The 122,500-nt window shown below is 47.7% G+C and overlaps 2 protein-coding genes, 2 long non-coding RNA genes, 1 other non-coding gene and 1 pseudogene across 6 annotated transcripts; 2 read left to right on the top strand and 4 right to left on the bottom strand.

Annotated features, from left to right (window-relative positions):
* Window positions 1-47,662: 47,662 nt before the first annotated feature.
* LOC138815734 (U6 spliceosomal RNA) lies at window positions 47,663-47,769 on the bottom strand. Its single transcript, XR_011368444.1, has one exon. It is a non-coding gene; the product is annotated as a U6 spliceosomal RNA (small nuclear RNA).
* A 5,315-nt stretch (window positions 47,770-53,084) lies between these two features.
* On the bottom strand, window positions 53,085-63,233 carry LOC138815728 (uncharacterized). The gene is made up of 9 exons (XR_011368438.1): window positions 62,885-63,233; window positions 57,752-57,904; window positions 56,982-57,051; window positions 56,704-56,791; window positions 55,682-55,816; window positions 55,300-55,367; window positions 54,673-54,805; window positions 53,286-53,405; window positions 53,085-53,130 (listed from the first exon to the last, which is right to left on the bottom strand). It is a non-coding gene; the product is annotated as an uncharacterized lncRNA (long non-coding RNA).
* A 318-nt stretch (window positions 63,234-63,551) lies between these two features.
* On the top strand, window positions 63,552-67,882 carry LOC138815727 (uncharacterized). Its single transcript, XR_011368437.1, has 6 exons — window positions 63,552-63,633; window positions 64,727-64,767; window positions 64,968-64,991; window positions 65,923-65,952; window positions 66,311-66,352; window positions 67,771-67,882. It is a non-coding gene; the product is annotated as an uncharacterized lncRNA (long non-coding RNA).
* A 1,631-nt stretch (window positions 67,883-69,513) lies between these two features.
* Window positions 69,514-75,956, bottom strand: LOC138815725 (arylsulfatase L-like). Its single transcript, XM_070005110.1, has 8 exons — window positions 75,894-75,956; window positions 75,687-75,780; window positions 74,895-75,321; window positions 73,578-73,714; window positions 72,685-72,819; window positions 72,434-72,596; window positions 71,484-71,605; window positions 69,514-70,835 (listed from the first exon to the last, which is right to left on the bottom strand). Exons 1-8 carry the CDS (start codon window positions 75,954-75,956, stop codon window positions 70,489-70,491), a joined length of 1,488 nt encoding a protein of 495 aa, XP_069861211.1. The 3' UTR covers window positions 69,514-70,488.
* LOC138815726 (uncharacterized) lies at window positions 75,694-82,243 on the bottom strand. Of its 2 annotated transcripts, XR_011368436.1 has the most exons (5): window positions 81,265-82,243; window positions 78,257-79,286; window positions 76,809-76,930; window positions 76,014-76,170; window positions 75,694-75,780 (listed from the first exon to the last, which is right to left on the bottom strand). XR_011368436.1 is itself a non-coding variant. In XM_070005112.1 (4 exons), the coding sequence occupies exons 1-4, from the start codon at window positions 81,350-81,352 to the stop codon at window positions 76,486-76,488; spliced, it is 1,290 nt and encodes a 429-aa protein (XP_069861213.1). In that variant the 5' UTR covers window positions 81,353-82,243; the 3' UTR covers window positions 76,388-76,485. The 2 variants fall into 2 exon arrangements, 1 of the variants encoding a protein (XP_069861213.1); XM_070005112.1 differs by lacking the exons at window positions 75,694-75,780; window positions 76,014-76,170 and adding an exon at window positions 76,388-76,535.
* A 33,089-nt stretch (window positions 82,244-115,332) lies between these two features.
* LOC138815724 (pseudouridine-5'-phosphatase-like) lies at window positions 115,333-121,860 on the top strand (annotated as a pseudogene).
* The last annotated feature ends 640 nt before the right edge of the window (window positions 121,861-122,500 follow it).

Genomic DNA, 122,500 nt, shown 5'->3' with positions numbered 1-122,500 from the left:
TCTTCCATGTGTGATAAAGGACTTTGAATGATTTGATGTGCTAGCTCACAACTATAATCATGGTTAGCAATCAGAAATAAATAGATCACAATTTGAACATAGCCTAACCAAAAATTTAGGAAGTCCCAATCTCAACAAACTAGTGGATCATGTTGAATCATGCAATTAATCTCAGCATCACAAGAGGCTAATTTCTGCCCAGTACCTGTGTCACTTAGGTAACTGGCTCACTTGGAGGCAGTCACCTCTTCTGATGCAGAAACTGGGCTGAGATTCAGCCAAGAGGAGGGAGGAGACTGCCCCATCTTCCCAGGGTGGAGCTCACAGAATGCAGTGAAAACGTGCTTGCTTTCCTCCTCCAAATAGCTTGAGATGCCATGCTGCTGAGTGTTCATTATTTGATTCCAATGATCTGTGGTAGAGGTGTAAGGAAACATTAAATTAAATTTCATATTCGCCCATTGAGCTACTCTTCCCAGCTTGTGAGTTCAACTCAGCAAGTGTTCATTATTTGAGAGTTGAGAATACTGAGGTAGGGGACAGAGAGAGGTTTAGTGAAAGAAAGGAAAGATTGGTAGAGAGAGGGAGAGATGGGGAGAGAAAAGAAAGGAAAGAAGGAACGAAGGAACGAAGGAAGGAGCAAAGAAGGAAGGAAGGAAGGAAGGAAGAAATGATTGAGAATGAGTGGTTTGGAGTTAGGAATCACATGGCAGAGGTACTACCTGTATTTGGTATTAGGTCTGCCCCAGGCAATGCAGACCCTATGCAGACACCTCCCCACTTCTTGGCTAAGTTTCCACCCTTTATGTGTTACATAGTTATCTGGGACTCTTGGAAGCAGCCACCTCCCCCCATGCAGAGTCACAACCTGATCAGCCTCTGGTCACACTTTCCATCTGACCAGAAGAGAGTCCCAGGCCCTGAGGTCACATCCAGATCCAGTTTGGCCAAACTTTTCATCAACCTGGGCATACCTCATCTCATCCTTGGCCTAGATAGATAAGACTTGGCCCTAGGTTGGGTTGCCAACCCCCCCCTTTTTATTACATGCCTCTCCACCATGTATGGCATGGGCTGGAAAAGTGTCTCAGAGGTAGAGCACTTGCCTTGCATGCATGAGGCCCTGGGTTCGATTCCTCAGCACCACATAAGCAAAAAGAAAAAACGCCGGAAGTGGCACTGTGGCTCAAGTGGTAGAGCTAGCCTTGGGCTGAAGAGCTGAGGGACAGTGCCTAGGCCCAGAGTTCAGGCCCCACAACTGGACTCAAAAATAAATAAATAAAAATAAACTAATTTACCTGACTGAATACCATGTGCTGTTCTCTTCATTGGCTACCTAATGAAACTTACCTAATTAATATACCTTACACTTCAGAGTTTCTAGTTATGAACTCAAGAATATTTTTCTGACACATGTGAGTTCAGTATCTACAAAACATATGTACTAACTCATCATTTAACAGTATAAATCTGCCTGGAATCTTTTTTTTCAATTTTTTTAATTGTGAAACTAATGTACAGAAAAGTTGCCATTACATGAACAAAATAATGAGTACATTTCTTATGAAGCATTGTTGCCTCCTCCTTTGTTTCCTCTTCCCATCTCTTCCCATCTCCCACCTCCCAAGCCAAAGTTTTAAAGTTTGTTTTTTGACGTGTTGCAATGAGTCCACCTGTATCCTTATTTAAAGAATTCGTTTTTTCCCTTTCTCTCCACAAAGTGTACCAACATCTGAATCTTTAATAGCAGCCTAATTAACCTTAAAGTTCACTTTGTTTGCTTTGCTTTGTTTGCTTTTTTGCTTAAAGTAATCAAAGATTTTCTGGGACAATCTGAAAAGATCTCTGCCTTCATATTTTTTAGTCACCCTGGGCTACAACCTATGTGCTACCAGCTCAGATGATGGGACTTTAAAATTCTGGAAAGCAGATGCACATCATAAGGCCCTATGGCTTTGGGATTTCTCATTCTTTTTTTAAATGTAATTGTTACTCAGGTGTGTACAGTGATTTTACCATTTCACAATAATGTAATGTGTACATTTGTCTTGTAGACAATCCCATCCTTTTCTGAGCTTTCTCCCAGTTTCTGTTTTTTTTGTTGTTGTTTTTGATTTTTTTTGTTTTTGTGCCTGACTTTCAGCTTGAACTCAAGATTGGGTGCTGCCCTGAGTTTTGTAATAAGGCAATCTACCTCTGGAGCCCCAGCTCCCTTTATGGATTTTTGGTTGTTAACTGGAGAGAAGGGTCTTACAGATTTTCTCACTGGAGCTGGCTTTGAACTGTGATCATCAGCCTCCTGAGTAGCTCAGATTATAGGCCTGAGTCCCCAGTGTCCAGCTACTGAAGTGTTGGTTGCATGCTTCCCTGGTTGTGTTACAGTTTTCCTTCACTCTTGGCACTGATACTACATATTTCCTGGCTCAAATCTGAATTGGTAGAACATGCTTGTATTTTGAGGAATGCAGGAATAGGAAACTATATGCCATAGGGACATATTAGCTAATCAAATCATTTGGAACATGGCATAAAGACAAGTAAGTTTATTGCCAGTTGACTGTGTCATGTCTTTACTATTAATTCTGCTTAGCCTGTGGATGATGTTATACATATCCAAATGGCCCCAGGCAGAAAGAAGGTTTCTCATCCTGTTCTAAAAACAAAACAAAACAAAACAAAAAACAACCAAAAAATACTACATATGAGTGCAGCAGTTTCCTCTAATTAGAGACCAGTATGGCCTAGTTTATGAAAAAAAATGTCCTTTGTTCAAGTGCTGCTACTAATTCTAACAACAAATATAATGAAATCTGTAGTAGTCTGTAGAATTGTATACCACAGCTTTCATTTTAGTTCACAAGAAATTCATACATTAGGTGCTGGCAAAATTGGTTAACTACTTGTAGAAAACTAAAGCTAGATCCTTATATATCACCCTGCACCAGAATCAAGTCCAAATAGATCAAAGACCTTGGAGTCAAAGCAGACACTCTGAAACATTACAGGATGGAATAGGAGAAACTCTAGGTCTCCTTGGCACAGGCTGAAATTTTCTTAATAGAGCCCCAGAAGCACAACAAATCAAAGAAAGGTTGGACAAATGGGATTGTGTGAAATTGCAGAGCTTCTGCATGGCAAAGGATATAGCTAGTAAGATCAATAGAAAACCCATGATTTGGGAGAATATCTTCACTAGCCATACAACAAACAAGGGTCTCATATATCAAATATACCTGGAACCCAAAAAATTAAATCCCCAAAAACAAATATTGAAAGAAACAACTGCCCAATAAATAAGTGGGCTAAAGACTTAAAGAGAAACTTCTCTGAAGAGGAACAAGCGTGGCCAATAGACACATGAAGAAATGCTCAACCTCCCTAGCCATAAAAGAAATGAAAATCAAAACAACATTGAGATACCACCTCACCTCAGTTAGAATGGCTATGATCAAGAACTCTAACAACAACAGATGCTGGAGGGGATGTGGACAGAAGGGAACCTTACTCCATTGTTGGGGAGTGTAAACTTTTTCAACCACTTTGTGAAGTGGCATGGAGGTTCCTCAAAAGACTCCACATAGAGCTCCCCTATGACCCAGCAATCCCACTTTTGGGCATTCACACAAATGTTCACAAACAAGACCACACTAAAGCTACCAGCACGACTATATTTATAGCAGCATTATTTACCATAGCTAAGATATGGAGCCAACCCAGATGCCCCTCAGTAGATGAATGGATCAAGAAAATGTGGTTTGTATACACAATAGAATTCTGTTCCTTCATCAGAAAGAATGACATTGCCCCATTTGTTAGGAAATGGAAAGACTTGGAAAAAATTATATTAAGTAATGTAAGCCAGGCACAAAGAAATATAGGTCCCATGGTTTCCCTTATTTGCAATAACTAGTATATGTCTGAGTCAAGCAGAAAAGGTCAGATAATTTGATGTTAGGGAAATAAACCCTAAGATATGTATTAAAATGTTTTTTTTTCTTTCATGCGATTGTTTCTAACACATTTACAAGATTATTTCTTTGTTACTTTATATGTCCTTCCCCCATGGCATAACCCCTGCTTTCATTGTATTTGATGTCGGTATAATTTGTGGAGGGGGAGGGAAAAAAAGAAATCGTTCAAATAGGGATACAGGTGGACCCATTGCAACAATGAGATGTACAAGTCGTTATGTCGAAAATGAACTATACAAATTTGGTGGGAGGGGAGGATTGGGTGAGGGAGCAGAGGGAGGATGGGAAGGGATGGAAGGGGAAACAAAGGAGGAGGCTACAATGCTTGATAACAAATGTACTCATTATCTTGCCCATGTAATTGTAACCCCTTTATACAGTATTTTCACAATAAAAAAAAGAAATTCAGACATTACAATGCTTATTGTTTTTTTTGTCAGTTGTGGGGCTTCAACTCAGGGCCTAGACAATGTCTCTGAGATTCTGAGCTCAAGTTAGTTAGCACTCTACCAATAGAGCCACAAAGCCACTTCTTCTTTTTGAGTAATTAACTGGAGACTAGAGTTTTATGGGGACTTTTCTTCCTGGTCTGGCTTTGAACTGCAATCCTCACATCTCAGCATTGTGAGTAGCTGGGGTTACAGGCATGAGACACTGGCACCTGACTTCAAATAGTCATTTTTAAAATGATGAACTGCTTGTTGCCTCTGGCTCACATATATAATCCTAGCTATCGGTAGGATTACAGGTATGAGAAGCAAACACTAGGTGAGTGTTGTTCATGATGGTTTGTATTAGCATGTTCTAATATTGTTTGTTTCTTATACTACAATGCTCTTATTTTTATTTTCACCTACGTGGGGGTGATAGGTGCTACCAGTGTTGAACCTTCTTTGGTTGAGATGGAGCCATGTGGAAGTTCTTGCCTAGTATGGCATGAAATTGAAGTCCTCCTGCTCTCAGCTCCCCATGGACCAGGGATGATAGATGTATTCCATCACGCATAGCTAGGAGTTGGGGAGCATTGCAGGTAAAACTACACTGGTCTGGAACTGATGTCCCTAATAGCTAGCTTTACAAGCAAAACCTTGTTGTATTCCGTTTCATTTTGAAGAAGTGTAGGTACATACTTAGAGAGTACAATGATAACACACTACATGTTTAATATATAAAATAGTCAATATAATTACCATGTTTATTTCCTAAAACATTGAAGCTAATGTATTTTGGCAACCTGACTCTACTAGTTATTTTGGAATATACCATAAACATGAATACACTGATAATGTGCAGTAGAAGATTGGAAGTTGAGAGAGACAGAGAAAAGTTAGACTATATGTAGTAAATATATATTTACCTATTGCTGTTCTGAAGAACATTATCATATATTCACTGTGACAATACCACCATATATTCACCATGACAATAATTTTCCTGCAGTGTAGAATTTTCCATTTCATAATCTGCCATCATTTATCTTTTTTGCATTCTCCTTATAAGTATGAATGTTTTCCAGTTTATTATAATGTTTTGAAATTATTATATGATGGATTAAAAAATTTGTAGAGTCTACTGAAATTATCTCATTTTGTTTGGTTTTCTAATGCTAAATCATTAAGAACAAGGCTTCCTGAAAGTTATGCTAGCAGACTATATCACTAAATTGTATTCTAATTATATCTTATTATTGTATTTTGATATAGGGCTTTACTATTGCTGTTTTATGATATAGAATGTTGTGAAGCTGGACTAAAACTTGCAACCCCACTGCCTCCAGTTTTATCACCAGGTTCTGGAGGCTCATAGTTAGAACTCTAGCTAATCAGGAGGTTGAGACCTGAGATTTAGTTCAGACAGCCTGAGCAGGAAATTTTATGAGTCTCTCCTCTCCAGTTCACTACAGAAAACTTGCAGTGGAATTGTGGCACAATTGTTAGAGCACTACACTCAAAGTGAATATCATATAGCCCCTGAGTTCAAGTCCTAAAACACACATATGCACAGACACACATTCACACACACACACTCCCACACACATCTACACATACAGATTCACAGGCAATGTTGAATCTTAAATTCGTATCTGGAGATTAGACAACAGCCCACTTATTTGTGAAGGTTTTTTCTGATTATTTTGAATGAGGAGGATAGTTCATGGGACACAAATGACAAGACTTTAGTGAGGAATACTTTATAAATGACTAGCTTATAAAAAGAACAGGAGCACAGCTTTAATCTTTAAATATTACATTCCTTCAACTACAGTATTTTAAAATAATAATCATTGAATTATGAAAAGAAAATTCAGCACCTCTTCCCTTCTTCTCCTCCCCTCTATCATAAAATATGAGCAAAGTATCAAGAATAGTCTTTTATCTTACAAGAATGAACACCCATAAAAATGTCTGACTATATGTGTAAGGTTTGTTTTTCAATACTTGTTTGATTTTCCCACCTCTAAGTACTTACCTTTTTCCCACATGACAGCACAGAGGGGCTTCAAGAGCAAACAGAAAATTAGGAAACAAAAACCTAACAATGTTCTAGGAAGTAGATGTCAAAAATACATGCAAGAAACATATGGCAGGCTGAGAGGGCCTGAGGAGCAAAATGATTTGTGCAGGATGAGAAAAATAGTGACAAATAAGGCCTGGATCTGACCTAGAAAGGGTTCCTTGAGGCTGACATCATGCTCGTTCGTAGGCCTAGCTGAGGATGTTGGGATTTGATAATGTCCACATGTGTATAGAATGATGTGGGAGGGGAGATTTCAGCCTCCAGTTTGTCTTTGGCATGGTCTTATGTGAGCAAGCAGCTTAGATCATTGGGCTCTGAGAGATGATACTACCTCCCTCACAATAGAATAGAATATGGAACACTCTGAGCACCACGTAACTATTAACTACAGTCAGCTCAGACCAGCTCAGGTGTCCTGTAGCTCAGGAACAAGAAAGATGTTCCTGTGTTGTTTTCAAAGTTCAAGAGGCTCAGGTCTCGGGCATGAGTGGTGTGAGTGCCTTACTCCATGCTGCAGACATTGGATCAGTGCCAAACCATGAATCCAATGTCTCAGGCCTTTTTACAAGAAGAAACCAATGGAATCACAAGGCAAATCAGTCCAGGTATAACTATGACAGGAAATCTATTTAATCTCATCCTAGCCCATAGTACACCTTTCTTCTTGTGTGCTTTTATACGTGTATACTGAGAAAATATTTACTGTGTACTTTTCAATCCATTCTGTTACTCGTTTTGCAGTGTACTCCAGTTTCTATGTTTCAAAGATCCATTCTTTTTACCACTTCAGTGTGACAATGAGTCAGCCCAAACTCTGAATGTGCCTTATAACATATGGATCCTGGACTCAGGTTTGTTGGAAATGCTGGCAATGGACCTCTTCCCTGCCTATCAGAAAGGTGATCTCTTCTATGTTGGAAATTTCCTCCACCACTATAGAGAGTCGGGGACAATGGAGCAGTTGCTGGATATTCTGTTTAAAAAATAAGTGTTCCTCTTTCAAACCCAGGGCTGATGATTACCTCCCCCAGCCCCGGCAGATTATTGGAATACTTGATACTTCTCTGAGACTGTTTCACTGAGGTCTTATCACAGGAACTTGGCTTGAGACAAAGAAGTGCACTCCCAGCTAATTCCTTAGGACTGGGCTGCCAGAACATTCATTTGCCTCAGAAGCTAGTGGAGCCTTAGCAGTTTACTTGCTGAGAGACTAGGATTAAAGGAATGAGTCAGTGCCACCCAACGTCCATCCTCACCTAGGAAATCACTATCTTGGACACCTTTGAGGGAATATAGACAGAAGCAAGGATTCAACTTGAACTGGAATTTGGGGCCTGAGTTCTTTCCCATTCATTGCACTCTACCATTTGAGCCCCAGGTCCAGGTCTGGCCTTAAGCTGGTTAATTGAAGATAGGTGTCTTTAGAATTTTACAAACTACACTGGATTTAAACTGTGATCCTCAGATCTCACCCTCCTGATTAGTAGGATTACAGGCATGAGCCATTGTGCACTTATTTGGACAGATGCATATAAACATCCTCACAGAATTTCCTTGAAATTGTATAGACACAGCTCGACTTTTTGTCTATCATGTTTACATTGCCATTTGGGACTTAGCCAGTCGCATGTGTGTTCTGTTAGTTCAGAAAAGGAGAAGCATAGAGTTAGCCTCCTTCTCTCCTCCCATTAGTATAGATCCTTCTACCATAGCTGGGAGGAAGATGAACAAGATGAAGAAATAAGTGGATGTTGGCACAAAGGTAAGTTCTGTCCTTGAAAACTGGGTATCTTTGAGGTTTCTGAATCAAAGTCAACTTTCTTCTTTGCACACAAGTTGTGATTTTCACCAAGGGGTTGAGGCTTGGCACTTCAGTAGATAGCAGATTACACAGTTGTGGATGTGGTTGTGGTTTTGGACTCTCATGGATGACAAGGAGGACTGTGTATAACATGTCAGATTCAGTGGGGAAACAACTTTCTCCTCCTATCACATAGGGAATTTTAGAGGATTGTATTTGAGAAATTCCTAGAAGTGGGTTGTGAGGAACATCTGCTTGCAGGAGTCTCTTCCCACTTCCCAACATGCACATCCTGCCAGAAAAATGCTTTAGTACAAGGCTCAGGATGGGGAGGGCGGCTCTCATTTTCCTTGTCACCAATATGCCCACAGCATATTCCATCTTCCCTATGAGGATGGTCCTCTACCCTGATGATTTCTATGACCAAAAGAACCATGACACCCTGAAAGAATTTACACAGTATGTTAAGCTCAGCATGCCCTCTTCACACTTGCTCTTCTGCGTATATATTCTTCTGGAGCTTACAAATTCAGATGGAGGAACGCATGACCCATGAGACCAAGAAAAAGAGGAAGAAGTCCTTGTTTAGATGCCTTAGAGCTAGTGAGTAGGGATGGAACCTGAGTCTCTAGGGATGTGAGTGATTGGCCAATAGCCCTTAGTACACCCCAGCTTGGCAAAATATCCTTTTATGGATATTCTTTGCCAGGTAATATCTTTTCTCCTTTTGAAAGAACTTAGAAGCACCCACTCATTAGAAACTCACTAACTTCTCATCAGTGTTCAGTCCATACTCAAGTTCTACAGCTTCCCCCATTAGATCCTCATGAAAGATTATTCACACCTTAACTTCTATAGTTCTAAGACTCCCATACCTATTTCCATGCTCAGGTTTACATCACCGTAGAGCAGCTCCTGCAGAACTCCAGATAAAGAACCCATCAATGATGTCATCTATGTTGACTGATAGAGATCGGAAGCCATCACTGATCTCCAGAAATCATGTGAACATAGAGGGTTTTTTTTTTTAATTTGTAGGAAGGCTCAAGCAGGTTTTGAGTCCTCTGGACACCCTACTGGTTCTGAACCCCACATGTGATGCAGGTGCACCTGCATATATTACCAAGGAAGAACATGATCCAGAATGACTTCCATTGATATTCACAGTCCACCTAGATGGGCTCCAAACCAGTCAAAAAGACACATCTTGGTGTGCAGGATAAGATGTGTGCTAATGGAAAATTACCCCAGTCTATGTTCAGGAAAACCATTAAGTGAGGTCCAAAATCTAGATTCAGTTGAGGAAAGGGAATCTTTCCTCACAGAATACCCAGACCAATCTGTCCTCCTGCAGGGGATCCAATTTTCAATTGAGAAATTAGAATCTGTCCCTCCCTGGACTCAGGAAGAAAATCCTGTCTTTAATGAGGAAGTAAACCACTTTGAGGACCCTGGGGCAGAATTTTTGCCTGAAGGCAACTTAGAGGCCAATCTGGATTTAGAAATTCCCTTCCCCCTTCCTGGGAAAATATTTTTCTTTTTGTTTTGATTGTTGTAAAATGTTCATTCTATTTATTTTTCTAACTTTCTTTAAATGTCAATGCTTTTGATATATCCTAGATTCATGAATCTTAAATATGTTTCTTTTTAAGCCTTGTGCATATGTGTTCTGCATATGAAGCATTGTGCATATGTGTTCTGTTGGGTGGAAAACACAGAGTGACAGGGGGCTTTACTGCATATAAAGGGAACTGTTAAATGCACAGGGAGCAGCAAAGAAGCCAGGCCATGCCTGCATGGGGTGATAAGGTGGCTACAAAAGGTCTAGGACAGCAGATCAGATGTCCTAAAAATCTATTCTGTCAAGTGGGACAAATGCCACAATACGTATACTGGTGTGTGGGACCCTCTTCCAACAGTGAGTTCAAATCTGTATACATCTTCACTGTGCTTTGGGTAAACATGGAAGAAAAATTTGACTCCAGTAATATAAAAAAATCTACTTAGAGCTGAAAATATTTGACATAATATATAGAAAATATATATACTAGCAAATAAAAGCCATCATCAATAAAAGAAAGAAAGCTTACATAGATGAACCAACACAAAATCAGGAATAAAAATAACACAAATCAGTTATATGTAAACATATGTTATATCTTTATGTTATATATAGTATATTGTATAATATATAAGATTGAATATGATTTTTCAAACTACAAAGGCATTTAAATTTTTAGTCTTGAGTATTTATTTCACAAAACATTAGTGTAAAATATTATTGGGGAAAGTAGTGATATAATTTGATTATAATTATATGAATATATATTTGTGTGTTTCTAGATCTAACACTGATTATAAATAGATGAACAAACATACATATATTTGTATATATCTGTCTAGGAAGTGAATATAATGAAACTGACTACAACATGTATAAAAAAGCAGCTATAAGTTGAGTCCATGAGACTCAATCCTGTAATCCTAGTGATGTGGGAAGCTGGGTTCTGAGTTTTAGTCTCTCTTACCCCCATTGCCTTAGATTTTCAGAGGAGATCACAGTGGATCACACTCTTCGACCCCAGAGGAAAGTCAGTAGAAATCAGGACAAGCCTCTTATCTTATGACAGTCTACTCAGGTCCTGTACCAAGATGGCCATCTGTAAAACATCAGATGGAAAGTTGGCATTCCCTCCAAAAGGGTCTAAAAAGAGCCTTCTGAACTATAGTCTCTGACAATACTGAATTAAACCTTATTTCCCTTCCCAAGCTGCAAACACATGGAAATATAGCAAGGGCTCAAGAGAGATGGACAAAGGCATACAAATACATAAAATTATATACTCTGTTTCAGTAATTCAGTGACAAATCATCAAAGCATGTCTTGAAATTTTCTTTTTTTTAAAGGAAATGGAAACATACTCTGAATGTATCAGGAGCTGGGTGACGATTTGGTTGCTGAATTGGTGAATGCACTTCTGGGCAAAGGAGAAACATATATTGGGGAAATTGTGTGGGGGTGGGTGTCCTCACACATATACCCAAAACAATGGCCATTACTTCTATGATGTCACAACCACCTTTGCCATAGCAACAAATAGGTGTCAGGCACTGGTTTTGCCCTGAAGTGGATTCAACACCACCAAAAAGCACAAAGAATGAGAGGGAATGACTACTAGCCACCACACTTCAGCTTGAAGAGCTGTCCTAAAGAGAATCTAGGATAAATTGAGCTGGAGAAGGTTGATTTCCATGTAAGGCTCCTGAGCACTACAGACTGGGCACTATTACAGGTGTTGGAGAAACAGAAGTGAATGTGGCTCTTTCCTCACTAATTTCATGCTGAAAAGAAAACCAGAAATCATAATGATAATTTCTATAAATCAGAGACATGACATTGGTGATTTTGTAGCAACAACTTCACAGTGGGGATGGGAGGAGACATTCCTGAACAAGAGATAGTTGATATGAGAGCCATCATCTAGGCAATTATTTAGGAGCAGGTACTCTAGGCAGTAAGAACAGCAAGTACATCCCCCATTGATGGGAATTAACCTGACTTGCTTCAGAAAAGGAAAACAACACTGAAGTAAGAATGGAAAGGTACAATGAAGAAAAAGAGGTCAGAAATGAAAATAGGAAAAAATTAGATAGATATTGGATGCTGCAGATTACAAGATGAAAATGTCTGATTTTAGTATAAATCTGACATGATCCACTGGAACCAAAGTGCTAAAATAGTAGTCAGACACATCTGATTCACCAAAAGAATACTTCTAAAATGTGATTCCAGCTGGGCTCCAGTGGCTCACAACCTGAAACCTACTTACTCAGGAGGCTGATATCTGAGGATCAGTTTTAAGGAAGCCAAAAGAGGAAATTGGGTAAGGCTGATCTCCAATTAATCACCAAAAATATGGATATGAAACTGTGGTTCAACTGGTAGAGCACTAGCCTTGAGGAAAAAACAAAGGGACAGCACCTAGGCCTTAGGTCCAAATCCCAGGACATCACAAAGAAGCCAACAAATAAAATTTGGCGCTCAGTCATTCATCACTTAGTATTTTAGTTCAATATATTTGGTATGAGCATTGGAATTATATCCTTACTAAATGCTCTCCCCAACATTTTGCTTCATTAGCAGCTTTCAAAGCCCTGGCATCACCAGTGTCTCCTCCTAGTTAGCATAGCAGTCTACCACTGGAAATTTGAAGATATATTTTATTAATCATAAGAATTCTGATCATCTTTCCACATACATCAAATGAGTAGTAGCCACATTCCACTATTCTGATTGTCTTTAATACTCCTTTGACTTAAGCATTAAGGCTTAAAAATTCTAGAGTGGTTATCAAATTAATTCAATAGTCACCATTCTTCCACCCAATCTTGTAACATATTTTTATAAAAGGAGAGACTATATGAAAGTGTGTACATGATAACTTCTAAGTGTAATACTCTCAAGAAGTAGGGTTTTACAGAAACATCCAGATTGCTTTGCCAAAGCAAAGGATAAGAGATTAATTAAGGTACCGCAGAAGAAAAATGCTATTGGCTTTAGAACAAATTCATTTGCCTAGAACTGAAGAAATGAGTTTCAGAAATGCCAGAGGCAAAGGTATTATTCAAATCACCTTATTATGAGGTACAAGCAGCCTGTCTAGATCAACCTTCCAGGAAAAAAACAATGAATGAAAAGGAATTAATGCTTCTAAAACAAGCCAGTTGGTGGTGGTTCATGCTTGTTATCCTAGCTACTTAGAATTCTAAGATAAAAGGATCTCAAATCAAAGCCTGGCCAGGAAGAAAACCTTCCTCTCTGCAACCAGCAGCCAGGAAGCATTAGCTATGTATGAAGCCCAGCTAGATGGCCTCAGACAACAGACATCCAGACACACAAGACCACCCCATCTGAAATATTATCAAATACATTCACATAATATCTCCTGTTTGGGAGATAATGTTTAAAATATGTATCAAAAACAGTTCAAAAAGGCAGTTAATAAAGGTCAAGTGAAAGTGGAAATTTGTACTCACACACTGAAATGTAAGTTACTGCCAGAATGTTGTTAATAGGGCTAGAGGCCCATTTGGTAACTTATCCACTCAACCATCTTTCCTCACCTCTTGTCAGTCAGCCTGAACAGAGATTTTTGACTGCAAGGAATATGTGTGAGCATGTAGCTTGTAACATTAATAATGAAAAGGTAGGCATTGGAAGCTCAGTCCTGTAAAACCAGCTACTCAGAACCTTGAGATACGAGGAACTCAGTTAAAGCCAACTGAACAAAAATGATTTTTACCTCCAATTAAACAGTAAATGCAGAAAGCTGAGTTGTGCTTCAAATGTTAGAGTTCTAGCATCACATACAAAAGCTAAGTGACAGTACCTAGGTCCTGAATTCAAGCCCCAGTACTGGCTCTCATACACAAAATAATCATTACAACACCACAGTATATGCAAATGTTAGCAAGGGATGTAGATGAATGAGATGATGACATCATTTACCTCACCTTTAGTCTCAAGCATTCTGTACAGTGTAGTTCAGTCTGTGAAAAGCCCCAGGTGAAATCTTTCCTCAAAATCAGCAGATACATCCTCATTTCCCTCTGCACATTTATATTATGTACACACACACACACACACACACACACACACACACACACACACACACACACAGGCTATATTTTTCTAAATAAGTTTGAAATACATAACCTTACACACATGCTTCAGTATTATGTGCCCTTGTTTAGGTATCATAGGGAGCACAATGTATCCAGCGTCTGGCTCATTCTTGTAATCTTAGCTGCTCATGAGGGTGGGATCTGAGGATCACAGTTTGATGCCAACCTAAACTAATAAATCCTCAAAATTCTTATCTTTAATTAAGCAGAAAAGGCCAGAAGTGGATGTGTGGTTTTGAGTGGCACAGTGACAGCATTGAGTTAAACAATCTAAACTAGAGTTCCAGACCCTCATTTCAAGCCTGAGTACAAGCCCACTAGCACTCCAAAAGCCACCCCCCAAATACCAAACCAAAAATATGACAGAATATTTTGTAAATTTTGAAGCAAAATCCAATGAGGCAACATAGTTGCTAGTTTGTTGAAGATCTGGTGGGGAAACCCCAAATTCAACATGTGTTAAAATAACATAAAGAACAAGCAACCAAATAAAATTTTCCACTAAAGAAACTTCCTTAGTATTCACTGGGACCCCTGACAAAGAGATTTTTTTCTATGCTTTTTGAAAATCAGTGTTTTTTTCAGTAAGGTAATTAGTATAAACCTTTGCTGTAAATTATAGGAGTCATTGAATGCTCCAAGTGAAGTAAATGTACAACAAAAAGCACACATTATTACAAGTTTCTATGTCTCTGTTGGGACACTAGAAACCTGTAATAGTGTGGCCTCTCGGAAAGAGACGGGGAATGCTCACCATCACTGGTCATAAAAGAAATGCAAATCAAAACCAAAACCATATTTAGATTCCACTCAATCCAGTTAGAATGCCTATTATCAAGAGAACAAATAACAGATGCTGGGGTGGATGTGGCTAAATAAGAACACTACTACACTGATGGTAGGAATGTAAACTGGTTCAACCACTCGAGAAAGCACTATGGAGGTTCCTCAAAAGACTAAACATAGAACTTCCCTAAGATCCAACAACTCCACTCCTCCGCATTTATCCAAATGATCTCAAACTAGGGTATAATAAGCTACCATCAAAACTATGTTCATTACAGCATTGTTACACATAGCTAAGATATAGAGACAACCCATTTGCCCCTCAACAGATGAATGGATCAAGGAAATGTGGTGTATTTACTCAATGGAATTTTATGATTCTATCAGAAAGAATGACATCGTCCCTTTTGTAAAAAAATGAAAAGATGGAAAAAAAATCATACTATGTTAATCAAGCCAAGCCCAAAGAAACAAGAGCTCTATGATTTCCCTCATTTGCAATGATTAACATTAGCCTATTACTCCTGAAAGTGGATCATAATAGCTCAGGAGTTATGAATATATATGACCAGAGAAAATGATGCTAACTGAAATGAACACCAAGACATAGAAACAACAGGTCTTCTTTTGTTTAGTTGTCAAGCTTGATGTAGCCAATGTACTGCAGCTAGTTCTTTCTTCTTACTTTATGTCATTTTTCTTTTCCTATTGGTTTTATCCATGGCAATTCCAGTCTTTGATTCTGGCACCCTGCATCCTGTATATGCATTTATCTGATTGGGGGAAGGTAAGGGAAATAACAAAATGCTGAAAGAAGTACAAAAGGTGATCCATTGCAACCATGATACTCGCAGGACATTATGGCAGAAATTAACTTTACAATGTAATGGGGGTGGGAAGGAGTGGAGGGAAGGGACAGAGGGAGAAAACCACTGAATGGGTAACAATGTTCAATGAGAAATGTAACTTACTCATGTAAATGTAACCCCTCTGTACAGCATCTTTATAATAAAATAGATTTTTAAAATATAAAAAGTAAATTTTTTTCATGAAATCTCAAGCTGATACCAATGGAACTTCTGAGTTTGTGTCAAAGAGTTTTTTAGGACTTTCAAGAAGCTAGTACTGAGTACATACAACCACAATTAAGTGATAATGAGAAAAGTAGAGCTTTTTATTGTATTATATGAATAAAGGAAAATTTCTTTTCATTTCTGTAAACATAGAATTCGTGTTTCTGATCTTCATTGTTCCCAAGTTAGACCAATCTCTTGTTACTAGCTTTCTTTGGTATATATAGCTAGGACATGTAATCTGAGATATAAGAATTATTCTTTGTGCCGGGCGCCGGTGGCTCACGCCTGTAATCCTAGCTACTCAGGAGGCTGAGATCTGAGAATCGCGGTTCAAAGCCAGCTCGGGCAGGAAAGACCGTGAGACTCCTATCTCCAATAAAACCACTAGAAAACCGGAAGTGGCGCTGTAGCTCAAGTGGTAGAGCGCTTGCCTTGAGCTGAAGAGCTGAGGGACAGCGCCCAAGCCCAGAGTTCAAGCCCCATGACCGACAAAAAAAAAAAAAAGATTAAAAAAAAAAAAAAAGAATTATTCTTTGTTTAATTTGGAGGCACTCCTCCCTGGGCAAGAAGTTAGTCTGGAGGACCCCTGAAACCTGCTGTGGTTTCTCTCACACAGCTCACTGAGGAACTTAGGAGTTTGAAAAAGTGACTACTAATTAAGTGACTCTTACTAATAAGAATTACTGGTAGGATTTGAAAACATATTTGGGTAATAAATAGACTAGAAAAAATGTTAAGTTTGCTATTTTTATCACTATATTTCCTTTTGTCTAAGTATAAAATCCAGACTTACCCTAAGGACCTAGAATAAGCAAAATGGCTTATAGAGCTAAGATCATTTTTTTCCACAAGATGACAGCAGAAGAAGAAATACAGGTCCACAACTGGCACAAGGAAGAGAGAGTTTGATGTCTCCTTAATTCTTAGGATCGAATATTCAAGGAAGAACTCTCTGATGACAGCTTAAGGACCTCACATTTCCTGTGTAGTTCCATCATAGGAAGCAGTAGGTGCCAAGCCTGACTGGTGCCCTTGGCTGTGTCCTGAGAACCTCCAGCAGGGCTCTGTCATGGTCACTGGAGAGGCAGGATTGCACTCTAAGAGGACCTACAGGAGGTGGTAACAAGGCCTGTGTCAAGGTTTTGCCAGATCTAGATGATTTATAACAGGCACTACTGTCTTCTGGCTAAGAATATGGATATATCATTGAGGTCCTACACACAAATATATCACAAGTGTTAGCTTGCACCTTTTCCTTATGAAAGCCAGCAAAAGGTCATTAATGCCCTCTGGACATATTCTTATCAATATTTAGTAGGTAATAATCTATAAAATCAAGTTCATTATGAGGAAAAAGCCCAGATGAAAACCAAATTGCAGAAGCATTTACAAAAAATGTTTTTCTGTACATATCAAATGTGACAAAGTTTTAAAAGTTAATGAAGCTGGGAAAGTTAAATGGATTTCTTTTTTTACTATGGTTGCAACTGTCTTTTACATTTCAACTACTTAACAAAAAAAAAGGTAGGCCAAGCATTACCAGTGGCTCACATCTGTAACTCTAGCTATTTATAATGCTGAGATCTGAGGAAGTGGATTATAGCTAGAACAGGTAGGAAAAATCTGTGAAATTTTCATCTCCAATTAACCATTCAAAATCAAGAAGTGAAAGTTTGGTTCAAGTCATAGACAATTATCCTTGAGTTAAAAAGCTAAAGGTCAGCTCCCTGAGTTCAAGCCCCAGTATGCATACACACACACACACACACACACACACACACACACACACACACACACACACACACATTTTATCTCAAAAATAACCAGTGACCAGGAAACAGAAACAAGATATTTTTCTTTATTTTATTTCATTTTTGTCATGTTTCTTCATTTATCTCTCTTTGCGAAGTTAAAGGGGCATTCAAAAGGAGAGACAAATGATGAACATGTGCAACAGTGATATTCAATTGGTACTATGCTGAAAATGACCTATGCAATTTGTTTGTGGGGAAGGATGGGAAAACTGGAAGAGATGAAGGGAAAAGTTAACATTGTCCAAAAAGAAATGCACTCAGGGAAGTAGAACTGTGGCTCGATATGAATGCCATTCTTCAGCAAAAGAACTCAGAGACAGTATTCAGGCTCTGGGTCCAAGTCTTATTACTGACTGAAACAAAAACAAAGACAAAAGAAATGTAGTCATTGACACGCATATGTAACTATTCCCTCTAGATCTCAAGGAGGAGGAGGAGAAGGAGGAGGAGGAGGAGGAGGAGGAGGAGGAGGAGGAGGAGGAGGAGGAGGAGGAGGAGGAGGAGGAGGAGGAGGAGGAGGAGGAGGAGGAGGAGGAGAAGGAGGAGGAGGAGGAGGAGGAGGAGGAGGAGGTGGTGGTGGTTAATAAAACCAAACCAGTGAGAGAGAGAAATTGAGAGAGCAAGGGAAGGGGTGACATTTTAAAAAAGAAATATAATCAGAACTGACTTAGATGACTATAACCTCTGTGTAACTCACCTTTGTAATAATACTACAAAAAATAAAACAGAAATAGAATGCTGGAGGCATAACTCAAATGGAAGACCTGACTAATATGTATGTGATACCAAGTTCAAACCCCATTATCAATTTCCCCTTCAAAAATGGCTCTTCTCATCACTTGTGCTTTCCCTAGCTTATGAAAGGGGATGCAAACAGTTAAAGAGAGAGAAAGGTAATTTGTCAGGCATAGAACTGTACTTGCAATGAGCAGTACTTGCTAGAACACATGTTGACTAGAACACATGATGACTCCGTGTTTTCTGAAATAAACAGACCTAGTTGAGCTTGAATACAGGCTCCACTGTATACTAGATGGGGACTCAAACTTAACCTAACTCTCTGGAGCTCAAATTCTTCATAGGTAAAGTGAGCATAACAATATGTATCTCACGGGATTATGAGATCTGGATGTCATCAAACATGGAGTGGGTTTTATCTTAGGTGTGTGTGCAACACTCAAGCACTGCTGGAAGGAGTATAAACTGGCATAATGTTTACTATATTACTTAACAGTAATACAACAATTACTACAGACTCATACCTGTAATCTTACTTACAAAAGAGGCTGAGAAAGAGGATCAAGGTTCTAAGCCTGAACAGGAAACTGGATCAGACTCATCTCCAATGACTTCTAAAAAAGCTTGAGGTGGAGTTTGGTCCAAGTGGTAGAGTGCTAGACTTGAGCATAAACCTCAGGAACAGTGCCCAGGTCCTGAGTTCAAGCCTAGGTCCAGCAAACCCCCACACACACACACACTACATTTTGTATGTTCCTATCACCCCACTTAACAATACTTTCCCTCTTCCAAGCTCAACAGTTGTTGTTTTGTTTTAAAAGGGACTTACTCTGTAGCTCAGGCTTCTCTTAAGCTTACAATCCTCCTGGGTGCTGGGATTACAGGCATGTCTACCATAATTGGCTTCACTCAGTAACTCTATTTATAACATTTTCTGCAAGAAATTCATTCATGCTCATGATGATATGTGGCTTAAAGCTGTTCACATTAATATTCTACTGTACAAAATGTAAATAATATAGCTGGACATGGTACTATGCTACCACATGGTAATGCCAATCATTACTCAGAAACCTGACAGGAGAATTAGGAATTGAAGAAAGCCTGGTCTACACTGCAGAACCTTGTCTCCAAAGGAAAGAAATTCTATAAGTATTAATCTGCTATGAAACATACAATATGTTAAATTCATATAATGGAACAAATAGATCATTGTTAATGAAAATAAAATCTTGGAAGAAATTTTAAATACATACATATGCATATATGTTTAAATTTGAAGAAATAAAATTTCAAGTGGTATTATCTGCATCTTTCAGTCTGTCACTATCTATTTACTGACACATTGATTTCTGTTTAGTCTTCACAAAACAGTTCTCTCACATAAGTACCAAAGAAATGAAAAAGAAAAAGTACAAAAAATGCATTATCATAAATACAAATGTAAATTAATCCCTACCATAATAATTTGGAAAACATGCATTAAGTTAATGGCATTGAATACTGCTCAAGAAGGGGAGTCTAGGAGAATGTACATTGTGTGTGTGTGTGTGTGTGTGTGTGTGCGTGTGTGTGTGTGTATGTGCTCCATGAGTAAGTAAGTGAGTCTGAAGTAGACCAATTATACTTGGTTAGTCTTTTTGCTCAAAGCTGACACTCTACCACTTGAGCCACATCTCCACTTCTGGATTTTGGTTTCTGAATTGGAGAAATATCTCAGATTTTTCTGCATGGGCTGCTTTAAACCAAGATACTCAGTTTTTGACCTCTAACGTAGCTAGGTTTTAAAACATGAACCACTAGTGGACAGCAACTATGTTAACATTTTTGCATATTTGAATAAATTTTAAAGTAAGACATATATGTTACGTATGAGAGTGGTGGGAAATAGTAATTAATGTTTAACAGAATTTAAAGCATACAAAGCTGAGAATGGTAAGTCGCTGAGAATAGGATGGAATATATTAAACTTACCTATGACAGTTTTCAGTCTGTGCACAGAAATGATTGCATTGTTGGAGGCCAAGGCCATCAGATAGCTGAGTTCCAGGTGGCTGCTATGCTCATGAGGCCAGCTAGTGCTATTCACAAGAATGTGATGTTATTGGATGGCAGGGATCAGCTTCAAGTTCGGAACCTGGAATATTTCTATTAATCTAGAAGGGGAAATATACCAGGACCCAATGACTGGGAATGTGGTTAGTGGTAGAGTGCTGGCCTCGCATGCATGAAGCACTTGATTTGATTCCTCAGTATGAGGTAAGCAGAAAAACTGGAAGTGGTGCTGTGGTTCAATTGGTAATGTACTAACCTTGAACAAAATAAACTCAGGGAGAGTGCCCAGGCCCTGATTTCAAGCCCCAGCACTGGAAAAAAAAAATTTTTTAAGTGCAAAATGCTGTTTGTTGAAATAAATATGCTGAATAATTCTTTTTACTCACTAGAAAATTGTGCTGTTGAGAATTCAAAATGAACTTTGTTAGGAAAAAGCAAATTAATGAAATATTATCTGGCATTGGACAGGACATAGTGAGGTCTAAAAATGATTGCTGCCTATGGTTACTTGATACAACTAACGTTACAAATACACTTGCCAGATTGTAATTGTTTAAGTATAGAATCGTGGGTTTTTTCTTTTCAAAATAGTTTTACTGCCGGGCCCCAGTGGCTCAAACTTGTAATCCTAGCTACTAAGGAGGCTGAGAACTGAGGGTCTCTATTCAAAGCCAGCCTGGGCAAGAAAGTCTGTGAGACCCTTATCTCCAACTAAAGGTTCTTCACAAAATGTGAAGTGGCACTGTTTCTCAAGTAGTAGAGTGCTAGCCTTGAGCTGAAATGCTGAGGGACAACGCCCAGACCCAGAATTCAAGCTCCACAACTGACAAAAAATAATAATAGCAATAATATTAATTTTGTTACAATTAAGGTATTATAAAGGCTGCCATTACAAATTTTGTTTATTTGCTCAAAGAAACACATATCCATCTTCATTGCCAACAGCCAGGATTTGGCCATTTGCTTTCCAGCTGATCTCTGTGTGTAGAGGCAATGCCTAATACAACGCAATACAAACCAGTTCTGACTTTAATTTTTCTCTGCACATCTTAAAAATCAATGCTGACAATATGAAATAAAACATCCCTAAGTTTAAAACATTCTTCTAGACAAGTTAATGAGATCCTAAGAACAAGTATTTTAACAATAATTTCAGAGAACTTAAACTCACAACTTGGGTTCTGTATCTGAAATTTATTACTTGAGGCTAGTGCTGCCACTTTGAGCCACAATGCCACTTCCAGTTTTCTCATGTTTAATTGAATAGAAAAGTCTCACCAACTTTCCTCTCCAACCTGGCTTTGAACTAGGATCTAGAGACCTTAGCCCTCGGAGTATCTAGGATTATAGGCATGAACCCCTGGCACCTGGCTAGAATAATTGCTCACCTGAGACAGAAGCCAGTTAGTATTAAATGCCAATCATGTTTAACTTTGTAAAATAAAGTTAACTGAAATGCCTTATAGTAGAAATAAGAAATAAAATGTGTCTGTGGGTTACAAAGTTCTTAACAAAAGTTTCATATATTCCTTGTTTTTTTTATCTTCCAAAATTGTGTGCTTTCCAGAATCATACCTTATCTTTCCTTGCTGATTTCTTTATTTTATTTCATACATGGCCACAGGTTCTTCAACTATCATTTATTTATTGAAGAGCTTGCACATATGTATTCAGTCCAAACTCCTTGTAAGCATCTCTCATCCATATATTCAACTGCCATAAAAACTTGTGAAACACTAATCATCTCTTTCCATTACTGGATATTAATGTGTAAGTAAAATTTAGGAAAATAAAGAATAACATCAATAAATATAACATGATTTTGATAGTAATTCTAAACATAAATTCAATGTTGATTATTTTCTGAGCAACTTAATAAAAACCTCAAGAAAAAGAAATCAACTTTTTTGAGTGCTGATATTGTGGTTTAAATTCAATACATTACCTTCTCACTTAAGCTTTTTCCCTAAAAGGTGGTGCTCAATAATTGAACCATAGCTCCCCTTCCAATTTTCTCTGGGGGATTATATAGAGATAAGAATATCATGGAACCATTTGTGTCCCTCTCTTGGGGTTCATTTCACTTAACATCATCTTATATGGTCATATGATATCATGTACTAATATACTCGTTACTGCAAGTAAGGGAAACTACGGGTATAGTTATATATATATACATATATATATTATAGATATACATATACATATACATATATACATATATAAATATATACAATGTGATACATACACACCCACCCACCCACACACACACACACACACACACACACACACACACACACACACACACACACGACATTTTCTCTTTTTATTGGGAAAATACCGTACAGAGGGTTTGCAATTACATGGACAATGTAATGATTATATTTCTTATCAAGAGTTGTTGCCTCCTCCTTTGTTTCCCCTTCCCATCCCTTCCCAGCACCTACGCACCCCAAGCCAAAGTTGTAAAGTTCCTTTTTCGTCATAACGTCTTGTACATTTCATTGTTGCAATGAGTCCACCTGTATCCCTATTTAAACAATTTGTTTTTTTCCCTTCCCTTCCACAAATTATACCAACATCAAATACAGTGAAAACAGGGGTTGTACCGTGGGGGAGGGACATGCAAAGCAACAAAAAAATCATCTTATAAATATGTTAGAAATAATCACAAGAAAGAAAAATCATTTGAACCCTTATCTTGGGGTTCATTTTGCCTAACATCTACTTATCTGACCGTTTCTACCAGTCTCAGGCATATACTACTTATTGCAAATATAGGAAACCATGAGACTTATGTTTCTTTGGCCTGGCTTACTTCACTTAATATAATTTTTCCAAGTATTTCCATTTCCTAACAAATGGAGCCATGGCATTCTTTCTGTTGAGGTATAGGATTCCATTGTGTATATATACCACATTTTCTTCATCCATTCATCTACTGAGGGGCCTCTGAGTTGGTTCCATATCTTAGCTATGGTAAATAATGCTGCAATAAACATCGTTGTGCTAGTAGCTTAGTATGGTCTTGTTTGTGATGATTTGGTAAATGCCTAAAAGTGGGATTGTTGGGTCATAGGAGAACTCTAAGTGGAGTCTTGGAAAAAATTATATTAAGTAAAGTAAGCCAGACCCAAAGAAACATAGGTCCTATGGTTTCCCTTATTTGCAATAGCTTGTATATGTCTGGGACAAGTATAAAAATTCAAAAGCTATGTATATATGATCAGATAAGATGATGTGAAGCGAAATAAACCTCAAGATAGTGGTTTATCATCTAAATTGTGATTTTTTTTGTTTCTTTATGTGTTCCTCCCACAGAGTATAACCCCTGTTTTCACTGTATTTGATGTCGGTGCCCTGCATCTTGTATACACACTTCTCTAGCTTGGGGAGGGGAAGGGAGAAAACAAAATGTTTAAACAGGGATAAAGGCTGACCCATTGTAACAATGAGATGCACAAGACACTATGTTGAGAAAGGAAGTTTACAATTTAGGCAGGGAGGTGGGGAAGGGGGGAGGGGCGAGTGTAGTTGTGAAGGTGGGAGGGAAGGGAGGGTAGGGGAAAAACAAAGGAGGAGGTAACAATGCTTGATAAAAAATGCACTCATTACCTTGCTCATGTAACTATAACCCCTCTATACAGTATTTTTACAATAAAAACCTCTCAAAAAAAGGAAGGTGTCATGTACACCAAGTATAGTAGCCCACATCTGTAATCCTAGCTGATTGGGAAGCAGAAATGTCTGAGGGCAGGCCAGAGAAATAAATGCCAAGACAGCCATCTCAACAAATGATCTGGCCATCTTGGTTCACATCTGTAATCCTACCTAATTTTGTGGGATGCATAGGTAGCAAAGTCTCAGTCAATCTAAGATCAGACCTGGGCAAAAACTTCAAGACCTCAAGCAAATAAAAGGGACTAGAACTATGGCAACAGGAGTTGAGCTGCTTGGTGCTATACAACCAAAGTCCTGTCTAGCAAGCAGAGAACCCCTGAATAAAACCCTAGTAATACTCTTCTCTTCCACCAAAAAGCCTAAGTAATTTTGTTTTATTGGAACATCTAATTTCAAGGGTGCTGACAGATCAGAGATGATGACATTCTCTTTAAAATTAGGTATTCAAAAGAGACAAAGTTATTTAGGCTTTGAAAGAATTAAAAAGGAAGGAAAATGCATATGATTTTTGTTAGCTCCATAATTCTTGAAATCATAAAATGCATATATCCATGTATGTATATACATGTATGTATATATACGTACAAGTGGTTCATCTCTTTTGTGTGTAGCAAATGGTACAAATGAATCTGTACAATCACTACTCAAAGGCATGAATAGACGAAGAGAATGACCAAAGAACTCATTCAGGAATCTGTTCCTAGCCAATAACCCTGACAATATTTTACATCAGTTTGCATGTGTCAGTTACTGCAGTACAGGGACAGTACGGCAACAATGTGATACCAGGCAGAAGAAATGAGAAATGAGATACAAATTGTACAATATTCTTTCTGATGGGTAAGTAGAATTTCCAATGTGTGTGTGTGTGTGTGTGTGTGTGTGTGTGTGTGTGTGTATTACATTTTCTTAATTCATATCTCTCTTGAGGGGTAGGTGGGGTGATTCAGTAAGCATGGTTGTGCTGAAACTTTTACTACATCCTAGTTTGTAAACATTCAGGTAAATGCCTAGGAGTAGAGTTGCTGGATAATATGGAAATGGGTAGTCAAAAGAGGGGTGAAGGGGGAAAATGAGAAGAATGAAAAGGAGAAAAGGGGTGAAGTGCAGAGAGGAATCCAGTAAATATCCTACAAAATTAAGAAGAGTTAAGGAAGAGGTTCATAGAGGAGTGATGGATGAGAATGTTGAAAGGGTTGTCATTGATCAAGCTATATTGTATGCATAAACTGCTTTGTTTAATGATAACTCCTTTGTTACTTAAAATAATAATTAAAAATCATGTCCCTAAAATGTTATGCCATTAGGAGCAAAGCATGAGAATCTGTTCAGATCATCTCTAGGGTCTATAAATCTTTTTTCATTAGGATGAGTTTTAGAACAACACTAATGAAGCATATCATCTGAAGAAAATTTAATGATTTCCACCTATTTAAAATAATCAGTTTTGGAGATATGGCTCAAGTGGCAGAGTGCTACCTAATGAGCAAAGCTGTCAGATATTGAATTCAAGTCTTTATTTTTTATAGTGAAAATACTGTACAAAGGACAAGATAATGATTACATTTCTTATCATCCATTGTAGCCTCCTCCTTTGTTTCCCATTCCCATTCCTTCCCATCCTCCCCTTACCCCCCTAATCCTCCCCACTCCCCCCCCCCATGAATATTGTAAAGTTCGTTTTCGACATAACGACTTGTACATCTCATGGTTGCAATGGGTCCACCTGTATTCCTATTTAAACGATTTGTTTTTCCCCTTCCTCTCCACAAATTATACCGACATCAAATACAGTGAAAGCAGGGGTTATACTGTGGGGGGAGAGACATACAAAGCAACAAAGAAATACCTTATAAATGTGTTAGAAACAATCGCAGGAAAGAAAAAAAAAACATTTGAATACATATCTTAGGGTACATTTCCCTAACATCACCTTATCTGACCTTTTCTGCTTGACTCAGACATATAGTAGATATTGTAAATAAGGAAACCCATGGGACCTATGTTTCTTTGGACCTGGCTTACTTCACTTAATATAATTTTTTCCAAGACTTTCCATTTCCTAACAAATGGGCAATGTCATTCTTTCTGATGGAGGCATAGAATTCCATTGTGTATACATACCACATATATTTTTGATCCATTCATCTACTGACGGGCATCTGGGTTGGTTCCATATCTTAGCTATAGTAAATAGTGCTGCAATAAACATAGTTGTGCTGGTAGCATTAGTGTGGTCTTATTTGTAAACATTTGGGTAAATGCCCAAAAGTGGGATTGTTTGGTCATACGGGAGCTCTATGTAAAGTCTTTTGAGGAACCTCCATACTACTTTCCAAAGTGGTTGAACAAGTTTACACTCCCACCAACAATGCAGTAAGGTTCCCTTCTGTCCACATCCCCTCCAGCATCTACTGTTATTGGAGTTCTTGATTTTAGTCATTCTAACTGGTGTGAGTTGGTATCTTAATGTTGTTTTGATTTGCATTTCTTTTATGGCTAGGGAGTGTAGAGAGCTGCGAGAGGCCGCACCTGGAAGATGGCGCCGGCTTCCACCCTCCGCCTTCCCGATGGCGAGTGCTCTCGTGGTAAACAACTCCTTACATGGCTAAGGCAAAGAATCTGGCTTGCTTCCGCGCACCTGAACCTATTGGTGGTTCCCACGTGGCGTATCAGGGTTGGCTACCCAGCGGGTACTTAAGGCTGTGGGGAATTCTCCCCGGGGTTGGGGTCAGAAGATTAAAAAAGGGTCCTGAATAAACTGCAGAGAGAAGAGTCCAGTGTCGCGTCTTCCTTGCTGGTCTAGGCGGTAGCGACACGTGGTGGCCCGTATGGGGAACTCAGCCATAACCCCAACGAGGACTCAGAACTCTCTGCGGTCAGGGTGGTGCACCGGTAAGTCCCCAGGTAAAAGGGGAATCCGCCACAAGAGCGGGGAGTAAGTTCCCAGGTAAAAGGGGAATCTGCCACAAGAGCGGGGGGGGGGGATTTTTGCTCTTCTCGGTAGATAAAGAGAGAGTGAGAACCCGGGGCTAGTCAATAGAGTAGCCAAAAGTGAAAGTAAAAGTTTGTTTACCAGCTTTAAATGTTTAAAACATGGGCGCTCCTTCTTCGCACCCAATTTTTTTGGCTCTCAATGAGCTACTGCACTCAAAAAAGTTAAAAATAAAAAAGAGTACTTTAGAGAGATTTTTGAATGAATGTGACATCGTTGCCCTGTGGTTCGCTGTCTCCGGAAGCCTCACAGTGGCCTCTTGGGAGAAACTAGGGAGGGACCTAGATTTTGCCTCTGAACAAGGAACGCTTAAGAGCGGAGTGAGACCAATATGGAAACTGATAAGTGGCTGTCTCGAGGACCAGCGTTGCAGTGAGGTGGTAGAGAATGGTCAGGCCGCCTTAGAAATGCTGCAGGAAGAAAGATCGGAAAGGGCAGACAGCGAAAAGGAGGAGAGCAGGGGGGGGTTCATACCCTGATTTTGCCGAACTAGAGACCTCTGAGTCTACAGACTCAGAGGAACTACAATCACTCATAGAACAAATAGAAAAAACAAAGATAAGAAAGAGGAGGAAAGGGAAGGAGAGAGAGGACCCAGATAAAGACGAATGCACACCCTCCGTGCACCGCCCCACACCTTTGGCCCCTCCGCTCTATGCGGAGGACCCTGGAAGTGGCAGCCCTGGCTGTTCTTTCAGCCCAGGCGTGTGGAAAGCGGTCAGAACCGAGTTACATCTAGCCTGTCCAATATTTCAGGATCCACAGGGACAGCGATATCATGAACCCTTAGATTTTAAGGTTATAAAATCTTTAGCTGAGTCTGTGCGGACATATGGAATCACAGCCTCCTTTACTGTAGCCCAGGTGGAGGCCCTAAACAGACATTGCATGACACCTGGTGATTGGAGTGGGCTCGCACGAGCTTGTTTGAGCCCAGGTCAGTATTTAGATTGGAAGGCTTTTTTGATTGAATTTGCTAGTGAAGAGGCTGCGGCCAATCAGGCTGGGGGAAACCCAGCTTGGGACAGAGATATGCTGCTTGGACAGGGGAGATTCGCCAATCAGCAGATAGGCTACCCGGTTCAAGTTTATGAACAAATCAATAAAATTGGCATAAAGGCATGGAAGGCCTTACCAAATAAAGGCGAGGTGAGTGGCAATCTCACCAAAATCCTGCAGGGCTCTATGGAGCCGTTTTTGGACTTTGTTGCTCGTATGGTCGAGGCCGCTGGCAGAATTTTTGGTGACCCAGACGCAGCCATGCCATTAATTAAACAGCTTGTTTACGAGCAGTGCACTAAGGAATGCAGAGCCGCCATAACCCCATATAAGAATAGGGGACTAGAAGCATGGATGAAAGTTTGCAGAGAGCTGGGCGGACCACTAACTAATGCTGGATTAGCTGCTGCTGTGGTGCAATTAACCCAGAAGAAAGGGGCTGGGAAAGTGGCTCAGTGGTAGAGTGCTTGCTTTGCATGCCTGAGGCCCTGGGTTCAATTCCTCAGTACCACATAAGCAAAATGAAAAAAGCCGGAAGTGACGCTGTGACTCAAGTGGTAGAGTGCTAGCCTTGAGCTGAAGAGCTGAGGGACAGCGCCCAGACCTAGAGTTCAGGCCCAGGAAAAAGCCTATTCAAAAAACGCTGCAAATTTGTCTAAGCAGTTGTTTAGTTATCTTTTAGGTAATTGAACTGGGGAGTTCGACAGCCTGATGGAACAGCTCAGGGTTGCCATCGTCATGGTGAACTCGACCCGAGTGGATGCCGGATTGGCGGAGGGGTTATCTTCATGGATCTCCGCTGCTATGATTCATCTCAAGGAGGGGGCGGGTTTGGGAGCCCTGATAGGCCTCCTGGTGTTAGCCTCCTTGGTATGTCTGTGGTGCATTTGCCAAATTAGAGGTTCTCAGCGTCGCAGTGCAGCCATGATTATCCAAGCCTTTACAGTCATTGGAGCAGGTCAGTCCCCCTAAGCGTGGCTTGCCACCCTAAAACAATGAACACAGATTGCAAAGCCAAAGTACTGCAGTCGAGAGGCATGAGTTTTGCCCTCGAGGAGAGCATGTTTGATTGCACACGGGTTCGATTCACCTTTTCCCGTCCTTGTGAAAAACGAATCAATGGACAGGCTGAGTCATCCCTAGAGAAGGCGCCCTCTGGGAGAAGGCTTGTATGCAGTCCTTGCAATTGCACAACAGGGATCAGACCTCTGTTCTCATCTGTGTTCTTTAAACAAAAAAGGGGGAACTGTAGAGAGCTGCGAGAGGCCGCACCTGGAAGATGGTGCCGGCTTCCGCCCTCCGCCTTCCCGATGGCGAGTGCTCTCGTGGTAAACAACTCCTGATATGGCTAAGGCAAAGAATCTGGCTTGCTTCCGCGCACCTGAACCTAATGGTGGTTCCCACGTGGCGTATCAGGGTTGGCTACCCAGTGGGTACTTAAGGCTGTGGGGAATTCTCCCCGGGGTAGGGGTCAGAAGATTACAAAAAGGTCCTGAATAAACTGCAGAGAGAAGAGTCCGGTGTCGCGTCTTCCTTGCTGGTCGAGGCGGGTAGCGACAAGGGAGGTTGAGCATTTCTTCATTTGTCTACTGGCCATCCTTCTTCCCTCTTCAGAGAAGTTTCTCTTTAAGTCTTTAGCCCACTTATTTATTGGGCAGTTGTTTCTTTGAGGATTTGTTATTGGGGGATTTAATTTTGTGAATTCCAAGTATATTTTAGATATGAGACCCTTGTCCGTTGTATGGTTAGTGCAGATCTTCTCCCAATCCGTAGGCTTTATATTGATCTTGCTAGCTATGTCCTTTGCCATGCAGAAGCTCTGCAACTTCATGCAATCCCATTTGTCCAACCTTTCTTTGATTTGTTGTGTTTCCAGGTTTCTATTAAGACAATTTCAGCCTGTGCCAAGGAGATCTAGGGTTTCTCCTATTCCGTCCTGTAATGTTTTGAGAGTGTCAGCTTTGATTCCGAGGTCTTTAATCATTTGGAGTTGATTCTGGTGCAGGGTGATATATAAGGATCTAGCTTTAGTTTTCTACAAGTAGTTAACCAATTTTGCCAGCACCATTTACTGAAGAGGCTGTCTTTCTCCCATTCTATTTTTTTAGCTCCCTTATCGAAGATTAGATGGCTATAGGTCTGTAGGTTCATTTCTGGGTTTTCAATTCTATTGCATTGGTCCTGAGGTATGTTCTTGTGCCATTACCAAGCTGTTTTGATTACTATGGCTTTATAGTAGAGTTTGAAATTTGGTATTGATATTCCTCCAGCAGTGTTCTTTCTGTTGAGGATCGTTTTTGCTATTCGGGGTCTTTTATTGTTCCATATGAATTTTTGGATTGCCTCTTCTATTTTCTTGAAGAGTGAGTGAATTCAACTCTTGATCTCGAACATAAGTAAAAACAGTCAATAAAAGTCAATCACTTTCCTGGGCACTGGTAGCTCATGCCTTTAATCCTAACTTTAATCAGAAGGCAGGGATCTGGGGATCTCAGTTCAATGTCAGCTCAGATAAGAAAGTCTGTGAGATTCTCATCTCCAATTTACTGCCAAAGAAAGCTGGAATTGGATTCGTGGCTCATAGCCTACAGCAAAAGGCTCAGGAACAGAACCCAAGCCTTGAGTTCAAGCCTTAGAACAGTGCAATACATACACAAGGGAAGTAATTAACTCAAGTTCTCAACCTTTAATTTCCCTAAGCCTAACTCTATTCCTGGTCACAACCCTAAGAGTAACCTTGATCATAATAATAACCCAATCCTAAAATTAATGGAAAATACTGAAGTTTAGAAACATCCTTACAGATACTCATTGTCTTTGAAATGATTTGCAGTTTGCTCCAAATCCTACAGATTCCCTGACTTGGAATCTGAAATCTATATTGTTCTCTATTATGCATCATTAACCTCAAATCCTCATATCATGAAAAATACCATAGTTTCCAATGATTTTAACTTTTACAGAACTCCTGTATCTCCAAAAAGAATTTGCAGGTTTACTTAAAATCTGCTCTAGTTCCTAACCCTTACTATATAGCTAAACCTTACTAGAAACCTAACTCTAAATTTAACCCCATTGAACCCTGCATAGGAAACTTAGAGAAACTCTGTAGTTTTTGGTAAGTTTCAAACTTATTTTACTTGAAAGTGTTAGCAGAAAATTCAGTTTTACCTTAAAGCTTAACCTTCCCTAATCCTAAGCCTAACCTGAATTAGAAAAGTAACCCTAACCCTGGAACTAATGGGCTTTGGATTCTAAAAGCCACACAAATACATGAGTTTTTATTCATCCTTTGATTCAACTCATCTTTCTCAAAATAGTTTGTAGTTTTACTCATTATCTTGCCATTATTGTACCCCAAGCCCTAACTGAAATATTGAGGTTAACCCTCACACTAATCATAACCTAATCTTAATATTGTTAGTAGTTTCTTATTTCACATTCATCCTAATTCTAACTCGACTTGTTATTCGAAGATTTACTTTCAGTTGGACCCTTAACTTTCCATTTCCCTAATGCTTACACTAACCCCAACTAGAACTGAAACCTTTCACCCTGATAGTCCAATTCTAATGTTTAAGAAAAAGACTCTAGTTTTAAATCATTCTAATGAACACTCCAGTTTGCACTCTGAAATTAGTTTCAGTTTGCCCTCATTCCCACAAATTTTCTGACTCTATTTCTGAAGTTATCTTGTTCCCTAACATGAACCATTATATTTCTTGTCCTCAAATTCTCTTTATCAGGAAAAAATACTGTAGTTTCCATTCATCCTACCTTTTCCAGAAACCCTGTACCCTAAAACAGTTTCAGATTTACTTACCATCTACTCCATTACTTAATGCTAACTCTCAGCCTAAATCTGTCTGGAAAACTCTCATTAATCATTATGAGAATGATCACTGAGAAATAAATATAATGATAATGCTCTAGTTACTATTCAATCTCACATTTTTGCTTCTACTTGTAACTAAAAACTCAAGTTTATACTAAAAACTTTCTTATTCATAACAGTAATCATAATCAGAACAAAATACTGACCTTAATCTTAATCCTAATTATATGACAATACTAACACTAACACAAGTACACTAGTTTTCACTCATCCTAACTTGATTCAAATAAGACTTCCAAAATTAAGTTTTATTTATTTTTGAATATCTTAGTCATTTTCTAATCCTAAATTAATCTTAACTGGAACATTGACAATAACCATAAGCCTAACTCTAAGTAGATTCTAATATTAATAGCAATACTCTAGTTCACATTCATTCTAATTCTTACTAGGCTTAGTCTAAATTTACCTTCAATTTGAGCCTCATTTTTTTCTCCTTCACTCTAACCCTAACCATGGCTGGCATCCTAACCATAACCTTGACACTAACAGTATCCCAATTCTAAAATTTATGAAAAATGCTCATTTTCTGCAATCCTAACTGAAATTCCACTTGTAATTCTTGAAATAAATTGCAGGTTTTCTGTAAACCCTACAGATTTTCTCACTCTTAATTCTGAATGTATCTTGTTCCATAAGAGGAATCATTATACTCATTGATCGCAAATTCTGATATTATGAAATACATTGTACTTCCATTATCCCAGCATTTCCTGAATTCCTAGAACCTAAAATAAGTTCAGCTTTACTTATCATTTAACACATTTCTTTTTTTTTTCTTTTTGTCAGTCGTGGGACTTGAAAACTCTGGGCCTGGGCACGATCCCTGAGTTCTTTAGCTCAAGGTGGGTGCTTTACCACTTGAGCCACAGCACCACTTTTGGGTTTTCTGGTGGTTAATTGGAGATAAAAGTCTCACAGACTTTCCTGCCCGGGTTAGCTTTGAACTGGGATCCTCAGAAATCAGCTTCCTGAATAGCTAGGAAAATAGGCACAAGCCACTAATTTAACCCATTTCTGTACTCTATCCTCTACCCCGGTTAACCAGAAACCTAATCCTAATCACAGTCTGATTTAACACCAAATGGTTAATGTAAGGAAAATTGTCTAGATTCTATTCAATCACACATTTTTTTTGCTTCTACTTCTTAGTGGAAAACTAAAAGTTACCTTAAAGCTTATCCTTCCCTAACCCTACTTAGAACAAAAAAGTATCTCACACTTTATCTGAATGTTTAAAGTAACATAAACACTGGTTTACATTCATTCTAACTTTGATACCATTCATTCTTCTTAAAATATGTGGCAGTTTTACACAATATCTTACATCTTTTTCTCATCCTAACCCCAGCTCTAACTGGAACACCTTACCTAAGCCTAAGCCTACATATAACTGAATCATCATGTTAATAGCAAGCCTCTTTTTTCACATTTATCCTAACTCTTGCTCAGCGTGTATGTCTAATTATTACTTGCATTTTGAACCTAAATTTCTAAGTGTTTTCATATTTCCTAACAGGTTTTATTTTTCATTATTTTTTGAAAATTTTATTTTGTTGTAAGGATGCTTTAAAGAGTGAATAACTATATCTGTAATATAAAGAGTACATTTCTTGTTGAGCATTGTTACCCCCTTCTGTCTTGTTCTCCTACTATCCCATCCCTCCCCACTTCCCTTACTCCTCCCTCCCCATGGTGTAAACTTCATTTACAACATAGTGTCTTTTGAGTATCATTGTTGCAATGGGTCACCCTGTGTTGAAGCTAAAATTTCTATTTCTCTAATTCTAATTCTAATTCTGCCTGGGGTCCCAACCCTAGCCATAATAATAATGATAACTCAATTCAGAAGTTAACAAAAATATTCAAGTTTTTATTCATCTTATTAATCCACTGTACATCTTGAATTAAGTTGCAGTTTAGCTTAAATCTTCCAAATTAGTTTATATGCACATATACAAAGATGTAATTTTATGTGAAAAACAGAAGATCTTTGGAGAAAGGAGTAATGAAAAAGAAATAGAGGGAGTATAATCAAATGCTTTAAATATATTATAGAATTGCCACTTCTGACAATTAATAACCATTAAGAAAATAACTAAAAATTAATAAAGAACACACTGCATTCTAGTGTTCTTTAAGAGAGCCATGATATGTCTTGTGAAAGAAATACTTGTGTTAGATAAACTTTGTTCATGCATAATTTATATTGTTATTGGCCAATTACTTAACTTAATGAATAAAAAAGTCAAATAAGATTCCATGACAAAAAATATAAAACAATTATTTAGCAATTGTTTGAGAAAAAGTTATAGTCATGAGTTTTAGGAAACTGAATTTCTATTTCCCAGAAAGCAATGAATTAGGTTTACTAATCTAGTATTTGTAGTAAGTTTAGAGAACACAATTGGCATGAAAAACAACTAACTGTACATCTTCTTTCTTGAATGAGTGATATTTTAAACATTATCTTTTATTCAAATGAATACTTAGGTTTACATTTCAAAATATATGCAATTTTATCTCCTTTCAGAACAAGTACTTACCCTGCAATTAAATGTACTAGCATATTCAGGTATTTAAAAGCTAAATTTTCTGTTTGAAATGTAGCTCTACATATTCAGAATGACATGATTTTTTATTTATAAATGTCTAACCTCGGATTTTTGCTTCATCAATATAAATTGTCTTATGAGGTTGTAGTGAAGGCTCCAGTAACCAGAGTGGTCAAAACCATTTCCTGAATTGTAAATTTTAAATCTAATCATTTTTAGCCTTTGATTATATCATTTATTGTCTCTTCAGAGCAATTAAGCTAAAATAAATACTACTTTTTAAACATTTCACTCACATTGTAAATAATATGAACATAGGTTAAAAAGACACTAATCATTTCAGACTCATATTTGGTGGTCTTAGTGTGAAGAATGTAGAGAGTAGAAGGACTTTACACTCAATAAATATTTTTGGTTAAATTAAATCATATATCTGGATTTCTAATTTGCAAGTTAATCACATGGAAACTGGAAAACAATAAAAAAATTACTTTGGGATCATTTTTCTTCTTAAAATTATGAAGCAAAAATGTCTCTAAGAAATATATTTTTCAGGGGCTGGGAAGGTGACTATGTGGTAGAGTGCTTGCCTTGCATGCATGAGGCCCGGGGATCGATTCCTCAGCACCACATAAGCAGAAAAAAAAAAAGCTGGAAGTGGCACTGTGGCTCAAGTGGTAGAGTAATAGCCTTGAGCTGAAGAGCTGAAGGACAGCGCCCAGGCCCAGAGTTTAGGCCCTACGACCGGACCCACCCCCCAAAATATATATATTTTTTCAATAAAATGTTTCAATCCTTAGTAAAGTACATTATACTTTAATATAAAGTTTTTCTCAAAATAGAAATTCTGCAACTAATCTAATGTATGTATTTATGCACAAAATGCTGTGACTTCTAGTTGTTATGTGATTTTATTTTTATTTTTTAGTTGTGACATGATCCCTACATACTTTTATTACAAACATCTGTAATTATACAAATCAAGCCTATACACACTAATTTATGTAAGATAATATTCAAACAAAATTATCTTTTTCCTGTCTCCAACAGGAAAGGATGATGAGCTGAAGTATATTAAATGAAAGTACTCTAATGAAGAGTCTTTATGGAATGGAAATTTGCAACATGAGGATGGGATAATGAGCACTTTCTACTTGGCTGAACAGGAATTCTTGCTTCTACTTTCTTACCATTTAATCACACAAGGAAAGCCACAAAATTTGAAGTTTATATGAAGGAATTGCATTCCTAAATGATGTGGCAACTCTGCTCAAAAGTTTGATCTTATAACTAGTTCTTTGTGCTTGCAGGCTGATCTACTTCTGTATCGTATGTTTCATACTATTAAGCATATTAGTAATTCAGCTGTGAGCACATTGCAAGAGACTTCTGAAAATCACAGCTATTGCTGTGTAATAATCAGAAGAGAGGAAGAAGATTATATTAATCTCCAATTCCTCCTTTTGGCCTTTAATATACCAATTATTTGTCAAAACAATCATGTAAGATGTTAGTTTATTTTTCTCTTTTTAATTAGAGATTAAGCAAGTGCTTTTAGCAGTTAAAAGTGATGACAGTGGTATCAGAGCTCTGATATGAGCACCTTCTTCATAACAAGTAATGCTCTATAGACTGTAAATATGGAAGATACACTAAAATTCTCTCTCTCTCCACACACACACACACACACACACACACACACACACACACACACACACACACACACACACACACACACACACACACACACACACACACACACAAGAGCTGCCAGCAGACACATCAGAGATCAGTTCCATTTGTGATAATAGTTGATTGATGTTTGCTCCATTGTTTTATCTCGGCTTCAAGATCTTGCCTGGACCTTTATCTTTCTCTGAGATCAAGTCCCTAGATCTTAGTATACTGTGTGTCTCTGTATTCAAAATATGTTCCTGGCTGCTTCAGGCCAATTCACAATACCCTGAATGCAGTATACTTAAATTTGACATTCAAAACAAACTACATGAATTTATACTACTATTCCAAAATACTAAAATCTAGATCTAGAAATGAAAATAAAACTCCCACCTTGTTACTTTAGTAGCAATTGACATCATGAAAGTAGAAGAATAATGATCAGAAACTGAGGTAAGAAAATTGGAGTATGTCTAAAATGTAGAATATAGGATCTGTATTACAGATACAAAATCTTGTTCAATACGCTCACGAATTGAATTGAAAACCTGTAATCCTATATTGAAAGCAAAATTTACATATACAGTTTTCCAGTTATTTTGCTTACCTATCACTTCTGATCACATATCTTCTTATGAATGTTTATCATATCTTTGAATAAATCATGATTTGCATGTATTTATCACCTTAAGGAAAGACAGTCTGATTTTATATCTTTCATTCTATGTGACAAATCCTTATTTTTTGTTTCCCTGTTTGCTGAAAAAAAAATGTATCCCTGGAAACAGGATATTGACAGAAAATCTGGGTGTAATTTTCATTTTTTAAATTTCAAAAATAAACTTGGTTTTGACTAGTCATTTTCTAACAATGAGTGATATTCATGAACACTAATATTTTGGTGCCTTTAAGTAAATTGAGACTTGATGTGGTATAGTAGTTCTTGGGTCTAATTGACTTAATCATTAGACCATTCATGTATAAACATTTGCATTGAACTTTTTTATTTTTATATATAAAATAGTCCCCAAAGTTTTACTTTAAAGTGATAATGGGAGGAAGTGTCTTCATGTTCAAAACTTTATATTTATTTCAATTAAAGTACTGAAAGTACACGATGTTCACTGGAGCAATATGATGAGAAAGATGAGAAAAATATTTCTAGAAAAAGATGAGAACGTATTTCTAAAGAGAATGGATATATTGATTAAAACATAGAAAAGAGTAAAATAGGATTCTTGCTTGAGACTGCATAAATTTCATTTGAATGTAGCTCAAGATGAGACTGAGAGATAAATTCATACTTATATTACTGAGATTTACATCACAATATAAGAAATATAGGTATTTTAAGGAATTGGTCATTCAAAGCACTAGATACCTAATGGATGAAGAATGGAATTGAAAATTTCAGATGAAAACAAATCAACATGCAGGTATTATGATTTTATAATATTATATGAAAGAACTGAAGCTTTTATCTTCTGAAAAAGAATGTTTAGCCTGTAATTTCAATGTAAATGTAATGAGTCTAATATGTTTCCTCCAAGATATCCAAGAGTACTATGCTCATTCTCTAAAGAGTAAATAAGTAATTATTTTCATTAGTTTTGCTTAATATTAATTTACTTGTAGCAAAAGGTTAAAATGTCTGCTCTCTTTCTTTCAATGTAATAACATATATTTCATATTATTACTGTCTCTTCAGAGAAGCCTGAAATCACTATTTCAAAGTAACACAAACAGAAAAACAAAAATAACCAGATACAACCATCACAAATGCTAAATTATGTGAAAAAATCCACAATATCAAAAATAAACCTGAGGAAGTAGAAAGACAATGGCAGAATAAGAACAGAAAATTACCCTAGCTCTAGCTAATGAAACAGAGATTTAGAGTCCTAGCAGGTATTCCACTTCTAGCAGGTCAAACAAGTCAGTTATAATTATATATAAATATATAATTCAAAAGAACATTTTATTCTGTCTTTACAAGAAAACAAAAATCTATGAAAAGTTACCCAGCCTGGCAGGTGACTGTTGTGACTGTGTTGGACAACATACTCAAAAGCACAGCTGCACTGTGGAAACAAAAGGGCTACATGGGAAAAAAGCAGGAACAGAGAAAGCCACATCCAAACACAGACACTATTCACCTTACCACTGGACAGTTCAAATTGTCATTGGAACCATCAGTACTAACATGACAACATCTCACCACAAATGATCTCTAATCCTACACTTAATCATCTAGACAAAAACCAAATTCCAGAAAAACAAATAACAACAGAAGACCTGAAAAATCAACCAAGAACATAGAGAGTCACCTATTAAGATCATAGATTCCCCAAATGAAAGCCAAGAAATCCACCAAATGGACAGAACAAATCAGAAAAATACAAGAAAACTGATGCCAAGGTAGTATAATTCACACAGGAACTGTCCAGACATTAGAACAGACAATTAAGGAGCTAGAAGAGAGAATTCAAAATACATCACAAATACTGCTGAAAAATGTGATTAACGAAAAGATACAAAATCTTTACAAGGAAATTTGTCAAAAAAGATGAGACCAATCAAAGATTAGCAAAATAATTCATGAAGACTACAAACGGAAAGATAAAGTCTGAGAAGGCAAAGGAGTCCAAGGAAAAAATAGTTAAGTAGTTAAATAGTTAAAAGGTATGAGAAGACACAGCTAAAAAAACAGCCCCTCCAACTCCCTTACCCAAAGAAAAGATGTAAAGAAAGTCCACACAAGACCTAAAATAAAGCTTTAGTTAAGATAGAAGCCCTAAAAAAAATGACCAATTAGAAGACAGAGAAATCAAAACCAAAGTAGAAAGTCTCCACAGCTAATAGATGACATAGAAGATAATGTTAGGCATCAAAGACAGACTAGGTCTAATAGAAAAGAGGAGTTAATCATGTAGAACAATTCCAAGAAATAAGAAACGATCTCGCTGGAAGTTCAAGATTCAGTTAGAAGATCAAACTTGGGGAAGATAGGTATCAAGAAGGAGAAGAGCAAGAAACAAAATGGATGGGAAACATATTACAGAATTCTAGCAGAGAACATGCCAAACATCCATACAGATAGGCTCATTCAGAGAAGAGAAGCCTTTAGAACACCAAACGGAGAATACCAGAACAGAACAACCCACCACCACATCATAATCCATTAGAGGATCATTAGAGATCAAGGAAAGGATTCTTAAGCTGTCAGGAGAAAAGACCGATTATTTATAAAGGATATACAGTCAGAAAAAATAATGATTTCTTAGCTGATATGGTAAAAAGGAGAGCCTGGCATGATATATGGCAAACATTAAAGACAAACAACTACCAACTGTGAATACTCTCCCAAGCCAAACTCTCCTTTATATTTAAAGGATATATAAAAATATTTCATGACAAAGAGAACTTGAAAATTTTATCTCCACCAAATCAACAAGATAGAAATTAATCAAATATATCCTACATAGAGAAGGTCAAAAAGAACAGGAAATGGTTATATAAAATGCTCCCTACCAGAGAACAATGTAAATATATTAAGAATAGATGAGGGGCTGGGAAGGTGGCTCAGTAGTAGAGCACTTGCCTTGCATGCATGAGGCTCTGGGTTCGATTCCTCAGCACCACATAAGCAAAAAGAAAAAAGCCAGAAGTGGCACTGTGGCTCAAGTGGTAGAGTGCTAGCCTTGAGCTGAAGAGCTGAGGGACAGCACCCAGGCCCAGAGTTCAGGCCCCACGACTGGACCCCCCCCCAAAAAAAAAAGAATAGATGAGGCACAGCTCCTAACAGCAGGTGTATAACAGCAAGAATTATTAAATATTTCCCAGCCGTAACTCTCAATATCAATGGACTTAAATTTCCAATTAGAAAACACAGGTTAGATAGTATTATGAAAAAACAAGACACATCCATCCAGTGTCCACTAGAGATACATTTCATTGACAAAAACAAACACATACTCGAACTGAAAGGCTGGAAGGAAATTTTTCAAGTAAATGGATACCATAAACAGGCCACAGTAGAATTACTAACATAAAATATTAGAGAATTAAAATTAAAATTAGTAGGAAGGGATATTATATATTGATAAAGGCAGTTCTCCATTAGGAGAATACAACAAGTGTAAATATCAATGCCGTGAATCTTGGACCACCCCACATCATCAACCAAATACTACATAACCTAAAAATACATCTCAACCCATAATTGTCACGCATGGATTGGTTATCCAGGAAAAACTCAACCAAGAAACTGAAGACCTAAATAAATAACTGCATTGACCATTGCCCTAACAGACATCTACAGAATATACATTCAGTGTCAGTATATACATTCTTTGCAGCAGGTCATGGAAAATTCTCCAAAACAGAACCCATCCTATGTCATACAGAAATTCTGTCCAAATCAAAAGAAAAATTAATTGAATTCCCATAGCTTGTCAGACCACAGCAGAATAAACTTACAATTAAACAGCTAAAGCAACAAAAATTGTCAAACCTATGAAGACTGAACAACACATTGCTGAATGACCAGTGGGGCACTGAAGAGATTAGAATGGAAATCTGAAAGTTTCGGGTATTTAACAAAAATGAACACACAAAATACCAGCTCCTCTGGGACACATTAAATGCAGTACTTACAGGAAAATATATAGCTTTGAATGCCTACATCAAGCAATTGGGGAAATCTCAAATCAGTATTTTTATCATGTACCTAAAGCTCCTTGAAGAGAGGAACAAGTCCAAACGTAAGTAGGCTGAAACATATAAAACATTAAATCAGAAATAACTAAATAAAGACAAAATAAAACATAGAAAGATCAACAAAACAGAGCTGGTTCTTTCAATAAATTAACAGACTTGACAGACCCTTACCAAATCTGACTAAAAAGAGAACTTATATAGATAGAAAGACAAGTAGAAAACTAACAGAGTGGGAGAAGGTCTTTATTTGCTCTGCAACATACAATGTCCTCATATCGCAAATATTCTTAGAGCCCCAAAATTAACGCCCCCCAAAAAACAAATCCTCATAGAAACAACAACCCTCATAATATAATTGAACTTAAGATTTAAGGACAGACCTCTCTGAAGAAGAAATATGAATGGCCAATAGACACATGAAGAAATATGCAACATTTCTGGCCATAAAAGAAATGCAAATCAAAGCAAAATTGAGATTCCACCTAACCCCAGTTTGAATGTAGAAAACTAATAATAACAGATGCTGGGCTGGTGGGGATGTGGCCAAAAAGGAACATTACTACACTACTGGTGGAAATGTAAACTTGTTCAAATACTCTGTAAAGAAGTATAGAGGTTCCTCACTAGAGCTCCCCTATGACCCAGCAATGATGGATCAAGAAAATGTTGTATATATTCACAACAAAATTCTATGCTTCCATCAGAATGATTGACATTGTCCCATTTGTAAGAAAATGGAATCATTTGGGAACATAATAATTCAAACAAGCCAGACCCAAAGAATCAGAGGCTACATGTTTTCACTCATTTGGAAAAACTAGAATATGTCTAGGATATTCACAGTAGCTCAATAGCAATACACATATCACCATAAAATGATGCTTATCAAAATGAGCTCCAAGAAATGGATAGAAGATTATTGTATAGTGAATTGTTTTTAGTTATTTCTATTTAGTTTTTCCCCTTTGGTTTATTCCCTGTACTCACTGTTTTTTATTTCTGTACCCTTTGTCTTATTCATAAGTTAATCTGACTTGGGGAAAGGAAGGGAAATCACAGAAATGGTGGGACAAAGATTAACCAAAGCAAGAGTGATATTCACTAGACACTATGTTAGAAATAAACTTTACAACTTTGTGGGAGTGGGATGTCAGGGTTGGGGGAAGAAGAAAAAAATGTACTCATTATTTATGTAACTGTAACCCACCTCTCTGTATATCACCTTCATAATAAAAAAGACAAAACAATAAGAGAACTCATGCAAATACAGAAAATTAGAGACAAAAATGAGACCACAACAGATATAAGCAAAATTGAGAATGTTATAAGACAGCACTTTGAAAATCTGATACCAATCACCTGAAGAATCCTGGAGAAATTGATGCGTTCCTATACTGGATCTGAAGCAAGAAGTAACACATAAGAAGAAATGAAAATGAAATGTCAATAAACCACTTCCCATTTCAGAAAAATCTATGACTCAATAAATTTACCATGAAATTAAGGCCTGCAAATAACTTACAATACATAGATGTAACTCTTCAATGGAATAGAAAGGGAAATGGAATTATCGAACACATTGTATGATGCAGAATTAGACTCTTCCCCAAATTATATAGGGACTCACCAAAGAAAGAGAACTATGAACCCAATTCTTTGATAAGCAATGATGCAGAACTTCTTAATAAAATTCTCACCAACTAATTTCAGCAACAAAAAATAATATTGTATGATCAAATAGGATTCATCTTAGGATACAATTGGATTCAATATTCTTGTCAATAATCATAATACAAAACATCAGCAGAAGCAGGTAAAAGAAAAACATGATTGTCTATAGGGATGTAATAATAGCTTTTAACAAGCTCCAATACCCCTTTATGATTGTCTGAGAAGCTAGAAATGCATGGAACATACCTCAATATAATTCAGAGTATATATATGACAGATAATTAGCATTTACCCAGTGGAAGCATGAAGACATTAAAATCAGGAATGAGACAATGATGTTCACTCTCTCTACTACTCTTCAATAAGGTAGTGGACTTTCTAGCAAGAGCAATAAGCAAGAGAAAAACATAAAGGGGACCCAAATAGGGAAGACATAAAACTATCCCTTTTTACAGATGAAATGATCCTGTATTTAAAGGACCCTATAGCTTCCTCCTTCAAGTTACTAATGGTGATGCTAACCTTCAGCAATGTAGCAGGGTATAAAAACCACAAGAATCAGTAGTTTTTGTGTTACCAAGAATGGAAATATCCAGGCTGAAATTCAGAAAACAACTTCATATGGATTAGCCTCTAAACCAAATCAAATCTAAACTAAACAACAACAACAAAACTAGGAATTAATGTAACTAAAAATGTGAAGGACCTCTACTGTGAAAACTTTAAAAATCTAAAAAGGGAAATTGAAGGAGACTCAAGAAAATGGAAAATATTTTAATGCTCCTGGTTGGAAGAATTTACATGATGAAACTGCAATATGGCCGACAAAAAATTGACAATGCAATACTCATCAAAATCCCAACTATATTTTTCAAAGCAGTAGAGAAAGCAATCCAAATTTAATATGGAATTACAAAATTACAGATGAAACAGAAGGCTTATGGGCCTATCATGATCTTACACACACACACACACAAAAACAAACACAGTGGAATTCTATTCACCCATCAGAGAGGATGACTTTTCACCAGTATTAATGAAAATGAAAGGCTTGGTAAAATTATACTAAGAGCAAAGAGAACAGAATGCAGACTCAGAGCAATATAAGTTTCATGGATTCATTCATTTATGGTAGCTAGAAGGTGCCCACAAATCTACAAGTAAACAAGACTGATTCTACCTCATCCCAGTTAGAATGGTCATTATCAAGAAGACTTACAATAGCAAATGCTGACATGGATGTAGCCAATTGGGAACTCTATTACACTGTTGGTGGGACTTAAAGAAACATAGCTCCCATGGTTTCCCTTATTTGTAATAATTAGTTCACACCAAGGATAATCTCATGTATTTTAATTTGATATTTTGTCCTATGTTGAGCATACAATATTATTGCTATATTGTTTGTTATTATTTCTGCTAACAGGCAGATATATTTAAAGAATTATGTTCATCTTATCCATTACTGGAGGAAGAGCATCCAAAAGAGCAACCTTTACTAGGAAGAACAACTCCTACTTATTTAGCTTCATTCCTATGTAAGGCCAGTGTTGTCCCCTGTATCCTCATGTTGTACATTGTAACTCTATACCAGTTCATCCTGTATATCTACTATCTTCTACATTGTGACCTAAATGCCCCAGCAATTCCACTTTGCTTTACTTTTCAAAAAATTTCACTCTTAATGTTTGAGGTTGGTGTGTGTGTGTGTGTGTGTGTGTGTGTGTGTGTGTGTGTGTGTTTACAAATATCAGAAGACAACATTTTTCCTCATTTAGAATACATCTTTCAGGTGATTGTAAGTTGTGGCTAATGGGAGAAATCTCTTGCTATTTTAAGGATGAAACAGAAAAATATATTTGTGCATGCACCACAGTTGTTTATTAGTCTGTAGTTGAACACTGAACTTCGATTTATATCTTGGCTGTTGTTGTGAATAACAATGAACTACAGATATATTTATGAGTTACTCAGAGAGAAATAATCACATGATTGGTGGGTCAGTTGATATTTCATCTTTGAATTTCTTTAGAAAACTGCATACTACTTTCTACAATGAGAGTACTAACCTGTATTTTGACCAAGAGTGAAGAAATTTTCCTTTTCTCCACACTCTCACCAGCCAACATTATTACTTTTTTTTAAAGTTTTTTTAAAGGGCAGTTTTTTACTGTGTGCAATACCCAAGATGACCTCAGACCCAAATCCTTTTACTCCAACCTCCTAAAAGCTTCGAATTACAAGCCTTTACCATCACACCTGGTTCCTTTGATTTTTTTGATAAGAGTTATAGTAGTTATGAAGTAGTATCATAGTAATTTTGAATTGCATTTCTCTAATGACTTTTTCTTACAAAACATTAAACCAGTATAGAAGTTGTATTAAACACAACTTTGTAAACCCATTGGCAATTTTCAGGGCTTTTTGGAAAACATGTCTATTCAGAAATTTTGTCCATTTTTAATCAAGTTTCTTGTTAATCTCATCTTTAATCTCTCTATACAAAAGCAATAATTTATTCAAGGTAGTAGAAAGGAAAAAATTAAGCAACTCCTAACATTTTTTAGTTTTCAATAACATGATATTGATTAAATCATTTTCTGTTAATGCTTGAGACTATATAACTCAATTTAGTTAGACCTTATACAAGACTATATGTATTTTATTTTACGTTGATTTTTCTTTCCAAAGCCTGTGTGACTAATTTCCCTTCGTTTCTTTCTGTCTCATGTAGTTCAGATTTCAAACAAAAGAATAAATGGAAGGAAGCGAACAAAAAAAATACATTTCCTCTCATCTGATGATGCCTCTACAAGAATGAGGAAAGACCTATGATAAAATATCAAAAAGACAATTTATTCTTCTAGGTTTTCCTTATCTTTGTTATTTAACTTAAATGATGTAAAACACACTATACTGCTCAGATACTTTTATGTTTTCTCAGTTTTGTACATTTTCTTTTTTTTTGGGGGGGGGGGATCCGGTCAAGGAGCCTGAACTCTGGGCCTGGGCGCTGTCCCTCAGCTCTTCAGCTCAAGGCTAGTGCTCTACCACTTGAGCCACAGCACCACTTCCGGCTTTTTTTTCTTTTTGCTTATGTGGTACTGGGGAATCGAACCCAGGGCCTCAGACATGCAAGGCAAGCGGTCTACCACTGAGCTACCTTCCCAGCCCTGTACATTTTCTTTTGGACTTCATCTCAGTCTACAACATTCCTTCATTATTATGTCCCTGATATTTTTACACTAACAAGACTGAAGATAACCAGTTTGATTTACAGCATGAGAAGTTATCCACCTGGCTTCCCTGGAAGCAGAGCATGATCAATAGATAACATTACTTCTGGTTGCTCACTACATGTAATGGTTTCCGTAATACTTATGACATTCTATTTAGTATTTAAAAAAAACTTCTGGCTAAACTCAAAGCTCATTCATGGAAGTTTATGTTAAGTATTTTACAAGTTTTATTTCTCTTAATTCTTAAGATAACATTTGCTATAATGCTAATGTTATTACCATTTTAGTGTTGGGAAAAATTGTAATTAAAGGCATTAAGTGCATGGCCCAAAGACACACAGTGAGGAAGGAAATGAGTCAAAGTTTCCAAAAGTCTTTCCGCAATACACAAAAGGTAGGTAAATTCTCTCCATTCTCTTACACTCTCAATTCAATATTCATATTTTCCAAGAAATAATAGCATAGCAAATATTGCCCATGGTGATTGTTTTCTGTCACATTTTGTCTTCAACACAGACTGTGTTGGTGACATTGGGTTATCATGCACAGAGCTGAGCTTCTAAATTGAGGTCCAAAGAGAGGCAAATTTCTTCTGTCCCACAGTTCCAGTTTTTTTAAAAAGTACCAAAACTTTTAAATATCACTTACTGTCTTTTAAGAATCCGAAAATGAAATAAATTCACATTTAATCAATGCAAAATGCTTTAAAAGTAGGAGACAATAAAACAGGCCCCCATGAAGTAAATTTTCTTCTACTTTTAAAATTATTCTGAAAGCCTTGTATTGGTTAGTCACACTTATAATCCTATCTACTTGGGATATCTCCTCAGGAGCCTGAGATCTGTGGATAACCATTGGAAGCCAATCAGGGCTTCCAAAACAAACAAAAAAATTCATGAAATTATTTTTCAAAATTTTTAATGAACTAGCAAAGACCCAGGAAAGAAAATGTAGTTCATATAGTACCTCACCAACCTAGAGAGGAAAGACCTAGCATGGCCTTTAAGCCCTGATTTCAAACTCTGAGCACGCCAACACACATGCATGCACATGCGTTTGCACGCAATCTTTTCCCTTCCCCTCCCCAAATTAGAGAAGCGTACATACAAGAGGCACGTGCACCAACTTCAAATACAGTGAAAACAAGGGTTATAGCATGGGGGAGGAACATACAAAGAAACAAAAATTCACATCGCACATTATAAGTATGTTAGAAACAATAGCAAGAAACAAACAAAAAACTACTTGTTTCCCTATCTTGGAGTTCAATTCCCTTAACATCATCATATCTGTTCATATGAACATAGTTTTTGACATTGTCTGCTTGCCCTAGACATATATTCGTTATTGAAAATAAGGGAAACCATGGGACCTGTTTCTTTGGACTTGGCTTACTTCACATAATAAATTTTTTCCCAAGTCTTTCCATTTCCTAACAAATTGGGTGATGTCATTCTTTCTAATGGAGGCATAGAATTCCCTTGTGTATATACACCACATTTTCTTGATCCATTCATGTAGTGGGGACAGCTGGGTTGGTTCCATATCTTAGCTATGGTAAATAATGCTGCAATAAACATAGTTGAGCTGGTAGTTTTAGTATGGTCTTGTTTGTGATCATTTAGTAAATCCCTAAAAGTGGGGTTGCTGGGTCAAAGGGGAGCTTTATGTGGAATCGTTTGAGGAACCTCCATAATGCTTTCCAAAGTGGTTGAACAAGTTTACACTCCCACCAAGAATGCTGTATGGTTCCCTTGTGGCCACATCCCCTCCAGCATCTGTTGTTGTAAAAATATGGAACGCTCCAAGAATTTGCATGTCGTCCTTGCACAGGTGCCATGCTAATCTTCTCTGTATCGTTCCAATGTTAGTGTATGTGATTCTGAATTGAGCACACAATATTTTTATATCAAAAGTGCAATTGGATTTTATTAAACTAGACGATTCAACAAAAAGGAAGTTCAAAAGAATTGTCATGAAATTTTACAACCATATATTTCTTACATAAGCACACATTTAAGAATAAAGTCAAGATTGACATGTCAAAAACAAAATAATTCCAGATATTTGTTGTTCAAGAAATGTGTAGGAGGAGGAATTCAATTATTCTATACAAGGCACCTGTCATAATGAACACTGCAGCAAGTGTTAAGGTTCGTTCAAAGTTTTAATGTTTTAAATATATTCAATTTTGGGAATTGTTTCAATTTTGGGAACACAAGCCTCAACAATATGTCAATACTATCCTCTTATTTATCTCTAAAGGTTTATGCTTCTGGTCTTTTAATATTAAAACTTCAAAAAAAATTTATCTTTAGCAAGTTGTGCAAAGGGGTTTTGCTTCATCATGTCAGTGTTGAATAGAGTGTATGTGCATTTCAATGTTCAGTGCATCTGGATCATTGTCAAATTTTCCTTTTTTCTTCCTTCCCTTACCCCAACCCCACCTATCCCTTCAAGTTTCCTACTTATATTCTCACATATGTACATTGAGTGTTATGACTGTATTAGTCCACCATTTCCCTCTCCATCCTTCTGCCCTATTTCCTCTAAGCCTAGCTCCCCTTTTAAGACTTGTTTCAAATTCATGGTGTTTTGTTAAATATCTCTACCTTTGGCATTTGGCTATGGGCTTGCCACATCCTCTCTTCCATGTTTGACCACATAAATGAATATATTTCTCCACATTTCTAATCTCTGAATGGCTGAGATAGGTCTATTTTACTATTCACCTTCTGTCTTAAATTTAGAATTGCACCTTCAGGACCATCCTATAGAGCTTTTTTCTTCTCTACACACTGAAGATGGAAAGGAAATAATTTCCATGCTCTCAGCATTATGCTATCCATCATGAATTTCCATCGCTTATCACTTCAGCAGTCTATGTTTAGGGACAATCTTCAATTTCTGATGATAGGAGCACGAGTCAGTTTTACCTATGCAGATTCCACTTTGTAGTGAGCCCTGTAGTCTTAAATTTTCAATAAGTTTCGAGTAACTTTTTATTAGTAATTTAAAAAGTTTTATTTCAGTATTTGAAATACTGCCCCAATTATTTTAAAAGTTTCACAATAAGTTAGACTGAACTTTTCCCCCCATTTTCCCCATTAGTTCAGGTTAAGTCTCCTTTGGCTTTATTGTTTGAGAGGCCAAGGGATGAGGGTAAACAGAGAGATGATCATTACTCAGATATCTCCTTCCTCTTCTGGTTTTGCTATTCTTGTTGAGAGGAAGACTGTAGCAGGGAAAAGAGTGATGCTTGACTTCACCATACAAGGGAACATTCCTAGTATGTCAATTATTGTTTCTCAGAATAACTTAAACTGCTTACTCTTGCCTTATCTGTAACAGTAACCTAACTGTGGCTTCCTTGGTGCAGGAGGAAGCACACTAACAGGTTACTACCTGTAAATTGGTATTTTATATATCAACTTACTACCAAAAATATAAAGCTTTGGCTACATAAATGCAACGGCATTGATTGTCCAACAATACCTTAGTGAGCAGTAGACAATTCTACCCAGCTACCCTCTCCTCTCATATCCTCCCTTTCACTCCCCTCCACTCATTTACCCTCCCATCCCTTCTTTCTTTGTGTCTCTCTCCTCCATATTAATCTCTATCTTCTCTCTTTTTCTTTTCCAGTAGCAAGTGATTTGGCTTATCAGTCAACACATACATAATTGAACAAATATTTATTGCACCTCTTTTTGTGATTATTTATTCTTAAGAAGTGAGTTCTAGCACAGCACCAGTGGCTTACACCTAGATACTCAGTAGGTTCAAATTTGACAATTGCAACTCCAAGCTATTTTAAGTAGATAAACCTAAGAGATTCTTTTCTGCTCTTGTGGTAAAAGGAAGAAGTGAAGGTGTGGCTCAGGTGGTATAGAGCAAACATTGAGAATTAAAGCCCAGATAGAGCTCAAGGCCAGGAGTTCAAACCCCAGTACCAGCACAATATAAAAAAAAAAACTGAGTCCTTTGTCTTAGAAGGGATATTTCTCCAAAAATTCATACCCAGGTCAATTTTCAAGGTCCAAGACTCTTTGTAAGGTTCTTTCACATTTTAAATTGATTCCTCTGCTTGATTCACATTATGGAAAATAGGAGTCACACTTCACATTAAAAAGTATGCACATTGCTGTACAGTTCTTACAATTTTTAAAGTAAAGGAAGCATGACAGAGGAATTCACCTCACTTGGGTGAGTTAGGTTTGACTCACTGACAGACTTTTGCAAGTAAATGAGGGTCTGTTTACATGTAAAGAAGTCTATGCAGATGGTTTTCTAGGAGAGAGAACAAGGTAGCTGTTGTCCAAGTTTGAATCAGAGTAAGTTTATTCCTATGATATGGTAAAGAGAAGCTCATCTCATAGAACACTATGCAGACAGTAATTTCAAGGATTAAAAACTCATGTCTATATAGTGAACAGCTAAGTTTTCACAAACAAAAAACAGTTTCCTAAGCCATGAAAATATAAGTTAGAGCAAAAGGAACTATGTTAAATATAGTTAATGGCTGAGTGACATGTATAAAAGAGTTCTATAATCACAACTAAACTATAAATTTTTCATCATGTCCCTAACAAGAATCTCTAAGATAGGCCTGGCTAAATCTGTCATAGAGGACTGGGTTCATGCAATTGTCAGTTTTGTTTAGGGTGCAATATCTTCTACAGTTGCTTGGGTTGCAAAGAGCTCACACCACATGCAGTGTCTGGAAAAACGTGCTGTCTTGTTAGGCACCTAAGGGATTTTTGTGCCACTGTGAATATTTATCGTTTTTCTTCTTATAATTATACCTGTAAGTGTGAAGTCATTTTGTGATAAGAATAATAGTTTCTGTACCCTTTGTTCCACTAACAAATCTCGGATGTAAATATAGCCCGGAGCCCTTGGCTCATGCCTATAATCCTAGCTACTCAGGAGGCTGAGATTTGAGGGTCACAGTTCAATGCCAGCCCAGGCAGGAAATTCCAAAGATTCTTATCTCCAATAAACCACCAGAAAACTGTAAGTGGCAAAATGTCTCAAGTGGTAGAGCTCTTGCCTTGAGCTGAAGAGCACAGGGACAGCACTCAAGCCCAGAGTTCAAGACCCACAACTGACCAAAAAAAAAAAGTATGCATATATATATATATGTATAAATGATGAGATGAATTACATTTAAATATAAGTCAATATTTATGGTACACATTTAAAATATAACTATATATGATATATTTATAATATATACATATATTTATGTATAAGATCATATTATATCAATGTTTATAAATACATTTGTAATTAATATCCAAAGAGTACATCTGAAGATTTGGGGGAAAATGTAGAGTGTCTAAAGGCTTACTATTGACCCATCATACTTTCAATCATTTTTTCCACTTATGACAATGTCTGGAATACTAAGACAATGATTATTTTATTCCTTAAGATTTGGGGTTAGAAACATCTACTTACTTGGTATGAAATCTACCAAAATGCGATCTTGAAATCACACACCACAAACTGGACATATACATCAATTTAGCAACTTACAGGTCTCAAACTTTTATTTGAATCCTGTATCTCACATACATTGTTTCCTTCGAGTCAGCTACGTATACAAACATTCCTAGATTTTCATCTTCACATTCATCCCCATACTCACATGACATAGTAAACATAACATTATAATAAAAATATTATAGGTACTGAAAAAAAAATCTTTGCAAAAGTAGATAAATTTTATTATTTTAATTCAATTCACTATTAAAATACTGATGAAAGAGTAGCTGAGAGGATGTTTCAAATATGAGAGTGCCTGCTTAAAGAGCATGTTTCTCATTCCAAGCATCATTATATACATCCTTCCTTCTCTCACATAAAAAAATAAGTAACTACAGAATCAACCTACATTTTCCCTAATCACTCATTGAAGAAAGAAATTGTAATACATATATGCATATACACAATGATATACTATTTAGCCACACATAATTATGAAATAATATCATCTTCAAGAAAATAGATAGAACTTTGGAAAGTAGTATGGAAGTTCCTCAAAAGACTCCACATAGAGCTCCCCTATGACCCAGCAATCCCACTTTTGGGTATTTACCCAAATGTTTACCAATAAGACCACACTAAAGCTACCAGCACGATTATATTTATTGCAGCATTAATTACTATAGCTAAGATATGGAACCAACCCAGGTGCCCCTCAGTAGATGAATGCATCAAGAAAATGTGGTATATATACACAATGAAATTCTATGCATCCATCAGAAAGAATGACATTGCCCCATTTGTTAGGAAATGGAAAGGCTTGGAAAAAATTATATTAAGTGAAGTAAGCCAGGCCCAAAGAAACATAGGTCCCATGCAATATCTAGTATATGTCTGAGTCAAGCAGAAAAGGTCAGATAAGGTGATGTTAGGGAAATGAACCCTAAGATATGTATTCAAATGTTTTTTTCTTTCATGCGATTGTTTCTTACACATTTATAAGATTATTTCTTTGTTGCTTTGTATGTCCCTCCCCCACAGTATAACCCCTGCTTTCACTGTATCTGATGTCGGTATAATTTGTGGAGGGGAAGGGGAAAAACAAATCGTTTAAATAGGGATACAGGGGGACCCATTGCAACAATGAGATGTACAAGTCGTTATGTCGAAAACGAACTTTACAACTTTCGTGCGGGAAAGGGGGGCGGGGAGGATTGGGTGGGGGGGTGGGGGAAGGATGGGAAGGGATGGGAAGGGGAAACAAAGGAGGAGGGTACAATGCTTGATAAGAAATGTACTCATTATCTTGTCCATGTAAATTGAACCCCTCTGTACAGTATTTTCAAAATAAAAAAAATAGAACTGGAAACATTCATATTAAAGAAATTATCCATACTGTAAAAAACAAATACTAGATTTCTCATATGAAAATATGAATAACCCAGAAAATAAAATGAATAACCCAGGTGTAAAAGATAAAGCTGATTTAATTTGGAAAAAAGTAAGAGAGGAGATGAAGAGAAATACTGTGCAGTAAATATGTTCAAATATTCAATATGTTGGTATGACATAATAAAACATAAGTATAAAATAGGCTAATGAAATTAATAAAAGGAATAAAATTTAGCAAGCTACATTATATGGACATATGTGTATAACACAATAAAATACTGTGTAAAGTTAATATTTGCTAATAAAAAGGCAAAAATTCATTCCAGTTGTTATAGAGTCATATGTTTCTTTCCATTTTTTGCTCAGATATTTCCCTGATAAAGTAAAAGGAGAAATAGGTTTTGTTTATTTAGAAAGACAAACTTGTCCAATTAGCATTAAATTATTCTAGTTAATTACTGTCAATGTGAAATTGCTCAACTTAATTATTATATTTAGAATATGTCCAATGCACTCTTCAAAATATTACCCGATAGGCATATACTTTTTGCTGGGGCCAGCTGCTCCATGTCCCGGTGGAAGACGTTGGGAGGGTTGCTGATAACCGGGCCCAGGGGTGCCCATGGCAGAAGGAGTATCCAGCTCCCCTCTGTCAAAGGAGACACAAAGCATGGATGGACCTACTGAGAGCTTCAGGGCATAGCCATCCAACTGTCACAAAGGTCCCTGGGAGAACTGTTTTATGGTGACAGCCCTAGGGCCTGACATCAGGGCCCCAGCGCTGTCCCCGACTTTCTTTGTCTCTAGGGGAGCACTCTTTCACCTGAGCCACGGTGCCACTTCCACCTTTTTCTGTGTATGCAGGACCTAGGAATCCAACCCATGCTTTCTTGCATGCTAGGTGAGCCCTCTACCTCTAAGACACAATCTCAGCCCTGGATAGCTGTTCTTCTATGACCCCTCAGGCTGTCTCAGGACAGTCTCCAACATCTATACCAAGTCACACATCTATACCGAGTCTCTCAACAGCAGCCCTGGCTAGAAATGAACATACTCTGCTGTGTTGCCCATCATATTCAGCACCTTTGTACTCTGTGCTTCCTGTCAGATCCTCCTTGTTAAGCAAGACCCCCTTTTCAAGTGCTGCCTCCAAGAAGACCATTCCGATCACCTTGGCAGAGCAGGAGCCTCTCCACTCTGCAGGCTGCCGGCTTGTCAGGCTCTGCCTTCCAGCCAGTGTGGGTTGACAGTGCATGAAGGGAAAGGCCTGGATTCCACCACCAGATCTCTGGAGGCCCTGATACACCACCCAGGGACAGGTGTTGTATCACACCCCATGAGAGGGGGCTTGAGGCCCTGGCAATGTGTGGGCAACAAGATGGGGCCATTTCTTTGTGTGGGCTTGAACTGAGGATCTGGGAGCTGCTCTCTGAGTTTTATTGCTCAAGGCTGGTGCTCTACCACTTGAGCCAAAGCTCCACTTCTAGCTTTTTGGTGGTTCCATGGAGAGTAGAGTCTCACGGGCTTTCCAGCTTATAGCTGGCTTCAAACTGTGATCCTCAGATCTCAGCATCTGGAGTAGCCAGGATGACAGGCATGAGCCTGAGCACCAGGTGATGGGCACCAAAGGTTGTTTTTTTTTTTTGCTCCTGTTTATCTCCTGTCATCTAGCAAGCCAAAGTTAAAATAATCAGTTACAGGGGATCAAAATTCTCTCTTAGGTCAGTTAATCCAAGGAGATAAAGTGTCTTTGGAAAAGGCTAGTCTGAGTTGGCTTAGGGGTATTTGTGTTTGTGTGTGTGTGTGTGTGTGTGTGTGAGAGAGAGAGAGAGAGAGAGAGAGAGAGAGAGAGAGAGAGAGAGAGAGAGAGAGAGAGAGAGAGAGAGAGAGAGAGAGAGAGTGTTGGGGATACCTACCCTCATCTCTGCAGTGCCTCATCTTCCCAGCAGGGAGTGTATCCAGGATCCTGACCCCAAGGAAGGTGTTTGGGGGAGGGTAGCTAAGGTCACATCCAGGGGGATGATCCGAATTCTGTCCTGCAACCTAAGCCTGGACAGATAAAGGAGAGGAGAGGTTTAGGGGAACATCAAGGGGAGCCCCTTACCTTTGGCTACAAGTACAGAAGAAAACTGTATCCATCTTTCTTGGTAGTCAGATAAAAGTTGTACACTGTTCATTTATTTTATGATTGTGTTAGTCTTAGGACTTGGATTCAGGGTCTGGGTGTTATCCCTGAGATTCTTTTTTCAAGGCTGTGGCTCTACCACTTGAGCCACAGCACATCTGGCTTGTGTGTGGGTTTGGGGAGGGAGGTAGTTTATGGGAGATAAGAATCTCCTGGACTTTCCTGCCCGGCCTGGCTCTGAGTCATGACCATCAAACCTCAGCCTCCCGAACAGCCAGGATGATGGGTGGGAGCCATGAGCTTCTGACCACCACCATCCATTTATAATCCCTTAGGCCAGGGCTGGGCCACCCACACTACACCTACTTGTTGGGAGTAGGAAGCAGACATGAGTGGGTTTGATACTTCAACAGCCTACCTATCTTTGAGCATTGTTCTGGGTCAGTCTGATGCGGCTTCCTCCTTATCCATAGCAATGACTTGGCTCTGTCACAAGAACAAATGTCCTCCGGGAGGTGTCAGGTCTGGGCTCTTTCCTCTGCACCCCACCCCCCCTAACCAAAACTACACTCCCCAGCAAAGGGTAGTAGACAAGGAATGTTTTCATTGTCTTATAGCCAGGCCCTGACCAGATAGGTGGGGGTATGGGTCAGAGTCCCAGGATCGTGCTGGGCAGGGGGACAAGGCAACATCTCCTCATCCACTTTCCTTCAACGGTGTAGCAGAGGGATGTGAGGAAGGAATCAAGGGATGGACAATGAATAGCCATCACAGTCTAGCCGGGGTACAGAGGGGCTTACCTCATGAAGCTAGTTCAACAGGCTGAGCAAAACAGCTCCTGACCCTCAGCCCACCTCCAGAATGAGAGGGACACCTTGGGTTCCAGCCACATGGGGATGCTGGGCCACCTCCTCCAGCACCTATTCAACCAGTTCCTGAAAGAGAAAGAGAGAGGGATAGAGAGAGAGGGAAAGAGTGGGGAGAGAAAAAGAGAGGGAGAGAGGAGAGGGGGAGGAGGGGATGAGAGAGAAAGAAAGAGGAAGAGAGGGCCAGAATTACACTTAAGCCAGGTGCTGGTGGCTCAGACCTATAATCGTAACTACAAAGGAGGATGAGATATGAAGATCGTGGTTCACAGCTAGCCCAGACCGGAATGTCTGTGAGACTCTTATACTCAAAGAACCAACAGAAAACCGGAAGTGATGCTGTGGCTCATGTGGTAGAGCGCTAGCCTTGATCTAAGGAGCTCAGGCACAGCATCCAGGCCTCAAATTCAAGCCTCAAAAATGAAAAAGTGGAAGTCCCACCACAAGAAGTGGACTGAATAACACCCACTGTCCTAGGAAGTATGGCAGAGAAGTCAGGCTGAGCTTCCTGTCAGCTGGAAGTCATGAGTAGGTCACCTGGCTTCTCAATGCCTCATTTTCCCCAGCTGCAAGACTGAATACAGTGAAGGATCCCCTTCCTCATGGGGATAGGTTAATGATGAAAGAAATCCATGTTTTGTTTCATAATCCTACACTTGTTGCACGATTTCTTCATGTGCTGTGGAACCAGCACTGGAACCTTTCATCCTGTATGACCCCCTTCTCTTCCCCCACCAAGACCTGGCACACACTGTAACAGTTTGTTGGATAAACGAATGAGCATCTGTCTATGACAATACTACAGAAAAGTCCCATCCAATTCAGGTAAGCATCCTGGGTGGGGGCAAAGCCTGATGTAGCTCTCCAACAGTTCTACCTCCTCCCTCTTCCCACCCTCCTGGTGCCACCGCACTTAACTGTTTTGGTTCCAAGGATGTGAGCCATGATGTACTCACTGTATTTTGGGGCCTCTGGGATGCCTATCTTCTCAAAGATCTCTGTCCGGCCACTGACCAGCTGTGTGGCACTCAATTCCCCACTCAGCTGTGAACAAGGTTGCCCTGAGGTGAAAGCCTGGCTCAAGGGGCCTCCTCTCCACTCCCTGGGGCCAGACAGGATGGTCCACCATATCTGGCCCCCAAGTTTCATGTTCCAGAGATAGGACTCCTGAGGCATCCCAGGTCTCTGAATCTCCCAGAGTCCAGTACAGTTCCTGGGAATTGTCTCTACTCACAGCTAGTAGGCTGCAGATAACAAGGTCACAATCTCTGCTCCCCATGACATCCTCAACTGTAGTGATCACCCTAGAGAGAGGTGGAGAAGTATCGGCAGCTGTCAGAGAAAGGCAGTCAAGGCACGACGTTCATAGCAGGAGACCATCTGGCTTGGGAACTCTGCTTGTGCTGCTTGAATGTCATTGTTTGGTGGCTGAAATGGTCCATCTAATTTGACCCAGAATCCCAAGCATTAGTAGAAATTGCCAGCTTCAAGGAAAAAACCTGGAAAAGCTGGCATTTCACATGTCCCAATCAAACTTAAAGGGTTCCAAAGTCAGTGGTCCCCTTTTCCTTCCAGACAGCCTACAGCAGGTTATAGAAAATGGCATTCAGAGAGCCTCAGGTAACTGCCATGTCCTGATCCCAAGTAGGCTCCAGCAGAGGGAACACACTTGCCTACCATTGCGCAGCTGGAAACAGCCCAGGAGGGACACAGATTGGAGTCTGCAGAACTCCAGGGAGGACTGCCCACCAGTACACTGCCCCTGGAGGGAATCCATGCCACCATTGGGGGCCTGGAGCCCCCTGCCAAGATGTACACCGCCAATACCCTGGGTAAGATTCCCCTCTCATCCTTGGTCGTGGTGAACCATCTGCCATGTCACACTGATCGTCACTTCCCAGACCCTCCTAGATTCACAGCCCCTGCCCTACTACCCCCATCTCGTTCCCTATTTATGTTTGGCAGACTCATTCCCAACCTTGAATTAGCTCCAACTATACACACCAGAGCAGACTGTCTGGCTGGAAGAGTGCGGCTGTGGTCACAGTAGCCTCATGAGCCTTCTGGCTGAAGACAGAAGAGCAGGTGTCCACACTGGTCTGTGGTTCACACAGGCCTCCTAGGGGAGACCCATTCAGGCCCAGGAGTTACTGTGGGCTGCAGGAAAGGGGAAGAAAGAGGTGGAAAGGAACATCTACTGAAACCTTCCCTAAAGGAGCCATGAAACGGTGAAAGAGAAAACAAAAATTGTGGCTGGTCTCCTAATGGGCATTAATGAAAAAAGAACAACAAATAAAATGCTTTTGCTCTTTCTAGACCCAGTGACTTAAATATATTTTCATTGTTCTCATCCTCCCTGCTCTCCCAACAAACACACACACACACACACACACACACACACACACACACACACACATACACACACTCACACACACACACACACACAGAAACACAAACACAAATCTAAATCAGTGACAGAAGACTCATCTCTCTCTCTTACACACACACACACACACACACACACACACACACACACACACACACACACACAAACACACAAACACATAAACACAGACTCAGAGCAGTGCCTTTCTGGAGTTTGTTACTTTCTCATCTGAGCAATGTACCAGTTTGAGCAGAGGGGTTCCCTTGTCAGAACCAGGGGCAACCACCCAAGGGGAACAATGCTCTAATTATGCAGAACCATCCTGCCTCCCCCTTTCTCCATTGCCAGCCCCTTCCTCTTGGGAACATCCAGCTTTGACTCCTCATTCACCAAAACCCTAGGCCAGGACGCTGGGTGAAGGAGTCCCGAGACACATGGCTCCTCAGAGCCTGGACAGAAAACAAAGCAGGGGGTCATGGTGCCTCCAGAGTTGTGTATGACCTGGGGTGGGGGCGTTGTTGGGGACTTTGATGGGGTCCTAAAGTCTATATACATGGATAGAGTCCCTACTTTCAGCCTACATACTTTGGGGCGACTTGGCAGATTCTTGGGGAGGACAAGGAGACCAGATGGAATGGGAGCACTACCAGAAGCTGGCAGAGCTGGGAAATGTGATCACCCAGTCAGAACTGTTGACAGCTGGGGTTGGGGGTACAGGCTGGTGTATGTTTCTCAGAGGGGGTGTGTGTTTCTCCCAAATATCCACTTTCTATCTGACCCCAGTGCCCTCACCTCTCTAGTGGGCTCTTCTGGGAATGTCCTCAGGTGAAAGGGTGACTGAGCACAGAAAATAAGGGCTCACACAGCAAGGGGGCCTATCTTCTGTATCCAACACCCCCCTCCCCAGCAAAAAGGAAAAGATCTAAGAAGACAGGTGTGGAGGTGCTGCTCCCCATCTCTGACTAAAGGCAGCAGGTTCCCACCAGGGAGAGGAAGGGTGCAGATGCATGGCTGTGTGGCTCCCACTGCTCCAGACCAGGGGCTCTGTGGTGCCCCTGGATGGGTGCTCCTCACCCATCCCTGCAGCTCCCATTTTCCTGGGACACTGGATGCTAGGGATGGGGTTGGGATCCCCAGGTCAACACCCAGCTCCAACCCCCACCCCTGGGGTGCATTTGTGGCAGAGCCAGGGCGGACTGTGGGGTGCTGGGGAGATGCAGGTAGGACAGGAGAGGGGAGGCGAGAGGTAAGGTTCAGGGTCCGCGGGGGTGGGGTGGAAGGGGTAGAGTGGTGGAGTCACAAGGTGCAGGGGTCACGCCAGGTGCTGGCCTGCAGGGCGGCCACTCACGTGAGCTGCTGGGAGAAGCTGTAGGCTGCGCCTCTGGGTGTGCGACCTGAGTCTGAGGACCTGGGGCGGGGACCAAGTCAAGGCCACAAGCCCCACAGGGGTGCGCCATCTCCGCCAGGTGACTGCAAGAGGCTCCACCAGTCCGAGCCTGCAGCACCATGTTTGAAAGGCAGCGCTGCTGGGAAGGAGCGGGGGTGTCTGCTGGTGCATGGCCGGGCAGCGCTCAGCCTCTTCTCCTTCTCCTCAACCGCTGTCGCCCCCTCAATGGCCTCCTCCCCTGTGGCCGCCGTCTCTGCCTCAGCAGCTGCTGACTCTCCCGTGCTCCCCTAACCAGGACCTCAGACTCAAGGCCGCCATGGCTGCTACGTCTCCGAGGGGCTACACGCGGCCATAGCCTGCCATGCAGGCTCTGCATGCTCTATGCAACCGGCCAGGACCCACGCTATGATCGGAGCAGCCGCCAGCCACTGAAGCCGTTTCCACTGGTGCTTGTGTTCATGCTCGCTCTTCTCCCAGCTCTGTTTCTGCCCCACACTCCTCTCCTGGGCCAACCCGCCCCTGCTGCGCACACACCCCTGCCCCCTTGGGCCCCTGGCCATTGCTGCCACCAAAGTGTGCCCCTGGGCCCTGCCCCTCCTCCCCTGGGCCCAGCCCCCCAGCCCTGGCCACAATTGCAGCCCTGACTGGGCCCTGAGGCTTCCAGACCATGGCAATTGCAGCCTTACCTCAGCTCAGCACTACCCCCCACCCCCAGTACTGGTCCGGGAGATCAACTCTCCCCTCAGCCCCACCCCTGGAGGAGACTCTCCTCCATCCCCCTCCACTCCACACACCAAGCAGGTGCATAGTGAAACTTGTGTGTGTATGTGTGTTTGTGTGTGTGTGTGTGAGTGTTGGGGATAACTACCTCTCAAGGACTCAGAACATAGCACCCTTTGGGATGACTCAACACACAGCACACTTCCAAAAACAGCACAAAGCACCCTGTGTAAAGGACTCAGCACACAGCTCCCTTTGAGGACTCAGCATGTAGTATGCTGGGTAGAGTACTCGGCAAACAGCACCCTTTGAAGGGCTGAGTATAAAGCACCCTGTGTAAAACATCCAGTGCACAGCACCCTTCAAAAAAATCAGCACATAGAACAATTTTGAAGGGCTCAGCACATACCATACTGTGGAAGCAATCAGCAAACAGCACCATTTGAAGTACAGTACACAGCCCCCTGTGTAAAGGACTCGGCACACAGCACTCAAAAAACTCACCTCATCCCTCTCTTCGCAAGGGCTCAGCACATAGCAGGACCCTTTGGGATGCAGTAGCTCACCACACCTTTTGAGGGACTCAGCATACAGTACGTTGTGTAATGGACTCAGCACACAGCACCCTTTGAAAAACCCAGGATGGCCCACTCTTCTCAGGGACTCAGCACATAGCACCCTTTGGGATGACTCACCAAACAGCACCTTTTTGAGGACTCCCCATGTGGGAAGGACCCAGCAAATAGTGCCCTGTGAAGGACTCAGCACATAGCTGTATGTCACAAGTTCAGCTGTCATTAGAATTAGGGTGCTTTCTTCAGTATCACCATTCTTCAGAAATACTGCACAAATCATACTAATTCACATTTAGACAACCTGTGTTTTATGGGGGAAGGTCAGCTGGGGTCTTGAACTCAAAGCTTGGGGGCCCTGTCCCTGAGCTCTTTGGTTCAATGCTAGAGCTCTACCACGTGGAGGCACAGCTCCAATTTTGTTTTTTTGGGTTGTTCTTTGGCAGGTCTTATGGTGATAAGTAAGGCCAAGTTGGGGTATCCGTGGGCAAAGGCTCTTAGCTCAGCCTGGAGCTGACCTCTCCCTTTTTTGTGCCCGTGGTAAGCCAGGCTTCCAGGAGCTCTCTTGGCCTAGGGTGGAACAGACCTGCTCTGGCATCAGCAATCAGGGTGAGCAAAAGTCAGCTTGGCTCTGGTCACTTCCCCAAATTGAACTCTAGAGGATGATGGCACAGGGCCTCATGTTTCACATCTGGCCCCCAGGGTGCAGGAGTAGCCCACCATAGGGATAGTACTTGAGAGTTGTGTTTACTCTTGCTTCCTTGGGGCCCCCATCATGATTCAAAGCCACCCTGGACAGGAAAGCCCTTGAGACTCTTACCTACAATTAACCATCCAAAAGCAAGTGGGGCTGTGGCTCAAGTGGTAGAGCACTAGCCTTGAGCAAGAAAACTCTGGGATAGAGCCTATGCCCTGAGTTCACACACACACACACACACACACACACACACACACACACACACACACACACACACACACACCACGTGCATGCAAAATCAGAGATTTCTACACTACAATCTTTTCCCACTAAGCCTGATGGCTGCTGGCCTAGGTATTTGATGCATACACCACCACCTACTTCCTATTTATCTGAGGAATTGCCATATGGGTTTGGGAGGGGGGAGAATCATCCTAGCTGAGAATGTGGCTCAGTGGTAGAGTGGTCACCTAGCATGCCTGAAGCCCTGGGTTCTATTCCACACAGAAAAGGCTGGAAAGGGAGGTGGGGCTCAACTGGTAGAGTGCCAGTCTTGATCAAAAAGAGCTCAGGACAATGGCCAAGCCCTGAGTTCAAGCCCCAGGACTGGAAGAACAAATCTTTGTTGGTGGCTTTTTATTTTGCTTTGAAAACAATTTATTCTTTGTGATAAGCATAACATGGGCCTCTTTCCTGGCCACCAATGGGCCATTAGATAACCCTTGAGTTTGGGCCACCTCCTGGCAGCCTCTGCCCTACCTGACCCCCAGTTTAACCTTCCCATCACCCGGCTGATGGAGGCCTGAGAGAAAGCCACCTGGCCACCTACTTCTGGTGGCTGCCAAGGCTTATGAGAGTCAGTATGTCACATAGAGAGTCATCATCCACATCAGTTTATAGGAGAAAGTGGGGGAGCACTCCTCCTCTGAGCCTGGGAGCTGTGGGCAGATCTGGATGTGGGGCATCTGGGGCAGGACATACTCCTTGGGGGAGTCCACTATGGGGTCGGGAACCCTGACCTCTCCTCTGGCAGTTTCCATGCTGTCTTCAAGTTGCAATTCTTCAAAACCTTTCTGCTCCTCCCTCATTTCACCTACCACAGGCCCTGAGGCATCTGAAGCAGTGCTGGTGGTGGGGAGCTCAGCCTGTGCTGGCATCTGGGGACTGCTGTCTGTGCCTTCCCCTGTGAGGAGCAACAGCAGCTCCCACAGCACTGTCCTCTTCTCCATCTTCTCCTGGGACAGCCAGTGCATGCACTGGGCTTTCTCCCAACACAGCTCACTCAAGACCAACCTCTGCTCTTTACATACCATGAGGGACTCCTCGATGGTTCGGATGTGTGCCGAAAGCTGGCTGCATCAATGGTGGAGCTCACCTGTTGGACTCTGGAAGTCCACCTCATCAGGTAGGTCATGGAGGAAGCAGATTTTCTTTTCAGATGCCCATGTGTCCCTCTTCCCATCCCCATGCATGCTGTGGTGGCAGCTCATGGGGCAGAGGGCCTGTGGCTCCAGCTCAGTCTGTCACTGAGCTGCCTGGTGGCCCGGGTGCCTGCAGCGGGCCCATGCTCCTGTGGCAGGATTTTCCCCCTGTGGATCTCAGCCTCCGAGTGTTCTAATAGAGCCTAGTCCATCTACCAGGCAGCATGGAATGTGGGCATGGCCACTATTCTTGTATCCCATTGGTCAAAAAGAACCATGAAATAATGGGGGTGTGGCCGGAATCCTGTGATGCATGCAGAATGGGCAGAGTCAAGATGACAGTGGCTCCCCCAGCCCCTTTCCCAGGGAACTCTGTCCAATTCAGTTGGGGACAAGAGGGTGACGTGCTTTAGCTGGATGGCTGCACAGATTGTTGTGTATGTCTGTTTGTTGGCAGTCCCAGACCTTGAACTCAGGATCTGGGCACAGTCCATGAACTGCTTTTCTCAAGGCTAGCCTCAACTAGTGAAGCCACACGGCTCTACTTCTGGCTTTGTTGGCACTGAATTTGGACAGGGGTTTCAAGGACTTTCCTGCTTAGGGTGACTTTGACCATAGCCTTGTAAGTTTCAAGGAGGACCTGTGCTGCTGCTGCTGCTGCTGCTGGCCGCCCTGCTCTGCGGCCTGGGCCCAGGAGGCCGGGGTGAGGCCTTGGTGGTTTCTAGTTCCCCCACTCTCTTTGGTGGTTTCTTGTTCTCCCCCCTTGGTGGTTTCTAGTTCTTCCCTTGGTGATTTCTAGTTCTCTCCTTTTTGGTGGTTTCTAGTTCCCCCACCTTGGTGGTTTCTAGTTCCCTCCCCAGTTTGGTGGTTTCCAGTTGTCCCTCTTTGGTGGTTTCTAGTTTCCCCCCCTCTCCTGGTGGTTTCGGGTCCCCCCCTTCAGGGCGTGGGGCTGGGCTGGGGTTGTGGGGTGGGGAGGTGGCAGTGGATTTTCAGGTCGGGCCAGGTTGTTGGAGGCCAGGGCCTGGTCCTGTTGGCCTGTCTGTCTCTGTGTCTGTTTGTCTGTCTGTCTGTCCATCTGTGTCTCAGTCTGTCTGTCTGTGTCTCTGTCCATCTGCTTCTGTCAGTCTGTCCATCTCCTCTCGGTCTGTCTGGCTGTCTGTCTCCTCGCAGTCTGTCTGCCTCTTGGTCTTTCTGTCCACCTGGCTGCCCATCTGCTTCTCCTGTCTGTCTGTCCGTCCATCTATTCGTTCTGTCTTGGTCATCCATCCATCCCTTGTCTGTCTGTCTGTCTGTCTGTCTGTCCCTCGGTCTCTGCATCTGTCTGTCTCTGTCTGTCTGCAGGTCCATCTGTGTCTGGGCCCCTATCTGTCCATGTGTCTGTCCGTCTCCTCTCTGTCTGTCTCATTGTCTGTCTGTCTGTCCATCTGCCTCTGGCTCTGTCTGTCTATCTGTCCATGTGTCATCCTCTTGGTCTGTCTGTCTGTCCATCTCTGTGTCTGTCTGTCTGTCTGCCTGCCTCTCAGTCTCTCTGTCTGGGTCTATCTGTCCTGTGTCTGTCTGTCTGTCTCCTCTCTGTCCATGTCTTCCTCTCTGTCTGTCTGCCTCTTGTTCTGTCCACCTGGCTGTCCATCTGCTTCTTCTGTCTGTCATCTGTCTGTCCTGTCTTGATCATCTGTCCATCCCTTGTCTGTCTGTCTGTGTGTCATCCTCTCGGTCTGTCTGTCTGTTCGTCTCTGTGTCTGTCTGTCTCCCCATCCGTCCGTCCGTCCCCAGCACCCATCCTCTTCCCCCCTCAGGCCAGGCTGACTTTGACCTCGCCGACGCCCTGGATGACCCAGTGAGTCCTGACCTCTCACCTTTCCCCCCCATGGCTTCACCCTGGCCGCTAGGCCTCATGTGGGGCCTTGATCCAGCTGTGGGCCTGAATCCCATGTGACCCTTTGCCACCCACTGAGGCCTTGGGTTCAGGGGTCAGGGGGGGTCAGGGAGGGGTCAGGGGAGGTCAGGGGTCACCACCCTCTCTCTCTTCGCCCGCAGATCCCACCCCGAAGCCCAGTTCAGGTGAGTGGGGTCCTCCCCCCCTTCCCCACACCAGGCCCACTCAGGGTGGGGAAGCTGAGGCATGGCCCACTCCTGGCACACAAGGCTGTACCCGCAGCTGCTCAACCCGCCCAGGCCGCGACCCCCGGGTCGGGATGGAGGTGGGCGGGTCAGGAGGGGTCAGGGGGGTCAGGGATCAGGGGAAGGAAGGGGGTAAGGGGGGAAGGCCGGCCTCCATCTTCCCTTGCTCTCTCCCCACAGACGTCACCTCCCGCCCCGATGCCGGCCTCCACCCCAGCCCCGACCCCCGCCAGGCGCAGGAGATGAGGACATGGAAGGGGGGGAGGCCCGGATGTGGAGGCTGGGGATGGAGCGGCCCGGATGTAGAGGCCCAGATTTAGGGACCCCAGTGTGGAGGCCCGGATTTGGGGACCCGGATGTAGGGACCCAGACATGGAAACCCAGATGTAGGGACCCGAATGTGAAAGCCTGGATGTAGAGACCCCAATGTGGAGACCCAGATGTAGAGGCCCGGATGTAGGGACCCCAGTGTGGAGACCCGGATGTAGAGACCCTAGTGTGGAGACCCGGATGTGCAGACTCCAGTGTAGAGACGCGGATGTAGAGACCCCAGTGAGGAGGCCCAGATGTAGAGATCCGGATGTAGGGACCCGGATGTGGAAGCCTGGATGTAGAGACCCGGATGTAGGGACCCCAGTGTGGAGACCTGGATGAGGAGACCCGGATGTGGAGACCCCAGTGTGGAGACCCGGATGTAGAGACCCGGATGTGGAGACCCCAGTGTGGAGACCCGGATGTAGAGGCCCAGATGTAGGGACCCAGACATGGGATCACGGATGTAGGGACCCGGATGTGAGTACCCCGATGTAAGGACCCAGATGTAGGGAACCCGATGTGGAAGCCGGGCTGACCCCGCCCCCTCTGTTCACAGGTGGCGGTGGAGGCTATGGAGGCTCACACGGTAAGACGGGGAAACCAAGGCAGGGGGAGGAGACCCGGATGTAGAAGATGCGAATGAGGAGGAAGGGATGTAGGGACCTGGATGTAGGGACTTGGATGTAGGGAACCTGGATGTAAGGACCCGGATGTAGGGACCCAGAAGTAGGGACCCGGATGTAAGGAACCCGGATGTAGGGACCTGGATGTAGAGACCTGATGTAAGGACCCAGATGTAAGGACCTGCATGGAGGGACCCGGATGTAGGAATTCAGATGTGGGGACCCGGATGTAGGGACCTGGATGTAGGGAACCCGGATGTAGGGACCCAGATGTGGAGGCCGAGCTCCCAGGGCCGCGTCTCTCCTCCCCCTCTCCCCCAGGTGCTGGCAATGAACATGTGATCCACGGAGACCCCCCCCAAGGTAAGTCCCACCCCCTCGACCGCCCCACTTCCGGTCCCTCGTGATCTGGGCCCGGGTGTGACCCACGGCCTTCAGGACCGCTGCCGCCTCCACTTCCGGTCTCAGTGCAAACTTCCGGTCCGGAGAGAAAAGGAACTTCCGGTCTCTGAGTTCCTGGGGACTTCCAGTACAGATTGTCTCGGGACTTCCGGCCTGCATGAGAACTTCCACTCCTGACAGTATGTGAACTTCCGGTCCAGAGTATTGGAACTTCCAGTCCTGATTGGGAACTTCCGGTCCCTAGTATATAACAACTTCCAGTTCCGACTAGGGACTGCTAGTCCCTAGTGTATAGGAACTTGCGGTCCTGATTGGAAAGGCACTTCCGGTCCCTAGTATATACGAACTTCCAGTCTTGACTGGGCACTTCTGGTCCCTAGTATATAGGAACTTCCAGTCCTGACTATGGGCACTTCCGGCCCTGACGATGGGGAGTTCCGGTCCCTAGTGTATAAGAACTTCCGGTCTTCACTGTAGAGACTTCCGGTCCCTAGTATATAACAACTTCTGGTCTTGACTATGGGGACTTCTGGTCCAAGTGTACAGGAACTTCCGGTCCTGATTGGAAGGGCACTTCCGGTCCCTAGTGTATAGGAACTTCTGGTCCTGATTGGAAGGGCACTTCCAGTCCCTAGTGTAGAGGAACTTCCGGTCCCTAGTGTATAAGAACTTCTGGTATTGACTATGGGAACTTCTGGTCCCTAGTGTATAGGAACTTCCGGTTTAGACTGTGGAGATTTCCAGTCCCTAGTACATAGGAACTTCCCATCCTGACTGGTGATTTCCGGTCCCTAGTGTAGAGAAACTTCCGGTCCTGATGGGAAAGGCACTTCCGGTCCTGATTGGAAGGGCACTTCCAGTCCCTAGTGTGTAGGAACTTCCGGTCTTGACTGTGGAGACTTCCGGTCCCTAGTATATAACAACTTCTGGTCTTGACTATGGGCACTTCCGGTCCCTGTTCATGGACACTTCCAGTCAAGGCTGTGATAGCACTTCCGGTCAGGCACCCTTGTCCCCCCCCTTCACCTTGGCTCGCTTCCTGTTTCTGGGCACTTCCCGACCGGAAGTTGCAGGGAGACGCCCCACCGCCCTTCCCGGATGTGTTCTCCCCCGCACTTCCGGGTCCAGTCCCGCCCCCTCCAGGCAGCGCGCTGGCCCATGTCGTGTCCCCCATCGTGTCCGTGGTGGTCGTGGCCCTGGTGGGTGCCGCCATCACCTACTTCTAGTCTGGAGGTCGCAGATGCTGCTTCCGGGGCGCGGGCCAGGATGCAGGTGGGAACCACCCCCTCCCAGGGTGCTCGGATGAGGAGAGGCGTGGGGCGGGGCCTCACATGATCCCCCGCGGGTGGCTGCAGCTTGTGCCTCCCCTCCCCCACCAGGCCCCGCCCCGGTGTGAGGCTGGATTCGAACCTGGGGCCTCAAGCAGCAGGTGGAAGCAGAAGTGGAAGGAGCCTGGAGGGGGAAGGACGAATAAAATCAACATAAAGTGTGCATGCGCGCTGTCAGGCCTGTCTGCCCAACCCATCTTTCCATTGTGCATGCGTAGGCTCCGCCCCTTTGGAGCCACTCCCTGCACATGCGCAGCGTTTCCTTCCCCTCTGGCGTCTGTGCAGTGTGGAGACAGGCGCAGGGCGGGACAGGATTGTGATGGACAGCTAGAGCGTCCCGTCAGTCACTTGTGGGCGGGGCCTCGGCTTGACATGACGTAAGATGGCGTAGGAGGCGTGGCCTGGAGGTGAATGACAGCCCGTGTGGCCATCTAATTGCAAGGGGGCGTGGCCTGAAGGTTACAGACAGGACAAATGTCCACACAACAGCCAGAGGGTGGGACCTGGAGGAGACAAACAGGCCCTGTGGTCTTTCAACAGCCAGGGGGCGGGGCCTGGAGGTGACAGACAGCCCCTATGGCCTTCCAACAGCCAGGGGCAGGACCTGGAAGAGACAGACAGCCCCTGTGGCCTTCCAACAGCCAGGAGGCGGGACCTGGAAGTGAAGGACAGCCCCTACGCCCATACATTCACTAGTGGGCGGGACCTCTGGGTGATGGGCATAAACAGAGTCCACAGAACTAGCCACGAAGGGGCGTGGCTTCACACAGATCGAGTCTCCAGCTATTGGCTTGGCAGGGGGTGGGGCCCAGAGATGATGGACAGCACGCCCTGCCTTTTAACCTCACCCAAGGAAGAGGCCGAACTGGACCCGCAGCTTCCCTGGGTGGGAGACAGGCGTGTCAGCCAATCAGAGCAGGGGGTGCGGCTGGAGGAGTCCCCGGGGAAGCCAATGGGGCCCTCCCTCCAGAGAAGACCTGGATATCATGCAGGTGCAATGCATCCTAGGCCTAGGGAGACACAGACCTCCGACATGACTTATCCTACTGCAATAAGGAGTTATAGGCCCACCTGGGTCAATCCCTGGAGAGGTCATTGGGGTCCCCTGGGACAGGCACAGAAGGGGAAGAGTTTGCAGGCCTGGTCATCCACCCATCCACCCACCCAACCACCCCCCCCAGAGTGGTCCAACATCCAGGTACCCCACATCTCCAATCCCGCTGGGCCAATCTGAATCCGAGTTCACGTAGTTAGGAGGACTGTGGTGTGAGGTCCAATCAGCAGCGAGTTGGATTTGTGGGGGGGCTAAGGGGCGTGTCTTACAGCTGGACCAATGACAAGGGAATTAGGAAAGTGAGGGAGGGCTTTCATGGAATAAGCCAATCAGGTGTGAATCTAGGTGGTGGGACGTCCTGGAGGAGGGCGGGACCAAGCTTGTATCCTAGCAACCCACTGGAAATGGCCTGAAATGGAAGGCAGGACTAGTTCTATACCCTAGCAACCACCAGAAATGATCTGAAATGGAAGGTGGGACTAGTCCTATACCCTAGCAACGACTGGAAGTGACCTGAAATGGAAGGTGGGTCTAGTCCTATACCCTAGCAATGACTGGAAGTGGCCTGAAATGGAAGGTGGGACTAGTCCTATACCCTAGCAACGACTGGAAGTGGCCTGAAATGGAAGGCGGGACCAGTCCTATACCATAGCAATGACCGGAAATGGCCTCAAATGGAAGGCAGGACCAGCCCTGTATGCTAGCAACAACTGGAAATGACCTGAAATGGAAGGCAGGACCAGTGCCCGGCCTCTGACCCCCGTGACCGCTGACCCTGCCGTGCGGTACGGTGCTCACGAGGTTTTATTGTGTGGGAAGCTAGAGGAGAGAGGCCCGGATGTGACAGGGCTCCGGATGGGAGGCTGGGGAAAGGCCCTGGATGGGAGGCCCGAGGTGGAGGTCCAGGATGAGAGGCTCAGGATGTGAGAGTCCCAGGATATGTGAAGCCCTGGGTCTGAGAATCCCATGATGTGAGACTCTCTGAATGTGAAAATCCCCGGATGTGGGAATCCCCAGATGTAGGAGTTCCCAGATGTAAGAGTCCCCACATGTGAGAGTCTCTGGATGTAAAAGTCCCCGGATGTGACAATCCCGGGATGTAGGAATCTCTAGATGTGGGAATCCCTGGATGTGAGAATCCCTGGCTGTGGGAATCCCCGGATGTGAGAATCCCTGGATCTGAGAATTCCCGGATGTGAAAATCCAAAAATGTGAGAATCCCCGGATGTGAGAGTCTCTGGATGTGAGATTTCCCCAGATGTGGGAATTCCCTGGTCTGAGCATCCCTGGAAGTGGGAATCCCCGGATATGAGAATTCCCGGATGTGGAAATCTCTGGATGTGAGAATCTCCGGATGTGAGAATCACCGTATGTGAGAGTCTGTATGTGGGAATCCCCGGATGTGAGAGTCTCTGGATGTGAGACTCTCCGGGTGTAAAAGTCCCCGGATGTAGGATTCCCCGGATGTGTGAATACATCCCCGGGAATCCCCGGATGTGAGTTCCCAGAAGTGAGAATCCCCGGATGTGAGAATCCCCAGATGTAGGAATCCCTGGATGTGGAGAGTCTGTATGTGGGAATCCCCGGATGTGGGAATCTCTGTATTTGAGTATACCCGGATGTTTAATACTCGGATGTGAGTCCCCGGATGTGAGAGGCGCAGGCCAGGATCTGCCGTAGCCCCGGGCAGTTGGGGGTTGGGGGTCGGGTCGGGGTCAGAGGTCGGGGATCAGGTGGTCGCAGGCACAGAGCGGTCCGGGCACGCAGCAGGGCTGCAGGCGCGGGCTCCAGGTGTTGTGTGCAGGGGCGAGGGGCGGGGCCGCGCGGGGGCGGCACGTGCGCAGCATCCGGGCCACTGCAGCCTCCACGCGCCTGCGCGTCGCCATCGGGCCCCGCAGCGGGCGGGTCTCCCCCGGGTCCGCCGTCAGGTCAAAGAGCAGTGGCCGCCGGTGGCGGGTCATGCACCGCCTGGAGCAGGCGCAGGCAGGGAAACCGAGGCAGGCGCCCGAGCCCGGCGGGTCGAAGCACGGAGTGGCGAAGTGCAGCTTCCACACCGTGCAGCCTGCGGGGGGTGGGGAGAAAGGAGTAACATCCGGGGCCTCACATCCGGGGATTCCCATCCGGGAATTCACATCCAGGACATCACATCCGGGGATTCACATCAGGGCATTCACACGCAAGACCTTACATCCGGGATTCCCATCCAGGACCTCACATCTGGGTATTCACATCCGGGGATTCCCATCTAGGACCTCACATCCAGGGATTCACATCCAGGCCCTCACATCCGGGGATTCACATGCGGTACTTCACATCCGGGGATTCACATGCGGGGCCTCACATCCGGGACCTCACAGCCAGGGATTCCCATCTGGGACCTCACATCCGGGGCCTCACATCTGGGGATTCCCATCCGAGGCCTCACATCCGGGATCTCACATCCGGGGCCTCACATCCAGGGATTCTCATCCACTACCTCACATCTGGAGTCTCACATCCGGGAATTCCCATTGGGGACTTCACATCCGGGACCTTACATCCGGGGATTCCCATCTCATGCCTTCCATCCAGGTCCTCACATCCCGGGATTCCCACATCCAAGGATTCCCACATCCAGGTCTCCCACCCCAGGCCTTGCATCCGGGTCCCTGCGTGCTCGCATGCAGCCCCCTCCCCCGCCCTGGGGCCCCGCGGAGTTTGAGGCACTCACTTGGGCGGTTGAACCAGCGCACGGCGTGCAGCCGGGCCTCGCAGTAGTGCAGCAGGAAGTTGTGGCCTGCGGCCTGCGCCGTCCTCAGCAGCACGGGCATCAGGTCCCGGCCGTCCACCTCCCTGCGGGACCCGGATGTGCAGGCTTCTGAGCGCTCAGAGACTCGGATGTGCAGGCCAGAGCCCCCAGAGACCCGGATGTCAAGGCTTGAGTCTGTAGAGACCCGGATGTGCAGGCTTCTGAGTGCTCAGAGGCCCGGATGTGCAGGCCAGAGATCCCAGAGACCCAGATGTCCAGGTTTCTGAGCCCTCAGAGACCCGGATGTGCAGGTCTAAGACCCAGGCCTCTGGTCTTAGAGACCTGGATGTGTAGGCCTGAGGCCTCAGAGAGCCGAATATCCAAGCTTCTGAGCGCTCAGAGACCCGGATGTCCATGCTTCTGAGCCCCCAGAGACCCGGATGTGCAGGCCTGAGATCCCAGAGACGCGGATGTGCAGGCTTCTGAGCCTTCAGAGACCCAGATGTGCAGTCCTGAGCCCTCAGAGACCCAGATGTCCAGGACTGAGACCTGGGCCTAGGTACTCAGAGACCTGGATGTGCAGCCCTGATGCCTTAGAGACCCCGATATGAAGGCCTGAGTCCTCAGAGACCCAGATGTCCAGGCTTCTGAGTGTTCAGAGGCCCGGATTTGCAGGCCTGAGCCCTTAGTTACCCGGATGTAAAGGCTTCTGAGCCCCCAGAGACCCGGATGTCAAGGCCTGAGCCCCGGGTCTTGGGTCTTAGAGACCCGGATGTGCAGGTCTGAGCCCTCAGAGACCCGGATGTGTAGGCTTCTGAGCCCCCAGAGACCCGGATGTGCAGGCCTCAGCCTCCCCCCCTCGGGATCCCTGAGGCCCCGGATGACCCCCCTTCCCCCCCACCCCGTGGGGACCCAGGCCGGCGAACGACTACCTGTCCGCCGGAACCCAGCCCCCGGCCAGGCGCACCACGGTAGGGAACAGGTCCATGAGGCTGGTGGGCTCAGGCACCAGGCGCCCTGCAGGCAGCGTCCCGGGCCAGCACGCCAGCCCGGGAACCCGGATGCCACCCTCCCAGCCACCCATGCCTTTGCCACCTGCAAGGGGGGAGCGAAGGGCAAAGGTCAATGGCGGGGTCGGGCCGCGTGGGAGACCCCGCCCATTCTGCCTCAGTTTCCCCCTCGCCTCGGTGCACGCCGTTGGAACCCCCGAGGCGGGCGCCCCCAGCCCGGGCCTCCAGCGAGGCACCGTGATCCGACGTGAAGTAGACAAGGGTGCGGCGCCCCAGCCCTGCGCCGTCCAGCGCCACCAGCAGTCGCCCTGTGGGGGGGGCAATGGATCCGTGCCTCAGTTTACCCCCAGCGTCCACCGTGCCTAGGTTTACCCCCAACATGCACCATGCCTCAGTTTACCCAACATGCATCGTGACTCAGTTTACAAATTTCCATCGTGCTTCAGTTTATCCCCAATGCCCAGTGACTCAGTTTACCCAACAGGCACCGTGCCTCAGTTTACCCCCAATGCTCACCGGGCCTCAGTTTACCCCATCCCAGTGCCTCAGTTTACTCAACCCACTCACCTCATCCCCGTGCCTCAGTTTACCCAACATGCACCATGCCTCAGTTTACACAACATGCCCAGTGCCTCAGTTTACCCAACATGCACCATGCCTCAGTTTACCCAACATGCCCAGTGACTCAGTTTACCCAAATACACCGTGCCTCAGTTTACCCCAATACCCAGTGACATCAGTTCACCCTGAACATGCACCGTGCTTCAGTTTACCCAACATGCACCGTGCCTCAGTTTACCCAAGTGCACCATGCCTCAGTTTACCCCCAACATGCCCAGTGACTCAGTTTATCCAAGTGCACCGTGCCTCCGTTTACCCCAACCCATTGACCCCGTTCCCATGCCTCAGTTTCCCCCATCCCGCTCACCCCATCTCCGTGCCTCAGTTTCCCCCAACCCACTCACCCCACCCCCGTGCCTCAGTTTCCCCATCCCGCTCACCCCACCCCCGTGCCTCAGTTTCCCCCATCCCACGCACCGTGCCTCAGTTCCCCCCCTGCACTCACCCACCATCCAGTCAAGCTCCTCCACGTTGTCGCCGTAGGCGCCGTGCGAGCTGCAGCCCCAGAAGGCGGGTGAGGTGACCAGCGGGACGTGGACGTGGAGGAAGGAGACGAGGAGGAGGAAGGGGCGGGCCTGGTGCCTGCGGACCCACGTCAGACCCCGCCCCCATCATCAATAACCTCACCAATAACTGACCTGATCAGATATTGCCAATAATCGATCAGATGATTGATAATCGATCCTGATCTGATCGAAAATACCAATAATCGATCGTGATGTGATCGATAATGCCAATAATCGATCATGATCTGATCGATAATACCAATAATCAATAGTGATCTGATTGAAAATACCAATAATCGATCGTGATCTGATCAGTTATTACCAATAATCGAACAGATCTGATCAGTTATTACCAATAATCAAACATCATCTGATCGATATGACCAATAATAGAACATGAGCTGATCAGATATTACTAATAATCGAACAGGATCTGATCAATAATACCAATATTCGATCGTGATGTGATCGATAATACCAATAATCGAACATCATCTGATCGATAATACCAATAATTGAACATGAGCTGATCAGTTATTACCAATAATCGAACATCATCTGAACAGTTATTACCAATAATTGATCATGATCTGATCAATACTACCAATGATTGATCGTGGTCTGATCTGAGGTCTACCAGATGTCTCTACAGATCTACTAGATGGAACATCCAAGGACCTGAGGTCTACCAGATGTCTATAGAGATCTACTGGATGTAACATCCTGGGACTTGACTCTACCAGATGTCTCTGCAGATCTACTGATGGAACATCCGGGAACCTGAGGTCTACCAGATGTCTATAGAGATGTACTAGATATAACATTCAGGGATTTGAGGACTACCAGATGTCTATAGAGATCCATTGATGGAACATCCGGGGATTTGAGGTTGACAGTTGACTATAGAGATCTACTGGATATACATCTGGGCACCTGAGGTCTACCAGTTGACTATAGAGATCTAGTAGATGTACATCAGGGGATCTGAGGTCTACCAGATGTCTATAGAGATCTATTGATGGAACATCCAGGGATTTGAGATTGACCAGTTGACTACAGAGATCTACTGGATGTACATCCGGGGATCTGAGGTCTACCAGATGCCTATAGAGATCTCCTAGTGGAACATTCAGGATTTGAGGTTGACAGTTGACTATAGAGATCTACTGGATGTACATCTGGGGATCTAAGGTCTACCAGTTGACTATAGAGAACTAGTAGATGGCATCTGTCCCCCTCCCCGACCCCAGGCTGACCTGTGGATGAAGGCCTCAGCCTCCCGCAAGAACAGCCCCGTGCTGGCCTCGAACCTCAGAGGCTGCTGGACGACCTGGTGATCCCTCATCAGGAAGCAGTCGGCGTGGACGATGAAGACACCTAGGAGGCGGGAGGTGCAGGCCAGGAGCAAGGCCCCACATCCGGGGCCCAGCACCCTGGGCACCCAGCGCAGGCCCAGCAGGCCCGTGAGCTTCCAAGCGGCCAGGCAGAGCAGGGAAAGCAGCAGCAGCTGCGCCCCCAGGTCCAGGGGCCCTTGCAGACGCGCTCGCTTCTCCGAGGGCTCCGCTTGCAGGCAGTCCCCCATCAGGGTGAAGGGGACCCCGAAGAAGGAGTCGAACCTATGGTTCAGGGGGTGGTGGCAGTGGTGAGTGGGGGACTCACAGTTGAGGCCCAGGTGCCATTTGCCTGGAGGGGAAGAGATGGATGGATGAGTGAATGGATGGGTGGATGGGTGGATGGATGGGTGGATGGGTGGATGGATGGTTGGATGGATGGGTGGGTGGATGGATGGGTGGATGGATGGATGGATGGATGGATGGATGGATGGATGGATGGGTGGGTGGATGGATGGATGGATGACTAGGTGGATGGGTGGATGGATGGATGGATGAGTGGATGGATGGATGGATGGGTGGATGGGTGGATGGATGGATGGATGGAGGGGTGGATGGATGGATGGATGGGTGGATGGATGGATGGATGGATGGATGGATGGATGGATGGGGGATGGGTGGATAGATGGATGGGTGGATGGATGACTTCTCTCTTACCTATGAGGCCGGTGGCATATCCCTGCTGCTGCAGGATCTTGGCGAAGGTGATCTCGGAAGTGGGCAGCCCGCCAGACACGGCCGCCCACCATGCCTTCCAAGAGAGAGGAGAAGGACCCTAGGTCAGTGATGATGGCGTCCTGGGTAAGGAGGGGGCATCTAGCACCTTCAGGGGGAAGGCCTGCTGTGTCTGGGATACCCTGGGACCTGCCCACCCGGGGTGGAAAGGACCCCAGCCCTGGGAGCCCGCGGGGGAAACCAATATGGCATCACTTCCGGTTTCCTGGTGGTTCAGGGGGGAAGTCCCAGAGTCTCAGGGATTTGAACCTGAGATCCTCGGAGAAGTCCTCCCCTCCCTCTGGTTGACCTCAGTGCCCTAGATGTTGGGCCTCAGTTCCCCGGATGTTGGACCTCAGGTCCCCGGATGTTGGATGTTAGTATCCCGGATGTTGGCCCTCATCCCCGGATGATGGAGTTCAGTGCCCTGTATGGTGGATATCAGGACCCCAGATGTCGGACTTCAGTTACCCGGATGTTGTAGCTCAGTTCCCTGGATGTTGGATCTTACTACCCCGTATATTGGAGCTCAGATTCGGGTATGTTGGCCCTCAGATCCCCAGATGTTGGAGCTCAGTTCCCCGGATGTTGGGGCTCAGGTTCCCGGATGTTGGATCTTAGTATCCCAGATGGTGGATGTCAGATCCTCGGATGTTGGAGTTCAATTCCCAGAATGTTAGGCCTCAGATCCCCGGATGTTGGATCTTAGTACAATGGATGTTAGAGATAAGGTCCCCGGATGTTAGAGTTCAGTGCCCTGGATGTTGGTGCTCAGATCCCCGGATGTTGGATCTTAGTAACCCGGATGTTAGAGATGAAGTCCCTGGATGTTAGAGCTCAGTACCCCGATGTTGGTGCTCAGTTCCCCGGATGTTGGGCTTTAGATCCCCGGATGTTGGGTCTCAGATCCCCAGATGTTGGATATCAGGTCCACGGATGTTGGATCTTAGTACCCTGGATGTTGGCTCTCAGATCCCCGGATGTCCCGCCCCCGCCTCCCCCCCGCACCGCCTCCCCCCCACCGCTCCCTCCGTTCCCCGGATGTCCCACCCCCCCCATACTGACCCAGGCGCACAGGGTAGCGTCCCGTCAGGAAGGCTGCGTGGCTTGGGCTGCAGACGGACGCTGCTGCCAGGTGCTGGGTCAGCCGCACGCCATCGCGGGCCAGGCCGTCCAGGTGCGGGATGCTGTGTGGGGAGAAGCAAACTGAGTCACAGCCAAGAACATACGGGGACCTGGGGTCTAACATCCGGGGATCTAATGCCCAACATCCCAGGAGCTAAACTCCAACATCCGGGGCCCTGAGATCCCACATCCGGGGATCTAAGATCCAACATCCGGGGACCTGAGATCCCACATCCGGGGTACTAAGATCCAACATCTGGGGACCTGAGGTCCAACATCTGGGGACCTGGCATCCAACATCTGGGAACCTGAGGGCCAACATCTGGAGATCTAAGATCCAACATCTGGGACCCTGAGATCCCACATCCAGGGTACTAAGATCTATCTGTGGACTGGGCTCCTACATCCGGGGAGCTAAGGCCCAACATCCGGGTATCTGATCTCAAACATCCGGGGACCTGACATCCAACATACGAGGTACTAAGATCCAACATCCAGGGAATTGAATTCCAACATCCGGGGACCTAACATCCAACATCCAGGGATCTGAGGTCCAACATCCGGGGGCCTGATCTCCAACATCTGGGGTACTAACATGTAACATCCGGGAACCTGATTTCCCACATCTGGGGTATACTAAGATTTAACATCCGAGGACCTGATCTCCAACATCCGGGGCACTAACATCCCACATCCGGGGATCTGATCTTCAACATCCAGGGAACTGAGATCCAACATCCTGGGAATTGAACTCCAACATCCGGAGACCTAACATCCAACATCCGGGGACGTGAGGTCCACTAGATGTCTATACAGTTCTCCTGGTGGAACATCTGGGGAACTGAGCTCTAACATCCGGGATACTAACATGTCACATCCGGGGACCTGATATCCAACATCCGGGGACCTGATCTTCAACATCCGAGCACCTGACATCTAACATCCGGGGTACTAACATCTAACATCCAGGGACCTGATCTCCAACATTCGGAGCACTAACATCTAACATCCGAGAACCTGATTTCCCACATCTGGGGCATTAAGATCTAACATCCTTGGACCTGTCCTCCAACATCCAGGGCACTAACATCCCACATCCGGGGACCTGAGCTCCAACATTCGGGGCACTAACCTCCAACATCTGGGGACCTGAGCTCCTACATCCGGGGCACTTAAGTCCAATATCTGAGGACATGATCTCCCACATCCGGGGTACTAAGATTTAACATCCCGGGACATGATATCCAACATCCGGGGCACTAACATCCAACATCTGGGGAACTGAGTTACTAGATGTCTATACAGTTCTCCTGGTGGAACATCCAGGGATCTGAGCTCCCACATCCGGGTAACTAAGGCCCCACATCCGGGCCTCCCCCTCTGCTCACCGCAGGCTGCGGTTCCCGAAGCTGTCCAGGTCGCCCAGGCCCAGGTCATCGGCCAAGAGCAGCAGGAAGTTGGGGCGCGAGGGGGTGGGGCCTGCGCAGGGGCCAGGGGGGAGGAGGAGGAGGAGGAGGAAGGCGAGGGGTGGGGCTGTGCAGCCGCTGTGCGACCTGAGGAGGAGAGAGAGGAGGAGGAGCGGTGGATGGGTGGATGGATGGGTGGATGGATGGATGGATAGGTGGATGGGTGGATGGATGGATGGATAGGTGGATGGGTGGATGGATGGATGGATGGGTGAATGGATGGGTGGATGGATGGATGGTTGGATGGATGAGTGGATGGGGGAATGGGTGGATGGATGGATGGGTGGATGGATGGATGGATGGGTGGATGGATGGGTGGATGGGTGGATGTATGTATGTATGTATGTATGGATGGATGGATGGATGGATAGGTGGATGGGTGGATGGATGGATGGGTGGATGGATGGATGCACAGTGGATGGATGGATGGGTGGATGGATGGATGGGTGGGTGGATGGGTGGATGGATGGGTGGTTGGGTGTATGGATGGATGGGTGGATGGATGGGTGGGTGGATGGATGAATGGTTGGATGGGTGGATGGATGGATGGGTGGGTGGATGGATGAATGGTTGGATGGGTGGATGGATGGATGGGTGGGTGGATGGATGGATGAATAGGTGGATGGATGAATAGGTGGATGGGTGGATGGATAGATGGGTGGATGAATAGGTGGATGGGTGGATGAATAGGTGGGTGGGTGGATGGATGGATGGGGATATGGATTGATGGATGGATGGATGGATGGATGGATGAATGGATGGGTGGGTGAGTGGATGGATGGTTGGGTGGATGGATGGATGGATGGGTGGATGGATGGATGGGTGGATGGATGGATGGGTGAATGGGAAGAGGGATGGAAGGACTCCCCCTCCCTCCAGGCCCTCTCCTGACCAACTTGGCGTCCAGGATCCCGTCCTTCCCATGATGCTCCCCGTTTCCTGGAAGAGAATGCTGGAAGCAGGAAGTGGGGAAGAGCTGAGTAACATCCGGCCACCCCAGGGCCAGGCTGCTGTTGCCCCCACCAGTACATCAGCCCCTCACCTCGTCTTTCCAGGCCTGTGGCGGGGCCCTGCAACCCCCACCCCGGGGCATGGTGGGACATCTGGGGGGGGGGCTTCATAGAACAATCGAAGCCCTCCCACCCCGGGTCCCCACACCTCTCCCCGTGTTCCCCAGAGGACGAACTCACATCCACAGTTCTCTGCCATCAGCGCCTGGGCCTGCTGCTCTCCCTGCCAGCCAGGAAGCTCGCAGGGCTAAAATGTCCAAGTCACTCCAGCAGCCAGAACTCCACAACAACCCTCCAAAATAAAAGTCCCCTTGTTCCTTGGAAAGCACAACATTCCCCCCCTCCAAAATAAAAGTCCCCTTTGTTCCTTAGAAAGGAACAGGATGTGGTGCTGAAGGGGAAGGCGGGGAAGGAAGGGAAAAGCCCGGAGTTGCTGGGCTGGGCGCCAAGAAATTGCCAGGCCTGGCAGAGGCAGGAGGAAGGGGAGGCGGGAAACCTCGAGAACTACATGGAAGGCTGCAATAATAGTCAGGACCGTCAGGGAGGGTGGCCTGTGCCCAGAGGGCGTGGCCTGCGCTCAGTAGGCCGTGGCCAGAGCTCAGGAGGGCGTGGCCTGGGCTGGGGAGGAAGTGAGGGACTCAGGAGGGCTTGGCCTGTGCTGGGAATGTAGTGAGGGTCTCAGGGGGCCTGGCCTGCGCTCAGGAGGGCGTGGCCTGTGCTGGGGAGAAAATGAGGGTCTCAGGAGGGCGTGGCCTGTGCTCAGGAGGGCGTGGCCTGTGCTGGGGAGGAAGTGAGGGACTCAGGAGGGCGTGGCCTGTGCTGGAGCTAAACTGAGGGTCTCAGGAGGGCGTGGCCTGCAATGAGGCAGAAGTGAGGGTCTCAGGAGGGTGTGGCCTGCAATGAGGCGGAAGTGAGGGACCTATGTGGGCGTGGCCTGCGCTGGGCGGAAGTGAGGGTCTCAGGAGGGCGTGGCCTGTGCTGGGAAGGAAGTGAGGGTCTCAGGAGGGCATGGCCTGTGCTGGGAATGTATGAGGGCCCCAGGAGGGCGTGGCCTGTGCTAGGAGCGGAAATGAGAGTGTGGCCTGTGCTGGGCAGAAATGAGGGGTCTCAGGAGGGTGTGGCCTGTGCTGGGGCAGAAGTGAGGGTTTCAGGAGGGCATGGCCTGCGCTGGGGCGGAAGTGAGGAAGAATTCCATCCAGAAGCAGCACGGCTGCTTTATTGCCTCCGAGTCTGGGAAAGGACCCCAACGGCCCAAAGCACAGCTGGAGCCCGGAGCCAAGGTGTGGAGCGCCTGCTCCGCCCACATCTGGGTTCCACCTCTCACATCTGGGTCTCAACCCCTCACATGTGGGTCCCAACCCTCACATCCGGGTCCAAACCCCTCACATCCAGGTCCTGGCGCCTGCCAGTGGGCCTGGAGATAAGTGACATCCTGGTACTCGCCTCCACGTCTGGGTTCCCGGACCTGGAGATCACTAACATCCGGGTACCCACCCCATATCTGGGTTCACGGACCTGGAGGTCCCTAACATCTGGGTACTCACCCCACATCCACGTTCATGGACCTGGAGGTCCCTAACATCTGGGTACTCACCCCACATCCAGGTTCATGGACCTGGAGGTCCCTAACATCCGGGTACCCAGCTCACATCCGGGTTCACGGACCTGGAGGTCCCTAACATCCGGGTAGTTCCCATTCCACATCTCGTTCCTGGACCATCAGTGGATGTGGTGGGACCTGACATCCGGAATCCCCACACCACATCCGGGTCCTAGACCCTGTCAGTAGAAGGAGAGGAGCGTGACATCTGGGACTCCACACGCCACAGCCAGGCCCATGGATGTGATATCCGGGTCCCGTCCAGCATATATCCGGGTCCCTGCCACAGTCCACACCCGGGTTAATGGACGTGGACTTACATAACATCCGGGTTCCCCACGCAACATCCGGGTCCTGGCCCCTGAGTGGACCTACAGATAGGTTACATCCGGGTCCCCCAGTCCACATACGGGTCCTGGCTCCTCAGTGGAACTGGAGATAGGTGACATCCGGGTCTTCCCGTCCACATCCGGGTCCTGGCCCCTCAGTGGACCTGGAGATAAGTGACATCCGGGTCCCTGATGCCACCTTCAGGTGAGTGGACATGGAGGAGGGTGACATCCGGGTCCCCCAGTCCACATCCGGGTCCTGGCCCTTCAGTGGACCTGGAGATAAGTGACATCTGGGTTCCCCAGGCCACATCTGGGTCAGTGGACGCAAACGAGGGTGACATCCGGGTCCCTCCCAGTCCACATCCGTGTACTGGCCCCTCAGTGGACATGAAGGAAGGTGACATCCGGGTCCCTCCTAGTCCACATCCGGGTCCTGACCCATCAGTGCATCTGGAGGAAAGTGACATCCGGTTCCTCCATGCCACATCCGGGTCAGTGGACATGGAAGAAAGTGACATCCGGGTCCCTTCTAGTCCACATCCGGGTCCTGGCCCCTCAGTGGACCCAGAGATAGGTGACATCCGGGTCTTTCCCAGTCCACATCTGGGTCCCTCCCAGTCCACATCCGGGTCCTAGCCTCTCCATGGCCTCTGGTCGGACCGCAGCTTCTGTACAGCGCGCGCAGGTTCGGAACCCCACATCCAGACATCTTCCGGCTGGGGCCCAGGAGTCTTGCTGGAGCTGGACATCTGGGTCTCACGCGCTTTCCTGGCAACCGAACCCAGCGGCCTAAAGGCAGGAATGAAGCCCCACATCCGGGTCTTCTCGGTCTGTTGCCCGGCAACCGAACGCAGATGCCTAGACGCTGCGGTGGAGCCCAACGTCCTGGTATCTTCACTTGGTTGCCCGGCAACCGAACGCCGCGGCCTAGCGGCGGGAATGAAGCCCCACATCCGGGTCTCCTCAGTCCGTTGCCCTGCCATGGCACCCAGCAGCCTAGTGGCGGGAATGAAGCTGAACATCCGGGTCTCCAGCGCGCGGGGGGCGTGTCCGGGTGGCGCCCCGGGGTGGGAGTGGCAGACGTAGGCGCCGCGGTCGCGCTCCGAGGCGGCGCGCACCTCCAGGCTGCCGTCGGCGCCCAGCGTGAAGCGGCCTCGCCTCTGCGGTCCACGCAGCACCAGCCCGCCGGGCAGGCGCCAGGACACCGGAAGCGTGGAGGTGGGGCAGCGCAGTCGGAAGCTGCCGCCCAGCGCCACACGCAGCGCCGCTCCCGACACTGCCCCAGGGGGCGGAGTCAGTGCCTCAGAGGGCGGAGTCGGCGCATCAGGGGGCGCAGTCAGCGCCCAAGATGGCGGGGCAGGCGGGCCAGGGGGCGGAGCTGCCTCAGAGGGCGGAGCCAGCACACCAGGGGGCGGAGCCAGCGCCCAAGATGGCAGGGCAGGCGTGTGATGGGGCGGAGCTGGCGCGCCAGGGGGCGGAGTAAACGCCTCAGAGGGCGGAGCCGACGCCACAGTGGGCAGAGCCCGCGCCCACCATGGCGGCAGCCGCACCCACATCCGGGCTTCTCCCGCCGGGTTGCGCGCCACGCACGCCACGGCGTCGCTGCCACCGCTGCGCAGCGCACGCACATCTGGGATTTCCAATGTCCCGCGCGCATCCACGCTGATCCCTCCCCCCATGCGACTGCGATACGGGACTGGAAGTACCAGCCCGCCCGGAAGTTCCCACAGCAGGCGGGGCTCGGGGACGCCATCCGCCTGGCAGCGCATGCGCAGACGCACCACGGGGGAGACCCGGATGTCGTCGTTCACGTCGTCATGGACGTCAGGTGTGACCCGGATGCGCGGCGCCCGCAGCTGCACGTGTAGGCGCACGGTGGCGCGCCGGCCCCGCCCCGCCACGCACGTGTACGTGCCTGCGTCGGCCCGCCGTGCTCCCCGCAGGCGCAGACGCCCATCTGGCAGCACCCGGAAGTGGGCGTCCTCCAGGCCGGAAGTGAAGGCCACGGGCTGCGAGGCCGGCGTCAGCCAGGTCACTGCGCGCAACCCCTGGGTCACGGGGCACGTGAGGGTCACGGGGGCGCCGTAGGGGACAGAGAGTTCGGGGGGTAGCGGGGCGGAAGTGGGAGACGAAGAGGAAGCAGGAAGTGAAGGGGAAGCCTGAAGTGAAGCAGGAAGCGAAGGGGAAGCAGGAAGTGAAGAGGAACCAGGAAGTGAAGAGGAAGAGGAAACAGGAAATGAAGAGGAAGAAGGAAGAGACTGAGAGGAAGAGGAAGAAGAGGAAGAAGGAAAGGAAGAGGAAGAAGAGGAAGCAGGAAGAGATGGAGAAGAGGAAGAAGAAGGAAAAGAAGAGGAAGCAGGAAAAGAATGTGAAGAAGAAGGAAGAGACTGAGAAGAGGAAGAGGAAGGAAAGGAAGAAGGAAGAGACTGAGAAGAGGAAGAGGAAGGAAAGGAAGAAGAGGAAGAAGGAAGAGACTGAGAAGAGGAAGAGGAAGGAAAGGAAGAAGAGGAAGAAGGAAGAGATTGAGAGGAAGAGAACAGGAAGGGATGAGAGGAAGAGGAAGAAGGAAAGGAAGAGGAAGAAGGAAAAGAAGCAGAGGAGGAAGCAGAGGAAGAGGAAGAAGATGAAGGATGGTGAGAGGAAGAGGAAGGAAGAGATGGAGAGGAAGAAGGAAAGGAAGAGGAAACAGGAAAGGAAGAGGAAGAGGGAAAGGAAGAGGAAGAAGTTGAATGATGTTGAGAGGAAGAGGAAGAAGGAAGTGATTGAGAGGAAGAGGAAGGAAAGGAAGAGGAAACAGGAAATGAAGAGGAAGAGGAAGAAGGAAGTGACTGAGAGGAAGAAGAAGAACCCGCCCCAGGCTCCGCCCCCCCACCCGTGGTCACACATCCAAGGTCTAACCCAGGCCCCAGGTCCCAGATCCCCACACTCCCATCAGGCCTCACGACCCGAACATCCGGGTCTCCCAGGACACCGGATGGGACATGGAGGCGGTGGTGGGCAGTGCAGTCCTCCCTGGGGTCGGCGTCCTGGGTCACGGGGGTCACGGGGGTCACGGGAAGCCGGGGTTGCAGATAGGAGGCGCCTGACCCAGCCGCCAACTCCACGCGCAGCCGTGCATGCGCGTCGCCTGCCGCGTTGCGCGCCACGCACACATACTCCCCCGCGTCGCGTGACGTCACCGGACGCACGGAGAGCGTGCCGTTGGGAAAGGCGCGGACCCGGATGTCAGAGCTGGGGAGGGGAGAGGGAGGGAGGGCAGGAAGGAAGGAAGGAGGGAAGGGTGAAGGAAGGATTGGAGGGAAGGAAGGAGAGAATTTAGGGAAGGAAGGAGGGAAGGAAGGATTGGAGGGAAGGATTGGAAGGAAGGATTGGAGGATAGGAAGGATGGAAGGATCGGAGGGAAGGACGGAAGGATTGGACGGAAGGAAGGAAGGATTGGAGGGAAGGAAGGAAGGATTGGAGGGAAGGAAGAAAGGAAGGAAGGAAGGATTGGAGGGAAGGAAGGATGGAAGGATTGGAAGGAAGGAAGGATTGGAGGGAAGGAAGTATAGAAGGATTGGAGGGAAGGAAGGAAGGAATGTAGGGAAGGAAGGATGGAAGGAAGGAAGGATTGGAGGGAAGGAAGGAAGGATTGGAGGGAAGGAAGGAAGGATTGGAGGGAAGGAAGGAAGGATCGGAGGGAAGGAAGGAAGAAGGGAAGGAGGGAAGGAAGGAAGGAAGAAGGGAAGGAAGAAAGGAGGGAGGGAAGGAGGGAAGGAAGGAGGGAAGGAGGGAAGGAAGGAGGGAAGAAAGTAATAGGAGGAAAGACCATAAGGAAGGGAAGACAAATTTGAAGCCAATGTTAGTTATTCGCACATGTGACATATGCATCCAATACTCATCTTGTATCGATCCCTGATCGATCATCTATGATCGATCACTAGGGTTCTACCTTGCGATCTGGCAAGCCAGGACCTATCAATTACCTATTCACTGCTAATGGATCTACCATCCCCACCTCATCTCTATCAATATTTAATCGATAATCGATTTGTTATCTATGGTCTACTGTGTCTATGTCATCTGTCTAATCCATCCTCTATCAATTAACTATCTATCAAGGGGTATCATCTTTATCCCAACTATGGGTGGATAGATGGATGGGTGGATGGATGAGTGGATGGATAGGTGGGTGGATGGATGGGTGGATGGATGGGTAGATGGATGGGTGGATGGATGGGTAGATGGATGGATGGATGGGTGGATGGATGGGCGGGTGGATGGATGAGTGGATGGATAGGTGGGTGGATGGATGGGTGGATGGATGGATGGGTGGGTGGATGGGTGGGTGGATGGATGAGTGGATGGATGGGTGGATGGATGGATGGGTGGATAGATGGGTAGATGGATGGGTGGATGGATGGGTAGATGGATGGATGGATGGATGGGTGGGTGGATGGATGGATAGAAGGGTGGATGGGTGGATGGATGAATGGGTAGATGGATGAATGGATGGATGGGTGGATGGATCGATGGGTGGATGGATGGGTGGATGGATGAGTGGATGGATGGATGTGTGGATGGGTAGATGCACGGGTGGATGGATGGATGCCCCCCACTTCCCACACTCACCTGCTCCCAGCATCCACCAGTCGCCCATCTGGCAGCCTCCAGAACACGCGTGGGGCGGGGTCCCCACGCGCATGGCAGTGCAGCGTGAGGTCAGCGCCGTGGGGCACGCGCGTGGCAAGCGGGCCTCGGGGTCGGACGCTGGGAGGGAGACGCGCGTGCGCGGGCGTGACTTCGACGTGCACAGTGCGTTTCGCGATGCTCAGCGCGTTGACGGCCACGCACTCGTACTCACCAGCATGGCGCGGGGCCTGCAGGCGGCGCAGCACCAGCGTGCCATTGGGGAGGACGTAGATGTCGCTGAGTCGAGGGTGCGTGTGCACATGCACGGGTCTCACGTGGGTCCCGTCAGGCAGACGCCAGTGTAGGGCCGCAGGGGGCCAGGCCTGGGCTGTGCAGGGCAGGTGCAGGGTGAGGCCCGCGTGGGCCGACACCAACTCCGTGGGCGCCTCACGCAGCACGGGGGGAGCGGGGGAGGCGTGCATGACATTTCCACGTGTGTCAAAGCCACGCATGCGCGCTTCATGTGTATCAGGTGAGTGTGGAAGGGAAGTGATCGTGTCCCTTTCACGAGTGATATTTCCACGTGTGACCATTGTGTGAGTGTCAGATTCATGCGTGACATTTACACGCGTGTCAGATCCATGCATGTGCGGTCCAAGAGTATCAGGGCCATGCAGAAGGGACCTGATCGCATCCATTCCATGCGTGACATTTTCATGCGTGACATTTTCACGCGTGTCAGGTCTATGAATAATGGACCTGATCGTGTCCATTCCACGCCTGTCATATCCAAGCGTGACATTTGCACGCGTGTCTGATCCACGTATGTGCATTCTAAGAGTGTGAGGTCCACGCAGAAGGGGTCTGATCGTGTCCCTTTCACGCGTGACATTTCCACGTGTGACCATCATCTGAGAGTCAGATCCACGCGTGACATTTCCACTGGGGTTAGGCCTATGAATAACGGACATGATCGTGTCCCTTTCATGCGTGACATTTACACGTGTGACATTTACACGTGTGACATTTACACGCATGTCAGATGCAGTTATGTGCGTTTTACGCGTGTCCAGTGAGTGTGGAAGGGATCTGATCGTGTCCATGTCACATGTGACATTTTCACACGTGATCATCAAGTCAGTGGCAGGCCTACGCGTGTCCAGTTTGCTCCTGTGAGGTCCACGCCTGTCCTTTCCACGCATGACCATCGTGTGAGTTTCAGATCCATGTGTGACATTTCCACGCGTGTCCATCATGCCAGCGTCAGATCCACTCGTGTCCGTCCCATGCGTGTCGGGCGCCGCTGGGGTCAGCTCCACGCCTGGGGATGGACAGACGGACGGAGGGAGGGACAGAGGGACAGGGCGTTGGATAAGGGCCCCTGTGCTGGTCGGAGACAGTGCTCTGTCCCTCTGTCTGTCTGTCCGTCCGGCTGTCCATCTCTCTGTCCGTCTGTCTATCCATCTGTCTGTCAGTCTGTCTATGTCTGTCTGTCTGTCCCTCTGTCTGTCTGTCTCTGTCAGTCTGTCTGTTCGTCTGTCTACTTGTCCGTCCGTCTGTCCATCTGTCCGTCCGTTTCTCTGTCCATCTGTCCCTCTGTCTCTCTGTCCCTCTGTTTGTCCATCTGTCTGTCCCTCTGTCTCTCTGTCTGTCCATCTGTCTATCCATCCATCAGTCCATCCGTCTATCTGTCCATGTGTCTGTGTCGCTCCGTCCACCAATGTATCTGTCTGTCCATTCATCTGTCCATCCATCTATCTACTGTCTGTCTACCTACCTGTGTATCCTTCCTTCCGTCCATCTCTCTCTCTCTCTCTCTCTCTCTCTCTCTCTCTCTCTCTCTCTCTCTCTCTCTCTCTCTCTCTCTCTCTCTCTCTCTCTCTCTCTCTCTGTCTATGGCTCTGTTTGTCTATCTGTCCATTACTCTGTCTGTCTATCTATGATTCTGTCTATTTGTCCACTGGTCCATCCATTTAGCTATCTGTCCATCTGTCTGTCCACTGTCTCTCTATTTATCTGTCTGCCTGTCTGTCAGGTGTCTGTCTACCTATCTGTCTATACATCCATCAGTCCGTCCGTCTGTCTACCCACCCACCTGTCCATGTTATCTCTTTCAATCCATCCATCCATCCACTCGTCTATCCATCCATCTGTCCATCTGTCTCTCTGACTGTGTATGCCTCTGTCTATCTGTCCATTGGTTCATCTATCCATCTGTTCATCTGTCCATCTGTTCATCTCTCTGTCCATTCTTCTGTCTATCTGTCTCTATGGCTCTGTCTATCTGTCCATTGGTCTGTCTGTCTATCTATCTATCTATCTATCTATCTATCTATCTATCTATCTATCTATCTATCTATCTATCTATCTATCTATTTATCTATCTATCTATCTATCTATCTATCTATCTATCTATCTATCTGTCTATCTGTCTGTCTGTCTGTCTGTCTGTCTGTCTACCTATCCATCCATCCAACCATGTATGTTTCTATCTGTCTGTCTGTCTATCCATCCATCTGTCCATGTATCTCTCTGTCTGTCTGTCTCTCTATGGCTCTGTCTGTCCATCCTTCCATTGGTCGGTCTGTCCGTCTGTCTCTTTCTATCTGTCCATGTCTCTGGTGTCTGTCTGTCCATGGCTCTGTCTATCCGTCCATCAGTCTATCTGTCTGTTTATCCGTCCATCAGTCCATGTATCTCTCTGTCTGTCTCTCTATGGCTCTGTCTATCTGTCCATTGGTTTATCTGTCTGTCTGTCTGTCTACCTATCTATCTGTCCATCTGTCCTTCTATCTATCTGTCTACCTGTCTATCCGTCCTTCTGTCCGTCCATCTGTCCACCTGTCTCTGTATCCATCCGTCTGTCTGGTGTCTGTCTACCTATCTGTCTATACATCCATCAGTCTGTCTGTCTGTCTACCCATCCATCTGTCCATCTATCTCTTTGTCTATGGCTCTGTCTGTCTATCTGTCCATTGGTCTGTCTATCTATCCATCCAGCTTTCTGTCTGTCTACCTATCTATCCATCCATCCAACCATGTATGTTTCCATGTCTGTCTGTCTCTCCATCCATCTGTCCATGTATCTCTCTGTCTATCTGTCTATAGCTCTATCTATCAGTCTATCTGTCTATCTATCTGTCCATCTGTCTGTCTACTGTCTGTCTACCTGTCTATCCGACCTTCTGTCCATCTGTCTGTCTGTCTCTCTATGGCTCTGTCTATCCGTCCATTCATCCGTCTATCCACCTATCTGTCTGTCTGTCTGTCTATCCATCTGTCCCTCTATCTGTCTGCTCTATGTCTGTCTGCCTGTCTGTCCGTGCGTGTGTGTTTGTCTCCCCAGTCATCCTGTGCCCCACACGGCCAGGAACACAGACAACAGACAGACAGAGTAAAGGACTTCGCCCCATGACCTGTCCATGCCCTCTGCCCTCCCAGTGACCCCTGACCTCCCTGTGACCTCTCCATGACCTCTGACTACTCTGTGACCTCTGACCTCCTGTGACTCCTGGCTTGCCCATGACCTCTGACCTCCCAGTGACCCTCCCGAGACCTCCCCGTGACCTCTCCATGACCCCTGAGTTCCCCATGACCTTTGACCTCCCATCCACTTCTCACCTGCCCATGGCCTCTCACCTCCCCGTAACCTCTTCATGACCTCTGACCTCTCTGCAACCGCTGACCCGACTGTGACCCCTGACTTCCCTGTGACCTCTGACCCCCCATGACCCCTAACCTCCCCGTGACCTCTGACTGTCTTGTATCCTCCCTGTGACCGCTAACCTCCACCTCCCATCTGGCTCCCCTCAGTCCCCCGCCCCCACGCCAAGAGCCTGCAGGAAACAGATGGGTAAACTGAGGCTCACCCGTGTCCAGCTCGTTCCAGGTGCCACGAGGCGGGGTCACAGCGGGCGGGGCCGGGGGTCGCAGGTCAAAGGTCCCGGGGTCACTGTCAGGGGAAGCCGCAGGACGGGAAGGGAGGGCATCCGGGCCACGGCCGTGCAGGGTTGTAACCACGGGGTCACGGGGGTTCGCCGTGGGGCCCAGCCAGGCGCGGTGGGCTTTGTGCTGTCGTTCCCGCCTGCGGCCGCCGCCAAGCCTCCTGGGGGCCGGAAGTAAGGAGGCCGGAAGTGAGGAGGACAGAAGTGAGGAGGACGGGAGTGCAGAGGTCGGAGCAGCGGATGCTCTAGGGGTGGAGGCCGGAAGTGGGGATGTCAGTGTCAAAACCAGAAGTGGAGAGGTCCGTGGGGAGACCGGAAGTGTGGAAGTCGGAAGTGGGGATCTCCGAGTGGTAACCGGAAGTTGGGTGGTCCGACTGGAGACCGGAAGTGGGGAGGTCCGTGGGGAAACCGGAGGTGTGGAAGCCGGAAGTGGGGATCTCCGAGTGGTAACCGGAAGTGGGGTGGTCCGACTGGAGACCGGAAGTGGGGAGGTCCATAGGGAAACCGGAGGTGTGGAAGCCGGAAGTGGGGATCTCTCAGTCGAAAACGGAAGTGGGTAGGCCGAAGTAGTGGAGGCCGGAAGTGGGGATTTCCGAGTGGAAACCGGAAGTGGGGAAACAGGAAGTGGGGTGGTCCGAATGGAGATCGGAAGTGGGGATCTCCGCGTGGAGAACGGAAGTGTAGATTTGCGATTGGAGCCCAGAAGTGGGGATGTTCGAGACAAAACCGGAAGTGTGGAAGCCGGAAGTGGGGTGGTCCGAGAGGAGACCGGAAGTAGGAATTTTCGAGTGGAAACTGGAAGTGTGGAAGCAGGAAGTGCAGGGGTCCGAGTGGAGACTGGAAGTGGGGAGGTCCGTGGGGAAAGCGGAAGTGGGTAGGCAGAAGTAGTGAAGACAGGAAGTGGTGATGTTCGAGTGGAAACCGGCAGTGTGGAGACCGGAAGTGGGGTGGTCTGAGTGGAGACCGGAAGTGGTGAGGTCCGAGTAGAGACTGGAAGTGGGTCGACAGAAGACACAGAGACCGGAAGTGGGGATATTTGCGTCAAAACCGGAAGTGTGGAAACCGGAAGTGTAGACAGCGGAAGCGGGGAGGTCTCCATGGAGACCGGAAGCAGGGTGGGCGGGGCCCGGAAGTCGCCCCTGCCGCGGCCGCGCACGCGTGCCAGGATGCGCGCCCAGTGCTCGGGCCGGATGTGCTCGGTAGCCACTGGTGGGCGCGGGCGGCGCGGTAAGGCGGGCTGGAACCCGCGGCCGGCGGGGGCGGCGCGTGGGGCGGGAGGGGGAGGCGGAGGCGGCGGACGCCGCTGCCGCCCACGCCCAGGGGCGCCCGCAAGACGCCGACGCCACAGCCGTGCTTCCCCGGTGCCCGGGCCCGAGCTTGGCGCGTCAACAACGACGTCAGCGCCGCGCGACGCCCCCGCGGCCGCTTCCGCAGCGGCGCCCACCATCTTGGAATCCGCCATTTTTGAATCCGCCATCTTGGCCTCCACCATCTTGGAATCCGCCATCTTAATTCCCTCCATCTTGAATTCCTCCATCTGGGATTCCGCCATGTTGGTTCCCTCCATCTTTGATTCCACCACCTTGTTTTCGGCCATCTTTATTCCTTCCATCTTGTTTTCTGCCATCTTGATTCCTTCCATCTTGGATTCCGCCATGTTGCTTTCCACGATCTTGTTTCCCTCCATTTTGGATTTCGCCATCTTGGCGTCCACCATCTTGGAATCTGCCATGTTGGTGTCGGCCATGTTGGATTCGGCCATCTTGGTTCCCTCCATCTTGGATTCCTCCATCTTGTTTCTCTCCATGTTTGATTCCGCCATCTTGGTGTCCACCATCTTGTTTTTGGCCATCTTGGAATCCGCCATGTTGGCGTCGGGCATGTTAGATTCTGTCATGTTTTCGGTCATCTTGCTCCCCTCCATTTTGGATTCCGCCATCTTGGTGTCCACCATCTTGGAATCCGCCATCTTAATTCCCTCCATCTTGTTTTCCGCCATCTTGTTGCCTTTCATCTTTGATTCCGCCATCTTGTTTTTGGCCATCTTGCTTTCCGTCATCTTGGATTCTTCCATCTTTGATTCCGCCATCTTGTCCCCCGCCGCCCCGCCCACGCTGACGTCCGCATCCCAGCGCGCCATCCCCAGCGCGTTGGCGGCCACGCACACATAGCGTCCACTGTGCTGCGGACCCAGCGCAGGCAGCGTCAGTGTCCCGTCCGCCCCGACCCCGACGCTGTCCGTCCCCAGCTCCGTCCCTGCCCAGGCCCAGCGCCCGCCGGGCAGCAGCCAGCCCACGCGCGCCGCCGGCTCCGCCTCTGCCCGGCAGCCCAGCTGCAGCGCGGCGCCCACAGGCAGTGCCAGAGCCGTGGCCGCTGGCGCCCGCGACGCCACCACGAACACGCGCTGCGCCCGGCCTGCCATGGCGGCCTCAAAGCCACCGTAGGCCACAGGGCCCGGGGCTGCAGATGGGGCGTAGGCCGCGGGGGCTGTGGCTTCAGAGGCATCAAAGGCTGCGGGGCCTGGGGCTGCAGACGGGGCTGCGGGGCCTGTGGCTTCAGAGGTGTCAAAGGCTGCACGGCCTGTGGCTTCAGACACGGTGTAGGCTGCGGGGCCTATGGCTTTCTCCTCTGTGTAGGCCTCAGATCCTATGGCTTTTTCCTCAGTGAAGGCCTCGAATTCTATGGCTTCATTTGCACCATAGGCCTCGGATTCTATGGCTTCATTCACAGCGTAAGCCTCGGACTCTATGGCTTTTTCTTCACCATAGGTCTGAGATTTTGTGGCTTTTTCCTCAATGTAGGCCTCGGATCTCATGGCTTCATCTGAGCCATAGGCACTGGATCCTTTGGCTTTCTCCTCAGTGTAGGCCTCAGATCCTATGGCTTCATTCATGTCATAGGCCTCAGATTTGATGGCTTTCTCCTCAGCATAGGCCTGGGATCCTGTGGCTTTCTCCTCAGGGTAGGCCTCGGATCTTGTGGCTTTTTCCTCAGCGTAGGCCTCAGATCTCGTGGCTTTCTCCTCAGCGTAGGCCTTGGATCCTATGGCTTCATTCACACCATAGGCCTCAGATTCCATGGCTTCCTCCTCCACGTAGGCCCCGGACCCCGTGGCTCCGTCCCCGCCGTAGGCCACGTGCCGTGCCTCGGTTTCCCCGCGGCGCCCCACTCGGGCCTCGCAGCGGTACCATCCAGCATCAGCCTGGCGCACCCCGCGGATCTCCAGCGTTGTCCCCCCGTCATGGCCGCCGTCCTCATCGCCCCGCAGGACGGAGCCGTCGGGCCGCATCCAGGCCACGCGTGGCGTTTCCGAGCCCTGCGCCGCACAGTGCAGCCGCAGAGTCTGCCCCGGGGTCACCACGTGCACGTCATCGGGGTCATCACGGGGGTCAAGGGTCACCCAGGGCGCGTCCTCCGGGTCCTCGGGGCCACGCACGCACGCCGTCCACGTCAGATGTATGTGTGGCCCGCGCAGCCCGGCCCAGCGCAGCGTCAGCTCGGGCTGCAGAAGCCAGGCAGGCCGCGCCCACAGCCGGGCCACCACGCCCGGAAGTGACATCGGCGACGATGACGACGCACCAGGGCCGCGAACCAGGCGGTAGGCCTTGCCCACATCCGGGTCATGGACATCCGGGAAACTGGCCTCAGGGTGGGCGTGGCCTCCATCCTGGTCATACCTGGGGCCTACATCCGGGTCTCTGTCCTCAGAGTGGGCGGGGCCCTCATCCGGGTCATTGACATCAGGGTATCTGTCCTGAGGGTGGGCGGGGCCTATGTCCTGATCATATTCATGGCCTACATCCGGGTGTCTGTCCTGCTGGCGGGAGGGCCCTACATCCGGGTCTCGGGCTTGATACATATAGCCTACATCCAGGTATTTGTCCTGCAGATGGGTGTGGCCTACAACCGGGTCTCTGTCCTGAGCGTGGGCAGGGCCTACATCAGGGTCTCTGGCTCCCTGGTGGACGTGGCCTATATCAGGGTTCCTGGTTCGATGGTGGGCCTGGCCTAAATCTGAGTCTGTGGCCTGATACATATGGTCCACATCCGGGTCTCCACCCTGACGGTGGGCGTGGCCTACATCCGGGTGCCTGTCCTGATACAGCTCATCCCCATCAGGGTCTCCGCCCGAGGGTTGGGCGTGGCCTTCCCCGGATCCATCTCCCAGGTCCCCATCCAGGTGGGCATGGCGCGGCGCCTCCGGGTCCCAGCGCAGCATCAGCGCGACGTCATCAGTGTCATCACCTCCCAGCAGGCGGCGGGCATGTGCGAGGTGGGCAGGGTCGGCATAGCAGACGAGGGCGGCACTGAGCATCAGGCGCACGTGCGCAGGGGTGTCGGGGGCGAGGCCGGGCCGCACGTTGAGGTCGCGCACGACGGGCGCGCGCCGCAGGCGGCAGGCAAGGTGGGCGGTGCGGCCACGGGCGTCTGTCAGCCTCAGCCGCACCTCGCCCACATCCTCCCCGTCCTCCACTTTCTCTTCCTCTGCCTCCACTTCCGCTTCTGGCGGCTCCTCGCCATCCGCCGGGTCAGTGAGGATGCGCGGCGACCGACAGCGCATGCGTGGTGGCAGGCGACGCAGGTCCAGGCCGCGGCGGTCAGTGGGGCTGGCGCAGGCCGCGCACGCCTGTTCCTTCCCACAGCGCAGCATGCCTGCAGGCGGGGATGGGAGAGGGGCGGGGCTGACATGGGACACGCCCCCCTGGGGAGCCTCGGCCATGCTCCCGCCGCGCCTGACTGGCTGGAGCTCAGCCACGCCCTTCCTGGGGGTTCTCAGCCACGCCCCCGCCATGCCTGACTGGCTGGAGATTGGCCACACCCCCTGCCGAGCCTCAGCCACACCCCTGCCCTGCCTGACTGGCTGGAGCTCAGCCATGCCCCCGTGTCACCTCAGCCACGTCCTCATCTCACCTGACTGGCTGGACCTCGGCCACGCCCCCTGCAGCTCCTCACTAATGCCCAGCCACGCCCAGCCACACTGCTGCCGTTTTTTACTGGCTGGAGCTCGGCCACGCCCCCCTGGGCACCTCAGCCACGCCTCTGCCCCACGTGACTCGGGGAGCTCGGCTACTCACTTACGCCCAGCCACGACCCCGTCCTTTTTCACTGGCTGTATCTTGGTCACGCTCCCTCTCTGCATCGCCTCAGCCCCGCCCCGCCCTCTCATTGGCCTGCGCTTGACCACGCCCCCTCTGCTCACCTCGGCCCCGCCCCTGCAGGCCCTCCATCCAGCGCGCGCGGCAGCCGCAGGCCCAGGGGTTACCCTGCAGATGCAGCGCGCGCAGCGCGGGTGCGCGGGCCAGGGTGCCGGCAGGCAGCGCTGCCAGGCGGTTCCCAGCCAGGTGCAGCACGCCCAGCGTGCACGCCGGGACCCCGCGCACACGCAGCGTGGCCAGCCCCTCGGGCGCCAGCGCCGCCAGCCGGTTCCCATCCAGACGCAGCAGCCGCAATGATGCCAGTCCCAGCAGTGCCCATGGGTGCACCGACTCCAGCCGGTTGTGGTCCAGGTACAGCCGGGACAGGCGCCGCAGGCCCCGCAGGGAGCCCGTGTGCAGTGCCCGAAGCTGGTTGTAGCTCAGCTTCAGCACCTGCGTGGGTCAAAGGGGACATTTCTGGGATCCGAAGGGCCACTTCGGGGTCACTTCCGCCCCACTTCCGGTCTCTTTCACCCCCTTCCGGTCTCACTTCTGCCCTATTTCCGTACCACTTCCTGTCACACTTCTGCTCCACATCCGGCTTCTGCCGAATTCTGCCTCTACTTCCTCCCACTTCCGAGTACATTTCCTCACTTCTTCCATTCCCACTTCTGCCCCAGTCTCACTTCCTCCCTACTTCCGACTTACTTCCGCCCCAGTTCCGGGTCACTTCCTCCCCACTTCCGGCTGGCTTCCGCCTCTACTTCCTCCAAGTTACGGCCCTACTTCCTGTCACTTCTGGATCCATATCCTCACCACTTCTGCCCCACTTCTGGCTCACTTCCGCCTCACTTCAGCCCCGACTTCCTCCCACTTCTTATCCATTTCCTTCCTTATTTCTGCCCCACTTCCGATCCTACCCATGGTCCTATTTCCACTTTCTTCCCCTCTTCCGGCTATATATCATTCCCCACTTCTGGGTCACTTCCGCCCCCACTTCCTCCCCACTTCCTTCCCTATTTTCACTCCACTTCCGGATCCATATCCTCACCACTTCCGCCCCACTTCCGCCTTACTTCCGCCCCTACTTCGTCCTGCTTCCTCCCCACTTCCTTCCCTATTTCCACCCCACTTCTCACTTCCGGAACCCTATCCTAACCACTTCCGCCCCACTTCCACCCCTAGTTCCTCCCACTTCCTCCCCACTTCCGGCTTATTTTCGTCCCTACTTCCTCACACTTCCTCCCTACTTCCCGATTTCCACCCCACTTCCGGCCCTACTTCCACTTCCAGATCCATATCCTCACTACTTCCGACCCACTTCTGCTCCACTTCCTTCCCTATTTCCACTCAACATCCGGCTACACTTCCGGCCCTACTTCTTCCCAGGTCCTTATCCATTTCCGTCTCACTTCTGCCCCACTTCCGCCTCCCTTCTGCCTCGACTTCCTTCCATGTCTGTCTCTACTTCCTCCATTGATTCCCTACTTCCTCCCCACTTCCTTTGCTATTTGATCCCCATTTCTGCCTGTCTTCCTCCGCATTTCCCCCCTCCTTCCTTCCTACTCTTTTCCCACTTCCTTCTTCCTCCAACTTCCTTCCCACTTCCAGCCCTACTTCCTCCCACTTCCGTATCTATTTCCTCAAACTTCCACCCCACTTCCTCCCCTACTTTGTCCCACTTCACTGCGTATTTCTGCCCCACTTCCTGCCAAACTTCCTTCCACTTCCTTCCAATTCCGCCCGCTCCCTGCGCACCTGCAGTGCACCCAGGTCGCTCAGGGCGCCCTCGGTGATGTCCGCGATCTCGTTTCCATGCAGCAGCAGCAGCTGAAGTCTCGCGAGACCGGAGAAGGAAGCGTGCGTCAGGACCCGGATGTGGTTGAACCTAATTCAACAGATGAGAGGACAGGAAGAGGAAATCAGGAAACCAGCCTGAAAACCAGCGCTGGGAGGGCAGGACTTTTGTTTCCGGGTCAGGGTCAAGAATAATGAATCATTACTCATCATCATCTTCCTTCCTTCCTTCTTTCCTTCCTTTCCTCCCTCGCTTCCTTCCTTCCTTCCCTCCCTCCTTCCTTCCTTCCCTCCCTCCTTCCCTCCTTCCTTCCTTCCTTCTTTCCTTCCCTCCTTCCCTCCTTCCTTCCTTCCTTCCTTCCTTCCTTCCTTCCTTCTCTCCCTCCTTCCTTCCTTCCATCCTTCCCTCCTTCCCTCCCTCCCTCCTTCCTTCCCTCCCTCCTTCCTTCCCTCCTTCCTTCTTTCCTTCCCTCCTTCCTTCCTTCCTTCTATCCTCCCTTCCTTCCCTCCATCTTCCTTCCTTCCCTCCTTCTCTCCTTCCTTCTTTCCCTCCTTCCCTCCTTCTTTCCTTCCTTCCTTCCTTCCTTCCTTCCTTCCTTCCTTCCTTCCTTCCTTCCTTCCTCTTCCTTCCCTTCCTTCCCCCCTCCCCCCCAGGCCTCACCCCAGGTTCACGCGCTCTATCTTGGGGTCCAGCACGTGGGGCACGGCCCTGAGGCTGCGGAAGGTGCAGTGGAGCTCGGTGGGGACGTAGCAGGCGCAGGTCCTGGGGCAGCGGGTGGCAGGGGCTGGGTGGGGGCCACACAGGAGCAGCAGCAGCAGCAGCGAGGCCCAGGGGCGGGGGCCCCCCATCCTGGGGCTGGGATGGAGGGGGGGAGGCTGGGGATGGAGGCCCAGGGGTGGAGGCCCAGGGAAATGGAGGCTGGAAGTTGGAGGCCCAAGGAAGGAGGCCTAGGGATTAGAGGCCAGGGTGGAGACTGGGGATGGAGGTCCAACAGGGTGGAGGATAGGGGTGGAGGCTGAGGAAGGAGACTGGAAGTTGGAGGCCCAGGGGATGGAGTCCCAGGGATGGAGGCCTAAGGAAAGTGGAGGTCCAGGGATGGGGGCCTCAGGGTTAGAGGCCAGGTATGGAGACTGGGGATGGAGGTCCAGGAAGGTGGAGGCCAGAGGTAGAGGCTGAGGATGGAGACTGTAAGTTGGAGGCCAGAGAAGGAGGCCCAGAGGTATTGGAGGCTGGGGATGGAGGCCCAGGGATGGAGGCCTAATGGGGTGGAGGCTGGGGATTGAGACTGGAAGTTGGAGGCCCAGGGAAGGAGGCCCAGGAGGGTGGAGGCTAGGGATGGAGGCCCTGTGGATAGAGGAAAGTAGGCCAAATGGGGTGGAGGCTGGGGATGGAGGCCAGGAGTGGAGGCTGGAGATGGAGGTCCAAGGGGGTGGAGGCCCAAGGATGGAGGCCAGGGATGGAGGCTGGAAGTTGGAGGCCCGGGGATGGAGGTTCAAGGATGTGAGGCGACCTGTGGGGGTCAGGGAGACAACGGGGAGGAAGAGGAAGGAGAATGGGAAGAGGAAGGAGATGTATCAGAAGAACAGGAAGAGGAAGAAGGACATGGACACGAGGAAGAGGAAGGGGAACAGGAAGAGGAGATGGAAGAGGAAGAGGAGATGAAAGAGGAGATGGAAGAGGAAGAGGAGATGGAAAAGGAGACAGAAGAGGAGATGGAAGAGGAAAAGGAGATGGAAGAGGAAGAGGAGATGGAAGAGGAGACAGAAGAGGAGATAGAAGAGGAGACGGAAGAGGAGACGGGAGAGGAAGAGGAGACGGAAGAGGAGACGGAAGAGGAGATGGAAGAGGAGACAGGAGAGGAAGAGGAGATGGAAGAGGAGACGGAAGAGATGGAAGAGGAGATGGAAGAGGAGATGGGAGAGGAAGAGGAGATGGAAGAGGAGAAGGAAGAGGAGATGGAAGAGGAGATGGAAGAGGAAGAGAAGATGGAAGAGGAAGAGGAGATGGAAGAGGAAGAGGAGATGGAAGAGGAGACCGGAGAGGAGATAGAAGAGGAGATGGAAGAGGAAGAGGACATGGAAGAGGACACAGAAGAGGAGATGGAAGAGGAAAAGGAGATGGAAGAGGAGATGGAAGAGGAGACGGTAGAGGAGATGGAAGAGAAGATGGAAGAGGAGATGGAAGAGGAGACAGAAGAGGAAGAGGAGACAGAAGAGGAGATGGAAGAGGAAGAGGAGACGGAAGGGCAGATGGAAGAGGAGACGGAAGAGGAGACGGAAGAGGAGATGGAAGAGGAAGAGGAGACAGAAGGGGAGACGGAAGAGGAAGAGGAGACGGAAGAGGAAGAGGAGATGGAAGAGGAGACGGAAGAGGAAGAGGAGAGGAAGAGGAGATGGAAGAGGAAGAGGAGATCGAAGAGGAGATGGAAGAGGAAGAGGAGAGGAAGAGGAGATGGAAGAGGAAGAGGAGAGGAAGAGGAGATGGAAGAGGAGAGGAAGAGGAGATGGAAGAGGAAGAGGAGATGGAAGAGGAGATGGAAGAGGAGACGGAAGAGGAGACGGAAGAGGAGACGGAAGAGGAAGAGGAGATGGAAGAGAAAGAGGAGACAGAAGAGAAGATGGAAGAGGAGACGGAAGAGGAAGAGAAGAGGGAAGAGGAGACGGAAGAGGAGATGGAAGAGGAGATGGAAGAGGAGACGGAAGAGGAGATGGAAGAGGAAGAGGAAATGGAAGAAGAAGAGGAGATGGAAGAGAAGATGGAAGAGGAAGAGGAGACAGAAGAGGAAGAAGGAAAACACCAACAGGAATATGATCAGGAAATCGAGAGACACAAGGAAAAAGAGACCGGGAAGACCTGCTCTGTCTGTCTGTCTCTGTCCATCTGTCTCTCCATGTCTATCTCTCTGTCTTTGTCTGTGTCTGTCTCCCTGTCTGTCTGTCTCTGTGTTGACATCTGTCTGTCTGTCTCTTATCTGTCTGTCTGTCTGCCTTTCTGTCTCTGTCTGTTATCTGTCCATTGGTCTCATGTCTGTCTGTCTGGTCTGTCACTCCCTGTCTGCCTCTGTGTCTGTCTGTCTGTGTCTGTCTCTTATGTCTGTCTCCCTCTGTCTGTCTCTTATCTCTGTCTGTCTGTATCTGTCTGTCTGTGTCCCTGTCTGTCTGTGTCTCTGTCTGTCTCTGTGTCTGTCTCTGTCTCTTATCTCTGTCTGTCTGTGTTGACATCTGCCTGTCTCTGTCCATCTACCTCTGTCAGTCTCTCCCTGTCTCTGTGTCTCTGTCTGTCTGTCTGTCTCTGTCTGTGTCTCTCTGTCTCTCTCTGTTATCTGTCCATTGGTCTAATGTCTCTCTGTCTGTCTGTTCTGTCTTTCCCTGTCTATCTCTGTGTCTCCATCTGTCTGTACATCTCCGTCTGTCTGTCTGGGTTTCTCTATCTCTGTCTCTTGTCTGTCCATCGATCTTGTCTGTCTGTCTGTTCCATCACTGTCTGTGTTGACATCTGTCTGTCTCCACATCTCTGTTTGTCTCTGTCTTTTGTCTCTGTCTGTCTGTTGACGTCTGTCTGTCTGTTATCTCTGTCTCTCCCTGTGTCTGTCTACCAGTCTCATGTCTGTCTGTCTCTGTCCATCTGTCTCTTGTCTCTGTCTCTGTCCGACTCTCTTCCTGTCCGTCTGTGTGTGTACATCTGTCTGTCTGGATCTCTTCTATCTCAGTCTGTCTCTGTGTGTCTTTTGTTTCTGTCTGTCCGTCTGTCTCTGTCTATCTGTCTTGGTGTCTCTTCTGTCTCAGTCTGTCTGTCCCCGTCTGTCTCTTGTCTCTGTCTGTCTGTCTCTCTGTGCCTGTGTCTATCTCTGTTGGTCTGTTCTGTCTGTCTGTCTGTCTTCCTGTCTCTGTCCATCTGTCTGTGTCTCTTCCTGTCTGTCTCTGTCTCTGTCTGTCTGTCTCTCCGTGTCTGTCCATCTCCCTTCCTGCCTGTCTCTGTGTCTGTCTGTCTGTCCATCTGTCTCCTCTGTCTGCCCATCTGTCTGTCTGTGCCTGCGTCTGTCTGTCTGAGTCTGTTTCTTCTCTGTCTCTGTGTCTACATGTCTGTCTCTTCTGTCTGTCTGTCTGTCCCTGTCTCTGTCTGTCTGTCCCTGTGTCCGTCTGTCTCTTCCTGTCACTGTCTCTACATCTGTCTGTGTCCTCTGTCTGTCTGTCTTTGTCTTCCTGGCTCCATCTGTCTGTCTCGTCTGTCTCTCTCCATCTGTCACTTGTCTTTGTCTGTGTCTGTCTGTCTGTCTCTTGTCTTTGTCTGTCTCTGTGCATCTGTCTCTCCCTGTCTGTCTCTGTGTGTACATCTGTCTGTCTGTCCCTGTCTGTCTCTTCTGTCTCTTCTCTGTCTGTCTGTCTCTCTGTGTCTGTCTGTGCCAGTTTCTCTCACATCCATCTCTGTCTGTCTGTCTGTCTGTCTGTTCTGTCTCTGTCTGTCTGTGCCTGTGTCCGTCCGTCTCTTCCTGTCTCTGTGTCTATGTCTGTCTATCTGTCCTGGCTGAGTTTGTCTGTCTGTGACTGTGCCTGTCTGTCTCTTTGTCTCTTCTGTCTCTGTCCATCTGTCTCTTGTCTCTATGTCTGTCTGTCTATGCCTGTGTCTGTCTCTATCCGTTTCTCTTCCTGTGTGTCTCTGTGTGTACATCTGTCTGTCTGTCTGTCTGGGTCTCTTCTGTCTCAGTCTGTGTCTGTCTGTCTGTCTCTGTGTCTACATCTGTGTCCTCTGTCTGACTGTCTGTCTGTCTGTCTGTCTGTTTCTGTCTTCCTGGCTCGTCTGTCTGTCTCTTCTGCCTCTCTCCATCTGTCACTTGTGTCTGTCTGTCTCTGTCTCATGTCTGTCTCTGTGTTGACGTCTGTCTGTCTGTCTGTCTGTATCTGACTCTTCTCTCTGTCGGTCTGTCTGCCCCTGCGTCTATCTGTTCTGTGTCTGTCCATCTGTCTCTCTGTCTCTGTGTCTGCCTGTGTCTGTCTGTCTCCCTGTCTGTCTGTCTCTTATCTCTGTCTGTTTCTGTTCTGTCTCTGTCTGTCTCTTGTGTCTGTCTGTCTATTCTGTCTCTGTCTCTTCCTGTCTGTCTCAGTCTGTCTGTCTGTCTGTCTACCTCTGTCGGTCTCTCCCTGTCTCCATCTGTCTGTCTGTCTGTTCTGTCTGTCCATCTATCTCTCCCTGTCTGTGTCTGTGTCTCCGTCTGGCTCTGTCTCTCATCTCTGTGTCTGTCTCTTGTCTGTCCATCAGTCTCATGTCTGTCAGTCTGTGTCTGTTCCCTCTGTCCGTCTGTCTCTGTGTCTCCATCTGTCTGTCTGTCTCATGTCTTTGTCTCTGTGTATATGTCTGTCTGTCTGTGTCTCTTCTGTCTCTTGTCTGTCCATTGGCTCTCATGCCTCTGTCTCTCTGTGTCTGTCTGTCTCTTCTCAGTCTGTCTTTCTGTGCCTGTGTCGGTTTCTTCTGTCTCAGTCTGTCTGTCTGTCCCCGTCTGTCTTCCTGTCTGTGTCTGTTTGTCTCTTTTCTCTTCTGTCTGTACTTGTCTGTCTTTTGTCTCTGTCTGTCTGTGTGACTCTTGTCTCTGTCCATCTGTCACTTGTCTCTATCTGTGTCTGTTTGTCCATCTGTCTCCTCTGTGTCTGCCCATCTGTCTGTCTGTGCCTGCGTCTGTCTGTTTCTTCTCTATCTCTGTGTCTACATGTCTGTCTCTGACTGTCTGTCTCTTCTTGTCTGTCTCTGTGTCTACATCTGTGTCCTCTGTCTGTCTGTCTGTCTGTCTGAGTCTGTTTCTTCTCTCTGTGTCTACATGTCTGTCTCTGTCTGTCTGTCTCTTCCTGTCTGTCTCTGTGTCTACATCTGTCTGTGTTCTCTGTCTGTCTGTCTGTCTCATCTGTCTCTCTCCATCTGTCACTTGTCTCTCTCTGTCTGTCCGTCTCTCTGTGCCTGTCTGTCTGTTCTCTTTGTCTGTCTCGGTGCATCTGTCTCTCTCTGTATGTCTCTTTGTGTACATCTGTTTGTCTGTCTGTCTGTCTTTTGTCTCTTCTCTTTGTCTGTCTCTCTGTCTGTCTGTACCTGTGTCTGTCTGTCTCTTCCTGTCTCTGTGTCTATGTCTGTCTATCTGTCCTGGCTCAGTTTGTCTGTCTGTGCCTGTCTGTCTCTTCTGATTCTGTCTAACTGTCTCCGTCTGTCTGTCAGTCATGTCTGTGTCTCTGGCTCATGTCTGTCTGTGTCTCTCTGTCTGTGTCTCTTCTGTCTCTGTCCATCTGTCTGTCTCTGTGTCTCTGTGTGTGTGTGTTCTGTGTGTCTCCGTCTGTCTGTACATCTTCGTCTGTCTGTGTGTCTCTCTCTGTCTCATGTCTGTGTCTGTCTTTCCGTCTCTGTAACTACATCTGTCTGTCTCTTCTGTTGTCTGTCTGTCTGTTCTATCTCTATCTCTTCCTGTATGTCTCTGTATTCATATGTCTGTCTCTTGTGTCTTTCTGACCGTCTGTGCCTGTTTCTGTCACATCCGCCTCTGTCTGTCTGTCTGTTCTGTCTGTGTCTGTCTTCCTGTCTCTGTCCATCTGTCTTTTCTCTGTCTCTGTCTGTGTCTGTCTGTCTCTATCCATCTGTCTCTCCCTGTCTGTCTGTCTGTCCGTCTATCTCTGTTGGTCTCCCCCTGTCTCCATGTCTCCCTCTGTCTGTCTCTGTCTGTCTGCCTCTCTGTCTCTGTCTGTTATCTGTCCATTGGTCTCTCTGTCTGTCTGTCTCTGTCTTCTTGGTTCTGTCTCTTCTGTCTCTCTCCATCTGTCACTTGTCTCTGTCTCTGTCTGTCTGTCTGTCTCTGTCTCATGTCTGTCTGTATGTTGATGTCTGTCTGTCTGTCTCAGTCTGTGTCTGACTCTTCTGTCAGTCAGTCTGCCCCTGTGTCTATCTGTTCTGTGTCTGTCCATCTGTCTCTCTCTGTCTGTCTCTGAGTCTGTCTCTTATCTCTGTCTGTCTGTCTGTCTGTCTGTCTGTCTGTCTGTGTCTGTTCTGTCTCTTGTGTCTGTCTGTCCTGTCTCTGTCTCTTCCTGTCAGTCTCTGTGTTCACATCTGTGTCTCAGTCTGTCTGTCTGTCTACCTGTCGGTCTCTCCCTGTCTCCATCTGTCTGTCTGTCAGTCTGTTCTGTCTCTGTCTGTTTGTCTCTGTCTGTGTCCGTCTCTGTGTCTGTCTCTTGTCTCTGTCTGTCTCTCTGTGCTTGTGTCTATCTCTGTCTGTTGCTGTCTCTCCATGTCTGTTCATCTCCCTTCCTGTCTCTGTGTCTACAGCTGTCTGTCTGTTTCTTGTCTCTGTCTGTCTGTCTCTTCTACCTCTCTCCATCTGTCACTTCTCTCTGTCTTTTCTGTCTGTCTGTCTCTCTGTGTCTGTCTGTGCCGGTTTCTCTCATGTCCATCTCTGTCTGTTCTGTCTCTGTCTGTGCCTGTGTCTGTCTGTCTCTTCCTGTCTCTGTGTCTCTGTCTATCTGTCCTGGCTCAGTTTGTCTGTCTGTGCCTGTCTGTCTCTTCTGTTTCTGCCATCTGTCTTTCCCTGTCTGTCTGTCTGTGTCTCTGTCTGTCTGTCTGTGTCTCTGTCTGTCTGTGTCTTTGTCTGTGTGTCTCTGTCTGTCTGTCCTGTCTCTGTCTGTCTCTCCCTGTCTGTCTGCAATCTTCGTCTGTCTGTGTGTGTCTCTCTCTGTCTGTGCGTCTCTGTGTCTACATCTGTCTGTGTGTCTCTTCTGTCTGTCTGTTCTGTCTCTGTGTCTTCCTGTCTGTCTGTCTCTCTGTGTCTGTCTGTGCCAGTTTCTCTCACGTCCATCTCTGTCTCTCTGTCTCTGTCTCTGTCTGTGCCTGTGTCCATCTGTCTCTTCCTGTCTCTGTGTCTCTGTCTATCTGTCCTGGCTCAGTTTGACTGTCTGTGCCTGTCTGTCTCTTCTGTCTCTGTCTCTCTCTCAGTCTCTGTGTCTCTGTCTGTCTGTATGTCTGTCTGTGTGTCTGTCTGTCCTGTCTCTGTCTCTCCCTGTCTGTCTGCACATCTTGGTCTGTCTGTCTGTGTCTCTCTCTCTCTGTGTGTCATGTCTGTGTCTGTCTGTGTGTCTACATCTGTCTGTGTGTCTCTTCTGTCTGTCTGTCTGTTTCTGTCATTGTCCATCCCCCCTCCCCCCTCCCCAGGACTAAGTACTAAGTACTCAGCACCCCATTTCCCCCTGGCTTCCTATCACCCATCACCCTCCTCCTCCTCCTCCTCCTCTTCCTCCCACCTCCATCAGCCCCCCCTCCCCGGGATGCGAACCCGGGGCCGGAGCTCCTCACCTACCTTTCCAGGTTGGGGGGTTCACTGGAGATCCGGGTCTCTCGGTTGGTCCTGGGGGGGGTGGGGAGAGGGGGTGGAGGTGGCTTTGAACCACGATCCTCCAGATCTCAGCCTCCTGAGCAACAAGGAAGGCTTGGCGAAGAATATGCCAACGACTGTCACCACCACAGTAACAAGAACAACAATAACAATAACCATTGTGACAATAATAATAACTATAATAACAATAGCAATGACAATAATAACCATGACAACAATAACAACTATAATAACAATAACAATGACAATAATAACAACGATAACAATAATAACCATAATACCCATAATAGTAATAACCATGGCAACAATAATAACTATAATAATAACAATGACAACAACAATAACAATAACAACCATCATGACAACAATAGCAGTAACCATAATAATAACCATCACCATAGTAACAATAACAACAATAACAATCATAACAATAACCCAAACATCATGACAACAATTACAATAATAACCACAATACCCATAATAGTAATAACCATGACAATAATGATGATCATAACCATCATATTAACAATAACAGTAACAATCATGATAGTAAAAACAACAATGTCAATAACAGTAATAATAATAACTATGATGAGAATAATAGTAATAACAATGAGGAGGAAGAAAAGGAGGAGGAGGAGGAAGAAGAGGAGGAAAAGGAGGAGGAAGAGAATGGGTTGGACCAGCCACAGGGGGCGTGGCTTCATGGATGGATGAATGGGTGGATGGATGGGTGGGTGGGTGGATGGATGGATGGGTAGATGGATGGATGGGTGGATGAATGGATGGATGGGTGGATGGATGGGTGGATGGATGGATGGGTGGATGGATGGGTGGAGGGGCAGATGGATGGATGGATGGATGGGTGGTGGATGGATGGATGGGTGGATGGATGGGTGGATGGGTGGATGGGTGGATGGGTGGGTGGGTGGGTAGATGGATGGATGGATGGATGGATGGGTGGATGGGTGGGTGGATGGGTGGGTGGATGGATGGATGGGTGGATGGATGGATGGATGGATGGGAGGATGGGTGGATGGATGGATGGGTGGATGGATGGGTAGATGGATGGATGGATGGGGAGGAAGAGGAGGAGGAGGAAGAGGAGGAGGAAGAGAGGAAGAGGAGAAGGAAGAAGAGAATGAGGAGGAGGACAGGAGAAAGAGGAGGAGGAGGAAGAGGAGGACCATGACACCCTGCACCCCTAAGGTGGGTTTTCCATTACCTCTGGGACCTGGGACCCTTGTACCCCAGATTCCTGTGACCTGTGACCCCTGCACCCCCTGAACTCTGCACCCCAGGACCTTTGCTCCCTGGGCTTTTCCCCTCTGAACTTGGGGGAACCTAGGACCCAGGACCCCCGTGACAGATGCCCTCCCTCACCCCCCAGATTGGTGACCTCTGATCCCTGCACCCCTGAACTTCCCATTCCCCCTCTTCCTGACTCCCTCACCCCTGAACTTTGCACCCCAGGACCTTGGCTCCCTGATCTTGCCCATGTCCCAGGTGTCCGCCCTCCCCTGACCTCTGTCTCCCCCCTCCTTGACCTTTGAACTCCTTTGCTGGCTGCACCCCAGGACCTTTGCTCTCTGGGCCTTTGACCCCCTCTTCCCAGGAATCCTTGTGCTTTCCCCCCAATGAACTTTGGGGTCCTGGGAACCCCAGGATTGACCATGTTTCCCCCTGCATCTCCCTGACCCCTAACCTCTCCTCCTTGACCCCCAGAACCCCCAAATCCCTACACCTCCCCCTTTCCCCCCTCCCAGGATCCCCTGTACCCCAAGATCCCCTCACCCCCCTCCACCCCTCGTCCAGGTCCCCTCACCTGGTCTGTCTGTCTGTCTCTCTGTCTCTCTGTCCTGTATCTCCAGACAGCACAGCACAGCTTGCGGGCTCCTCTTTTATCCGCCCAGGCCCAGATGTCCCCACCCCGCCACGCTGCAGCCTGAGCCTCAGCTCCGCCCCACACAGCCTGGGCTGAGGGGGGGTGTCAGTGGGAAAAGGAGGGAGGGGAATCAGGGAAGAAAAAGAGGGGGTGGGGGTCGATGAGAGGGGGATGGGGAGACCATGAATCCCCCCACCAGGCCAGGCGGGGAAGGGGGGGATGCTGGGGAGGGGGAGGGAGAAACGGCCGAAGAGAAAGTTCTGGAAGGAAAGAGAGAGGAGGAGGAGGAGGAGGAGGAGGAGGAGGAGGAGGAAGAGGAGGAGGAGGAGGAGGAGGAGGAGGGGAGAGGAAGGGGAAAAGGCCGGACCTGTGGGCTGGGGGGCACAGAGCTGAGAAAGAGGGGGTGTGGGGGGGCGGGGGAGGAGGGGGGATAGACAGACAGACAGACAGAGAGGAAACGCAGCCAGAAAGACAGAGGAATGGAGTCAGAGACAGACACACAGACAGACACACAGATAGACAGAGAGAGACAGAGAGACAGAGACAGACAGACACACAGACAGGCAGATAAACAGGGACAGACACACAGACAGACAGAGAGGGAAAAATAGACAGACACAGAGAGACAGACAGAGAGATACAGACATACAAATATAGACAGACAGACAGAGACAGAGAGAGAGACAGACAGACAGACAGACACAGAGAGAGATGAACAGACAGACAGACTCAGAGAGACAGAGACAGACAGAGAGAATGACAGATGGACAGAGACAGAGAGACAAAACACAGACAGAAACAGATAAACAGAGAGAGACAGAGACACAGAGAGACACACAGACAGAGATGGAGAGACAGACACAAATACAGAGAAACACAAGAGACAGACAGACACACAGAGAGGCAGATGAACAGGGACAGACACAGACAGAGAGAGAAAAATAGACAGACACAGACAGACAGACAGACAGACAGAGAGATACAGACAAATATAGAGACAGACAGAGACACACAGAGATACAGACAGATAAATATAGAGACAGACAGACAGAGACAGAGAGAGAGACAGACAGACACAGAGACAGAGAGAGAGATGAACAGAGACAGACATGGACAGAGAGACAGACACAGAGACAGACAGACACAGATAGACAGAGACAAACAGATACAGAGACAGACGGACACAGAGAATGACAGATGGACAGACAGAGACAGAAACAAACAGACAGAGAGAGACAGATGAACACAGACAGACAGACTCACAGACATAGACAGACAGATGGACACAGAGAGACAGAGACAAATACAGAGAAACACAAGAGACAGACAGACACACAGAGAGGTAGATGAACACGGACAGACACACAGACAGAAACAGAAAAATAGACACAGAGTGATAGGCAGAGAGATACAGACAGACAGACACAGAGAGACAGATGAACAGAGACAGACATACAGAGACAGACATGGACATAGAGATAGACAAAGAGACAAATAGAGACCGAGAGACACACAGACAGGGACAGACAGACAGACAAAGAGACAGAGACAAATATATAGAGAGAAACACAGAGAGACAGATGAACAGAGACAGTCAGACACAGAGAGAGACAGACACACAGATAGAGAAAGACAGAGACAGACAGACAAACACACAGATACAGGGACAAACAGACAGAGACACAGACACAAACACAGAAAAATGGAGTCAGAGACAGACAGACAGACCCAGAAAGAGACAGAGAGACAGACAGACAGACACAGACAGAGACAGACAAATGGACAGAGAGACAGACAGACACAGACAGATAACCAGAGACAGACAGACACAGACAAAGACACAAATGGACATAGAGACAGACAGACAGACACAGAGATAAACAGACCGACGGAGAAACAGACAGACAGAAAGTCACAAAGAGAAATAGAGGCAGACAGAAATAGAGATAGACAGACAGACAGACACAGAGAGACAGATGAACAGAGACAGACAGACAGACAGACAGAGAAATAGACAGAGAAACAGACAGAGACAGATGGACAGACAAATGGACAGACAGAGGCAGACAGAGAGACAGACAAATGGACAGACACAGAGAGACACAGAGTCAGACAGGGACAGACAGACGTACAGACAGAACCATAGAGACAGAGAAACGGTAAAAGAGAAAAAAGGAGTCAGAGACAGACAGACGGATGGACAGACAGACAGAGACAAATACAGAGTGAGACATAGACAGAGAGACAAATGGACAGAGACAGATAGAGATTGAGACACACAGAGACAGACAGATGAAGACAGACAGACCCACAGAGAGACCGACAGACGAACAGACAGAGACAGACACAGAAAAATACAGAGAAACACAGAGACAGACAGACAGACACACAGAGACAGATGAACAGACACAAACAGAAACAGACAGAAAAATGGAGTCAGAGACAGACAGACAGACAGACAGACAGAGACAGAAAGAGACAGAGACAGACATAGCTAGCCAGACAGACAGATGAACAGAGGCAGAGACAGACAGATAGAGACAGACAGACAGATACAGAGACAGACACACAGAGACATAGAGACAAATGGACAGAGACAGAGTGACAGACAGACTGCAAAACAGAAAGAGACACAGAGACAGACAGAAACAGAAATAGAGACTCACAGAGACAGACAGAAAGACATAAGAAGGAAGGAGAGAAGGAGGGAAGGAAGGAAGGAAGGAGGGAAGAAGTGGAGGGAATGAAGGAAGGAGGGAAGGAAGGAAGGAAGGAGTGGAGGGAACAAAGGAAGGAAGGAAGGAAGGAGGGAAGGAAGGAAGAAAGGAAGGAGGGAAGGAGGGAAGGAAGGAGGGAAGGAAGGAAGGAAGGAAGGAGGGAAGGAAGGAAGGAAGGAAGGAAGAGGAGGAAGGAAGGAAGGAAGGAAGAGGAGGAAGAGGAGGAGGTGGAGCAGCAGCAGCCACAGGGGGAGGAGGAGGCGCAGGCTTTTCCCACATCTTGGTCTCATTTCCTGCTAATTCCTTCCAGATGTTTCCAGCTTCCTCCAGGCCATGATTCATGCGGGGCCTGCAGGAGAAAAAAAGCCACAGCAGCAGAGGCTTCCAGTTTCCCTGTGCCCCTCCTCCCCCCACCCAGCTGCTGTTCCACATTGCACACAGGAAGGACTCAGCCATCAGCACCCAGCATGGGTGCTGTGGGCCCCGAGCTCGGTGCTTCTCCTAGGCCCTGGGTTGGACCAGGGAGGAAGGAAGGAAGGAAGGAAGGAAGGAAGGAAGGAAGGGAAGGAAGGAGGGAAGGATTGGAGGGAAGGAAGGAGGGAGGAAGGAAGGAGGGAAGGAAGGTGGGAAGGATTGGAGGGAAGGAAGGAAGGAGGGAAGGAGGAAAGGAAAGAAGGAGGGAAGGAGGGAAGGAAGGAAGGAAGGAAGGAAGGAGAGGAGGAGGGAAGGATTGTGTAAGGTCCGCTCCTGGATGGCGAGCAGACTCCACCCTCCTCGCAGCAAAGTCTCCACCCAGTACCTGCGTTACCTAGGCAACTGGGACACCTGGAAGAGGTCACATCTGCATCCGCTGAGGTCACATCTGAATTTGATGTGGCCACACCTTTCCCCGCCCATACCCTACATAAGGCCTAACCCAGGCCCAGACGCTCTCTTGCTCTTGCTCTTGCTGCTCTCTTCTTGCTCTCTCTGTTCTATTCTAGCTCTCTCTCTGTTCTTTTCTTGCTCTCTCTCTTTCCCAGCCATGTGGAGTGCCAACCTTGCCTGGTCCCATCAGGTCTACTGAATAAGCCTAGCTCTTACCTGAATACCACGTGAGTGCTACTGTTCTTACCCCTCTCTCTGCTCTTCTCTCTCTCTTTCCTCTCTTCCCAGCTCTCTCTCTCTCTCATTCCCAGGCCTTTCCCAGCCACGTGGAGTGCCAACCTTGCCTGGTCCCAGCAGGTCTACTGAATAAACCTACCCCTTATCTGAATACCACATGCGTGCTGGTGCGGTTCTTACTCGCCTACCTCTTTTTAAAAACCTAACAGATTGGAGACAAGGAAAGAAGGAAGAAGGGAAGGATTGGACACAGGAAAGGAAGGAGGAAAGGAAGGAAGGAGGGAAGGAAGGAAAGAAGGAAGGAAGGAAGGAAGGAAGGAAGAAGGGAAAGAGGGAATGATTGGAGAGAAGGAAGGAGGGAAGGAAGGAAGGAGGGAAGGAGGGAAGGATTAGAAAGGAAGGAGGGAAGGAAGGATGAAGGGAAGGAAGGAAGGAGGGAAGGAAGGAAGGATTGGAGGGAAGGAAGAAGGAAGGAAGAAAGGAAGGAAGGAAGGAGTGAAAGAAGGAAGGAAGGAGGGAGGGAGGGAAGGAAGGAAGGAAGGAAGAAAGGATAGAGGGAAGGAAGGAAGGATTGGAAGGAAGGAAGGAGGGAAGGATTGGAGGGAAGGAAGGAGGAAGGAAGGAAGGAAGGAGTGAAGAAATGAAGGATTGGAGGGAAGGAAGGAGGCAGGAAGGAAGGAAGGAGGGAAGGAAGGAAGAAGGGAAGGAAGGAGGAAGGAAGAAGGAAGGAAGGAAGGAAGGAAGGAAGGAGGGAAGGAAGGAAGAAAGGATGGAGGGAAGGAAGGATTGGAAGGAGGGAAGGAAGGAGGGAATTCATTCATTCATTATTCATTTCCTCCATTCCCCCTCCCCCTCCCCCCTTCCAGGAAGTGTTGGGCAGATTTCCAGGCGTTGAGAAGAGGAAGCCATTGGCTGGGTTCTGGTTGAGTCTGACACACACACAGGAAATCCATCAGCAATTTGTTCCAGAAGCTTCTAGAAGCTTGGTTGGGGCGGGGGGAAGGGAAAGACAAGACCATGCACATGAGCTAATCATCATAATAAATCAACAAGAACAACAACAACAACAAGAATAGTCAAGGGACACTGGACCAGTCACCGCAAAGGATCATGGGAAGGGGTGATGTCATCATCCATCCTCAACTTCTCCCATGGAGGAGAATCCCAAGGGATGAACGCAACTGGGTCCCAGATGTTGGGGAGAATGGGGGGGGGAGGAAATAGAAACCAGCCCCAGCCCTGGCTTCTTTCTAGAACCTTCCATGGGTTGTCCTGGAAGCGTCTCAAGTCCTTAGATCAAACAGATCCCCTGGGAAAACCTATCATCAATAGACCATGAGAGGATCAGTATCAATACCAACACCAATACCAATATCATCAATACCCTCCTTCCCTCCCCCTCTCCCCCCAAAAATCATTCCTGGGCCAAGGAAGGGGGGTGGGAGGGTTGGGGTGTGTCTGGGTGGAGGGAACGCCTGCCTGGGGAATGTGCTGAGTTATTCTGAAACCTGGAGCTTTCTGGGACCTTCTGGAACCTTGGGGGAACTTTCTGGAACTTTCTGGATGGATGGATGGTGGATGGATGGGTGGATGGATGGGTGGGTGGATGGATGGAGGATCGATGGGTGGATGGATGGGTGGGTGGATGGATGGATGGGTGGATGGTGGAGGATGGATGGGTGGATGGATGGATGGGTGGATGGATAGGTGGATGGATGGATAGGTGGGTGGATGGATGAGTGGATGGATGGATGGCTGGATGGATGGGTAAATGGATGGATGGATGGGTGGATGGATGGATGGGTGGATGGATGGGTGGATGGATGGATGGATGGATGGATGGGCGGCCCCCATCATTGCTGGTCCGCTCACCTGCAGGTAGGCCAGTGCGCACAGGATCTTGGCGGGCGCGCAGGTAGCTGAGGAGTTCGCCACCAGGCACGTAGTCCATCATCCTGTACAACCAGCGGTCATCGCGCCACGTGGAGAACCTGGGATGGGGTCAGGGGGAGGGAAAGGACACACACGTGAGGTGCTAGGTGCTTGCTGATTATCCAGAGTCCCTGTGGGGAAGTGCTGGGTGCTTGGTACCTGTCCTGAGTTAGTAATAGGCAGGTGCTGGGTGTTTGGTACCTGACTCATGTAAACAGTAGGGAGGTGCTGGGTGTGAAGTCCCGTTCCTGGGTCACCATGGGGAGGTGCTGGGTGCTTAGTTCCTATCCTCGGTCTCCATGGAGAGGTGCTGAATGCTTAGGCTCAGTCCTTGTTCCCCAGGTGGTGGTGCTGGGTGCTTAGTTCCAGTTCTGGGTTACTCTGAGGAGGTGCTGGTTGCTTAGTCCCTGTCCTGGGTCATCATGGGATGGTGCTAGGTTCTCAGTACCTCCCCTGGGTCACCATGGGGAGGTGCTGGGTGCTTAGTCCCAGCCCTGGGTCATCATAGGATGGTGCTGGGTGCTTAGTCCTGGTCCTGGGTTACTCTGAGGAGGTGCTGGTTGCTTAGTCCCAGCCCTGGGTTGTCATGGGATGGTGCTGGGTGCTTGGGAATCATCCTAGGTCACTATGATGAGGTGTTGGGTGCTTAGTCCCAGCCCTGGGTTACTATGGGGTGGTGCTGGGTGCTTGGGGATCATCCTGGGGAGGTGCTGGGTGCTTAGTTCCTGTCTTGGGTCATTATGGGATGGTGCTGGGTGCTTGGGGGATATTGTGAGTCACTATGGGAAGGTGCTGGATGCTTAGTCCCCACTCTGGGTCACCATGGGGAGGTGCTGGGTGCTTAGTCCTGGCCCCGGGTCACCCTGGGATAGTGCTAGGTGCTTAGTCCCAGCCCTGGGTCATCATGGGATAATGCTGGGTGCTTAGTCCTGGCCCTGGGTCACCATGGGGAGGTGATGGGTGCTTAGTCCTGGTCCTGGGTCACCATGGGGAGGTGCTGGGTGCTTAGTCCCTGCCCTTGGTCACCATGGGGAAGTGCTGGGTACTTACTCCTGGATCTGGGGCACCATCGGGAGGTGCTAGGTGCTCAGTCCCCATCCTGAATCACTATGGGGAGGTGCTGGGTGCTCAGTCCTCATCCTGAGTCACTATGGGGAGGTGCTGGGTGCTTAGTCCCCACTTTGGGTCACCATGGGGAGGTGCTGGGTGCTCAGTCCCTGGGTCATCATGGGGAGGTGTTGGGTGCTCAGTCCCTCCCCTGGGTCATCATGGGGAGGTGCTGGGTACTTAGTCCTGCCCCTGGGTCACCATGGGGAGGTTCTGGGTGCTTAGACCTGGCCCTGGGTCACCATGGGGAGTTGCTGGGTGCTTAGTCCCCATCCTGGGTTACCATGGGGAGGTGCTGGGTGCTTAGTCTTGGTCCTGGGTCACCATGGGCAGGTACTGGAGGCTTATTCCCCATCCTGGGTCACCATGGGGAGGTGCTGGGTGCTCAGTCCCCATTCTGGGTCACCATGGGGAGGTGCTGGGTGCTTACTGCTGGATCTGGGGCACCTTAGGGAGGTGCTGGGTGCTCAGTCCCCATCCTGAGTCACTATGGGGAGGTGCTGGGTGCTGAGTCCCCACTTTGGGTCACCATGGGGAGGTGCTGGGTGCTCAGTCCCTGCCCTGGGTCACCATGGAGAGGTGCTGGGTGCTCAGTCCCTGAGTCACCATGGGGAGGTGGTGGGTGCTAAGTCCCTGCCTTGGGTCACCATGGGGAGGTGCTGGGTGCTTAGTCCCCAAAGCCAGGGCACCCAACGGCCTGGTTCCTGCCAGACCACGCCCCCCAGGCCAGCCATCCAATGGCAGCACGCCCAGGCCACGCCCTCAAAGCCAGACTACACAATAGCATCACTGTTGCCAGGCCACGCCCCCCCAGGACCAGCCGCCCAATGGCCTTACTTCCAAGCCATACCCCCAAAGCCAGGACCCTCAATAGCCTAGTTCCTGCCAGGCCATGCCCCCTAGGCCCAGCGGCCCAATGGCCTTACTTCCAAGCCACGCCCCCCAGCCCAGCCGACCAATGGCATTACGTCCAGCCGCCCAATGGTGTCTTTCCAGGCCACGCCCCCAAACCCCAGCGGCCCAATGGCCTCTGTTCCAGGCCACGCCCCCCACTGACTCTCCTGTCAGCTCCACGCCCTGCAGGCCACGCCCACCGCGACGCCACGCCCATCAGAAAGCCACGCCCTCCAGCGTCCCCGCCTCTTAAAGGCGCCTCGTCCCGGAGGCCTCCACGCACCGACGGTGACCCGGGGGCCGCCCGGGTCGGCGTCCTCGGGGGTCCTGCGCGCTTCCACTTCCGCTTCCGGATCCGGACGGCGTAGTGGTGGCCATGGCGGCGGCGGCGGCGACGCTCCGCGGCCCCGCCACGGCTGCATTTCCGGGCGCGGCCGCCGGCGCCGTCGCATCGATGTCATCAGCCGGCGCCAAGACGCGGGCGCGCATGCGCGCGCTCTCGGCGGAGCGCCACTGCACATGCACATAGGGTTAGCGGGGAAGGGGCCGAACGCTCCCAGCGGAGAGCCATTGCGCATGCGCAGAGGGTTCTTCAGCGGGGACAGGCTGAGCCGGCCTGGCGGAGCGCCATTGCGCTTGCGCACAGGGTTAGGCAGCTGGGAGGGGCTGAGCCAGCCTGCGCCAATGCGCATGCGCACAGGGTTCGTCAGCAGGGAGGGGCCTAGCGCTCCCGGCGGAGCGCCGCTGCGCATGCGTGTCCCTTGGCTGCTTGTTCCCACTGCCCTCCCGCGTGTGGACCCACGGCGCATGCGCACAGGTTGAATCGGCCGGGAGGCGCAGAGCGGACCCTGGAGGGTCGAGTTGCGCATGCGCACAGCGTGAGTCCTCCGGGAGGTGCCTAGGGGACTCCGGAGGATCGAGGTTCCGTCCGCATTGCGCATGCGCACTGGTTGAGTCGTCCGGCACCGTCCGGGCCGAGCGTGTGGTGCGTGCATGCGTGGGATTCCCTCGGTTGGTCTAGTTGGTACTGCGCATGCGTGCCACCTTGGGGGGGAGGTCCTCCGCGCTGTACCGCGCATGCATGAGCCAGCACGCCCCGTCCCTCCCTCCCCCCCCGCCCCCCCCCCCCGCCGAGCAGGAACACGCATGCGTGTGCTCCCCGGGCTCTGCGAGGTACGGATCTGCGCATGCGCGGGATTGGGCTGCGCTGCCCTGCAACGCGCATGCGCGGTTCCCAGCGACAGACTGACAGACACAGGGACAGTGAAACAGAGTCAGACAGACACTGGGACAGAGACAGACACACAGATGGACACAGAGAGACACAGACAGATAGATGGACACAGACAGACACAGAGAAGACAGAGACATGGGCAGGCATAGACAGACAGACACAGAATGACAGACAGAGAGACAGACAGACAGAGGCAGAGCCAGACAGACAGGGAATGACAGAGAGAGACAGACACAGGCCGACAGACAGAGACGGACAGACATAGAGCAAGACAGACAGACACTGGGACAAAGACAGACAGAGACAGACACACAGATGGACACAGAGAGAGACACAGACAGATGGACAGACAGACATAGGCAGAGACAGACACAGACACAGAGAAAGACAGACAGACACAGAGAATGACAGACACGAAAGACAGACAGAGAATGACAGAGAGACACAGACAGACAGACACACAGACAGACAGATACTGACACAGGCAGACAAAGAAAGACAGAACGAGACCCAGACAGACACAGGAGACAGAGACAGAGAGACAAAGAGACAGACAGACACAGAAGTCAGAAGTAGACTGATGACAGACAGACAGACCGAGACAGACAAAGACAGAATGAGACAGAGACAGACAGACAGTGAGACAGACATGGACAGGCAGACCAACAGGCAGACACAGACGAGACAGACAGACAGAAAGACAGAGACAGAAGTAGACTGACAGACACAGACAGACAGACAAAGAAAGAGAGAACGAGACACAGACAGACTGACAGAGGAGACAGACAGAGACAGAGAGACAAAGACAGACAGACACAGACATGGACAGGTAGAGACACGCAGACCAACAGACAGACTGACAGAGACAGACAGAAGAAGACACAGACAGACAGACAGACAGAGACAGAGCTTGACCTACTCCATTGAGGTCAGGACTTGGTTCCAAGTCACTCAAGTGTGAAAATGTTAATCCCACCCATATTTAATCAACATCCATCCACCCATCCATCCACCCACCCATCCACCTATCCATCCACCCATCTATTCACCCGTCCATCCATCCATCCATCCATCCACCCATCCACCCTCTGATCCACCCATCCATCCATCCACCCATCCGTCCACCTATCCATCCATCCACCCATCCATCTATCCACCCATCCATCCACCCACCCACCCATCCATCCATCCATCCACCCATCCATCCATCCATCCATCCATCCACCCATCTACCCATCTATCCACCCATCCATCCATCCACCCATCCACCCATCTATCCATCCATCCATCCATCCACCCATCCACCCATCTATCCACCCATCCATCCATCCACCCATCCATCCATCCATCCACCCTCCCATCCATCCACTCATCCATCCACCCACCCATCCATCCATCCATCCACCCATCCATCCATCCTCCATTGAGATGAACACTTGGGTCCAAGTCACTCAACTGTGCAAATGTTAATCCCTTCCATATTCCATCAACAGCAGGACTTGGGTCCAACTCATTCAAGTGTGCAAATGTTAATCCCTTCCGTCTCTCCTCCATCCAGATGAGGACTTGGGTCCAACTCACTGAAGTGTGCAAACGTTAATCCCACCCATATTGTATCAGGACTTGGGTCCAAGTCACTCAAGTGTGTAAATGTTAATCCCATCCATATTCAATCAACATCCATCCACCCACCCATCCATCCACCCATCCACCCACCCATCCCCCATCCATCCATCCACCCTTCTATCCACCCATCTATCCACCCATCCACCCATCCGTCTATCTGTCTGTCTGTCCATCTATGCATCCATCCCTCTGTCTATCCAGGTGTCTGTCTATCTACTCTCTGTCTGTCTGTCCATTCATGGATCCATCCATCCATCTGTCTATCCACATGTCTATCTGTCTATCTATCTACTATATCTATCCACCTATCTGTCTGTCTGTGTGTCTATCTATACATCTCTCTGTCTGTCCAACCATCCATCCATCTATCCATCTATTCATGTATCTTATTTGTGTATCTATCTATCATCTATCCATCCGTCTGTCTGTCTATCCACCTACCAGCCTGTCTGTCCATCCTTCTGTCCATCTGTCTATCCATCCATCTGTCCATCTGTCAGTCTGTCTGTCTGTCCATCCATCCATCTATCCATCTATTATCCATCTATCCATCTGTCTGTCTGTCCATCCATCCACCCATTTTTCTATCCATCTATCCATCTGTCAGTCTGTCTGTCTATCCATCTATCTGTCTGTCCATCCATCTGCCCATCTGTCTATCCATCTATCCATCTGTCAGTCTGTCCATCCATCCATCTACCCATCTATCAGTCTGTCTGTCTGTCCATCCATCCACCCATCTGTCTATCCGTCTTATCTAGCCATCTTTCAGTCTGTCTGTCCATCCATCCATCCATCTATCTAGGTATCAGTCTGTCTGTCTGTCCATCGATCCATCCATCTAGCTAGCTATCAGTCTGTCTGTCTGTCCATCCATCCACCCATCTGTCTATCCGTCTATCCATGTATCAGTCTGTCTGTCTGTCCATCCTTCCACCCATCTGTCCATCCATCTCTCTGTCTGTCTGTCCATCCATCCACCCATCTGTCTATCCATCCATCTATCCATCTGTCAGTCTGTCTGTCTGGGTGAAGAACTCTGAAAAGGGACAAACTTTCTAGAACCATCTCCTTTCCCCGGGCCGTTTGTGTGTGTGTGTGTGTGTGTGTGTGTGTGTGTGTGTGTGTGTGTGTGTGTGTGTGTGTGTGTGTGTGTATGTGTGTGTGTGTGTGTGTGTGTGTGTGTGTGTCTGTCTGTCTGTCTGTCTGTCTGTCTGTCTGTCTGTACATCCTAGACTTCACCGGTCCATCTGCCATGACCGTTGGATTCAGAACCTTCTAGAACGCGGTGCCGTCTCCACCACCCTATCTAGGACTCGCTGCCCAGTGCTCGGGACAAGATGTCATCTGCTCATACACGTGTGTGCGTGCGTGTGCGTGCATGTGGCCCAGCCGGTCGCCCTGGGAAACGCCCTGGGTCACCATGATGATGATGATGATGATGCCCGGAGTTCACATCCTTCCTGGGTCACCGTGATGATGATGATGATGATGATGATGATGATGATGATGATGATGATGATGATGAATGGATGGATGGATGGGTGGATGAATGGATGGATGGATGGATGGGTGGGTGGATGGATGGATGGGTGGATGGATGGATGGATGGATGGTGGATGGATGGGTGGATGGATGAATTGATGGATGGATGGGTGGGTGGATGGGTGGATGGATGGGTTGATGGATGGGTCAATGGATGGATGGATGGATGGATAGATGAGTGGATGGGTGGGTGGATGGATGGATGGATGAATGGATGGATGGGTGGATGGATGAATGGATGGATGGGTGGCTGGCTGGGTAGATGGATGGATGATGGGTGGGTGGGTGGATGGATGAGTAGATGGATGGATGGATGGATGGATGGGTAGGTGGATGGATGAGTGGATGGATGGGTGGCTGGCTGGGTAGATGGATTGATTGATGGATTGATGGATTGATGGATGGGTGGATGGATCGGTGGATGGGTGGATGGATGGATGGATGGATGAATGGATGGATAGATAGATGGATGGGTGGATGGATGGGTGGGTGGATGGATGGATGGATAGATAGACGGATGGGTGGATGGATGGGTGGATGGGTAGATGGATGGATGGATGGGTGGATGGATGGATTTGTGGATTTCCCCCCTAGGCCACCAAAGACCTAAGTTCTTCTCCTCCTGTCTCTCTGTCTCCAGGTGCAGAGAAGTTGATCCTCCACATACAGAAGCACAGCATCCCCTTCGCCCTGGCCACCAGCTCAGGGACTGAGTCCTACCAGGCCAAGACCAGCGCACACCGGGAGCTGTTCGGTGCCTTTCACCACGTGGTGCTGGGTGATGACCCCGAGGTCAAGGCCAGCAAGCCCGCCCCGGACATCTTCCTGGCCTGCGCCCACAGGTTCTCCGGACATCTTCCTGGCCTGCACCCGCAGGTTCTCTCCTCATCCCCCCCCCCCCCGTCAACCAGGTAAACTGAGGCCTCGGGCCTCGGGTCCACTGCATGGACCACACACAGAGAGACACACAGACAGACAGACATGGACGGATACACAGATACACAGACCAGACAGCCAGACAGCCAGACACAGAAACACACAGATAGACGCAGAGACGGACACAGAGACACAGATAGACACATGGACAAACCAGACAGACATGCAGACAGACAGACAGGCAGATAGACACACAGACCGACAGGCAGACAAACCAGATAGAGACACAGACACAGAGACAGACTCATAGACAGACAGACAGACAGACCACAGAGACACGGACAGACAGACACACTCCGATAGACAGACAGACACACTGACAGAGAGATAGACACACAGACACACAGACACAGAGACCAGACAGATAGACAGACAGACAGACACAAGAGACGGGACAGACACACAGATTCACAGACCTACCAGACAGACCACAGAGACACAGACAGACACACTGATAGACACACAGACAGACAGATAGACACAGACAGACGCACAGATACACAGACCAGGCAGACAGACAGACAGACAGAGCACAGAGACACGGACAGACAGACACACACTGATAGACAGACAGAGAGATAGACATACATACACAGACAGACAGACTACAGAGACACACAAATAGGCATATAGACAGACAGACGGATACAGAGACAGACACACACAGATAGACAGACACAGAGACACTTGGCCAGACACAGACAGACACACATACAAAGACAGACAGACAGACATAAGAGTCCAGACAGACAGATACACAGAACAGAACAGACAGACCGACCACAGAGACACAGACAGACAGATATAGGGACAGACAGACACACAGAGACAGACAGAGAGACACGGACAGACACACAATCACACAGACGGATGGACGGATGGAGAGACGGATGGACAGACGGCCCCAGGGGAACAGGGAGGGAGACTCCTTGGCACAGTGCTCACCTGGGCCACACCAGGCCCTGGGTGGGGGAGGCCTCGAAATCACACACAGAACATGCCAGTAGGCACGCCGTGGCTCAACGGTCATCTTCCCTCCTTCCTTCCCTCCTTCCTTCCCTCCTTCCTTCCTTCCTTCACTACTTCCTTCACTCCTTCCTTCCTTCCCTCCCTCCTTCTTTCCCTCCCTCCTTCCTTCCCTCCTTCCTTCCCTCCCTCCTTCCTTCCTTCCCTCCCTCCTTCCTTCCCTCCTTCCTTCCCTCTCTCCTTCCTTCCCTCCTTCTTTCCCTCCTTCCCTCCTTCTTTCCCTCCTTCCCTCCCTCCTTCCTTCTTTCCCTCCATCCTTCTTTCCTTCCCTCCTTCCTTCCCTCCTTCCTTCTTGTTCCTTCCCTCCATCCTTCCTTTTCATCCTTCCTTCCTTCCCTCCTTCCCTCCTTCCTTCTTTCCTTCCTTCCTTCCCCCCTTCCTTCCCTCCAACACTGGGCACCCGGCCCACCCCCCGGCCGACCTCTCACTCCGCGTGTCTCTCTCGCCCTCTGACCCCGCAGTGCCTGGTGCTGGAGGACACGCCCCACGGCATGGCGGTCGCCCAGGCAGCGGGGATGCAGGTGGTCATGGTGCCCAGCGTCCAGCTCGACCCCGAACTCAACGGCCGGGGCCACCCTGCTGCTGCCCTCCTTGGGTGACATACAACCCGAGCTCTTCAGCCTGCCCGCCTTCAACTGACCTGCGGACGGACAGACAGACAGACAGAAGGACACTGGACACAAGGCCAAGACCTGACCCATCCCAGGGCGTCCCTGACCTCTGGAAATAAAGGGAATGAACACAGGAAGTGCCTCACTGAGTCACGAGTGGATGGATGGATGGATGGGTGGGTGGATGGATGGATGGATGGATGGATGGATGGATGGATGGATGGATGGGTAAATGCATGGGTGGATGGATGGGGATGGATGGGTGGATGGGTGGATGGATGGGTGGATGGATGGATGGGTGGATGGATGGATGGATGGGTGTATGGGTGGGTGTATGGATGGATGGGTGGATGGATGGGTGGATGGGTGGACTGGTGGATGGGTGGACGGATGGATAGATGGATGGGTGGATGGGTGGGTGGATGGATGGATGGGTGGATGGATGGGTGGATGGGTGGACCGGTGGATGGGTGGACGGATGGATACATGGATGGGTGGATGGGTGGGCGGATGGATGGATGGGTGGATGGATGGGTGGATGGATGGACGGTGGATGGGGGGACCGATGGGTGGGTGATGGGTAGATGGGTGGATGGATGGATGGATGGGTGGATGGGTTGATGGATGGATGGATGAATGGATGGATGGAGGGGTGGGTGGATGGGTGGATGGATGCATGGGTGAATGGATGGATGGGTGGATGGATGGGTGGATGGGTGGATTAATGAGTTGATGGATGGGTGGATGGATGGGTGGATGGATGGAT

This window comes from Dipodomys merriami, unplaced genomic scaffold (genome assembly GCF_024711535.1).
Source record: "Dipodomys merriami isolate MVZ:Mamm:240054 unplaced genomic scaffold, mDipMer1.0.p SCAF_663, whole genome shotgun sequence".
NCBI lineage: Eukaryota > Metazoa > Chordata > Mammalia > Rodentia > Heteromyidae > Dipodomys > Dipodomys merriami.
This window is presented reverse-complemented; position numbering and strand designations above follow the sequence as displayed.

Bases quoted from the DNA above. Each gene is read 5' to 3' on its own strand.
- LOC138815726 (XM_070005112.1), bottom strand. From the start codon at position 81,352: ATGTGGACTGGGGGACCCGGATGTAACCTATCTGTAGGTCCACTCAGG. The intron at 79,287-81,264 runs GTAAGTCCACGT...TCCTGCTTCCAG, and splicing joins GTGGGGAACCCGGATGTTAT to CATTCTCTTCCAGGAAACGG. The intron at 76,536-76,808 runs GTCAGTATGGGG...CGGGTTACTAAG, and splicing joins ACGCTACCCTGTGCGCCTGG to ATCCAACATCCGGGGATCTG.
- LOC138815725 (XM_070005110.1), bottom strand. From the start codon at position 75,956: ATGCCATATTGGTTTCCCCCGCGGGCTCCCAGGGCTGGGGTCCTTTCC. The intron at 73,715-74,894 runs GTCAGCCTGGGG...GTGGGTCCGCAG, and splicing joins GCTGAGGCCTTCATCCACAG to GCACCAGGCCCGCCCCTTCC. The intron at 72,820-73,577 runs GTGAGTGCAGGG...CCCCCCCCACAG, and splicing joins GGAGCTTGACTGGATGGTGG to GGCGACTGCTGGTGGCGCTG.